Source organism: Rattus rattus, chromosome 3 (genome assembly GCF_011064425.1).
Source record: "Rattus rattus isolate New Zealand chromosome 3, Rrattus_CSIRO_v1, whole genome shotgun sequence".
NCBI classification, from domain to species: domain Eukaryota; kingdom Metazoa; phylum Chordata; class Mammalia; order Rodentia; family Muridae; genus Rattus; species Rattus rattus.
Window position 1 is genome coordinate 9,442,700 of NC_046156.1, and position 125,000 is coordinate 9,567,699.

At 39.7% G+C, this 125,000-nt stretch overlaps 1 protein-coding gene across 1 annotated transcript; it reads right to left on the reverse strand.

The window, feature by feature from the left end:
• Positions 1 to 2,332: 2,332 nt before the first annotated feature.
• On the reverse strand, positions 2,333 to 107,163 carry Adgrl4 (adhesion G protein-coupled receptor L4). The gene is made up of 17 exons (XM_032896548.1): positions 107,076 to 107,163; positions 106,387 to 106,486; positions 105,289 to 105,361; positions 94,935 to 95,028; positions 85,605 to 85,751; positions 29,572 to 29,721; positions 26,699 to 26,848; positions 26,265 to 26,335; positions 24,872 to 25,051; positions 24,576 to 24,759; positions 23,212 to 23,328; positions 17,676 to 17,878; positions 15,563 to 15,739; positions 14,092 to 14,295; positions 11,259 to 11,479; positions 11,066 to 11,132; positions 2,333 to 2,401 (listed from the first exon to the last, which is right to left on the reverse strand). The coding sequence occupies exons 1-17, from the start codon at positions 107,161 to 107,163 to the stop codon at positions 2,333 to 2,335; spliced, it is 2,295 nt and encodes a 764-aa protein (XP_032752439.1).
• Between the last annotated feature and the right edge of the window lie 17,837 nt (positions 107,164 to 125,000).

Genomic DNA, 125,000 nt, shown 5'->3' on the forward strand with positions numbered 1-125,000 from the left:
AGAATTGAAGACCCAGAAATGAACCCACACACCTATGGGCACTTGATTTTTGACAAAGGAGCCAAAAACCATCCAATGGAAAAAAAGATAGCATTTTTCAGCAAATGGTGCTGGTTCAACTGGAGGTCAACATGTAGAAGAATGCAGATCGATCCATGCTTATCACCCTGTACAAAGCTTAAGTCCAAGTGGATCAAGGACCTCCACATCAAACCAGATACACTCAAACTAATAGAAGAAAAAAACTAGGGAAGTATTTGGAACACATGGGCACTGGAAAAAAATTTCCTGAACAAAACACCAATGGCTTATGCTTTAAGATCAAGAATCGACAAATGGGATCTCATAAAACTGCAAAGCTTCTGTAAGGCAAAGGACACTGTGGTTAGGACAAAACGACAACCAACAGATTGGGAAAAGATCTTTACCAATCCTACAACAGATAGAGGGCTTATATCCAAAATATACAAAGAACTCAAGAAGTTAGACCGCAGGGAGACAAATAACCCTATTAAAAATGGGGTTCAGAGCTAAACAAAGAATTCACAGCTGAGGAATACTGAATGGCCGAGAAACACCTAAAGAAACGTTCAGCATCGTTAGTCATAAGGGAAATGCAAATCAAAACAACCCTGAGATTTCACCTCACACCAGTGAGAATGGCTAAGATCAAAAACTCAGATGACAGCAAATGCTGGCGAGGATGTGGAGAAAAGGGAACACTCCTCCATTGTTGGTGGGGTTGCAGACTGCTACAACCATTCTGGAAATCAGTCTGGAGGTTCCTCAGAAAATTGGACATTGAACTGCCTGAGGATCCAGCTATACCTCTCCTGGGCATATACCCAAAAGATGCCCTAACATATAAAAAAGACACGTGGTCCACTGTGTTCATCGCAGCCTTATTTATAATAGCCAAAAGCTGGAAAGAATCCAGATGCCCTTCAACAGAGGAATGGATTAAAAAAATGTCGTACATCTACACAATGGAATATTACTCAGTTAACAAAAACAATGACTTTATGAAATTCGTAGGCAAATGTTTGGAACTGGAAAATATCATCCTGAGTGAGCTAACCCAATCACAGAAAGACATACATGGTATGTACTCATTGATAAGTGGCTATTAGCCCAAATGCTTGAATTACCCTAGATGCCTAGAACAAATGAAACTCAAGACGGATGATCAAAAAGTGAATGCATATCGCTCCTGAGAGACACAGCCAGAATATAGCAAATACAGAGGCGTATGCCAGCAGGAAACCACTGAACTGAGAACAGGACCCCCGTTGAAGGAATCAGAGAAAGAACTGGAAGAGCTTGAAGGAGCTCGAGACCCCATATGTACAGCAATGCCAACCAAACAGAGCTTCCAGGGACTAAGCCACTACCCAAAGACTATACATGGACTGACCCTGGACTCTGACCTCATAGGTAGCAATGAATATACTAGTAAGAGCACCAGTGGAAGGGGAAGCCCTGGGTCCTGCTAAGACTGAACCCCCAGTGAACTAGACTGTTGGGGAGAGGGAAGCAAGGGGGGGAGGGTTGGGAGGGGAACACCTATAAGGAAGGGGAGGGGGGAGGGGGATGTTTGCCCGGAAACCGGGAAAGGGAATAACACTCGAAATGTATATAAGAAATACTCAAGTTAATAATAATAAAAAAAATAAAAATAAAAAAAAATAATTTTGGAACAGTTGTTTTATAGATTTCCTACAAAATAACACAATTTTGAAGTATTTTTATAAGCCTCTATCACTCTCAAAAGCTTCCATGGTTTGAAGATGAATAAACTAAGAGGACACGTCTTAGAATAAGTCATATTCATGGTTATTGACTTGATCCCAAGAACAATGTGAAGCCAAGAAAGATGGCTACAGAACACAGCAGGACTGACAGAGGTCATCACTTAGTTACAGATGACTTGGGCAAGTGCCCTGTGTTACCCTCAGAGAATGAGCAGAATACACACTTGCCTCTTGATTAAATTAAACAATTTTTAAAAATTCATCATGAACAAATTTTTGAGGGTTTTATGAGTTAGATTAAAGATAATATAAATGATTTGCTTTATTGTAATCAGTCCACTTACAGGAATTTATCTGCTTCTTAAATTATAAATAGTAGAATCCCTCTAGGCATGTCTAAACAGATAAATCTAGATTATGGTACCAGAGTGCAAAAAAATCTTATGAGATCTGATCTTCTACCAAATGCCGTTCCTATTTTTATTTTTGCGTACAAGAAGCTTCCGCGAGGAACAACTGAGACATATTAAAAGGTTTCGTGAAGATTAAAAGATTATGCAAATATACAGCATGTACTGATTCTAGTGACTCCGTGGATCTACCAACACCATCAGGGCTTTCCTCTTCAGGGCCACACCACAGACGCCAAACTGCGGAGGGACACTCACAAAGGAGCACTTGCAATCGGCATCTTTTTAAACACTTGGGTTTGAGAGACTTCAGGTAGTTTTATTTTTTTTAAATCTCTAATTTCTACAAGTTTATTAAAATCTTACAAAATTCCAGTGAGTCCCAAAAGGTTCCCTTTAAAGGTATTCGCTATAACAGTACAGCTCCTATGTATGAGAACATATTGACACCCAGCCATGTACTGTTTATATTGCTTCCCCCCCTCAGAAAACAGCCCCTCTACTTCCTCTCTTTAAAAATTCTAGCTATCTGTTGTTCAAGAAGGTCAGAATAATATGAAACGTTGCAGGCACTTAACTATTTATTAATATACAGTGTAGAGAAAGGCTGGAATATTACAGTGCTTTAAACCTTAGATTTCACTGGGAGACGGAGTGAAAAGCATTCTGACACCAAATTACAACTTTCAATGAAAATGGCAAACCAGTCCTCATAAGATTAGTATTCCCAACCAGAGGCATTTCCTAGGATAGCGTTAATGTGGTTATCCAATACACAGTGCCTACAGACATTTCTCATGTCTATGCTTTTTGTACAAGAGTAAAACTAACCTTAATAGTACAGTCTAGACTAGAGGCAGTTTCCAGTGAAGCGAGCTAGGGGCATGGCCCTCAGAGGACTGTTGACTCTAGACATATTGGAAGGTAGTAGTATAGCTACTAGAATCTAGGAGTAGGAGCTGCAGATGACAAGGAATTGCCACAATGTAGTGTAAGAACAAAGGCTTTGCCCAGTGTCATCAAATCTGTGTTACAGTAAATAATGGAATCTGTCTGTATGAGGAGACAAGACATTGTCTCCTCCCTTAAGAGTTAAAGCAAACTGACAGGTCAATCACCTGCCCAAGGGACTAACTAGCTTAAGGTATGCTGAATAGACAAGCAACAACTCACTCTGTAAGGAGATGATATCTTTGTCTTTCTAGAATTTCACTCCCCTTACACAGTCCCTGAGCTACCATAGGGTTCACCTGGGGCTGCCCACCTTCTGGTCTTTGTCTTTTCCCCCTGCTCTCTGGTCTCCCTTCCCTGTGTCTCTCAGACACTGGCAAGAAATGACTATGCCTTCTCTGCTACTCTGGGCTTTTTCACTCTTTCTCTAAAGTTCTTCAACCTGCCATGTGGCTTGGGCTTGTCTGCCATACAGCTGACCTCTGTCACCTTAACTTAAAGGGCATGGTGTTCTCCCTCTCTCTTTTCCATTTCTCTCTCTTTCCCTCTCATCCCCTCTACTCCCTTTCTTACACTCTCTTCTCCTCCCCTTCCCTCTCCTCTTCTCCCCTCTATTCTTTTTTCTCCCCTTCCCTTCCCTTCCCTTCCCCTTCTTTTCCCTTCCCTTCTTCCCCAATTTCCATAGTATCATTCGATAAGCACAAAGTGCTCCCTGCAAATTCAGTAATACTTGGTTCATTGTTATAAACCAAGTTTCTTTTGTCTTTATTTAGCCTGGGAGCACCATTTTGCCATTATAGTAGGTAATAATGACACACATTGGCATAAATATTAGAAAAAACAGCTTTCTCTTATGCTGTTGGTGTAATAAAATGAATTCATATAATTTTATGGGATAATTATGTAAATTTTTCAAATATGCACATACTTGCATTTCTACCACTATGATGTGCTTCTTAAGACTGTCTTGAAAAAAAAAAGACTGTCTTGATGAATACATAGTCACAGTGGGACTTGGAATTTTTTATGCAACACTGTTTTTAATAAGAAAATGCTGGAAACAAATGTTTATTCTTAGGAATAATTTTAAATACACACTCATAATAAGAAAGGATATGAATGGCAAAAGTATATGTTCTAATGAGGAAAGATGGATAAGTTATATTGTAGGCTACAGGTAATTCAAGGGTTACTTTTTTGAGTTTGTAATTGAGTGCACATTTACACTATATATAATATGCATATATATATATATAATTTTTAGTATAAAACTATCAATGCAAAGGGATCCCAGGATTAAAACTCTCCTCTCTAGGAAGAAACTTACAGCTGTGCAGAGACAAGGCCATGTCAGTGAAGGGGTGACTACACCTGACAGGAATGGCTTAGATGACCATTATCCTTCGTCTTTTCAAGGTGTGGATTGTGAACCCAAGTTCTGTCACAGGAGTAGTAGGTTACAAGTGTAAATATAGGATGGAATTATACAGTCTTATGATATTCACATGTCTTTCACTCTTGGACAATTGTGAAAGTCAAGATGTAATGACATCACAGAATACGTGCACACACACACACACACACACACACACACACACACTCCCCACAAATGTTCACAAGTCCTCTCTTCTGCGAGTTATATGAGTGATTTGTTTTCAGTAGTTTTAACTCATATTTCTTTAAAGGGAGCTAGAAGTCTAAACACAGAAAGAGCCACCAGAGGGGACAGTCACTATACCTGAGTGGTGTGTTAGCTTAATGAATGACAGTTTGGAAGAGTGCTAACACTGCCATGATTTATTACAACAGTTTTGATCTAAATCCCAATGAATGATCATAGCTTTAAAGAGAATCGTATCTCTCCTTTGGGCCCCTCCCTCAGAGCTTAGGGATCCCTGTGGACACCTTGGAAAATGGGGAGAAAAGATTGTAATAGTCACACAGGATGGAGTGCACCGGGAGAACCCACTGAATTAACTAAGCAGGGCTTTTAGGGCCTCACAAAGACTGAAGGAGCAAGCATGAGGTCTGCATAGGACTGCACCGGGCCCTCTGCATATATGGTACAGATATTAGCTTGGTGTTCTTGTGGGACTCCTAACAGCGGGAGCAGGTGTGTTTCCGACTCTTTTTCCTAGTCTTGGGACTCTTTTCCTTCTACTGGGTTGCCTTGTTCAGCCTCAATATGAGGGCTTTTAATATATCTTATTTTTATATTGTTTTGTTACATTTGGTTGTTGTCTTTTGTAAGTCTGCTGTTCTCTGAAGGGGAAGTAGTGGGAGTGAATCCCAGGGAGAAGGGAGGTGGGGTGAGCTGGGCAGTGTGGAGTGAGGGGAAACTGTAGTCAGATGTACTGTATGTGAGAAGAATCTATTTTCAATTAAAAAATATCCTTATGTGGACACAGCTTAATTAGTGTTTGTGGACTTAGCTTAATCCTATTGTTCAATAACTGAACGTATATCTATGGGAACGTTCAATTTCTATTCAAAAGTTATCTAAATTTTCATGAACTCCTTTTTATATTTGTTTACTTGGATCTAGCAGCTTGTATAGGTTTTGTTAAAGGAGCTCAACATTAAAGATTAAAAATATTGAAAAAATATGGAAATCATCTGCAGTTTGAAGCTCACTCTTGCAAAGACTTAGAAGTCTTTTCTCTTATTGTCAAAGGTACAGGCGATCCTTTCATGCACTGTCACCATTTTTAAATGTTTAAATGCTGGGGTTCACAGATAGAACCAACGGGGTCACCAGTTTCTCATTTCTAGACTCAAGAGATACTTAATATTAATAAGTTCCTATCTGAGGAAGGGCTTGCATATTGTCAGTGGAGAATATGTTGCTGTTCAGATATTTTAGCAGTTAACTCTTATCAGGGGAGACGGAATATTTGAAACAGTATAACCAAGAAGAGCTAAAGTAATAGAACTGAAATAATTCAGTTATTACTCATTTATATTGTATCTCAAAGATATCAAGCATCTGATGTGAAGCCTGGGATATCCCTACCGTGCAAGATGACAGTGACTGTAAAAGGTTCCAGAGCATCCTCACACCTCAGACAAGGCTCTTCCCTCACTCAAGGTCATAACCATCATCACTAATTATGTTTAAATTTGTGACTTAACTTATACCTTGTCTTATTTTTCTAGAAACTTAATATTTATTTTTATTAAATTTCTATTTTATTTTCTCTGTTTTAGTTAACCATTCTAGTTAAACCACACACTAGATAATAGCAGACATATATATTGTATTTTGCCATAATTAAATGCTGTGACATATTCACTAACATTTTCAAAGCTAGGATCGGCCCAAGCACACACATGCACATGAGCTGGATTTGATCGCACATATTCTAGTGCATATGATTTGGGGCTTTGGAAATCCTGTTTCAACATTTGTCTTTTTGTTTGACTTTTTAGCACAGAAGGTGGGAACAAGAGAGAAGATTTTCTTCCAAATCAATTGGGATTTTCCTGTTTTAATTGCCAAGAATGGATGCCTTATAATGTATGCTATTTGCCATTACAGAGTTGAGCTCTTCTGTCATTACGTTCCCCATTTATCTTTCAGGAGGCTAGGACACAGAGGGATCAAACATCCAAAGAAAGACCACATGACCTTTCTTGTTGCCTCATGCATTACTATGGTTTTATTATCAAATTAATTAAAGTTCCAAATTGATTACCGGGGACTCATTAGACACTATGTGTTCTGGGGTTGCCCAAAATTATACAAAGGAAGTTATCACCCAGTACTAGAGTTGAAAAGTTGCAACAGAGAATGGCATACAAATTTTATGTAAGTACATTCAGTAAATAGAATAGGTTCAAGTTTGGGAAAGACCCCACGACTCTCTGCACTAATAATAATTTGTAATTATTTATTATAATTTATAATTATTAATAATTTCTGAAAGCAGAACTTTAGAGAAAATTTCAAGATCATCAAGGAAAAATACTTCATCCTGTTCAAGGGTTTTTTTTTTTTTCTTTTCTTTTTTTCGGAGCTGGGGACCAAACCCAGGGCCTTGCGCTTGCTAGGCAAGCGCTCTACACTGAGCTAAATCCCCAATCCCCTGGTTAAGGGTTGTTAAGAGATCATGGTGGCCTACTGATCTTTTCAATCAAGTGTCCAAATCTCTGGGGAGGTATGGTAAAGGAAGACTGAAAGGAGGAAGAGAAGTGGATTTCCAAAGCTTCATCGTTACACATGGTCAGGACCAGTCTAGGCAAGGAGCAATGTCAGCACCAAGGCTGTGATGGTAGGCGATGAGCTCACTTCTGCTCAGATTATTGCAAAATGAGATATAATGATAGAATAAAAGATCAGACATTAGTTAAAGAAGAGTCAAGAGAAAAAGAAAGTTGTGCTTTAGATAAAGGCAAGAACTAGCTTCAAGTCCTACTTATAGATCTATAACTTATGCCAATGTCTTATAATTTTTAGATCTCATTTTAAATGCTCCAATGGCATAATAAAACTATAGGATATCTAAAGATACCAAGTATTAAAGTACTACCATATATGTCAAAGTAGTGTGTACTTAGTAATTTGTAATACTTAATATTAATACTAGAAATTTGGTAGGAGATAGAAGTGTGATTAGAGTAGAGAACTAGATAATTTCATTTAGTTGCTGACTAGTTAGTTTAGCTTGTTAGCTAGTAAGAAATAAGAGTCTAGACAAGGGTGATACCCATGTGAAACTTACTTCTTGAACTCCTAAGAATAAGTCCATAAAGTGCCTTGTTTTCAGTGCTGTCTCGTCCCCTACCATTTGCTCATTTTCAAAGGATTCCTACAAGCTCAAAGGGCTGCTTGGCATCAACTCAAGTTCACAATTAAATCTCTTCCCCGGTCTGTTTCAGATAAACGCAAAGCTGCTCTTTTCCTCTCTACAAGCAGTGTCCTCCATCCTGGTCAGAGGTTGCTAAGAGGTCTTGGTCGCCTACTGACCTCTCTTCACCCCTATGAGTGTCATTATTTATTTCTCTGCTGCTTGTTTTATCTGTAGGTCAATCAATCACTGTTACAGTATCTCATGACCCAGGGTGTGGTCATCACTCTCCTACTATATACAACTTAATAATATCCTTCAGTATGCTTTCCTACTAGAGCATTCCCAGGAGTTTTCTTACCAATAGGTGTTTGCTTTCCTTCAATGGCAAATAATAACATTTGAATATCTGAACTTAATATATAGAAGAAAATCCCTATTCAATGTGTCCACATGGTTCATGTACCTGCAGAGGAGTGTGGGGGTAATGTGACTGGGTCTTGGATTCTGGTTATTCCTTGTCCTGATCCACTGACTCCTGATTAGGGACAGAGGGGTCTGGCTATCTACTGGTAAGGGGAAACTTCACAACATCACTTTTTTTGTCTTTTAATTCTTTAATTACTCATTATTTTTGGTTTATATGATGGTGTCCATGTAGATTTTAGACGTAGGCACTTACAGTATCCCATTCCTATACTCATCCCTTCCTATTCATCAGAGAAAAGCAAACATATTCATATTCAAACCTTCCTCTAAGTTGTTTGCACATCATTTGACTTGGGGAGCCTGTGACCCCTTCCTCTTGCTTCCCTTTTTTTCCTAGGCTTTTCTTTCTCTCCTTTTTCCTTTGTTCCATTGCCTCTTTCCTTCCTTTGTTCCTTCCTTCTTTTTCCCTTTTTTATGTTTTGACAGTGGCTTTTCTACTCTGGCCTTGGCTGATCTATAGCTGAGGATGACTGTGGTGCTCTGATATATGTGCATTGGCATCTCAGATTCTAAGATTAGACTTATGCCTCAGTATGCCTGAATACTCTCTTTCAACTTCTAAGATTGGACCCATGCTCAATAGATCCTTTCTCTATTTATAGAAGAGCTGAGGGGTTTTTTGTTTGTGTGTTTCCCCTTGTTTCATTCTTAGGAACTCTGTGTGATAACTCTTCCCCTTCCTTCCTAGATACTCTAGGAAATGTGCAACCTGGAGGAAACTCTAATCAGAAGTGGACGGTAGTCTCACATATGCCTGCAATAAAGAGGCACGTTTCAGTGAGTTCATACAAGTGTGTTTACCATTGTCTGCTGTTCTTGGGTGGCCACTAATTTTCCTTTACACTGGCAGCACAAACAAAAGGTCTATAAAATATAATGGTGTTCAAGGACTGTGGACCATCTACGAGACACTCGCTGCTCTATTATCTTCTGCAAAGACTATGGAGTCTCAGGCCAAGAAAATGTGATTGGCTCACAGTTTCTCTGACTTCATTACTGAACAAGAAATACTGTAGCAGTAGGGGTGTTTTCAGTTGATGTCAGGTTATGTCACTGCACCATCAAGAAGTGTGGCTGTAGACTCAGGATGATTAGAATTAACTAACTCACTTTGATAATGTAATACTTTGGGGTATTTTATAAACTGTGATAATTAGAATGAGTTTTAGAGAAACCTGAGATGCCCCACCCACTTCTTAAGCAATCAGACCATCTGGTAAACCTGGGAAAGGTTAGCATGCTAGACTTGCACAGAAGGTGGACTGATTTGTTCAATCCAAACTAGAAAATTGTGATAGAGTTCACTTACATTTCTGGAAGTTTTCAGCAATTGGCTTCAGATAGCTCACTCAGAATCCGAGGTATCTATTTTTATTTATAAGCAACTTTACAACATGATTTCGGAGAAAAATTCTACCCCATCTTGCTTTAGAGAAACATGGCCATTTCCTGAAAACAGCATAATTTCTAGATTTCTCTGTTTCATCTAAGCATTAAGAATTATTATTTACTTACTCTGTTGAGAAGATATTAGTAAAACAGAACACATAACATATCTTCACATGAAACACTCATATCAAAACCACCAGCAAAGATACATGAATAGGACACCACTTGCTATGTATTATGGCATAGACTATGATATTGGTGCTATAAATAAGTGAAATTAGATCAAATAATTATGGTAAATATCCAGTCAGTAGTTGAAAAATGTTTGCTGGATGAACTCCTGAGAATTGTTTGTGGTCATCAGTAAGCATAATTTCCACACCACTAGCCAATAGCTCTTTAGAACTCTCTGCTTTGCCTACAAAGCCATTTCTATTTAACAGTTCCATCCCAACCATAAAAGATTCAAGAGAAAAAAAAGCGAGGGAGGAGAAAGGAGTCTAGTTTACAGCCAAATCATATGGGAGAAAGTTGTCCAAAATATTCTCAGAGATTTTGTTCTGACAATTTGTTCCTTTCTTGCATCTCGCCAGGGCCTCCCTTGTTCATTGACAGACTATTATGTTCAGAATGGTTACTGAAAACTTTCAGCACTCAGAAATGCTTGTGAGACATATAAAATGTCTTTATTCAGACCAGAACATATAATACCTGCCAAATTTGTAGGTTTGAAACCACTTTCAATAGGAATTAAAAGGCCTCCTTCCTTGTTGAAATAGGACTATCAATAGACAACTTGTCCGCTTGGGAGAAATAGCAGGTTCTTGTCTCTGATGTTGCAATTTAGTTTAAAATCACTTTGTGATGACAGGGTACATAAAGATGACAAAACTCTAAAGATGACAGTCTAATTTTCAAAGATGACCGATCATCGATAAAAGATTAAATAACGTAAACATTTGAAACGCCAGATTATCAGGTGGTGGGCACACTTCCAGCATTTCAGGATGCAGAGACACTGCTGATAAGACAGACTGATACTTCTGACATTCCTTCCGTATGCTATGCAAAAATTATCCTTTCCCAAGAGATGCGAATGAATGGTAATTGCTTTTCACTTACAAGTTATGTACTTGTCTCCATTCTAATGCAATATATTAAATGATACCAAAAGACAGGCACAGAGTGGTCAAAGCCAGTTTTCTACCAAGATCCATGTCTGATTTTGGAATGTTCTTCTCAACCATAGCCAGTTCTTAAGTTTTAATAGCAATTTTTATATACTTACAAGAATGATTAGACACGCTGGCCCTATGAAGCTCCAGATAAAGTTGTTTTCAGTGCTCAACCAACATCTGAAAAATGAGTAAGAGATAAAGTCAGTGAGTACACTGCATGGACTAGAGCAAAACGACATTTTCAAAGACACACAGAGCATTCAATAGCGTCTTTCAAATGCTCACAACATCTGTTGGACTTACACTTTGGTGGTACCGTAATATCTGTATCCCAAAGAGGCCGAGAATCCAACAACTACAGCCGGGCTAAGATAGCCAAAGATATAGAAGTTCTTGTGTAAAAACCCCTTGTTATAGATGAGCCCAACAACGATGAGGTATAGGTAGATGCCTTCAATGCACATCCAGGCAAAGGCAGCTAAGAAGAAGTAATGGAGCAGGCCAGCGATGATAGAGCAGACCAGCTAGAAGGCAAATGGGAGAAGAAACCATAAGCAACATTCTCCTTAGAGTTATCATATCATCTCTCAACGTTTTTCATGAGGGATGTCGCTTTATACCAGGACTGATCACACTAATATATTCATGTTTCCGCAGCCTTGTTTGTAAGAAGCTCTACTTGACGCTGGTTTAAAGGAGCTGCACTTCATTGTCAGTGGGAGGTGCCAACTGATCTCCTGACAGAATTAACCTTACTGACTTGCCTTGAGATCTGTTGTTTTTTATGCATTAATGTTCTGAGATAAACTGGGGGCTCTTTACCCAAATTTTTTCTCAGTGACGGTGGATGGTTTAAACTGACTTCCGTCTGGATATCGTGGCCCTTTCAAAGAATGTAAATTCTTAAATCATATGAAGCAAAGGGAACTTCTTGATTAAGTGGCAAAACTGAAGATGTACATTTGAGTAGTACGTTTTACCACAATATACTTTGTAGAATTTCTTCTGGTTTTAAGACTACTATGTAAATTTGAAATGTGTTTTTGTTAAAGACTTTCCATGAGTATTTATTTATTACTTAGAACTGCAATTATATTTAAATTTGCTTTCTATTTCCTAAAGAGAAGCTTTATGTGTGTGTTTGCTTGTCTACTTGTCTGTACGCGTACCATATGTACCATATGTCCTTGAAATCCAGAAGATGGGTATTAGATTCCTGGAGATTGGGCTTAATGGGTGGTTGCGAGCCACCAAATGTGGGTGCTGGGAACTGAACTCTGGTCTTTGGTGAGAGCAGCAAGTGTTCTTAAGCACTGAGACATCTCTTCATGCCCTGGAGTTAGGCTTACAAGAACTAATAGAAAAAATAGTCATGCCCTGAGTAGTAAAATTAGTAGTATATATTACTGGAAGGGTCATACAATATACATAATATTCCCCTTACTAAAGCAATGTAGGTAATGGAGAGACGGCTAGATGCTTAAGAAGACTGGCTACTGCAGAGGACCAGGCATGGTCCCCAGCACCCTTGGTGGCTCACAATCGTCTGTCACTATAGTTCCAAGGGATCCAGTGGTCTTTTCTGAACTCTGCCTGCAATAGGTATTCAAGCGATATGCAGACATACATGCAGGCAAAACACTCATAAAGTAAATAAACCTAGAATATTAAAACAAGACGATTCAAGAATGAGGAGAGTACATGTTAAAATACAGGATAAAGTGGGGAAAGAGAAATTTCTGAAATTTGAAATTTGGAGGTCACTTATGAAGAAACTGGCATTGAATTAGAGTTAAAAATGGGTGGGTTTCACAGGAAAGAGTTGACCAAACACTCTATGTGGGAGCTGTAGAGCAAAAACCAAGGGAAAGACAAGATAACATACATGCACACCAGAGGGCAGAAGGGTGTCTAGAATGCAGAGGTGACATGAATTCTGCCACAAAGCCTGGACACAGTTTGTATCAAAAAAGGGTGTTCCATGTTACCTAGTTGAGAGTGACATAATGACTGGTTACTAGCTTCAGTCCTTGGGAGATTTCTAAGGGGGACCGAAGTGCACAGTCCCTTTCCTGGCTTTTGCCCCAAGAATACATTTCTCCAGCCAGTGCACGGCAGGCGTTTAGGATTCTAGCTGCTACTGTTGCATATGAACTTCCAAGCTGTACACACCCTCAGCCAGGGCTGCTGCCGGCCATTGGCTTGCAGATACCTTAGTTAAGGACCCTTCAGAGGACTCTACGGCACCTGGGATGGGCTTCTTAGAAATGCACTCTTCTTCCTTCCCTTCACTTAGAGTTGGACTTGTTGGCTGCCTCTTCCAGTCTGCAACTCCAATTTCTCTCAGGAGCATGTCCTTTAATATGTATATGTTTAACCTTTCTGCATATCCGACTTCTCTGAGGGTGTAGATTAATAAAATATGAAACTCTGATGAGGTCCTGGGTCACATTACCTGTTTTTGTGATTACTCTCTCTGGTGGTTTGGCCCATGGGAAGTGATATTACCAGGAGGTATGGCATTATCGGAAGATGTGTGGCCTTTTTAGAGGAAGTGTGTCACTATGATCAAGCTCTGCCCAATGTCGACTAGAGCCTCCTCCTGGCTGCCCGTGGAAGCCAGTCTCATCCTGGCTGTCTTTGGATCAAGATGTAGAACTTTCAGCTCCTCCTCCAGTTCCACGCCTGCCTGGGTGCTGCCATGCCTACTGCCGTGATGATAATGGACTGAACCACTGAGATGGGCAGCCAGCCCCAGTGAAATGTTTTTTTGTAAGAGTTGCTTTGGTCATGGTGTCTGTTCACAGTCATGACGCTTTCACTAAGACTCTCTCAATCCTTAAACAAACTTTGTTTCCATCCCTCTTCAGTCCTTGCTCACTGCTTACGGAAATACAGGTATTTCTTTGATATAAAACTTTGGTTTTTCTAATCATTTAAATAATGAAGGATATCTTTTGGTGTAATGGATTTGTTTAGATGTGTCAGCACTATCAAACATAGAGAAGATAACTTAACAATTATCTAGCATGTCTGCCACACTCAGATCTTTATCACGGCGTTTGTTCATGTGACATGGTCCATTGGAAAACACAGGAGAAAAGAGTTAAAGCACAGTGGGGGCCGGGATGCAAACCTTGTTTGTGTTTATGTTGATGCCGATAAGAAAAACTAGTTGTGCAAGAAAGAGGCTGCAGCAGAGATTCTTGTGGATTGTGGTCCTGGTGCTCTGAATCTCACTGAAGAACCAGAAGGTGAAAATGCATATGGCGAGGCAGATCAGGGAGATGATTATTCCGAGCTGAGTGATCCTCGTCAGGATATTATAATCTTTAACTCCCTAAGGACAAACAGTGACCCAGTTGTTAAGAGGAAGACTTAGTGACTTATCGAAGGGACTACAATCCCCCGTGAACTTCTCAGGGAAGCATTAATCAAAGTGTTCATACAACGTAAAAATAAAAATGTACATTTAGATGAGGAAAACCTGTACTTAGTATCCAGAGAAATCGGATATAAATCATGTAGAAGGCTAACAGAACTATAATTAGTGATTTTCTTTTCTAAGCATAGTATATATTAGTACATGCCTGAATAATGTTATCACCATCAGTTGCATGATATTGAAAAGGTAATTCATCATTGTAATGGGAAAGTGGTTAATTAAAACAGATTTATCAGTGGTGAGTCCAAGGCTTGTGTCTATGAGGTGATTCGTCTAAAACACATTAAACAAAGTTGAAAGAAAAACGGGGCATGAGGAGGGCCAAAGAGCGCGGTTGAGAGTGACATGGAGAGGAGTTGTTCATTTTCACGTGAAGAATCGGAGCTTACCCTGTTTCACACAGTGGGAAGGATGGCCTTTATACTACTTCAATCAAATGTATTACGGCACTTAATAGACTTTATCATTGTAAGTACTAATGGAATGAAGTTAGTGACCTGGTGCAGAAGCTTAGGACAGCAAACTGATGAAGATTGCAACACAGAGATACAAAGGAGGAAATTATGTAACAGCAACAACAATAAATAATAATAATAATAATAATAGTGATAATAATAATATCCAATGAAATAGTACTGAAGCAAAACATATATTACAAGGATATTTATTTTTTTTGTATTTGAAAATCTTTGAGGTTTTATGTTCTTATAGATTATTAGTTTAAAAAATGTGCCAAATATTATTAGGTATCAAAATGAACCTATAAAGAGAATGATCTCTTTACAATGTACAAAATCCAGAGCAATGAAAAGATATTATGTCTTTCATGCAACCTAATGGAGGTTATGGGTTAAGTAAGTTCTTGATAGGAAATAACCTAAAAGTGCCATATTACACATATCCTAGAAGAGACGGAAAGAATTAGGACCAAAGCAAACCAAACCAAACTAAAGAAAATCAAGACAAACTAAGCAAAATCAAACCAAACTAAACCAAACCAAACCAAACCAGACCACAGACTTTTCAGTTACATTAAACATATTGTTGAGCACCAAGGAAATAAGTAAAAGGATCATTTTTTTCAATGGTACAGGGTGAGAAGAGAAAGGTTGAGGATGATGAAGTCTGCAGCTTTGTGAAGACAAGCAGACTCTTGACTTACAATGGAGGTACTGGGGGACATCAAAATCGCAAAGTGTGTCAGGTGACTACAGCGGCAGGAAGTATGGGTGTCGTTGGAGTATGTCAGCTCACAGCCCTCAGATGACCAGCTGCCATTGTTCATGTCATCGACTGAGTAGTTCCAAAAGGCGCACTGTGTCTGGTGCTTATCTGAGAGCTGAAAAACAGACGTCCCACTCATGAGAGAAAGAGGAAACCACCCAGAAGGACTGCTCTGCTTGTATTTAAAGCAGCATTGATAGGATTGGCATGACACTTAACACCAACACAGAACCAATGCTGATAAATGACCATGCTTGTCATTTTGTAGCAGACCTGAAGTGCAGATTGTAACGATGCTACCCTTTTTTCTATTTGGCTGGATTGTGATAATTTTTATCAAGTATCATCATGTCTATTTCAAACAGAAAGAGCATTACTGACATTCATCGTCTGCCTTTATTCAGCAAATGCTTAGTTTTTGTTTCAACCATTATATACAGTTATATACAAAGAATACATTATTGACCCAAACAGTGTGTATATACTATTGATCTTACATTCTACTTGCAAATAAAAAAATTATAAAACAAGAGAAGCAAATGAGAAAGAAGAAAAAAATGAAATAGAAAGTAGGCCAAAGAGGCTCTTCCTAAAAGAAGTCTGGTCAGGTGAGCATGTGAGCGTAGCACATTGGTTTGTGTGAGTATGAGTGTGTGTGCATGTGTGTGAATGTAAGTGAGTTTGACTGTGAGAGTGTGTGTGAGCATAAGTGTAAGAGTGTGGGTGTATGAGTATGAGAGTATGTGTGTATGTGAATGTGAGAGTGTGAGTACGAGTGTGAGAGTGTGTGAAGTGTGAGAGTGAGTGTTAGTGTGTGAGCGTGTGAGTGTATGTAAGTCTGAGAGTGAGTGTATGAGTGTAAGAGTATGTGTTTATGTGAATGTGAGAGTGAGTGTGAGTGAGTACAAGTGTGAGAGTGAGCATCAGTGTGTGAGTGTGAGAGTATGTGTGAGTGTGCATGTGAGTGAGTGTGAGAGTATGTGTGAGTGTGTATGTGAGTGAGTGAGTGTGAGAGTATGTGTGAGTCTGTATGTGTGTGTGAGAGTGTGTGTGATGTGTGTGAGTGTGTGTGAGTGAGTGTGAGTGTGATGTGTGTGTGAGTGTCTGTGTGTGAGTGTGTGTGTGAGTGAGTGAGTGTGAGAGTATGTGTGAGTCTGAGTGAGTGTGAGAGTATGTGTGAGTCTGTATGTGAGTCTGTATGTGAGTGAGTGAGTGTGAGAGTATGTGTGAGTCTGTATGTGAGTGTGAGTGTGAGAATGTGTGTGTGTGTGTGTGAGTGAGTGAGTGTGAGTGTGTGTGTGAGTGTGTATGTGAGTGTGAGAGTATGTGTGTGTATGTGAGTGAGTGAGTGAGTGTGAGAGTATGTGTGAGTGTGTATGTGAGTGTGTGTGTGCATGTGTGTGTGAGAGTGTGTGTGAGTGTGTATGTGGAGTGTGAGAGTATGTGTGAGTGTCTGTGGAGTGTGTATGTGAGTGGTGTGTGTGGTGTGTGTAAGTCTGAGAGCAGGAGTGTGAGTGTATGGGTGCATCTATGTGGAGATTAGAGGGCAACTTTGAGGAGTCAGTTTTGCCTTCTGTGGTGAGCATGTGGTTCTGAAGGATTACCTCAGGTTGTCAGGCCTGCTCCTGGAGCCATTTCATAATCTCCTAAAGGACAACTTTATATCCTTAAAGATGTGGTCACAGAAACTGGCAAGATTAGTAATGTACTAAAAATAAAAGTAGAAAATAGCTTAATTCTAGAAAATTTCACACATGACTCAATAGTATTGACAAGAGACTTTGAAAAAAACTAGAAATGCAAAATGTTTTACAGAAAACTAGTTGAGTGTTGGGGTTGCAGCTAATTGGTTGAGGGAAAGCTTAGAATAGAAAGGTTTGGCTTCAGTTCCCATCCCTGAGAGGAAGAAAGGATAAAAACTATTATCACCTTTTTTGTTTTTCATTTTTCTTATTCTCTAAATCTCACTTATAATTAAAGTAACAGCACCGAAGTGTATTCTAGTTTGCTGAATGTACGACAATTTTAAATAATACCAGAAAACAACTTACCTTTACATGACTCAGTGTAAACGTAATTTTTTCAAGTTCATACAGTGTGGGTGGGTTTGAGCTAATTGAGGCAGAAATCACTGAAGAAATGACCTTCTCCTTTCCTTTGGAATTGTCACTCTGAGCGTCCAGTAAGAAGTCGTCAGACGAGGAAAGCAAGGGGCCAATGCTCCTATAGCACAGGAATGCAACAATGACATTGCCTGTGCAATCAAACAGATGCAGTCAGTGGACTCATAAATATAAATATATTAAACGTCTTCCACACAAAAACTCAGTAGACAAGTGTTATACTGTATGGAAATCATAAAGGCTCATGTTGGAATGCGAGGCAGAATATCCCCTGTGTGCATTAGCGTACGACGTTCATTTCTTACATTCTTTGGTCTCTGTCAACTATCATGGCACCATAGGTTCACAAACAGTGGTTGGAGGAAAAGTGTTCCTAGACGTATTGACAGCCTGATTCTAACAGAGAGCCAGAGTCTGAGACATGTTCTTCCCCAGAGAGGTCAGCGTCAAGCCATGGGTCCCTGAGCAAATGAGCTGGGATTAAGGAGACTGAGGACTTATTCAGATGGGTCACGCTACTGAGAGCAACCTCGTCATCTCTGCAGTGCCTCCTCATAATGCTGAGTTCTGTGGAGTCGGACGAGCCGTGTTGTACCTTAGCACTACTCTAAAGCAGTACCAGAATGCAGCCCAATGCTCCAGAATCACGAACACAAATATTGATCGTAAGTTCAGAAAACCCAGTGGTCACAAAATTGGGTCCCTCCACGCCACCCATTCCTTCCGTGTGATCATGTGATGTATAGTTTCTAAAGTACATCCATCTCTATTCTTACTTAACATAGATTCCCCCACAGAACCTTTCTTTGACCTACCAGCTCGGAAGACACCAATCTTTAAAACAAGTAGACATTAGTCTATGTGATGACTAAACCTGTGTGCCAATTCCTGGGGAAGAGGGGACCAACCTGAAGAAACGTTTCTGACAGAGTGGCCTGAGAGCGTGCCTCTGAGGCAATTTCTTGATTGTTAATTAATATAGGAGGGACCAATCCAGTGTGGGTGACGCTACTACTAGCCAGGTAGACGTCTGAGAGATATGAGGAAGGAAGCTCCACGTAAGCCTGGGAAGGAGCCAATCAGTGGCAGGGGCCACTGAGGAGTTGGTTCCCACACGGCAAGCCCTGTGTGGATGTTTCTGTAGAGTCTCCTGGCCTTTCCCAAAGGAATGCTTGGTTCACTTTTACCTTGTGTTTGCATCCTTAGCTTTGCTGTTGGCAAGATTTACTTTCACTTTGTCTGTGACAGACATTTCTTCAGAATCAGTAAAAGAAAGCTAAAGCTGCGATTCACTCTGGTTTGTCCCCGAGGATCGTGGGACCGGAACAGATCACTACCCCTCTGTTTGTTAATAACGGTGATACAGTTGAGTCAACACAAGGCCCTAGTGTGGGTACACCAGCTAACGTCTGGATATTCTCTTCCAATGGAAACCTAGTTATGACAACAATTTGCCCACCGACCTGTTCCAAACAACAGCTAGATGTTTACTGAAAGGTTAGGAAGGTCTGGCTGGATTGTTGGTTCCAAGACTTAACAGGAAGAAGTTTCCAAGCAAGGGTGAGGAATGGACTCAGGTTACTATTGTGCTGAGATCCGTGGGCATTAGCATGAATTAGATTTGATTAGGGTATGGTGAGATGCTAGGTGCCAATAATTAAATCAGAATTTCCTGGGTATGTAGTCTATCGGCTTTCTATACTGTAACTACAATTGCTACCAACTAGTCACTTGGTTATGTACAAATGTGCTGAGTTAGATATTAACTGCTCACTGAAATCATAGAGATTATGGGTATCAGAGAACTTCAGGGGTTGAGGAGGAGAAGGAAAAAAAAAGCACACTGTGCCCATTGTTGTTAAATGTAGGAAGTATTCCATGCATCCTTCTTTGGGTCTGAACCATGCCAGGGCTGGACTCTGGTAAATAAGCAGAGTCCCTCCACGGTTTCTGTTTAGTTCCTACCATCAGGGTCTTCCTTGACTTGCCTTCATGGTGGACTGTAAATATAAGTCAAATAAATCTTTCCTCCCTCCAATTGCCTTTGTGGGAGCAAATAAATTGCTTTCCTCCCTGCAATTGCAGTGTTACAGAACCCTAAGTAGAACAGTGGGGTGTACTTGAGTTCGTGACATCAAGACTCTTAGAAATGATGATGATGCTAATGTCTTCTATCCATTGACTAGGGCTTGAAGGAAGAACTTAAAACTTCAGAAATGTCAAGTCTACTTAGGAGGAGAGATACTCTTAGGGGTCATAGTAAAAAAAAAAGGTCTCAACTGAAATAAAAAGTTGGCAAGGAAAGGTGACTTTAAATTGTTTTATTAATTGCTATTGTCTGAAATGATATTTTAAACACTGATTTGTGATTCTAGACAAGGGATGCCATAGAAAACTCCAGCCCCTGCCACTGTATTTCCTTGATGAATATCCTTTTACCATCTCTTCCTTATCCCCAGCCCGAATTACAAACTTTTTTTACTTCTGACAATTTCTTGCTAATTTTAGAACTAATTGATTGTTGAACTTCCTTACCAGACTCAAATGGAAATGTTCCCCACTCAGTTGGGCTTTAAGTGCTTGGTCTCCAGCTGGTGGGCATGTTCTGGAGGTTACGGAGCTTTTCAGGAGACGCTATTGGCCGAAAGGAAGTAGGTCACCAGGCCTAAAGCTCTCAAGGTGAATCTGACTCCTGTCGTAGCCCCTTTCTCCGCTCCTTTGGATGCATGGAATTTTCTATCCACTTCCCTGGGCCAAGAACTCCTTCATGGGTCAGCCCTCCCGCCCCCATGATGGACTGACTTAGATGGGCCCTTTCAAACTGTGAACCAAATAAATCATTCCCCTTTTAATATTTCCTGCCAGATATTCCAACACAACAAAACTACTTTCTACTAAAAGGTAAGGCTCACTCACCAAGAAAATGGGTTGCAGATGCAGACTCATTTGAAAAGAATGCACCATTTCATACTGAATTCCGTTTGCTCTCATTTCTGGTTTATGATGTTCATCCTGTTTTGTCCTGTCCTCTTTCTATACTCTGTTATTATTTGTATATCTTTTTCTAAGAACAAAAAACTGCCTTTCATTCAATTTCTAGAACAAATGTGTAAGTATTTATTTCGTGAAAATTACTGTGTTAAGGTTTCAGGGTCTTCATTTTAAGATATATATTATATACATATATGTAATATATATACACATATATTTGTAACACACATATTTGTTAGTAGCTAGATTTTCCCTTATATTTATTTGTTTTGTTTGTTTTATTTGTGTTGGTGCCACCAATCGTTTCTTTCCCCAGTGATGCAACTATATTTGACATCCTAGATTACTGAAAAAGCAACAGGTTCAAACAACTTAAGATTTTCCTGCATGCTACATTTCGGGAATAAGTTTTCCAATATGGATTTTACAATGACCTTCTTTAAGAATCTTGTTCCCAAGTGACTTTACCGATCCTTTCTTTTGGAGAATGTTAAAGGTTTTTCTAATGTTCTCTAGTGGTCTGTTTGCACATCTGACTATTATCCCAATTTCACAAGAATTTAAAAGAAATTATGTAGACTTCCTTAACAGAAGTCTATTATATTTTTATCATAAAACTATGGTTCAGAGAAATGAATCTTGTTTTGTTACTCCATCCTGTCCCTATCACATTTCTAAATCCAGCTTACACAATAATTAAAAAGAGAACCCATCTGTGTCTCTTGATCTCCTCTGCACTCCTACCAATGCTAATGTGTGTCTTTTCTAATGAATTTCACAAGTGAAATCACAGGCAGACATCACTGGGAGGTGAGATCAGTTTGTACATTTGCTCTTTCTTTTAAGACTTAACCTTGAGGAAAAGGCATTTTGTCCCTCCGCCTTATTGAGGTCTGAGATTATCATCCCTTTCAACTGTGCATTTATGTGCGCCGTCATTAAACATAACAAAGCTACCATACAATCAGTCAGCATCTCTCTGAGATTTTAATTCCGTGACAGTTTCATCGTTAGTCACCATAATAGGTATTTTCAACGCGTTTCCCATGACTTCTAAACACTATTCAAATTGCCTTTGAAATTTCAACTGTTTAACAGGTTCTGTGGATATATTCATAAATATTATATGTATGCTTCATTGATTACAGTATGGTTTAGCAGCACACGAGCTAAGGGTTCAATGGCAATGCATCTTGGTTATTTTTCATTTGTTTTGTAACTATATGTTTCTCACATTGACCAGAAAAAAAACAAATAACATCGAGGATAAAGAATGAAGAAAAAAAAAGCCTCCTAGGCAATGGAAATCAGAATGAATTGAAATAAAGCAAAGAAAATATCATGAGCCTGGTCTGCAGAATGGTCATTAAAAATAAAGTCTGTCTGTCCATAAAGTGGTTTTTATGTGTATTTACTGTATAGTTTTCATTTATATTTATGATTGCCACCCACTCTGAGGAAAGGCTCCAATCCATGTTTACCCTCAGTAATATATCTTTACCTGTTCAAGAACAACTAGGACAGAACTTTCTCTATGATAGAGAGAATTTTTCTGTGCATGTTGCTCCAAGAGGAGATGAATGCTGACGTAAGTTAAATTACTAACCCCTTGCTTGACCCCAGTTAGGTGACACGTAAGAGCTTGTGGAGTTGATTTCTATATTCACATCTTCCTTCCTAGTTTCCCTCTAAACTATTTGCTGATAAACATGGAGAGAACTCCATTAACTTTGTACCTTAGTTCCATTATCTGCCAAATGAGATTGTTCAATTAGATAATCACTGAATTGCTCGCTACCAGCATTCTCTGTCTTATTTTTTTTTAAAGCTGCGTGACTTAGAGTTCACTATACAAAAGCTAAGGGATGATGGATGCAAACAAAAGTCTAAACATGTTCCCATCCCCATTCACAAATTTGGTTTCATGATGGAAAATCAGGATATTATTGGTTAAGATTCACTTCAGGTAGTACTGTCAGAATGAAATCTCGAGTATAAACATGGATAATATGAATATGAACTTAAATATTTCTACAGGAAATTGCTCATACATCTGTGACATAGCCAAGTGCACATTTAAGTACTTACTAGCAACCCCATAGGAAGAACAACAACATCAACCAAACAGACCCCCCCAGAGCTTCCAGGGACTAAACCACCAACCAAAGAGTACACATGGAGGATCCATGGCTCCAACTGCATATGTAGCAGAGGATGGCATTGTCTGGCATCAACAAGAAGAGAAGCCTTTGGTCCTGTGAGGGCTTGTTTCCCAGTGTAGGGGAATGGCATAGTGGAGAGTGTGAGTGGGTGGGTGGGGGTGGGAGAGTATCTTCACAGAAACAGGGGGAGGGGGGAATGGAAGGGGGAACCGGGAAATGGGATAACATTTCAAATGTAAATACATAAAACACCTAATAAAAGTGCAAAAAAAAAAAAATCCGCGACCATGCATAAGATGTTCCAGTCCTACCATTTGGGTCATATGCAGATTTTCTCCTCGGGGATATTTTTACATAGCCTCCGTCCACATTCATATGGGGATGAGTATGCTTCATGTGAACTGAATCAAAAACGAAAACCTTGAGAGCTGAAATAAGAGCCACGGAAATAAGAAACATACTAAAATTAGTTTAACCAATGTAAGTTTTAGGTTTAGAGACATTTGCATTGGACATAGTTTCTTTTCAGTTTCGGACAGCATAGTGCACAGTCCCCCAAAGCATACAAACCTTGGAAATTTCTTTTTCTTTTGGCTATTGCATTCATGTTCTAATCTTTACTGAGCTAAAAGAAAAATGAAAATCTCTACACATGCAGACGCATTCACACACAGTTCCTAAAGCAGTGAAGACCGTAGTGTCTTACAGGGCTGCCCCATCTACAGCACATAGGCTGTATCCTAGAAAAGCAACGAGTATGGGGCACACAAAGTGATAAACTCAGTCAAAACCTTCAGTGTACTTTTGAGATCCTCTTTGCAACTGAATCATTTGTTTCTCAGTGTGAACTTTGTAGATGACAATGTCTTGTCTCAGTGTCAAAAGTTTGGAAATACCTGTGATACTATCCAGAACAAAAACATAACCTACTGTGGAAAGACTGACAGAATTAGACTTCTGAGTAGTAATTCACTTTTGGGGTACATTAGCATGTCCTTTATGCAGAAACATAGAGGCATAATGTGCCTATGTACTAACCTCATCATTTTCATTCTTAATTTGGGTAAGTGATGAATACCGATGAGATGATCAATCATTCAGTCAATATACAACTGTCTAGCAGGGTACCAGTTAGACATGACATATAGACACACACAATGATTTCTTAATAGAACACTTTGCCTCTTCAGAACCATGTATAACCATCTTCAACATCTGTGACATAGCCAAGTGCACATTTAAGTCTACTCAACCCCATTAACTCTAATTTTAGTATATTTTCAGTAAACTATGCAGTATGAAATGCCTCATGTTATCACAAGGCAAAAGCATTTCCAAAGAGAAATTTAAATACACTATATCTATAATTTCTCATGGAACTATTGTAGGTTAAGGTGAGGAGACCACTGGGTGGTCCTGAGAAGGGAGCGATACCTTCTGCTAATTTTCATTATAAACAGATTATGAATAGAAAAGGGGAGGCAATAAAGTTAGGTGGAACATCAACCTTTCTGTTAGCATGGTTCTTCATTCATATTGCACTGGTTCTATGAATCAACATTCATTTTTGCATTGAAAAACCTGTGTATAATTTAATATGTCAAGAACTGGTCCTTACTGTCTGACTTGGTAAATGCTGCTGCTTTGAAGCAGACCTTTCCCTTCCATGCCTTACCCAAGTCGGTAGAATTCATGTCAAACTGAGTATTCTTCTGGATGTTCTGAGAGATCTGTAAGGTGACGTGCTCAGCAGCGTGCATCAGTTTTGTGAGATGGAGTCTTCTACGATTTGTAGGTAACTGGTCCCACATGTCATGTGTGTTCTTTTCAACAAAATTATTGACGGTTTTTCCAAATTCCTATTTAAAGAAAAAACACATCCTTAAAAATATTATTATATACATTGATCAGAAATAAAAGGAAACAGTTAAAGTAGCATCTCCACTGTGGATTAAATATCAACATACTCACAGTAAGAGCTGAACCGAAGTAGGCATCCTTGGGCGAAGTGGTGTTCTTTATGTAGCCTTGTAGTGAGGATGATTCTGTTAGTATCTCTATGTATGTGACTATATCCACCAGAGAAAGCTCAGCCTCAGAATTCTTGTAGATTTCATGGAGTAAAGTGAGCTGTTCTGTTATGGGTCCAATCTGAGGAAAAGAGTGAGTATAGAAATGGAGAATCAGATTTCTGTGAGGGGGTATTTTACACATAAAATTTAAGGCATTGGGAAGTTGGCCCAGTGAGGAAAACATGTGACATCTAAGTTTGAGGACTGGCCTTCTGACATCCAGACTCTGTGTCAAAGTATTGTGTGTGGCAGCCTACCTATAATCCCAGGGTGGTGCAGGTGGACACAGATCTCTGGGCAAACTGTCTCTAGGGGAGGGAGGGAGAGAGAGAGAGAGAGAGAGAGAGAGAGAGAGAGAGAGAGAGAGAGAGAGAGAGAGAGAGAGGAGGGGGAGGGAGCCTGTCCCAGTAACTAAGGGGAAAAGTGATTGAGGAAATCACCCAGCATTAGTGTCTGGTCTCCACATGCACAAGGCAGCCACACATACCTGTATATGCATCAGACACAAGACCACATACAATAAAAAGCAGAATGAGTTGCATACCCAATGAGAGCAGAGGTTGCTTTCCTTGTCATATGTGAACAATGTATTATCAGGTTAAACTGAAATCATGACATGTAGCAATGAAAACAGAATTTATTTAGAAATAATTCCCAAGTAACTGGGAAAGTTTTGAGTATAATGAAGAGACAAGCAGAGCTTACTTGAAGGGAGAATTGAAAAAAATAATTTCGAAATTAACTTCCTTTTTTCCAAATAAACCCATCTCAATATTTAAATCTGTTAGTTCTTATGAGAACTAATGTTAAAACTATGCGTCAGTAGCCTGAATCCGATTGTGTTCCAGCAGTGCTCCTTAGTTTATGATGACAGGGCTTCACCCCTCATAGTGTGACCCAATCTCAATCGCATAACAACAAGTTTGTGACCATCCTACTTTCGTTCCTCTTTGAAGTGTTCACTTTGAAGTACAAAATCTGGTTGCATTAAACCATGTCTCCTTGGAATGTGGTGCTGGATCTGAGCCATGTGTGTTTTTACCATTTTATTCAACAACTTTCTTTCATGTTGAAAATAATTTTCCTATGCACCAAATAGTGAAAAAAATAGCATAAATTAAACAGGATAAAGTCTTCTACAATGCTTTGGAAGTTTCACATTAATTCTATCTGCAATGTAAGTAATGCACGAGGTTCAACTGCTGATGTTTCCGAGTAGAACTTTGGTAGCGCTTCTAAATCAGATCAAAATGTCAAAATAAAACATATTTGAACCCAAAGTGTCTACTTACTCTTTTTAGAGTTTTATTAATGTTTGCAGCAATGCAGTCATGCTCTAAGTGGCAATTTGAATTCACAATTTCTGTAGAAAAAGAAAACACATTCCACAGTGAGTCTGCAATCCATTTTTCCTAAGCTGATCATGTTGACTTGAATGATTTTGCTCATTTAGACATTAAAAATGCATTCTTTAACATTTGAGGATCCATTTGAGTTCCAGAATATAGAATGTATCACAGAAAAATGGAAGAAAGCAGTTTAAGGAAGAATGACTGGGAGCTAGCATGGTGCTTCCATTTCCACTAAGCGAAACAATACACCTTTCTTAATTTAGTTTCTCTACCTCAGTCAGTCCTGGCATGCATGTTGGGACTGTAACTCATTGATGCCTCACAAACGTGTCATAAATATTTTATATAGTTTAAGATGGAAGGCTATACGTTACCTTGGCAGTAAGAGCCATCATTAGGCGTGAACTGCGTCTTCCCGGTGGAGGTCTGATAACCTTCCATGCAGAAGCAGCTAAATCCTCCGTTCGTGTTTTCACACGCAGCGTGATCACCGCAGACGGAGGTCTCGTTGCACTCGTCTACATCTGCAAATGTTGCAAAGGCAACTTCTTCCATTAGTGTTCTTTTCCTCATTTGTGCCCTCGTACCAATATTACATGTGATTTCACACCAAGAAACAAGATACAAGAAAGCGGGGGAAATCCCATCATTTGGCAAAAGAGAGAAAACTCTAATTTGGCCAATCCATTTTGACAGGCTATTGAAAATGTTATTCATGGGCCGCACTCTCAAATTGTTTTCTGAGTAGCGTGATTCATCAACAAAGTCAGTAAATCTATTCCCATCACCTAAGATGTAACAGTTAGTTCTAATTTAATAAAGACTCATTTTTCAAAGTGCACTTAAAATTATTTGCCTGCTCGTCTTAGGCTAAACTGATGGTAAGTCTGTTGAAAGGAATCTGGAGAATAAAGATGGGCCCACTTTCTTCTCGAAGCTTCATTTCTGGGTGTGATTTAACTGAAAACTAAGGTCCAGCACATTATGTGATTCGACTCTCTTAAGATTTATTACGATTGATTACTTTTGTTCAGATTACATTTGGACTGTGATTCTAATACGCAATCATCGTAGTTCAGTGTGGATGAAGTAATAAATTGCAGAGAATTAAGTCAGAAGCTCTCAGTAGCTATATATTGACACCGTAATGAAGGGGCTGGGGTTTTAGGCTCACATCATCTATATTCTTAATTTAAAATTTTACACAGTGCAGTGAAATGTGCCTTAAAGTTATAAATACAATATAAATATGCCGTCAGGTTGGGGAATGAGTCCAAGGAACGGAATAGTCCAGATCATTACCTTAAATTAATGCAAAGATGTGTGTGTGTGTGTGTGTGTGTGTGTGTGTGTGTGTGTGTGTTAAGCCCAGTTCTGGCACCTCAGAAACACTTTCAATTAGACTAATGAATGAACCTGCAATCTTAATTTACAATTTGATTATTAAAATAACAGAGTGGCACGGTGCCGTTTACCAGCATGAAGGAGGGGCGCTATTAAAGTCTGCTCTAAATGTCATCGGGCTGTTTGCCTTCAGTTCAGCTGTTCCCAATCTTTCATTTAAAAGCACAAGGAAAGCACAGGGAAACATGTAACTCAAAGCACAGAAAAGAAAGTCAGTACCGAGCCTCGAACTCGGTTCCGGAAGGTCTTTACTCTTTACATTAGCTAGGAAGGTGGTGGTACTACATTATAAAGAACATTACCAGAGTGCAAGGCTAGAAAATCCCTCTCCTGATGATGCCTACATAGCTATGGTGTGTGTGATCAAGAAGCTCAAGTACTCAGCCTCTAAAGGAGCATCTGTTTTTCTCATCATCTATTTTTCTTCTCATCTATTTTTGCTCGTATGCTCAGAAACTATCATCCTACACAGACTCATCCTATACTGAGTACTCATGGGAAGAGCTACAGAGTATTGACTCTTAGATCGGAGGACCCACCAGTCCATGCATTCCAAGCTGCATAGAAGTTGGGAAGAACGAGGCAACAGGGAAGATAAAGTCAACCCAGTGGGGAATGTGGGACTCGAGCCAAAGAGTCTTTCACTCGTGTTGAGACAAGCGTCTCCCAATGCTGGTCCGGAGCTCACAATGCGGCCCTTGAATTCATGACTATCTTTCTTCCAGAGTCTTCCAAGTTCAGTGATGGCAGGCATGCGGCCATGAATGTCACCAAAGAGCCCCTCCTTTCCCAGTGATGCTTCAGAAGCTCAAATAGGAAAGCAGCCCAAATAAGGCTGTGTGTAGACCCATTAAACATCATGAATGGTGCAAATTATTTCATGGGTGGGCATTTAATACATTCTTCCTGTATCCGTATTTTGTCATGTTAGAGGTGTCTGTTCTCTAAGAAATTGATTTCCTTAAATGTGCAATATCACCATGAACTTTATCTAAAACCAACCCTCAAGCAACGTAAGAGCATTCGTCTGTGAACTCAACTCTCTCCATCCTGCGGCACAGTGGCTGCTAAACACCCTTGGTGATTATGCCTTATGATCACATTTTTTTCCTAAGTCTCCCCTATACTGGCTCAAGTTTCTTTCTTTTTGTAAAAATATATATTTATTATTAGAAAAATTTATAGATTTATACCTTGACCATATCTATCTTCCATTTCTCACCAAGACTCTTCTTCATGTTTCTCCCCCAACCCCTGTCACTCTCACCCCTCTTCCTCTCTCTATTTTCCTTTTTACATATATTAGCCTATGAGTTCAAATGGTGCCGCTATACCTGTATACATGTGGGCCATTCCACTGGGACGCGAGGAGCCTATCAGGGGTCATACTCCCAAGGAAAGGTCATTCTACCTCCAGTAGCCATCAAATACCAATAACTCCTCAGACAGGGGTTAGGCCTGGAGACCCTCTGCGATCCATGGTGGAATTTTAAACTGGCTTACCTTTGCAGTGATCTTGTGTAGGAAACCATAGGTGCTGTGAGTTTGTATATATAGTGGCCATGCTGCATCCAGAGGACATTATGCAGCACCACAGCCTATCTTTTGATGATGTCACGCATGCTCATAGCACATCCTGATTCCTCATCCTTCCCTCTGGTCCCCCTCTTCCCAGACCCACCCCTTTCACTATTATCAGTTTTGTTGCCTTTTTTTCTTGATTATCTTTTGTGGCCTTTTCTTTTTTAACCTGGGCTCATTTGTCATTGGGAGTGTGTCTCTTTGACACTCCACAAATGTCATAAATATTTTATATAGTTTAAGATGGAAGGCTATACGTTACCTTGGCAGTAAGAGCCATCATTAGGCGTGAACTGCGTCTTCCCCGTGGAGGTCTGATAACCTTCCATGCAGAAGCAGCTAAATCCTCCGTTCGTGTTTTCACACGCAGCGTGATCACCGCAGACGGAGGTCTCGTTGCACTCGTCTACATCTGCAAATGTTGCAAAAGCAACTTCTTCCATTAGTGTTCTTTCCCTCGTTTGCGTCCTCATAGCAATATTACATGTGCTTTGTGATTTCATGCCAACATGTACAAGAAAGTGCGGAGCTGTCCCTGGAGCTCACTGAAGAACAGCTCCCAGTCACATCGCCACTGAGGACAATGCCTTCCCCCATTAGCCTTCAACAGCCAGCAGCTTCCTAAGGGAGGGCTGGACCCCAGGAGCCTTCTCTCTATTCATAGCTGAATGTCCATGAGTCTGGTCTTGTGAAGACCCTAAGCAGGAAGCCAAGCTTTTGTGAGTTCACGAGTGCCGTGGCCATTGGAGTCCTTGCTCTGTTTGATGGCCTCACACTGGTGTTCTCTCAGATGGCTGCCATTCTACCACCTTTGACCAAATAGGGCATTTCAGCTCCTGAATGCATAAAATGGCAATATGATGCCCTAATGACAGTAACCAAGGTTGGTTACTAGCATTCAGGATTAAGCTCATGCAACGTTTTTATATTTAGCATTGATAGTTTTTGAAATAATATCCATTGTCCTCTGAAACTAACGCTTCTTAAACTTTAGTCCGATTTGTATATTGGCTTCTCCATTTTAATGAAAGGCGGAAGTGGGCCTCTTCAGCACTGCTCACATGTATATGTTGAGGACTGGTTACTTGTTGACCATATGTGAAATTATACTGTTGATATTTTGTGGGCACAGTTTCTCTGTAATGTCTAGAGGACATTCGCTAGTAGCAGACATCCTGTTCTTATAGCTCTTACAAACATATTTACACACAGTTGTTACATGCATATAATATAAAACATACATATAAGTGCAATCATATATATATACATGTATATATAATATATGTATATATATGTATATACATATATATATATAATTACACTTACACATATATGACAAGAAATTAACTAAAACTAAATTTGGGTGAGGGTCGGGGTGGGAACTCAAGAAGAGTTACAGAGGGGCTGAAGAAAGGGGGCAGGTGATATTGGTGCAGTGCTCACACCAGAGCTCCCAAAAAACAAAAAGTAAGAAAATATATTGGACTTAAATATGATAAAATACACTGCATTCATTCAGAGAAATGTCATAATGAAACTTACTGTTGGTACTTGGTATATATTAGTAAAAATGTAAATGTCCTTTAAAAAAATCAGAGGTGTGTGTTACTTAATTTGATATTGTGGTTATGCACTTTGCAGGGGTAAGTGCTCAAGATAGCGCAGTAATGGTAGGTGCTGGCCCACGTAGAATGTCTGAGCAGTTAGAAGAACTACTGTCCCCGGGACCTCACTCTGTGTCCATCTTTTACCGAAGATGTTTTAGAAATGTCCCATCTCAGAATGGGCTGAAGCAGCCATGGATAAAATAAATACAGTTTCCATCTTGCAGCGAGGTTCATGCCGGGCTAACTTCTCCTGAGGCCCAAATTGTCTGGCTGCCTAGCTACCACGCTGCTTGGGTGTTATGGCTACTCAGGGGAGGCAGAGCTCGATCTGTGATAGGGGTCTCCAAGTGTTTTCTCTGTGAAACCAGAAAGGTAATCCTTTCTGAGGACTTTCTGGTCTGGTAGGAATGAAAGATTCCTGGGAGCTTTGGTCTGGCTGTACCAGCCAAAGTTTACAGCTTTCTGAAGAAGATCCCCTGCAGGGCAGGTAACCATGGTCTCTCCCGCTACCTGCAGCGCCAATGCCAGTGGCTGTGGTGAGCAGCAGTAAGCAGCCAAGAATCACAGCTGGAGCCTCTAGACAAGTGGCCAGCAGCAAGGGCACAAGTCCAGCCTGCTGGGTGGATCCAAGGTCCTGAAGTGGCTGCTTCTCTAGAGTGTTGCAGCTCAATAAAACAGCCTCTCTCAGATGACTCTTGGTGAAATAACTCGTGAACTTTCTCCATGTGGATAGGGACCTTATAAACATTTTTGGAGTAGGGTGGGTTCCAGGGGCGGATGCTTCCCATTGGCTCAGTCTGAGATGTTAGGAATGCTCTATTTGCATGGGGGAAGGGCTTTAGTTATTGTTTCTACATGACTGATTGACATGGGCCTCTTAGTGGGGTGTCATGGTTACATGTTCCCGAACACCTAGAGCTAGTCAAGGAGCTGGCCTCACCCATGCCTGAATTCTCAATTCTGAGATTCCCCGGGCTTCGGGCCTGCTCAATCTCATCAGTTCTGTCTGGTGGCACAGTCCACTTACCCCACACGATTTGGCTTGAACCTAATCCATCTGCATTATTTTTACCTTTCTAGAGCGACAAGAGTGGTGGTGGCTACGTTTATATCCTAACCCTTTTTTTTGTTTGTTTTTTTTTTTTTTTTTTTTGGTTCTTTTTTTCCGGAGCTGGGGACCGAACCCAGGGCCTTGCGCGTCCTAGGTAAGCGCTCTACCACTGAGCTAAATTCCCCAACCCCTATCCTAACCCTCTTACATTGTACCTGTAACCCAGTCAACAGGTGCACACAATGCAGAAGAGCTGTATATCACAGCGAAGAGGGAATGCATGTGCAGACAATAGTAGCACCACGACTGCAGCTGATACCTGATCGCACACTAGGAAATCAAATCCGTTATTCTGTTCCTGTTTGCTGAGCTCCTCATTGCAAGAGCCTTGAGTTTGTGTCTGGTCAAAGATGCAGAGGAATGAGTCCATAGGACGTCATGTCTTTGTAATTGTCAAAGTTGACTGAGAGATAAAGAGTGCTAGCCTCTATTCTAATGAAAGCTAAATTTCAGCTCTGTCTGGCTAAGATTGACTGTGAAGTTGTTGTTGTTGTTGTTATTGTTGTTGTTGTTGTTTTAATGTATAGATCAAGATGGCTTCGAACTCAGAAGACTGCGAAGTTTTAATAACTGGCCCTATTTCCTTGCTACTAACAGCCCTCGTCTTTGTACTAAAAATTCAATATTACTCAAAAGAAAGCACAACTTTTTACAATCTCAAGTTATCCACTAATTCTAATTTAAAAGGACATGCTGTTTTCCATATTTATGACTGGTAAACCCAGCAGCATTTTTTTTTACCATAATCCTCTTTCAAATTATGACTAGACAATGGCTTTGATCATAAGTCATTGTTGAGGATGTAGTCTTCTAATGTCTACAGAATAAAGAAGGCTAAATGTTTGATTACTGGGAATTATTCGCAAAGTTGGGATTCAGTTTTAGTATTTGCAACTCCAAGAAAACGAAAACCCCTACAGTTAGATGAAAAACTCAAGGTAAGTAGTGGAAAGTAAACACACACAAGCAGCAAAGCCTGACAGCCAGGAGAGGGTAAAGGAAGTACGGATGATCTCTACCCTTCAGCTGTTAGTCGCTTTGACTTCTGGGTGCTTAACTTTCCCCACCTGTCCATGCTGGTTTTCAACTGGTCTTTGGGGAGCCGAACACCTGACACTGCTTTACTGTGATTCCAAAGGGATGACCCACACCTGTCTGAAACAATTACTTCACGTGTGAGGAACTGCACTGAACACATACGAGAGTTAAAGAAGTTTTTTTTTTTCCCTTGACTCACTTCTTGCTCTGAATAGGAAACTCGATTTTCTTTTAATTGATGTTTAACGACTATAATTGTTATATACGTCACATTTAAGATCTAATTGAATTGCCCATCAGAAGCATTATATTACAAGGTGACAATAATACTGAGAGGGAATAGATTTACGGCTCTGCATGAACTCCCTGGGGATTATCAAAGTGGACAACGAAAATTACTACAGAACCGGACAGAGTTGCATAGTAGCTTCTCAGACGAGCTTAACCCTTACGGACAACAAAACTGGTGAGAAATAACATTTTTCCAGAGAATGAGTTTTTCACTGAATAATCCATCATACAAAACAGGTTAAAAAAATAGGGCTCAGGTCTGAGGATTGGGTTTTGGTACAGTTATTGTGTTTACAGACTGCTTAAAAGAGCTACGAGGGAGTTAGCTAAAACTCACAGCCATGCTGTAGCATCTCAGTAGAAATGAAGATTGGAAGATTGCAATGGTTACTCCTCTTACAATGGTGAAGATCACCCTACTTGTTGGTTTGTGTGTGTGTGTTTTCTCTGTTGTCTATGAAACTGAGTCTCCTTTGAATCTAAGAATATTAAAAATAAACCTGGTCTGACACGACAATAAAAGTTTTCTGGAGACTGAAGGATTTAGAAAACTGAGAATACAATTAAAATGGTCTCTAATTACAGTATTGCCTGCTAGGCTCCCCCAGTAACTGGAATAGCTCTAATCTTGCTTCCTGAGGTACACAATCAGTAATTCACTCCTCACAATAAAGTGTGTTACATAGGATCCTAAGAAGATTGGCAACTGGGACATAGGATTGAGAAATGTAGTTTCTCAATGGCATTTGAGAAGAATAGCATTGTTTTACAGGCTTCATACTCTGGAGAGAGCTTTATTCCCCACGTAGTAGGGCAGGATAAGATTTAAATGGTGCACCCACTTAAGTTTCAGGTGGAAAATTTGCTTTCTGGGTATAAGATTGTGACTGTACTGCTCTTTATCTGACATGCTTGCATGTAGAAGAGACCTTCACTGTTCTGGCTTACATTTATGTAATTATTATTATATATTATTATGAAAATATATACATTCTCAGAAAGCAGAAATATATGCATCTCTGCACCCACACAATAGAATTAAGACATGCACACACACACACGCACACAACATGCACATACATGTTCACATACATGCACATAGGCATGCACGCACATACATATACATGTACACATACACGTGCACATCCATGCAGACACAGACACGCATACACATGCACATACACGTATGCCTACATATAACAGAAATTCAACTACTTCATGAAAATTAACCGAGAGTATCCCATAAATTGCACGCCAAGTGCCTAAATTGGGTTAAAGTAAAATATTTCTCCCACGTTGGTTTTGAGTCAATCATTTAGTTACTGAAATATTTATGGAGTCTTCCAGGTCCCAAATGTGAATGTCTATATTGGGAAATCAGTAAAAATTAATCAAAAAGTCAGGATCTGTGCCCTCCTGTCAGAGTTCACATTCTGAAGGTAACTTCCACACAAGCAGATAATTGAGTTTTTATTAAAATAAAAGTTTTCATTTATATCTCTAAATTTGAATCCTGTCACCGAATATTGGGGGGAGTTTATATTAAACTATAAAATAAATTGTGTTTTCAGATCAGTTATTGGTGATATGGACGATGATGAGGCTAGAATCCCAGGTGGACTGCCACTACAAAAATAATATGCAGAGATGCACAGGGAAAGGGTTGACTGGATCTGAAGTACCAGATCTGCAGTTGAGCCCCATTACATTGCCCAAATGAGTGATTTCTAAAATAAATCAACATATCAATGTGCTATTTAATTTCAGCACACCTTTATTAATATTGCACAACATATTAATCCAAAAAAGTTGATACTGAACGTTGCGTTGTTCTTTACACATAGTTTTGCACAGTTGACCTCATAGCTTTCTTGTCAAGAACTAGGAAATTAAACATATTTACTATGTCTGAGTCTCACAAACTGGATATATAATATAGACAAACTCCCTGAAGTTCTGACTCAAATCTTGTTCGATAAAACACCATTTATCGGAAAGTAACCTCCAGATAGTGGATAGGAAAATTATTTTTAGAAGTAATATATAAATATGAATTATTTCAATACCCTTAAACACTGCAGTGTCTAGCTTTATAATAACCAACCTTGAAAGACATATCTCCCTTTAGATGGGCAGACTGTAGAGGAACAAAAGTTGTTTCTTGGGCTGGTAGTTGGCTTAGTGGTTAAGGGAGAGTATTGTCTTGAGGAGGGTCTCAGTTCTGTTCCTAGAACTCATGATTGACTGCTCACAGCCGTCTGTTTCTCAAGCTCCAGAGGGATCTGACACCCTCCTCTGGGATTTGTGGGTACTGCACTCACATGGGCATGTATGTTCACATACAGGAAAACATGCATATACATAATACTTACATCTTTATATATATATAAATACATATATATAATAAATGAATGTATATTTTAAACCTCTTTCTTTTGTTTTTAATACTCATCAACTCCCAGATACTTGCAGTGACTCTGTTGAATTCGTCTCTACATTAATTCATTATATTTATATATAAATATTTATACTGATGTTCCTTAAAATCTTTTCCAGTACAGCTAAACTGGAGAAGATTTTAGAATTTAAAAACTATTAATCAGGAGAAATACCTAACATTCTTTCAGTGATGCAGATTGGCTCATTTGTAACATGATGAATTGAGTATGACAAGCTCAAAGGCACACGTCGTCCCCAACAAAGGTATCTATGGCTGTTGGAAAAGATGTGTCAAACACCCACATTACCAGAGTATCCGCTGTTTACAGACTTTAATAAGCAGTGACATTACTAAGTTACAATGCAGACAAAGGATAAGGTTTCCTTACGTCAAGTTCTAGATATCAGGATTTATGTCATTTGCAGAGATTTCAAAGAGAAAGCTGAAACATGTTACACTGTAACTAAGGGTTTGGATTAAGAAAGGTCATCTTGACAATGTACTCCACCAAGGAAAAGAGTTTTCAGAACTGTCTGGTAGCAAAAACTAAGGAAAATTATATGATTGAATACAGAGTATGAGAGAGTGCCACCAAGCCTGGGCAAACACTTGCTAAGCATTCAGAACTAGGTTAAAGATGGCTTTCGACAGATCCTAGGGAGTAGAAAATCCAGGTTGAATTTGAGTATGTAAGCAGGTTTTGAAATACAGGAATCCTTCATGAAGGGCCATGCAGAACCTACTCGTATCTGCCTGGGAAATGATGCCAAGGCTGAGTAAAGGAAGAGGCACATTACACTCCAGAACGACTTCAAACCTGAAGTCAATGCTCCCATCCCCCCTCATAAAGGAAGTGGGCGTGGTCAAAGCAGAACAAACGTGAATTGAATATTGTGTGTGATGACATGCAATGCAGATCTTTTACTTTTTACTCATGATGATGTAACATTTAAGAGATCAGAGTTTTAGGGATTAACTGAATACTTCAGTTGGCTTTGGGGGAAAGAGCAGAAATGGCTCTCTCCCTTTTTAACTCGCAGAAAAGTAGGAGAAGTAAAGGAGTGGTTCTTTTACAAGCCAAGAGAACAAGCTTATCTTACGATGGAAAGACTGGTGTGCTCTGATGAATCCAGGCTATTCGGTTAGACAGGGATGCCGCCAATTGGATAGTAAGCACACAGCTATAAATTACAGGCCTCTGGGGGAGAGCTAAAGCCTTTCTTGTTTCCTCTGAGGTTGTCAGATTCCGGAAGAGGGGGAATCCACTGTTCCCTTTGTACTTATCTCTGCATGGACTCTCTTCCTCTCCCTCTAACTCCCCAGTTCCAGTGGATGCAGCTGTGGGCATATATTACTGGTCATTATGAATTTGTTGGTGCTTGGAGACTATTCCCTTTTTAACCAATGAAGTGCAAAGGCCCAAAAGAATGGCTAAGAGGTGAAGGGAGACTACAAGGAACCTCTGTCTGTTTTATTTTCTTCAACAGTAACTGCAAGGATCATTGGCGTTTTACCTAGTTCAGTCCAGCTTATCAATAACCACAGGAGCAAAGGCCAGCTGAATGTGTCGGAAATGTCCTTTCCTGGTGAATCTTGGGCACTCTATTCCTGTTGTTATTGGCTAGTCAACCATTGATTTGTCATTGAATTAAACGGCCATTGGATCGGCACGATTTACACCAATAATTCAAAGGCTGGAAAGTAACAGTGTTTCAGGTTCTGATTCTTGACTTAACCGTCATGGTAAGAAAATGCTTGCTGCTGTCTCCTTGGCTTGCTAGGAAAGTACACCTGGGATGGTTAAAATGAGGCCAGCATAGAGGCAGAATCAGGTGGACATAGTTCTTATGACTGACTTCAAAGACAGTGGTCTTGCATTGTTGAAAAATAATAATAAATAAAGCATAAACAGTGTTTCTAATTAAGGCACAAGTAACAAGCATCTAAATCTCTAAGTGCAAGGGTCTCAAGAACCTTACCGATGGCAGGTTTGGGGCTACAAACCACGAGGCTACAATGGTTCCATTGGTAATAAAACTGAATTGTACTGCTTTTGTAGGTCATGGATACTCTGAAATACTGTTTTATTTTGTATTCTATGCTCAAATGTAATCACCAAAGATAAGGAAAAAGACTTTAAAATTGAGATACTATTGACCAGGCTCAAAATTGATTATAACAACTTGAAAGGCACAGAATTTGAACGATAGCTTTCGTCTTGGACTCCATCTTACCTCTAGTCACGACTGCTAGTATTCCCCTGTAAATTGGAACACTAAAAGGACCATAACCATTATGTGATTCTGCATGAAACAGGCCCTGTGTGTCAAGGTTGGAGCAATACAAATAGCTTTATTATCTGTCCCTTTTATCTTCATGCATCTGCCCCGTTCATCCCCCCCCCCCCGTCCCCAGGGGAACTGGAAAATTCCTTACAACTCAGAAAACTTAGAATTTAGACACTAAAGAACTTAGAACTTAGTAAAATCATCAATCACTCAGATACCTTGATTTTGAACACTCCATGAACTGCATTTTTGTGGTGATCTTCAAGCTAATTGTAACAAGGTAAGAGGGAAGGACGTGTCCACCAAGGGTGGAGAAAGGAGAACTGCAGTGAAAACAGAAGACTAAAATCGGTTAAGGAAGAGGCGAGTCACCTGTACATACCACAACTGATGTTCTTACTGTGTGACCATTGCAACTGCTGTCTTTACTGTGTGAACATTGCAACTGCTGTCTTACTGTGTGACTATTGCAACTGCTGTCTTACTGTGTGACCATTGCAACTGCTGTCTTACTGTGTGACCATTGCAACTGCTGTCTTTACTGTGTGAACATTGCAACTGCTGTCTTACTGTGTGACCATTGCAACTGCTGTCTTTACTGTGTGAACATTGCAACTGCTGTCTTACTGTGTGACCATTGCAACTGCTGTCTTACTGTGTGACCATTGCAACTGCTGTCTTACTGTGTGACCATTGCAACTGCTGTCTTTACTGGGTGCACAGTGCAACTGCTGTCTTACTGTGTGAACATTGCAACTGCTGTCTTACTGTGTGACCATTGCAACTGCTATCTTTACTGTGTGAACATTGCAACTGCTGTCTTACTGTGTGACCATTGCAACTGCTGTCTTACTGTGTGACCATTGCAACTGCTGTCTTAATGTGTGACCATTGCAACTGCTGTCTTTACTGTGTGAACATTGCAACTGCTGTCTTACTGTGTGACCATTGCAACTGCTGTCTTACTGTGTGACCATTGCAACTGCTGTCTTACTGTGTGACCATTGCAACTGCTGTCTTTACTGGGTGCACATTGCAACTGCTGTCTTACTGTGTGAACATTGCAACTGCTGTCTTACTGTGTGAACATTGCAACTGCTGTCTTTCTGTGTGAACATTGCAACTGCTGTCTTACTATGTGAACATTGCAACTGCTGTCTTACTGTGTGAACATTGCAACTGCTGTCTTACTGTGTGCACATTGCAACTGATGTTCTTACTGTGTGAACGTTGCAACTGCTGTCTTATTGTGTGCACATTACAGCTGATGGCAAGACTCTGCTTTATGTAATGCAAGGTATGGAAAGGAACAATGTTAACATATCCTTCCTCCCACCAGGGGATATCTTTGACCTCTCACTGTTTCAGGGAAGGAAATCATTCAATACAATACATAATATAATCCAATCAGCTATGCATAGACACTTGCATCTGCAAGATAATTGATTGGCACGACACATGGGACCACAATCCAATACGGAAGACAATGCCCTCCTCCTCTTCACTGCTGACATGAAGCGTTAGTGTAGGCTAACATCTCCTTGACCATGGGTTTCCATAAAACCAATTTACTGAAGGGAAAGTCAAAAGCATCCAGTAGAAAACGTTACAACATGCAAGGTAAACAGAGCAGATTCATATGAGAAAAAATGTGCTAGGTGTTTGTGTTTTTGAGTTTTTTAACGGAAATGTGATTTTTAAACTGTTCGAAACAGCAAGTATTATTCCAAGATTTTTTGAAAAGAAAAATATGGCTTTGTCGATGGATCTGCTTTTGAATGGGATGCAGAAGCTGGGGTTGGGGGAGGGAGAGACAAATAATGCTTGTACGAAACCTCCTCTGAGGCTGGTTTTGCAATTATTCTTTTTTTTTAAAAGGAAAATGTAGCACTTAAGAAAATATTCCCATTTTCTGCTACTATCATTTTTTGGTCTTCTCTTTGTCAGAACTATTAATGTACACATATTATAAAAACAAGCACACTGAATACAAGTAGAGGAGGGAAATGGAAGAGAAAACAGTTCTATTTTTCGACACACTAGAAACCATTTCTCTTGCTCATTGGATGCAAGGATGGGACAAAATCCTGACACATTTCTTTCAGGCTATCAATCAATGATTCTGAAATGTTTTCATTCCCTGATACCCATCAGCTATGATAGTAAAGATGAGTAATATTCTCATAATCTCCCTGGGACTCAGATGATGGTTATGAAGTCGCTTCTGTGAAACTCATTTTATTGACTTTTGTTTCTAATCATTGAAGTGATACATATGCAGTGGGGGAATCAAGTCGTCGATAGAGAGGCCTTACAAGCTCTCGGTGTGAGAACCTTGATGTTTTTACAAAGGGCTGCTGCAGAGGAGCCTCAGAGTCTCCAGTCTGAAGAGAGCAGGGGAGTGTTAGTTGCTGAGGTAAAATGATTCTCTATCATTCCCCAATCATCTAAAAACATTTCATCTGGCTGAAAGACACGTACAAACATACAGGGAGCACACAGCAGATCACATAATGAAGTTCGTGAGGAAACATGGAGGAAGGCCATGTAAGGAAATTCAAATCATTTCAGAGACAGACCTTCGCATAATGGCTAGACTGCGTGGTACAAGTCATAGGTAACATAGCCTACATGTGAATCTCACAGAGAGATTATAAGTATAATCCAGCCATGTCTCCTTATCTAAAGGGTGTGTGCTTCTGCTGATACCATTGCTGGACATGTGAAACAGTATTACATGCTCTATATTCTGTGCTTTGTTTCGCATGTATGCTACAATGAGAAAAAGTTTGACCTGAACATTAGACGTGGTGAGGTATGAACCAGAAATCACAGTAATAAAGGAAAGCAGCTACAATGTTCTGCAGTAGAAGCTATGGAGTTATTGTTCCTGTCAGAACATCTTATTATACAATAGTTCTTGGCAGCTTCACAATAAAAGTATTTTATGAACATATGTGATTACTTTTTCCTCCTAATCCTGTAAATTTTCTTCTTTCTACTTACACAATGCGCTCTACAGCTTCTCCTTGAACACCTAGCACTGCTATTTTGTGTTTTGGAACCCAGTGTGAGGTAAAATAAGTGATTCTTGGATGCAAGATCTAAGATGCCTCTCCATCATTGACTGAGATTGCTAGTGCATGATGGGTAGACAGGATCCACTGCACGGAAATGCTCTATTCAGAGCTGATGCCCATCTGAAGGGAAATGACGAAAGAGTTCATCAAACGACCCAGGCTTTGGCTCTGTTTGAACCTTGTGAGTTACTTATCTGCCAAGTTTTCCATCTATTATCTCCAAGCTGTTGTTAACCAATGTTCACTGTGATCACAGAAAGAGACAGTGCTCCCCAACTCCCCAAGGGAAGACAGGACCTATTACTGGTGCTAATTAGCATGCTAATGAAATTCACACAGAGAGGGGAGTGTACTAAATACTCTGGACACAATAGGATCTGTGGGCTCATTTTACTTTGGTCAGTGGTCAGGGTGGACCTCAAGACGCATATATACACATATTGTATATATATATGTTTATATATGAGAGGACTGTATATTAGCATAGGATATGCTGTTCTTTGTGTGTGTAAGTAAGTAAGTATGTATGTATGTATGTATGTATGTATGTATGTATGTGTTTCTGTGTATTCTGGACAATAGCATATCCCATCCTAAAGTCTGAGTCCGTTTCTTACATTTAAGAATGCACAGCTATTGAATGAAATATTTTAAAGAATATTGGCTGACTTTAGCTATAGTTCAACAGGTGAAACATTCTGAAACTAAAGATGCAGCCGCCTCCTATTGCTTGATAATGACTGATGACTTGCTTGCTTGAAGGAATCACTCACATCTCTCTTCACTTGGGGACGTTTTTGTTTTCATATAGACTATTTCATCTAAATGTGAATGTGGCATTTGTTTTTTAAGGATCACCTTGTATCATGCTTTCTCTAAACCATGACTTTTTTTTTAGAAGAAAGATCTGATGTCTTAGTTGTATCCATGATATTTTAACTATCTCCATGATGTAAGTGTTGTGAATAATATTTATCATTTGAAATTGTCATCCGACCACCAGAAAAATAGTAACTTAGTTTTCTGATAACTATAAGACTTTGAAGCATATCATAAGTATATAAAACATCATGGTTTGCGAACTTATAGCCTTGACCACTTAACAAAATTGTCTTCTGCCTTAGACCATGAAGACAGCAGGTCAAACTGGGTGTTAAAGAGGGTATAAAGAAACCAGACATATTCTTTTAATCATTATCTTTGCTTCCTTGGATAATGTTTCATGTTTTTCACAGCCCCATAATTACTAACTGCTTGTACATACTGCTTCAACCCCTGCAAAATTTATCTGTGGAAATTCACTTCCATTCTCAACTTTTTCTAGAATTAAGTATGAGAAGTTGTAATACATTCCTCTTCAAATATGGCAGCCACTATGCCTTGTTCTTGTTCTGACATGCCATGGTTTTACCAGATTTCTCTGTGTCTGCTTTGATGACATCTCTCATCCTGTCTTCTCCAAACAAACAGGAAGTTATCTGTTTCTTTAGCTCCTTCCCACAGATACCTAAGCACCCTCGGGATGGCAGTGCAATGCCATTCATTTTTTTTGTTTTCTTTTGTTTTCTACCTATGCATAGGTAGAAAAATATCTATGTGCTCAAAGAAAATAATACAGAAGTTAGAATTCAGTGATTCTTTTCTATCTGTGTCTGCAGTTGGAATGTTAGATTAACTTATGCCTGCAATAAATTCCACTCAACAATGTTCTTGAAAGTAATAACAACCGTGACACCATATTTAAATTCTGTGGCTATGTACAATCAATAAAATACTAAACCCCGATTGGTATAAAATGCAGCTGCCAATCTACTTTAGAAAAGTGGCCAAGGAAGTTTAAAAAAAAAGTTATATGGAATCTATGTTCCTATAAAATCTCGTTTTGTTTCACTGGTGGAAGTTGACAAACGTTTCACAAATTTGTTCTGTTTGGAACCGAGATTCTCAAGTGAAGAGGCCACAAAATATCTGTCTGTCGGGAATGTGAACATGACAGACAACATGTCAGAGGTACACAGCAAACCCCAGTATAATGAGGGGACTGTAGTGTTGAGCTTTCTTTCTTGAGTGTCTGAGTATTTTAGGTCTCTATCATCAACAAACACTTTTACATCAGCAAGTTTCTTCAGAAGTGTCAGTACATCAAATATCTCCCCACAGGGCAGGCAGGGCTGTGCTGTCCAGCAAGCACCCACACTTCGTCTCCCCTTTGTCTCAAATAGGCTTTATTGACTCTGTTAGCTGAGGAGAAATACTGAGATGTGAGCATCGTCGAGATAGGCTACAATCAAGACGGTCTTTCTCTGTCTTTGGAATCTCCACACACAGAGCTAGCTCATCAGAGCTGTCCATTTTGAAACCACCTTGGGAGTGTGTCAATGAATTTTTGCATATCGAATTTCTTACTTGCCTGCCAGTAAGGTGAAGTATAACATTTGTTTGTATTTTAAGACATGTATGCTTTATTAAAGTTTGTTGCAGAATATTCTTTTATTCTCTATATCTGACTGGTCTCAAAGTATCAGTCCTAGGGCAGTTTTATGCTATTTTTTCATAAAATGAGGTAAAAATAATTTTTTTTTACGTAAAACAAGCTCCTAGAAGAAATTAAAGCATTTAAAGAAGCCCTGCTTTACTTTCAAGACTATGCACATTTCTTCCATTTTAGAAGACTTCATTGATTTCAAAATTGTTACTTTTCAAACAAGGCCTTAGTAATTTATAGCTATTTAAATAGAAAACGGTACTGAGTGCGGACAAATTTCAGGTTTCCAGGCCTGAAAATAATTGCCTCCAGGGTCAGATGGAAATTGTTTTCCTCCAACAGTTTTGCAGCCTGAAACACTGGCGAGGGAGACCCAGCTGCACGAGGATGATTCAACTAATACCTCAGACCCTGGGAAAAGACACGAGGCCTTATTTTCTGGACCAGTGATCTGACCCAACATGGGGATGGTAAAACCGATCCGATTCCTTAAGATATGAATGCTTAAGTGCAAAGGGGACTGACTCAGAAACACCGTACAACTCGGGAAGGATTGCGGAGGATCTGAGCGATGATGATAGAACCGTTAAGTGTGCGTTTCTTTCTCACAGTCCAGCGCCTTTCTACCTCAGAGTGTGAGATTGCTGCGTGTTTTAATGCCCAGCAACAGCATTTTATGGCAGTCTACCGAAGTCGTAAAGGTATCTTATTCTCATTCCACATGTTGTTTTGGATCAAAGTGCAAAGCAGGAATGGCTGCCCGCACGGTAGAATGAAGTCGTTCTCCATCTCTAAGGGCAAAGCAAGGCAAAACAGGGACGCGGGAAGCAGCCCGTGGGTCTGCGGCCTTGCTATCTGCCTAAGATGTTTTTATGTTTCGTTTCCCCTTAGCACGACTGTTAGAGATGTCATTTCAAAACCTAATAATATCCTTCCACTTAAGCTCTTCCTTCCTATAGCTCTTCATCAATCCAGGCAAAACTGCGCGCTGTCATGAAGTAATTGCAAGTTGGCAAGCTAAAAAGGGCCTCTTCATGTCCCCGTCTCTGTATCTTTACGCAGAACAAGGATGACAGCCGGTTTATTAGTTGAGATACTGTTAAGCTCATCAAGTACAATGGTGTTTTCCCCCTTTGTGATGTTTTCTATTATGGAATCGAGGTCCTTCCTTTAAAATGCTCGTTAAGAGATGGCTGCAAGAACAGAAAGCTACGCATATCGGATCCTTTGGGTACCTACTTTACTGCAAATGAGTGTTTCTGGGCTTGTGGTTAAAGGGCCCACAGTAGGGACGATAGCAGAGAAAAGCTGTATGGTCAGAAAGTAGCTTGCTGGCTGTCCTGATCGAAGTCTTTGAGTTGAGATCAACCTCAGTTCTTGTTTCTTTACAAACCTGCCGTTTTTTTTTCTGTATTTCCCACCAAGTCTTTCAGCTCCGTGTTGTGTTCTGGTCATTTAAAAGCCCTACAAAGGGGCTGGGGATTTAGCTCAGTGGTAGAGCGCTTACCTAGGAAGGGCAAGGCCCTGGGTTCGGTCCCCAGCTCCGAAAAAAAGAATCAAAAAAAAAAAAAAAAGCCCTACAAAGTTAATGCTGTATCTTTAAGTTTCCGAAGAGTTACTTTCAGCATTAAGTGAGGTAGAGATAAGCGGACCTGAAAAACATTGAAACTGTGAAACTAAAGTGTTTCCAGCGTTTTGTTGTCTAAATCCTCCTGAGGAGGAGGCAGGCAGATCCCTGTGAGTCTAGGGAGACCCTGGTCAACATAGAGAGTTCCAGGCAAGCCAGGGCTACAAGCAGGATCCTTCTTAGAACAAAGAAAAATGGAATAAGATAAAAATAAAAGCCGATCTCTAAAAATGAGAAGTTAAATCATCAGACAGAAATTTACGCGTTGCTTATGATTATCGCGATATCTAGTTTGATGCTTGTTTATTTTCACCGTTGCTTTAAGTGCAAGGACTAAAATGTTGTAGCTTAAAAATTTGTTAAGGAAAACTGCCCTCAAGTGTGACCCGGTTAAGCTATAGTTTATGTAACATTTTGCAATGATAATAGAAATTTGGCTATTCATTCAATGTTACCTATGCTAGAACAAGAAGGGTTCGGAGCATTGCCTCCTTGTGCAATGTACCCCAGGGGAACCTTACAGGCTAACAGAAAAGTAAATATAATTGAGTTGCCCTGGTGTTCCTGGGACACTAGAACCATTAAGTGTTAAGGAAACAGTAAAGGCTACTGCTTACGTCACACATGAACATTGGTAACACGTCACACTGATGCTTACAAAAAGCAAATATGACTGATCTTCTTTTAAATAAAGTTTCCTAAATTTCCAAAGTTTGCAGCAGCCAGCGACCATACATATCGAGTGTTACCGAATCAGTCCCCACCTCTCACTCATGAGACCCAGTAGCTGATAGCACCTGAGCACGTAGGTTCTAGGTTTAAATAGGAAAAGAAACCTCTTCAGTGATATCGCCCCATTTTACATATGGCAGAATGTAAACTCATAAAGGGGAACTTGTGTAGCTCGGGACAGAGCATTAGAATGCTGGAGAAAGCTTTAAAATCTGAACCCTCATTTGTGTGGACCCTAGAAAATGTCTGGTAAGATTCCCTCCAAGCATACATTCTTGCTAAGAGAAATATCTTCAACAGGAAAATAATAATTGTTTTGTTTTGATACTGCTGGCGACACAGAAACATGATCAAATAATTAGGCAACATCCTGTGTGGATTTCTGATTGATAAATGATACATCACGAGCAAATGTAAGGCTTTGCAACTGCTCCAGACTTTCTTCATCTGCAAAGTGGAGGAAACAATGTCTCCAGCAGTCTGAAGTACTAAGACCTTGCGAGCATCCTCAGATAGCACCAGGCATACCACAGGGGCTGCACCAATGGAAAGGACCATAACCCAGGCAAGCTGCTGAGTCATGGCAGGAGAAACTTCCCGATCATTTTTAACTCACAGCTGGGATATCAAACTCAACCCCAGGTGATGCAGACTGTGTTATCAGTTGCTTAGCAACACAATGGAGCTTTACGACTGGACGTGATGTCTATATGAATGTTCACATTCGAGAGGGACTGTTCACCGTGGCAATGAACTGAGAGTTTACGCGTTTTGAGGTAGTTCTAAGAGTCTAATTAATTAATATTATGGATTCATTAGCATCCTATTACACAGTTAGCACAAATGAAAATTACAAAGAGGTGAAAAAGGATAAAATTCAAAAGCACGGAAAAGATTAATTAAGAGAGAGAAAATGACTACTCGCATGTGGATCTGCGTTTATCAAGCACAAAAAGAAACAGGTTGGGAAACAAATTTGATCGTTTGAAAGTGTGAAAACTAATGTTGGCTATTTGGTTTCTCAAATGGCGTCTGCTCAGCACCGAAGTTCCCCTCCGTCCTTGCAATTCCATTTCCTGATTCAGCAATGGTTCTATTTTATGATTAATTTCTCAAATTATAAAACTTTCCACATAACTTCACGGCCGGCATGCATCTGTGTCTGGTTCCCAGCAAATGTTTTTTTATGTTGCAGCCGTACTCCATCTGTCCTTGTTGTCTATCCCAGGGTGCAGAAAACGTGGGGAGTTTGGTTGACGAATATGGCTGCCAGTGGACCCAGCTCTTGCCAGGTGCAGGCCTCTCAGCTAGGGACATCAGACAGAACTCAGATGCAGAGCACATATTCCTGAGTTTTTTAAGGGAAGCCAGACAGGTGGGTACCCTTAGGTTTCAGCATTTGCATTTTCTGAAATGTCATTTCCTCTGCTTTATTTCTGTTTCCCTCCTGATTAAGCCATCCCTCTTCCCTCAGAAGCCAGTTTCAAAACATTGGAAAGCTTCTGAATTTTGATTCCTAGTTTAGAGTTAAACAAACAAACAAACAACAGCAATAGATAAAACGAAACTAAACTAAAACAAAGCAAAACAAAACACCCAGCTTTTACTACCCAATTTTTTATTTTTATTTAATTATTTATTTGTAAGGATTCATCTTTGCCTTTACTTTGAGGGAGCAAAGTTTTTACTTTACTGAGCCTTTTCTCCAGCCCCTCTTTGTATCTTTAAAAAATGAGTTTATTCTTATTTCAAAGGACAGGTTCAATATCCTCTAACTATATGTATACTGTAATATATGTACATATATATACTTATGCGTTACTTGTACATTAACTATGTTTACAAATGTTCACATTCATTAGACAGAGGATTTTCTTTAGTTCTGAAGACCTATTTGCTATTTTTCCATACATAAATCAAAATGTTATTTTTAAAATGGATGTCTTACCAAAAGCAATCTGCAGATTGAATCCAATGCCATCAAAATTCCAACACAATTCTTTATGGAACTTGAAAGAACAATTCTCAACTTCATATGGGAAAACAAGAAATCTAGGATAGCCGAAACAATCCTGTACAACAAAAGAACTTCTGGAAGCATCACCACCCCTGACTTCAAGCTCTACTTCAGAACAATAGTAGTAAAAACTTCACGGTATTGGTATAGAAACAAACAGGTTGATCAATGGAATCAAATTGGAGTCCCAGAAATAACCTATAAACCTTTGGACACTTGATTTTTTTTTTTACAAAGAAACCAAAACCATACAATGGAAAAGGGAGAGCATTTTAATAAATAATGCTGGTCTAACTGGCTGTCTGCACGTAGAATGCAACTAGATCCATATTTTTCACCATGTACAAAGCTTAAATCCAAGTGGATCAAGGACCTCAACATAAACTGAATATACTAAACCTAATATAACAGAAATTGGTAATAGCCTTGCACTCACTGATACAGGGGACAACTTTCTGAACACCAATGGCCCAGGCACATGAGATCAATTGATAAATGGGAACTCATGAAACTGAAATGCTTCTGTAGGTCAAAAGACACTGTCAATTGGCCCACATGACAGCCTACAGATTGGCGGGGGAAAAATCTTTACACGTGACAGAGGGCTAATATCAAAAATATATAAAGAACTCAAGAAGTTAAGACAGCAACAATTTGAATAACCCAATCGAAAATGGGGTACTGAACTAAACAGAGAATTCTCAACAGAGGAATTTGAAATGGCTAAGAAACACTTAAAGACATGGTCAACGTCCTTAGTCATTGGAGAAGTGCAAGTCAAAACAACTCCGTGATTCCACCTTATACGAATGGCAAAGATCAAAGACTCAAGTGACGTCACGTACCGGCGAGGATGTGGAACAAGGGGAACACTCCTTCACTGGTGGGCGAGAAATCTTGTATAGCCACTCAGGAAATCAATTTGGCACTTTCTCAGAAAATTGGGAATAGTGCTACCTCAAGACACAGCTATATCACTTCTGGGCATATACCCAAGAGATGGTCCAGCATCCCACAAGAGCATTTGCTCAACTATGTTTATAGCAGCCTTATTCGTAATAGCCAGAAACTTAAAACAACCCATAAGTCCCTTGACTTAAGAGTGGATACAGAAAATGTGGTTCATTTACACAATGAATACTCGGCTATTAAAAAAGAGGACATCATTAATGCAGGCAAGTGAATAGAACCAGAAAGCACCAATCTAAGTGAGGTAACCCAGACTCAAAATTACATGCACGATATATGCTCACTTATGAGTAGATATTAGCTCTAAAGTACAGGAAAAACACACTAGAATCCACAGATCCGAAGAAGCCAAATAACCAGGATGGCCAAATGGATGAAGGTCGAATCTTTCTCAGAAGGGGAAACAAAATAGATATTGGAGGTGGACAGACTAGGGAGCTGGGTAGGAAAGGGGATGTGGGAGGGGAGCAGGGCAGGAAAGACGTGGTGTAGGGAGAGCAGGAGAGAGAGAAGGGAAATTGGCAGGGGCTCATGGCAGACACTAGGGTGTCTATGGAGGGAACTCTAGCTATTCCAGACTCCTAGCAGTGGGGATATGTATCCTCAAGTGGCCACTTCCTGTAGTCAGAAAGGACTTCCAGAAGAGGGATAAAGAGAGCCAAAACAAAACCTTAGACCCAAAATATGTCCTGTCTTCAAGATGTGCAGGGATGGTGATAGACCAGAGGCAGAGGGAATAGTCAATCAATAACTGGCCCAAATTGGTACCCATCTCATGAACCAATTGCTGACACTATTAATGATGCTCTGCTATGCTTGCGGACAAAATCCTAGTATAACTGCCCTCTAAGAAGCTTCATGCATCAGCCAATGGAAACAGATGGAGACATCCACAGCCAAATGTTAGATGGAGTTTGGAGTCTTGTGCAAGACTTACAGGAAGAATTGAGAAACTGGAATTGGACATGGACTCCATGGTAAGACCAACAGAATCAACTAACCTGAACCCTTGGGGGCTCCCAGAGACTGAACCACCAACCAAAGAGTGGGCATGGACTGCACCTAGGTCCCTGCACATGTGTAGAAGATGTGCAGCTTGGTCTTCATGTGGGTCCTCCAACAACTGGAGCAGAGACTATCCCTGAATGAGTTGCCTGCCTACGGTCCACATCCCTTACTGGGCCTCCTTATCTGGCCTCAGAGGGAGAGGATATGCCTAGTCTTGTAAGTGACTTTGATATGCTGTATTTTTGTGTGTGTGTGTGTGTGTGTGTGTGTGTGAGAGAGAGAGAGAGAGAGAGAGAGAGAGAGAGAGAGAGAGAGGGGAGATTCTTGAGGGCTCTCCCTTCTTAGAGGCAAAGGGGAGAATGGGGAGATGATCTGTGTTAGGGGGTACTGGGAAGAATGGGTGTCTGATATTGGGATGTACGTGAAGAATAAATAAATAAATAATTTAAAATGTTTTAAAATAAACAGAATTTAAATTTGGAATCATGAATGGTAATTTCAGGTATGTAGCTAAATGACAGCGTTTGACCAGCATATACAGATACTTGAGTTTAATCTGTGACACTTCACTTTTCCAAGTGTTGGACCAAGTATGTAGCACAAGTAGATGTCTCCTACTTGCCTGAGGGAGAGCAACATGGACCTACCATTTGTCTCTATGTTGTACAGTGAAACAGGTCCTTACCCATGAACTGGCTGTTCCACTTCTAGGCATTTGTCTGAGAGGAGTTTCGGTAGATGCCTATATGGAACCTTGAATGTTCATAAGTGCTCTCTTCATAAGATTCCCAAACCACAATCAGAATGAGTAGCCATAGTATGAATAAGTCCCAAAATAATTATGCTAGGAGGTCCTGGGTAAGATTCTGTGTATTTGATAGAGATGCAGACTAGAGGTAGAAATCCTCAGAGCTGGTTAGAGATCTGGGAAAGACTATTAGTTATGGAGGTGTAGAAAGTTTTGTGGAAGTGATGAGATAAAGTGGGTATAAATATCTAATATCTGTATTAATATTGGATCCATAAACATTTTACAGAACCTCATTAAATGATGAATGCATGTTAATTACATTTAGTAAAAATGTAACATACAAAGAGATGCCTTGGTAATACATGTATCCCTTAATATAGGAATACAAGTTGTATGGCTTCAATACTAACAAGATAATAATGCTGGACTAAGGGTAGATGAAAATGAATATGAACCCATACATAAATCCACATGTAAAAGTGTTCATTGGGGGGGGCAGTTTGGAGATTATGTGTTGAGTTGGCAATACCAGTTCCTAGCTGTAAATGTTCATATATACCAGCAGATTGTTTGGTATGAACCATCGGTTAGATTCCTCTTCGGCAGGGAAGGGTCTCACCTGCCACAGTGTGACTGTGGTACCAACACAGGTGGACTGGCAAATGTGGAAAGAAACTCACTGAGCAGCAAAGTCTTTTCTAAGTTATAATTCAAAACGTCAGTACAGTGTACTAAACTTTGCTTCCATACAATTATCGATATTCACCTCCAGTATTTACCATGAACATAAAAGAGAGGTTTGGGGATCAGATCTTTGGTGTGCAATGTTGTGACTCTTTGTCCTGTAACAAATCTTCTTCCCAAGATTCCAGGTTCCTCCCGTTGGAGACATCTCTGAACATGTGGTCTCTGCATCTGTTGTAAGGCTCTAGAGTTCTGGAGACTTGGGGACTCTCAGGGAACTGTCTAGCCTTCTGGAGCTGAACATGCAGTAGAGCATTTTATTCACAATACTAATTTTCTTTTAAGTACTCATTGCCTAGAACACAGGTGGAACTTTGAAAATGCAAACGTGTGTCTTGCTTGGCCCAGAACACAAGAGACACAAAGCTGAAATCTACAGTCACAAATACAACATTCTGCATGTGCCTCTATCTCTCGTATTATTATCTAGGTAAACAGTGGATATTTACATTTAAATTATTATATTTTCTCCATAACAATGCTCTCTCTTCAATGTACATAATACATACTTTTCTTTGAGGATCACTCACAGAACCTCAGTATGTTTTCACAAACCCAGAAGAGAGGATTGTCATAGTGACACTCCAGTGTGTTTCCCTCTCACTGCCTCAAATGGTCCTCTCCAAGAGTCTTATTCTTTACATTTTATGAACTGCTTCACTACTCAGAAAATTGGAGTCCAAGACATAAATGTTCCAGAGTGGGAAAACCTGAAACATAAGGTGATATAAGGCCAAAAGTGTATTCTAATTTCTTTCTTCATATGATGTTATTTATACATGAATTAATGATCTAATCCCCATGTTCCACATTTTAATATTTTACACTGAAAATGCATCTGGGCCTTCTGATACATGTCTGTGATTTCAGCTAGTATGAAGACTGAAATAGGAAGATTTCAAATACCAGGCTTTCCAGGGAGGCAGTCCATTTTCAAGGCTGGCTTGGGCGTCATAGTGAGACCTTGTGCCTTACAAACGTAAGAGCCTGGGGCTGTAGCTCAGTGAACAACCACAGGTCTAGAGCCTGCAGCAGCACTGTATTCATGTTTGTAGACAGCAACATTACCTTTCAGAACTGGTGACAGGTTAAATTCTGTGTAACCGTCTCTCCAAAGGCAGCTAAGTAAGGACAGAGGAGCATGTCAGTGTGCTCTAGGATTTCCTGCTATATGTATGTACATGAATGTATGTTCATGTGTGTATCTGAGGATACGTGTATGTGCTGTGCATATGTGAGTGCACGTGTGTGGCTCTGTGTGTGTATGAGAAAAATTGACCCAATTTATAATGACAGTTGGTGAAAAAGATTCAAACCTTCAAAAATAAACAATGTTCAGACAGAAAAGCAATAGTCAAAATATGAGCCATGTCTTTTTTGATCTAAACAGCCTATATTTCAAAATTTATATATTCCTCAACAAGACTCCTCTCCCTCTCCCTCTCTTTCTCCCTCTTTGCCTCCCTCCCTTTCCCTCTCTCTCTCCCCCATCTCTCCTTATGACCTCTCTCTCTTTGTTCTAAGAAAGATTGAGGATGGTCAAACATCTCATGTCACTCATCTATTATAACAACTAAACACGGTTTTTAAGTAATTATCTTTTAACCTCACTTCAATAAGAGTGTCAATATTGTAGGACCCGGCTCAGCATCCTGCTGCCCTACCTGTTGATCTGCACACACACACACACACACACACACACACACACACACACACACACACACATATGCACACACATGCACACACACAGAAAAAACACTCACATACCAGTAACACTCATATAAGATACAGTACATACACATACTTTCAAACACATACACACATATACACTCAAACACATACATGTAACAGACACACTCTCATACATACAGCTCACACAATTATGTCTCTTTCTTATACGCACCCAGACAAAATCACACACATACACACATGTGTACACAGCAATACACATATCCTCAGAAACACTGTGATGGTTTGTACAGGCTTGGCCCAGAGAGTGGCACTATTTGGAGGTGTGGCCTTGTTGGAGCAGGTGTGTCACTGTGATCGTGGGCTTTAAAACCTACTCCTAGCTGCCTGGAAGTCAGTATTTTGCTAGCAGCCTTCAGATGGAGATGTAGAACTCTCAGCTCCTCCTGCACCATGCCTGCCCGGATGCTGCCATGTTCCCACCTTGATGATAATAGACTAGTTGTGAACCTGTAAGCCAGCCCCAATTAAATGCTGTCCTTGTAAGAGTTGCCTTGGTCATGGCAACTGCAGTAAAAACCTAAGACACACATATACATCCACATATATACATATAGCCGAAACCCTCTCACACAGAGTGCACACATTCTCCCTCTCATACACACACAAGCACATACTCACACGCACACAGCACATACACAGATGCTCAGACACACACATACACATATACACTCACACATACACATGGCAGACACACATCCCACAACATCCCCCCCACAAATATACAACTTCTCCATCTTGCTTCATTAGGCTTACTTGTGCTGAATTTCACTTATTCTAATTTGCATTTGAAATTGCCACTTGTTCACAACACACATGGAAATGGTTGCAAAGCATTTCCTAATGCGGTTCATGGTGTCCTCTTTGACAGAGACCTAAAAATCAAGTCCATTTGAGAATTTTATGTTAAAAACAGTGCTGACCTCTTAGATTAGGATATTTTTATTTAATATTTGTGAAAGAGGGCATTTTTACAGCCATTGAAGACCTGACAGTTTATTTACAAAGTCTGAAAATTTAGAAAATAATCCCTCACCAGAGCTCACCATGGAGAATACTAACAGAAGTTTAATGGAATTTACGAGTAGTTTTTAGGAAATAACTTTATTTTTTACAGAATTACAAGGCTAGGGATAATGTGGAAAGGCCTTGCCACGCATCGTTCATGTTTGCGTCACGGAGTAGAGATGAGAAACCGGGCCATTTGTAAAAGCCGCTAGAAGGCGAGGCTTCTCCGGAAGAACTTCTCTCGCTACTCAGCGCAGCACTTAAAGATGCTCGCACTAACACTCTTGCCCTATGTGTTGCCTGAGTTGTGAAGTATACTTCCATCCTGCTACGTTTAGCATGAGCACCGTTCAAGCTCTGAGGCCAGCATGGCCATCTGTGTGCAGTCACCACCCTCGCGCCCGCCATGCTCTGACTGCATTCTCCAGCAAGCCTGCAATCTCAGGCTAACCGTCGTCTCTCAGTATGGTTTGAATTTTTTAGACATCTGTGTGCTCTAGCAGCACCCACGGCTTCTCTTTAAAGCAGCTTCTCTCTACATCATAAACCCCTCCACAGAGTACTCGTGTCACTACGCAAAACGGAGAGAGACAGGATAATAATACAAAAAGGACCAACTGGCCAGGAAGCTAAAATAAAATCACCAGATCATCAAAGACCAAGAGTTCAGTGTTTTAAGCACAAATATGAATTAGTTGCTATGAAATGTTAGCTTCTCAGGATGAGGAAGACGGGTAAATATCTTGTCTTTTACATAGTCTTGAGTTCTAATATGTCCATTGGCTTCGTATTTCAATTATTGTGTGTTAACGTATTACACAACCAATTCATGTGGAGTAAATTTACACTTTTATTAATTACAAAACACAGTAAGAACTTCTGCTCATAAGAGTTGATGTAGAATATACAAAGAACTCAAGAAGTTAGACCGCAGGGAGACAAATAACCCTATTAAAAATGGGGTTCAGAGCTAAACAAAGAATTCACAGCTGAGGAATGCCGAATGGCTGAGAAACACATAAAGAAATGTTCAACATCTTTAGTAATCAGGGAAATGCAAATCAAAACAACCCTGAGATTCCACCTCACACCAGTCAGAATGGCTAAGATCAAAAACTCAGGTGACAACAGATGCTGGTGAGGATGCAGAGAAAGAGGAACACTCCTCCATTGTTGGTGGGATTGCAGACTGGTATACCCACTCTGGAAATCAGTCTAAAGGTTCCTCAGAAAATTGGACATTGAACTACCTGAGGACCCAGCAATACCTCTCTTGGGCATATACCCAAAAGATGCCCCAACATATAACAAAGACACATGCTCCACTATGTTCATAGCGGCCTTATTTATAATAGCCAGAAGCTGGAAAGAACCCAGATGCCCTTCAACAGAGGAATGGATACAGAAAATGTGATACATCTACACAATGGAATATTACTCAGCTATCAAAAAAATGCCTTTATGAAATTCATAGGCAAATGGATGGAACTGGAAAATATCACCTTGAGTGAGGTAACCCAATCACAGAAAAACACACATGGTATGCATTGATAAGTGACTATTAGCCCAAATGTTTGAATTACCCTACATACACAGAACACATGAAACTCAAGAAGGATGATCAAAATGCGAATGCTTCACTCCTTCTTTAAAAGGGGGACAAGAATACCCTTGGGAGGGAATAGGGAGGCAAAGTTTAGAACAGAGCCAGAAGAAACACCCATTCAGAGCCTGCCCCACATGTGGCCCATACATATACAGCCACCCAATTAGACAAGATGGATGAAGCAAAGAAGTGCAGGCCGACAGGAACCGGATGTACGTCTTTCCTGAGAGACACAGCAGAATACAGCAATACAGAGGCGAATGCCATCAGCAAACCACTGAACTGAGAACAGGACCCCCGTTGAAGGAATCAGAGAAAGGACTGAAAGAGCTTGAATGGGCTTGAGACCCCATATGAACAACAATGCCAACCAACCAGAGCTTACAGGGACTAAGCCACTACCCAAAGACTATACATGGACTAACCCTGGGCTCCAACCTCATATGTAGCAATGAATATCCTAGTAAGAGCACCAGTGGAAGGGGAAGCCCTTGGTCCTGCCAAGACTAGAACCCCCAGTGAATGTCATTGTTGGGGAGGGGGTAATGGGGGAGGATGGGGAGGAAACACCCACAGAGAAGGGGGAGGGTTGGGGATGTTGGCCTTGAAACCAGGAAAGGGAATAACAATTGAAATGTAAATAAGAAATACCCAAGTTAATAAAGATGGAAAAAAAAAAAAAAGAGTTGATGTAGAGAATGTGGCCATGGTCAGTAAAGCTACTGTATTCAGTAGGTGCTCAGTATATGCTATTTGGTTTTAATGCACTGCTTTAATTCAAAGTTCTTTTAATTTTCACTGTAAAAGTATGAACATTTTATGATTTTTTTTTCTTTTTTGGGGGGACAGGAGCTCACGTAGTTCAGGCTTGCCTTGAAGTCCCTAAGCAGCAGGCAATGACTTTGAACTTCTGACTCTCTTGCTTCTGTGTCCCAAACCTGTGCCATCACGCTGAGTTTAAACTGCACTAAGCGCAGACTCTAGGACTTGATGAATGCTAGACAAGTGCTCTACCAATGATGCTGCTTCCCCAGGTCACATCTACAACTTAAATTCTAATCGAAAACAAACAAACAAAAAAATAAGGATAAGACACGACTAGGAAAAGCATATACAGCAGAAAATAAACATCTACTTGCTATCTTCAGTGCAGTCTAAGCATAATTAAAATGTCAGATTTGTGTTATGAATTAAATTCAATGAATTATTAATGCAAAATAGAGTTTAAATACAAGTTAGATGATTTTCATCATTGCGTTTCTTTTCTCTTGCTCTTTGTACAGCGACTGAGCATTTTTATCATTTTCGACTTATGATCAACATATGATGTAATTCTTGTTTGACGTCACCCATTTCTACAGTCTTTAAAATTGGCCTCACCTTGCCCGGTTTTTCATTTCATTTCCAGTTGTGTCCCACCCTTCAAGTCTTTTAAATAATATGCTAGTAAATTGAGACACGAATAATTTTAATATAATATATTTGATATATTTAAACTTTTTTAAGTTTGCTGATTCATTATAGAGTTATAAACTTAAATTCGATCTCACTCACCAAGCTAGATTTATTTTTTGAGGCAGGATCTCACATAGTTCAGACTTGCCTTGAAGTCCCTAAACGGCAGGCAATGACCTTGAACTTCTGACTCTCTTGCTTCTGTGTCCCGTGTGTGTGCCATCACACTGAGTTAAACTGTGCTAAGCACAGACCCTAGGGGTTGATGAGTGCTAGACAAGTGCTCTACCAATGATGCTGCTTCCCCAGGAAATTTTATTTCCTGTACTTTCAAGCAACCAGTCGGATAATATGTACCAATTGTCACTAGTCCCATCTTTGTTTTATTTTTCAGTAAAGGTAGGTCAGCAACTTACACTAATATGACATGAAGTTTAATCCATACATTGGAAGACTTGGCAATGCAAGTGAACAAGTCCATTAATGGTCCCGTAAGATGCTGCTCGCTCAGAGTGATGAAAAGCTGTTGCACGCAGGAATTACCATTAGTTCTTTGAGAATGATACACAGTGTGTGTTGATCATATCTGCCCCTTCTTCAACAGCTCAACAATCCATCCTCTACTGCCCTAGTAACCTAACTTTGTGTCTTTGTTTAAAAAGCAAAACAAAACAGAAACAAAACAAGCAACCTGCTGAGTCAGTTTGCCCTGTGTGTTACTCTTGGGTTTGTGGGCATCCACTGAGCTTAGCTGCTCTACCACGGTCCCCACCCTTAAAGGAAACTGACATATCCAGCAGCTGTTATCTGCCAATAGCTCCAGAGCTAGGGGCTGGACTTCCTGCCGATCTCCTTTCCCCAACAATGACAGGAAAGCCCATGAGAAAGTGACTTAAACATAAAACAATCTCTTAGTCCTCTATGGGGTGGATCAGCGGAACACCTAGATCATCAAGGTTTTCTTCCTGTCTTTTCTATCATCGGAGACTCTGTTTTCTCCCCCGGGCTAGGTATATATGCATCCCTGATTATAACATGATTTAGAATGAGTTTTAATTTCCTATTCTAACAAGGTGAGAGAAAACCTTAGGAGAAAGTTACAATCTCGGCAATTAAAAAAAAGCTTCAAAGACTTTTAGGGCAGTGGTGATCTTAATGGCCCTTTGAGCTTGGTCTGAGGCACAAGCCAAGAGCCGAGACATCAAAGGGCAGTATACCACCGCCACAGCAGGGCCAGGAAAAGAACCATCGCATGGTAAAAAAGATAAGAGTATTTGCCATGACCCAGGCTGTGTGTGAGTGGGTGTAGGAAGGACGTTCAAGATTTTATAATCCAGTAGCTGTGGTGTAGGAACTCTAAGCTTGTAAACAGCAGAGAGTATTAGTGTGGGTGGAAAACCCCCTGGGAAACACAAATCAATATTTCTCCTGTATAGAAATAGCTTTGCTCTAGGTATCACAGAATCCCCAAATACAAAGGCTACCATCAATCTTTTATTATCAAAATTGAATTTAAGAAGCCCCCAAACCATATCCCACCATTTGTAGAGAAGAGTAGGAACAGAAGTTAGTAAATTCAGAGACATTGACAAATTGACTTCTGGAATGTATAATATAAGCTATGTGCAAACATTAATAGAATACGGGACAGGTATTAAAATATGTGAGAGAACTTCTCTTAAGAAAGACACAAGGAGTTCAAAGAATCAAGTAGTGCTTGAGTGAAAATACCTAATAATTAATCAATTTGGTTTAAATTAAAATTAATTAATGAAGTGGTTGCCTGATTAGAGATAGCTCTAAAAGTTCTTGAAGTGAAAGACGTGGAATAAAGAGATTAAAAATGATGTAAAACTTAAAAAAATGGAGGAGGAAGAAGAGGAGAGGAGGAGGAGGATGAGGAAGATGAGGAGGAGGAGGAAGAGGTAAAGAACACTTGCTTGTAATTCCAGTCTAAGTAAACAAGGATTATTTTTAGGAACTAATGATGGATAACTGAATGATTTGTCCATCTCCTATAATCTTACCACCAAGGAGTTGGAAGCAGAATTGCCAGGAATTTGAGAGAATCCTGGGCAACAGAGGGAGACTTTCTCTTATGTAGTTGAAAAAACACAGATTTGATAACAGTAATGTTGAAATTCAGGGAACACAATTCTTTACTGAATCAAAAGAAATCTAAACATGGAACTGACATAGAGCAATTTCAGTTCAACCTTCAGATGATGCTTCAAGCATCTATGGAGAAGCGACAGTGGCGGACATGCAGCTTAAGGGTCAGCATCTAGCATGTACTGTACCATGTGCATTCAAAGATTCAGGAAATCTGTCTGTGAACTCAGGATGTATTCTAAGGAACAAGAAAAAGTAGAATTCCAGATTGCAAACACTGACAATTCTCAGTGAAATCTATGGCAAAGGTAGGCTGAGCTCTGACAGAATCAAATGTGAATGCTTAGTGATGTGATCAGAAATGCGTGAGTATTCAGAAAATATTGACATAATGAGCAGCCATTCCTTTTTTTACCAACAGAGCAATAGTAATGTCTGAATTCAAAAGGAAGGATTAAAATTAAATAGTCATTCTATGTATTTTGATTAAAGCTATTTTAAAATTACCTTTTATTATAGCTAAAAATGAAAGTCTTAAACATATTTCTTTCCAAATTAACTTCCCCTTTCTTCTGGTAAAAATAAGAGTGGTTACCTTTCATGTAAAATGGTTTGAGTAATAATCCAAATGTTATAGTAGCCTGCCATTCATCTTTATCACCTGTTTGCTTCATGTATCTGCCACTACCTATCCATCTTCTATCTATCTATCTATCTATCTATCTATCTATCTATCTATCTATCTATCATCTATCTATCTATCTATCTATCTATCTATCTATCTATCTATCATCCAATTATCTATCATCCATCTATCTATCATCTATCTATCCATCTTTCTATATATTTATCATCTATATATCCATCTGTCTGCCTACCTACCTACCTATCACCTACATGACCCAGAATATCTTTTTGTAGGTATCCATGCATGGGAGTACAACTTGGTTTATTTTATTTTCATGTTTGAAAGGGAGCTTAAAGATTGGAGGTTCTTGTGATAGTTGGCAACTTCACTTTTTAAAAAGCATGTGTTTTCCATGATAAATATGTTGCTTTTATAAATACAACACTTTTCTAAAATGAAGTATAAACAGTAACATACAACCCGTTCTCAAATTCATTCATCTAAAAGCATTAAAGTTTTGCCCTTAGTTGTAGCTGCACAGTGAGGATAATGTTCTCCCTTCAACATAATTATAATTAGTTCACAGACTCCATTAATCTCGTGGTTCTGATCTATATTGGCTTTTTATTACTTTATTTTTGGCAAAAGTTGTTAAAAAACTAAAGGAACTGCGGGGACAAAACCAATAAAAAACAAAAGTAACCAAACCACACACAAAACAAAAAAAGTGCCTTGAGACAGCAAGCGTGTGACACTCATTATAAATTTTACCCCCACTAACTGATCTAGGCTCACAAACCAGCTACCGTCAAGGAAGGCTAAATTTAGAGCTAAAATTGGAGAAAATGTTTACATAAAACTTCATTCTTCAGAGAACAAAGGAAAGGTTAAGCAAAATATAAAAATCATGATTCACATTTCTTACTCAGCAGAACTCTGAGTAATTGTCTCTGTCCTTTGGGTGACATGATCCACCATGAAGACACCGGTTTAAAAATCTGTCTGACTACATTTCTTTTCTTCGATTCAGAGTTTCTAAACTTTGGATATGTAATACTATTTTGCAACTAATAAAAAAATTGAAATCCAATGCAAACCGCATTACTGCTCAAATTCAAATATTTTACAAGTTGTCGAGTCATCAAAACGAAGAACCTGTGGTGTCCTATCTGAGGCAACTGCAAGCAATCCACTTCAGAGCTCTCACCAGTGGAAGCAGCATCAGATAAGGAGTCTAAAATTGAATCTGACCATCCAGAAGGCATTCGTAGGAGTAAGATGTGTCAAAGACACTTTAATATTAACGCGCGTGTACCATGGAACAGAAATATACAAAGATAAAATGAGGTTAGTGATGTTTACAGATCCCAGCATTTTATGGTGTCTCAACAATTAAGAGCATTAATTAGTAAGAATTGTGATTTTAATATGTAAATCCCTATTTGGCAGGGAACATAATAATTGCCATTGAAGACAATTCGACACCGGATTCATTTATCCTAACCGTGTCTCAGTCTCAGAGAGAATGCACTGTTGTCTCTTAGCCTTATGAAATCATGCCATTCTGAGCCGTCCTCAGTATTTCTCTAGGTACACTTCCATGTGCACTAAAATGGGTCAGTTTCGCTCCTGTTGTTCACAATACAAGCCTTTCTGCCACACCAGTTCTACTCATGCTCAGAATACCCCCTCTCTTCTGAGGATCTTGGGACCTTTTCATTTATCACTCTTTACTGTTGTTCCCTATTTTTTGCCAGAACAATCTTGATTAAGCCATTACTGATGGACAGCAGGTACGGTAGCTCACACCTTTAACAACGTTTGGAGGCTGTTACAGGGGACCTTGTTTCACATGAATTTTGACTACCTAGTGAGTTTGAAGCCTACTTGGGTCCTAATGGTGTTATGTCTCAACAAAAAAACGAAACAAAACAAAACACCCCACAAAACCTCAACCAATCAACCAACCAATCAACCTACCAATAATGACTATTACTGTTTCTTTCTGAGCAGTGGAATAGCCATGCAGCTAATCAGCCAGCATCAACAATTTAGTACTTTCCAAACCATTTTCTTTAGAAATTAATGTGGGTTATAAAAATGTAAAAAAAATATGTAGAGATCTAGTTTGCCTATGGATGATACAAGGGGGCTACACAATAGAATAGCTGACTAATTTTATAGATATAACAAAAATGTAATCATCAGAGATAATAACAGTACAAGTGTACTATAATTTTTCTTTTATTAAAGAATTTATGTAATGACAATTTTTCTTTCACCTTTACTATCCACAAGTGCACAATTTATGGATCCAGTGCACATCTCAACTCTCAGCTTAAACAGTTTTTCCTTGTGAGCATCTCCTGCTCACCTGGACCCCTCAGATAGAAATGTTCACTTATGGAAGCTAGCTTTCACCATTCCTTGCTATTCTGGAATCCGCGGCTGGGGAGGGCACAGAGCTTGTTTCTGATTTGTACTTAGTTTAGCATGTGGCAAATGCATTGCAGATGCTGCACAAGTATTTATTGAATGAGAGAGGCATGAATGAGTGAATGAGTGATAAATTATCCATTTCAGTTTCCGACTCGATTCAAAGTTATTGCTTTATCATCTTAAGAAGTACAATCTTATGAACTACAGAAGGACTTTTAGATGTATGATAGAGAATTATTTACCATCTTTCTGTTAGAAATAGTTTACATAAAAATCAGTTACTGTTGCTATAAATTAAGAGTATTGACAATTTAGACTAAAATATAAGTAATATATTATAGTTATAGCTAAAAATTAAGACCAATGATATTTCAAGCACAATAGCTTTCTTGACAAAGATAGAAAATGAAAGTAATGAAAAAATTTTTGTCAAATAAAAAGTTTAAATGTTTTATTTCAGAATGTTTTAGAAAATTAAACTGATGTCAGCATCTTGACAATAATATTATGATTTTGAAGAGACAGACTGAAACCAGTGATAGGAAGTTTCGGCCTAGAAGAAGTTGGTGACACATATTGACAATATTTATTTATTTATTTACGTTTATTTATTAATGTGTGTGTTTCCTATGTTTATGTGTATGTATCAATTAATGTACACACACACACACCACACACACACAAACACACACTACACACACAAACACTCAACACACACACACACACACAAAGAGAAAGACAGAGAGAGAGAGAGAGAGAGACAGAGAGACAGAGAGACAGAGAGGAAGAGGGAAAGGGAGAGGGAGAGGGAGAAGAAAGAGGGTGAGAGAGAGGGAGAGAGAGAGAGGTAGAGAGAAAGAGCAGAAGACCTTCTTTCTATCCCTTCTCCACCTTATTCCCTCCGAACAGGGCTGAGCATGGAAACAAAATTCTTTTATGAAAAGACTTCAAATGCAGTAGGAGCCATACTATGTATGCAGTCATACCCTGTGTTAAACAAACAGGTAACAAATTAAATATTCCATTTTAAAAGATACTTTGCAGTTAATTTTATATCCAGCCACTCTGCTGCAATAGCCTTCCTTTATACCAATGAGAAGCAGGTGGAGAAAGAAATTAAGGGAAAAAAGCCACCCTCCACAATAGCCACAAATAACATAAAATATCTTGGAGTATCTCTAACCAAGCAAGTGAAACGTCTATTTGACAAGAACTTTAAGTCTCTAAAGAAAGAAATCGAGAAAGAAGACCTCAGAAGATGGAAAGATCTTCCATGCTCATGGATTGGTAGGATGAATATAGTTAAAGTGACTATATTACCAAAAACAATTTGCAGAATCAATGCAATCCCTATCAAAATTCCACCACGGTTCTTTATAGACATAGAAGGAGCAATTCCCGACTTCCTATGGAATAACAAAAAAAAAAACAACAAAAAACAAAAAACCAAAAAACAAAACAATGATAGCCAAGACAATTCTGAACAATAAAAGGACTTCTGGAGGAATCATTACCCATGACCTCAAGCTGTATTACAGAGCAATAGTGATAAAAACCGCATGGTATTGGTAAAGAGACAGACAGGTTGATCAGCAGAATAGAATTGAAGACCCAGAAATAAACCCACACAGCTATGCATACTTGATCTTTGACAAAGAAGCCAAAATCATACATTGGAAAAAAGAAAACATCTTCAACAAATGGCACTGGTCTAAGGGCGGTCTGCATGTAGAAGAATGAAAATAGATCCATATCTGTCACCTTGCACAAAGTTCAAGTCCAAGTGGATCAAGGACCTCAACATAAAAACAGATACACTGAATCTAATGGAACAGAAAGTGGGGAAGAGCCTAGAACTCACAGAACACCAGTGGCTCAGGCTCTAAGATCAACAATTAATAACAGGGAACCCATGATACTGAAATCTTCTGTAAGGCAAAGGACACTGTCAATAGGACAAAAAGGCAACCTACAGATTGAGAAAAGATCTTTAACTCTACATCTGATAGAGGGCTAATATACAAAATATAAATAGAACTCAAGACGTTAGACTCCAGAAAACCCCAACAAGCCAATGAAAAATTGGTACAGAACTAAACAGAGAATTCTCAACAGAGGAATCTCTAATGGCAGAGAAGCATTTAGAGAAATGTTCTGCATCTTAGTCATCAGGGAAATGCAAATTAATAGGGAGCACCCTCTAAGAGGTGAAGGGGAGGGAGGATGGTATGAATGACTCTGGGAGAGGGGACCGGGAGGGGCAACATTTGGGATGCAAATCAATACATTAATAAATTATATATTAAAAATAAATAAAAACATATCTTGTAATAGGAACAAAAGATACTTTGCAGTTCTAATCTATTATATTTTACTTGCAGGTTTTTACTGGAAAGCTTGCTATGTTACTAGATGGCCCTTTAACTAAGTTGTTAAAATAGTTGGCTTTAAAGGGAGGACAGATTTACTGAGCTCCCAGTTTTGGGGGGCTGCATAGCCCAGTGCCTGCTACAACTCAGTTCTGTTCCAGTTTCCTTGCTGCAGTCAAATCAACATACACAGGAAGTGTAGGAGAGAATGGGGTGGAATTCCCAGTCCTCTTCCAGGGACACTGTCCTGATGGCTACAGACTTCCCACCAGGCCAACGTCCCTATCACTGATGCTCTTGGGGACCAACCAAGCTCTCAGTCACCACAGACCCTCAGGGAACACAACTAAATTATAAAAGCAAGAAATTGCATTAGGTTCAAATACCCTGGATAAATATTTGGTAATCTTGAGTTGATGTAAGTTAAACTATAACTCAGAAATGGCGTTGAACTCAGTGGAAGTGTCTTAGCATGCTCCAACTCAGAGCTGTCTTTCCCTGGATGAGAAATCACACAGACTGCCTCGAGAAAAGTCAAGACAGACTAATTCTAACCATGACTCTGTCAAGCTTCAGTCATTTAAAACACTGAGGCTCCGAGGAATGCGGTCTCATTTCAGCGTCTTATGCATCTGTGTGATTTCTCTCAGCATCTAAAAATCTGACAGTGGATTTTAAGTACGACTGCCTCATATTTAATCCTTTCTCTATACAAAATATTTTTGCCTCTCATTCTCTGATAATTGTTTTCACACACACGCACACACACGCACACACACACACACACACACACTCATACATAATAATGATATTTGTGTGAGCATATCCTAAGGGTTTGCTAAACTTCTAAAGCGATACGTTGAAGAGGTTTCATATACTGATATATCTATCACCTCCTTGTCCATCATTTATTTATTTTCACTGAAAAGTTCTTATATTTTATTAGTGTTTCACATGTGTGTTTATGTGCACCTATGCATACCCTGTATGCATATATATAGATGTCAGATCCCCTATATGTATAGATATCAGATCCCCTATATGTATAGATATCAGATACTCTGTATGTATAGATGTCAGAGCCCCTGTATGCATAGATATCAAATACCCTGTATGTATAGATATCAGATCCACTATAGGTATAGATATCAGATATCCTATATGTATAGATATCAGATCCCCTATATGTATAGATGTCAGATCCCCTGTATGTATTGATATCAGATCCCCTATATGTATACATGTCAGATCCCCTGTATGTATAGATATCAGCTATCCTATATGTATAGATGTCCGAGGGCAATCTGTGGGAGTCAGTTGTCTGCCACGTGGATCCCGGGAATTGAACTCAGGCTCTTGTGCTTGTTGGTCAGCACCCTTACTCACGGAGCCTTCTGGTCAGCCTTTTTTCCGTGTTTCATGGATTTATTTTTATGTGTGCGTGTGTGTGAGGGGTAGGGGGAAGTATTATGTATGTAGGCTTTTAATCCCTAAAGCTGACTTTTTGGGTGGTTGCAAACTGTTAGGTGTGGGTTCTGGGAACCAAACTTGAGTCTTCTATAAGAGCAGCCGGTGCTTTCACCACTGAGCCAGCTCTCCGTCTGCACCCCTGCCCATTCATGTATTCTTTAACTGACTGACTTCAGGGAGAGACTTTTGGGGACTAAACACAAATACACTCATGTAAACTTATTCATTTAAATCAATAAGACAGGTATAGGTTACTAATATATATGAAAGCTAATTTTAATAAATATTCACTGCACACAAAATATCTCTTGAGAATTCACACTTACTTTTTAAGGTTTATTTTTATTTTTAGTAAGTGTGCTTGTTGCCAGTACACATCAATGCAGGTGCCTCTGGAGGCCAGAGGGTCAAAAACCTGCGGAACTGGAGTTAGAGTCAACATTTGAAAGCCTCCAATGTTCTGCTGGGAAGGGACTTGAGTCCTCTGGAAGAGAAATATGTGGTCTTAAGTACTGAGCCATCTCTGCGGCCAGAAATGCATGCTATTTTTAACGTGTCTTACTGTAGTTTAGATCTGTATGCACCTTGCCTTTGATGCTTCTGAATGGTTTTTCCTGATTTCTTAACTGATGTCTATCTATCTGTCTGTCTGTCTATCTATCTACATATAACAAATTATGTATAATTATAATTAAGATTATTAGTATTATACATAATACATGCAAGGTAATTATATAATACAGTATAATATTTAATATAACCGATATTAAATCATATATATACATATATGATTTATATGTATATATACATATATATATGTATATATATATATATATGATTTAGGAACAATTAGTTCCTGGATATTTCTTTGTAAACCTGTTTCTGTTTCAAATGCAGAAGCTCCCATCATGCGTGTTAGGTAAGGTACACAGAGGAAATGTCAATAAACTCACTCTTTAGAGAAAGAGAACTGGTAGTCAGACTGCTCTTTTTTCTTTTTCATATTTTGTCTTTGGACATAGGAAGTGTAAATTGCAACTTGAAAATTGGCAGATGCTCCTTGAACTTGCCCAGATGTAAACATGTGTGTTGTTCTTTGGGGGAGGCAAGAAAATGCTTTGCTGTGTGATAACATTAGTGTTTGGAGCGTGTGGCCCAGTAACCTTCATCTACTTTCTTCAGTGGTTGAAGACAGAGAGTGTGCTTAAAACACTTTTGACAGTAAGTGACTGGCAAACGTACGCGAGTGACAGTCTTGATTTATTGAGGTCTTCCCGTAGGACCATTTTAATTAAGTGCCTAATTTGTATTATCTTCTTGAATCTGCAGAAATGGCTTTGGTATTGACAAAACAGTGTATATCCAGTAGATTTAGTCACCGAAAAATTCCAGGATGAGGATTGAGTCCCACATACAGCGTCCGCAGAGACTCTGCTTTCTATGGTACACTGTAATTTGTCTTTCTACAGTAGAGGGACAGTTTCATATGGCTTCAATTTGGACTGCAATCGTACTTATGGACTCTGTAAGTACATCTCTAAGGTGTAGCCGTGGGGCTACATTGCCAGAAACCTGCCCTAACTTAAGAGTAGCCATTGTTTCTTCTCCATAGTTTTTGTCTGCCCTTGATATTCTATTTCTGAACAACGATCATAGTTCAAACCTTAGTTTTAAATACTGATGAAAAGGACAATTAATTTCATTAGCAAAGGAACGTGTCTCGAAACACTAAAAACCATAGTTAGGAATCACTAGCTTCAGTGCAATCATTTCAGTGAAATTCGGTAAGACTTAGCCTTCATTGTGTTTTCCCCAGCAAGATGATGCAGTTTGTACCATTCTCTCCCTTTCTCCTTCTTTCCCTTTCTCCACCATCTCTCCATCAATTTCCTTCTTCCCTTCTTTCCATTCATTATTAGTGTGTGTGTGTGTGTGTGTGTGTGTGCGCGCGCGCACGCGTGCACGCATGCGCACGTGTGCATGGGAGCATGGTGGGCAAGTCTGGAGTCATCGACAACCTCATGGAGTTTTTTTCCTCACTGACCTGGGCTCACAAGTTGTCAGGTTTCTAAAGTAAGCACAGCTACTGGCTGAGCTATCTTGGTAATCCTACCCACACCCCGTTTTTGAGAAAGGGTCTCACACTGTAGCTGGGGCTGCTTTTGAACTCACAATGTATTCCAGCCTTGCCTTAAACTCACAGCAACCCTTCTGCCTCAGCCTCCTGATTTCTGAGATCACAAGCACGATACGCCACACCCGCAGTGTCTAAAGCTTTCCTTAAATTCAGGTTCCCTCTGTGCGTGTTTGTTTCTCAGGCAGCCATCTGAGCCCCACCCCACCCCCTCCCCCCGCAAAAGGATAAGCTAAAGGGATTGTCGACTATAAAACAAGAATTAATGCATCTACTGAAAAATTTCTGACACCCTTGTGCCCTAATGAACTGCAATTCCAAGTCCAATACACGCTTTACAGATCATTCTCCTCCACATAGCATCCATTATAAAGCTGCCACAAGGAACATAACATTAGTTGAACAAACATCTCAGCCTAATCAAGCAGATGCTCGCCACCCACCACGGCATAGACAGCAGAGATGTGCCTGACGCACTTTCTTTAGTATTCTCAATAGGTTCCTGTGTTTATAAAGGTCCAGAAATACTCTCAGAATTTCTCCTCCATATGGTGCCACGGAAATTGGCATAAGGTTCTTTCTGACAGAAAGCATATATGGCTCTCTTATTTCAGAATATCGAAAGTTTGCCACAAAAGCAAAACTATCAAACAAATGTTAGGACCGCCTTAGGTTCTGTTTAATCTTATCAAACTGATTTTTGTCCTGTATGTGTCAATTTTAGTGCAATAGCAACACATAGAAGACTGTGTATCTCTCTCAAAATTTGGTCCACTTGTTAAGCATGAGTCAATTGAAATTTTCGTGGTCATTTCTTTAAGATGCAGGACATGTCCTTGTTTTGCAGAGGAACAGAAAGACACAGTCACTCTATGGACATGCTCCACATTTTGGTATTTATTACATAAACAAAAGAGAAAAGGAGGAATATCTATGGACAGTTATTGAATAGACATTTTGCTCAGTTATTTAAGTCCCCCCAAATCTCAGAGACCTTTGGGCAAAGGTTATGGTTCCACCATTGCCTCAAACTTTTTCTTGAAATGATTTTGCCCTTTGTGCATTAAACCACAATCAAAACCCGTCAAAGCAGCAAAAAGATCAGCAGCAGCTACATATTTAGTTCATACACTTTATCATATGAAACGTGCAACGACATTCATTCATCCATCTTAGAAATTACATTATGAAAGTGAGCGGCTAATCCAACACTGGTGTTGATTTTGTTGGGTGCACATGCAGTCATCAGCAAGTAATTCTGTATATTTTAATGAAAAAAAAAACCTTTTAAGATATTAGAAGATATCAGCTGGGCGTGGTGGTGTGCATCTTTAATTCCAGGACTTAAGAGAACCCTGGGTTTGAGACTAGTCTGGAACATACATGAGTTAGAGTGTAAAACTGCCTCAAAAACGAAAAAGCAAGCAAACAAGAAAAAAAATAGCAAGAAAATAGTATACCATTTGATGATGTCATTCTTAAATTAAAAAAAAATCAATTTTCAAAAGTGATTGAAAACTAAATGGTACATTGCATAAAACTCAGGTGTTAGGCAGTAAGCGTCGTTCCCTCGAGCTGTCTCCAGATGGTGAAGTTGCTTTCTTAGAGGGTAATGAGGGGATTTAACGTGGGCGCTCAGTGCGAAGCCCTAATATGGCTCCACGTACATATGGTCCCTTTAACCTGGTCGGGACACATCACCAGATACTTCAATTAATGTGCACCAGGGTCACAAAATCCATTTCTTATCAGCCAAAAACACTCAGGCAGTAAATTTTATTCTCAAACCCAATCTCTAAATTGAATCTGTGTACCTAAAAACTACAGTGTGAAGCCCAGCCATTGGGTTTTCTCCGTGATAGCATCTTCAGAAATGGCACACGGCTTTGTGTGCTATATTTAGCTACAATATTTGGTTAGATTCTCATCATCTCAGAGAAAGTCATCATCTCCTCTCATAGCAAATAAAAGTCCCGACTGTTAATTCCTCCCCCGTCTAGGACAAATTCTGAACTCTTCTGACATTCTGGGTCGCCATGATGGCGATTTACTTGGGAGCTTTAACACAACTGCAAAGCGGATCTACGGCGCTGCAAACATAGTCACGTTTCTTGGTGATATAAAGCATGTATCTGAACTATGAGTGTAGAAAAAAAATCCTGTTAATATGGAAAATAGTGTTACCATGCAGTAAATCCCAGAAGAGCGACTTTGCATGAGTTGAGCCTGTCTGGCCAATGTCCTTCCAGATAATCATGTTTTTAATGAAAATTATCTGACTTGAATATACAATACCTTCATGTTTTACATCCAGGTAAAAAAGCCTAGAGCTTTTCCTGATTCAGTTGTTATCAAGGTTCTCCTCCCTCTCCTCTCCCTCTCCTCTCCCTCCCTCCCCTCTCCCTCTCCCTCCTCCTCCTCCCTCTCCCTCTCCTCTCCCTCTCTCCCTCTCCCTCCTCCTCTCCCTCTCCCTCTCCTTCCTTCTCTTCCTCCTAACCTCATTCTCCTGTAATTACAGTTATAAAAATTGTCCTTTCAAATAAGTTCCCCTACCTGTGGTCAGTGGGAACAGTCCAAATAGTTAAACAAGTCTAAACATTGCACCAATCTTGCTTAAGTATTTAATTTTCAGAAAAATTATGATTTCCACACTAGACAAGTATGCTTCTAATTCATTTTTAAGAGCAGCTCAAATGTTAGAGTAATTTATATCCATGGTATATTATATGCATTGTACAGTGGTCTTCTGTCATGAAGCTGGCTAGAGAATAATTAAACTCAAATATAAAATCAGACAAAGGATTGGATGTTTGATTAAAAAAAGAGAACACAAAATCATATCACATACAATCATGAAAGGAATTTCTGATATATTTAGAATTTTTAAACACCTCCCTTGTCATTCTTCTGAGCCAGTAATCTTCCCATTGATGGCATCGATGCTAACCAGAACAGTCATTCTTAGAGGTAGGTGCACTTATGGAATGCTAAAATCCAAATATTTTAAACAATAATTTTTTGTGAGTGGAGAAAGAATTTTTATGTGTTATATTTTTATGAGTGTCAAAAATCACATAACATCATTTGAAATTGTAGAGAGAAAGGATGCCTCATTTCTCCCTTACTTGTGGTCATTTGTTTTATTTCAGTCAAACTTATAACTGGGTAGTAAATTAAATATTAGAATTGTAACAAAATGGAGTCCTTCCCTCACAGTGTGATTATTAATGTAAAAGGGTTAAACATAATCTTCTATAGTTTCTTAGAAATAAATAAGACTCCATGCTAGGTTCTATTTATAAAGGGCTGATTATGAAAAAGAGAGAAGAGTGTGTGAGTTCTATGAAAGTTCTTTTAATAATTAAAGAAAAACTCACAAAGATATATGCAAATTAGAGACAAAGGGGTCATTTTTCTAAGTGCCAATGATTTTATTCTTCTTAGAACTGTGAAAAAGTCAGATTGATAGCATAAGATCAAGCAAAAAAAAATAAACAACAGTCATTTTGATTCTTGGGATTCTCAAAAGACAAAGACCAAGGCTCCATTTCTCAAAAACAGAAGGCACTGGTAGGGTCTGAGTGCCAAGGCTCTCACTGCCTGTGTCAGCACTAGCTTAGTCACTGTCTAAGCTGTGAATAAGTTACCAATGCGACAAACTAAAATCCAGGCCTGATGATTGATTACTTCTGATGAAACAGGAAAACAAAAGGCATATGGGAAAAAAAATCAATATGAAGATTTGTACTACCTGTGTTCATTTTTTATATAATTTTCAGTTGACTATAATGAATATCCTTTATTTTCGGTCAAATATTTGTGTTGAGATTATATATCAGACATTCTCTGTTTATATATACATCAGATAGTGAATAAAATTTAACCAAACTGCTGGACAGAAGCATACATTCCATTCATGGAACTCGTGTGTGTACGTGTGTGTGTGTGTGAGTGTGTGTGTATGTGTGTATGTGTGTGTGAGTGTGTGTATGTGTATTTGTATGTGTGTGTGAGTGTGTATGTGTGTATGTGAGTGTGTGTGTGTGTTTGTATGTGTATGTGAGTGTGTATGTGTGTATGTGTGTGTGTACGTGTGTGTGTGTATGTGTGTATATGTGTGTGAGCGTGTGTGTTTGTGTAAGATGTACATAGTCATACTAGGGTATGTGCACATGTGTGTCTCAGCACGCAGAAGATAAGGACATTCTTGATAAGCCCTCCACCTTGTTTGATCTCTCTCCGCATTTTTTTCTGTTGCCACGATGACTAATGAGAGTTCTGAGAATTTAAATTCAGGTTCCCATGCAAGTGCAGCAGGCACTTTACCCACTGGCGCATCTCAAAAACTCAGAGTTCATAATGACTTGGTAAAGTTAATGTGTGAAAGGCACCAGGTTCTCTGCTATGGCTGTCAGATTGGTGGTTTTGTGGGACTCCTAACTGTGAGAGCAAGTGTAGCTCTCACTCCTTTACTTGCTCTTGAGAATCTTTCACTCCTCTTGGTTTGCCTTCTCCAGCCTCAATATGAAGATGTTTTCCTTGTCTCATTGTATCTTATTTTCCCCTCTGTTTGACTGTTGTGTCCTGGTAGCTTGGAGGGGGAGTGGAAGTAGGGAAGACGGTAGGTACAGAGAGGCTGGGAAGAATGGAGGGGGGTCAGGGTGTGTAGAGAAATTTTAATCCAGAAGCATGGCTGCTCTGGTAAGGGGTCACATCCAAAGACTTTCTAGGTCTATGCTGGAATGCAGACAAGCTCTGGATTACAGTATGATCTGGGTGGAACATGCCCTTAGCACACCCCTTTAATCCCTAACAGTGAAGGTAAGTTTAGTCTGTAGATGGAAGCAACAATGTTTAAAAGTGACACTTAACTGAAGGGCAGACAAAGTCATGAAGCAGAGAGAGATTTGACGGAATGAGTCAGAGACAGGTGATGCTCAACTCTCACAAGAACGGCCCGAGATTGAGTGGGCACTTAGAGAGGGCAGGGAGAGAGGTGTGTGGCAGTTTTACAAAGACAACTAGACACAGGTCAAGACAGAGCAAGCCAGAGAATGAGAAGGAGCCTGATTTGAACATATTACCAAAGTTAGTATGAAGCCAGGCTGAGCAATTCAAGGGAAGCCAAGAGAAGCTGGATTGAGTAAGTCAGCTTTGAAGATCAGTTGTACAGAGGCTAGAAGCCTCCAGTCCTAAGATTAGGGATAGCTTGAATAGAGAAACAAACTCTCTGTGCTGATCTCACACTTTGTGTACAGCTGTCGTATTAGGGAAGCACTTTTCAGGGGAAGCATGTTATAGATTGACAAGACACTTTGGGAACTTCCAAGGACACAAACCAGAATGAGAAACAGTTACCAAGGGTTTTTTGGTCACTACTGAAATGCAGACAGACCTTCTAATGTACTTCAAAAGTATACCTATCTAAAGCAGAATGAAATCACTATGACATGAAAACTATAACTCATCATGAGTAGAATGTTTCAGTCTTACAAAGAATTGGACTTATAAGTTGGGCCTTAGGTAATGCACATTAGGTGATAATATCCTCAAAATTGAAATAACTTAGTTTCTACCCTGAATGCTAACTGATCGCTCTATCCCATTCATTGTGCCTGATACAAAGGTGTGTGTATGTGAGGCAATACTTACTGACCCACACATGCACACATTGCTCAAAGAGCAAACTCACATTTGCACGTGATGGTAATCAACTGGCCTAAGTAGGTAGACAGATGCAAAAAATTGCTTTATTGACTTATGTTTATTATTCAGTGATTAGAGTGTAACACTTCTCTCAATTAAATTTATTATATTTAGTACCTTACATTTAATTACTGTAACTTTAATATATATCTCTGAAAACTGATCCAGAAATTTATTTTATAGGAAGAAGAAAGAAAACAATCTTCTGCTTCATTCCACCCCTAGCTGATTTACAGCACCTGCCTGTAAACATTAAGAGAGATGGTCTGGGTCATGTCGAGCTCAGCAGGAAGCAACATCTTGATGAGCCAGGGTCACGAGAGGGGAGTAGCTAGAGCAAGAAGATGAACATGACTCTTTCATTGGCCATGCCTGCTCCCCAGACAAGCTAAGAAAACAACACTCACATTATTGTGACCACAAAAGTTGCAAGTGATTTAAAAAAATTGAATTCAGTCAAATGGAGCCACTGATTTTCTCCAAAACTATGCTATCACTCATCACCACATATACGGTTCATTTCCATCTTGATGGCTTTATAATATAAATATCACAGACTACTCGTATAATGAAGGTTAGAAAACATGTTGGTAACTGCCTTGTCTAATCTTGAGGTTAAGTAAGAAGGGATTTGGCAAAGGTTTATAACAGTTAAGAAGAGAAATAGGACTATTACAGAAAGAGGTTGTACTGTAGTGACCTAATATCTTGATCATTGTAGCTTGATATATCCTTCACTAATGTGCACATGAACTTTATATTTCTATCTTCTCTATTCTGTGTGCTGACTATTCTTATAGGACAAGCAACCCAGAAATGGGAGGCTTTCATTTTAATCTTCTGATATTTGATTGTTGTCATTTACCACTATGGGGCAGTATGCACAGGAGGTCAAGGGGTAGTGTTGGTTCATTCCTTCTATCATGGTTTCTAGACAACTCAGATTGTTGGTCATTCATGGAAAACATTTCCCATCCAACCCCAAAACCTCTTCTTCTGTTTTTAAATGTTTATAATACTGAAATTCCATCAGCTGATTGCCTTGACACCCTTGCTACTGAAGAGGGACAAGAAGAAAATGTAGACGCAGGAAAGTGAGATTCATGGCAAGTTTAGGACTTCTCTGTGTAGCATGTGTTTGGTACATGACCCAGGCTTTGATATTTTGTCATGCATTCCACTCTTTTATGGTTTAGATGGAAATTTATCATGATTTTCTTGAGCATATCTGTATTTGACATTTTCCCTTGACGCCATCTCCCTCCATTTAACTTTTCATGTTGAGGTTCTCTACTTACTCCCCTTTACAGTTACGCTGTTGTCTTCTCTTAAGAGGCTGGTTATGTTTCCGTGATCCTTGTGAGTTCACTCACAGAGCGAGGTGAAGTTGGCACAAATAACTTGGCTCAGGTTTTTTCTATGAGCCATGATAGACCATTCTCTATAAGAAAATTCAGAGTTTTCTGTGTATACAATTGGGAAATAAATTTTTTTTCTGCATTGTCCCAGTATCATGGGTGTCAGAAAGGCACAAAGTTGGCACCAATTTTCACTGACCAGGGCTCTTTTCTAAGAGGTGATTATATTTCTTTGTGAGCATTGCCATGGCTTTATCTGTGTGAAGCAAAGGTAGAGGACAGTCTCCAATATATATACTCTTTGGAAAATCGTGTATCTACCAGTCACCTAACATTTCATCCCATTTATTGAAAAGTACAGAGTGCCCTCATCACAAGGGCAGTTCACCATCTTAACGCATTCATCTTTGTGTGTAGTGAGTGACCCCTGTGGAGCTTCCAGGAGCTGAGTCTTCAGTATTGGCCTAATGCTCTTCTCTGAGTTCTCCACTTTCACTGTGAAGCTCTTTGGCTTCCAAGAGTGTCTGGAAAATGATTAAATACATGCATTTCCTATACAACCTTTACCAGTACACTAAAAGTTATACACATTGTTTAGTTTCCTGTTACTTATGTTTGTTGATTGTCCATTTCACTGACAATATTGTGTATAGAAGAAAGGAGGTGGGGCCAAGTTAGAATTAAAGCTATTTACTTTTACTTCAGTGAGATTAGTTTCCCTATTTAAAGATCTACCTCATTAAGTCATTTGAGATTGTCTACAGAAATTCTTTGAATGTGTTTTCACTAACAAGTTATGAATTTATAAACAGGGATAATACTGACTCATACTTCTGAGAGATATTATGGCAATTGAATCCATGAATATGTGTAAAGTATTTAGGGTAGTGTCTAACTTGCAGAAAGCATTAGCATTAGCATTAGTGTATCATCTATTTTGTTTTTAAGCTATGAGCTTAGAACAATTTGAGCATTATAAAGATTAACTCATGGAGAAGAGAAAATAAATAAAAAATAAACGACAGGATGTGTGTGACTTATTACTACCCTTTAAATGGGCTCCAGGTAACAGTCACTCATAGAACAAAGGAAATAGCACCAGTGCTCCAAAATAAATTGGGAAGATTAACGGATCCAAAAAGAGTAGAGCTGTGACACAAAAAGCAGGACTCTGGGTGCGATGGTTATTTTATAGTGTTAGAGGCACTGTGCTTTTTAAAAGATGGATTCCTATCTGATAGAGGGCTAATATCCAAAGTATATAAAGAACTAAAACACTAGATATGAAGAAATATAACCCAATTAAAAAACACAGTACAGATCTATGCAGATAATTCTCGAAAGAGGAAATTCAAATTGTTGAGAAACATTTAAAGGTATATAATTAGGGAAATGCAAATCAAAATGATTCTGAGATGTAATCTCATACCTCTAAGAATGGCTAAGATCATAAAACAAGGGAGAGCTCATGCACTAAGGCTGTGGAGCAAGGGGAACACTCAATCTCTTGTTGGCGAGATTGAAAACTTATCCCTCCACTACGGAAATCCCTGGGGCAGTTCCTCAGAAAATGAGGAATAGATCTAACCTCAGCATCTAACTATACCAATTGTGATGGCTATTCCTGGTTGTCAACTTGACTATGTCTGGAATGAACTACAATCTGGAAATGCTAGAAATGGATCCGTGATCCAGATCTTGAAGCTGGAAGATTCAGTCTTTTTATCTGGATCTTGAGGCAGTAGCCATGAAAAGCTTAGCCAGGCAAGATGTTACATGTCTTTAATCCTAGTAGACAGAGGCAAGCAGATCTCTTAGTTCAAGGCCAGCCTGGGACAGAGAAAGTTCCAGTAAAGAGATGTCTAGGTCTGGGTGTGGTGGTATACCTCTAATCTGGGCTCTACCTTTTGCTAAAGGCCTGTATAAGCACAAGGTGTGGAAGAAGGAAGGGTTCCTCTTTGCCTGCTTGCACGTACCTGCCAGCACATTTGTTAGAACCCACTTCTTTAGGATTCCAGCTTATACACAAGACCAACTGAAGCAACCAGCCCTGTGGGACTGAGCAACTACTCAATTCTTGGGCTTTCCATTCACAGCTGGCCATTGTTGAGTTAGTTGGACTGAAGATTGTAAGTCATTCCCATAAATTCTTTTAATATATAGAGATATTCCATAAGCTCTGTGACTCTAGAGAACCCTGACTAGTACACCAATCTTGGGTATATATCCAGGGGATGCTTGATCCTCTCACATAGCTACTTGCTTCCATGCCTATTGATTTTCCATTCATAATAGATAGAAATTGAAAACAGCCTAGATGTTCCTCGATGTAAGAATAAATAAAGAAAATATGCTTTACTTGTATAATGGAGTTTTACCCAAGCATCAAAAATAAAATCATGAATTTTTCAGATTAAAAATGGAACCAGAAAAATAAAATCTTCCTGAGTGAGGTAACCCAGATTCAGAGAGAAAAATATAGTATATACTCGCTTATTTGTAGATATTAGCTGTTAAGTTAATGATAATTCATTAGTGACAATTAAGTTAATGACAATTCAGAGTACCGCAGAATTATTTATTGAGTAATGAAAAGTCAGAGGGACAGATAGATATCATTAGGCAAGGGAAATAGGATAGAAGTTATGAATGGATGGGTGGGTGGGAGGGTAATGGGTGGCAGGCAGAAGGGAGAGGTGGATGAAGGAGGAAACACAAGGAGATACAACTAAAATTAAGGGTCATTTGGTGGGTATTACGGAAACTTAATAGAGAGTAAAAACTTCCTAAAATACATGCATATACAAAAGTTATCTAACTGCAATCACCAAATAATAAGAGAAACACACCCAAGTGGCCACCTCTTGCCACTTCTAGTTGTAAGTAAATGGTATTTCCAGTTTCGAGACTGTGTTACAGCTGGTTCAGTTTTCACCAGAGAGCTCCCATGAAAATTTGCCAAAATCTAGGCTGTTGTCAAGACCACAGGTTGGTCTCCACAAACTAACCGTAAGGCCCCATTGCTGAAGACAGCAGCCACACAACTCATTGAACATGGAGAAACTGAACTGATGTGCATATCGAGCCTTCACCCCTGCCTACTAGCAACTTTGGTACAGAGAGGTACTCTGCAGGCTATCAACAAGAAATGTAAGCAAGACAGCCACAAACTATTTGCTCAACAGTGAGCCCTATCTACAAGATACAAGGGCAGTGGTGGCCCAAATCTTGTGGGAGTAACCAACCAATGTCTGATTTGACTTAAGGCTCACTTCCGGAGAGGGAACCAACACACAATACTGCTTAGGTAGCCAAGAGCCTGAGACTAGATAGCCCAAGGCCTACCCAGATAACTCGAAGCCTCCATCAAATTCTTCTGCTTAGTGCTCAGGGATCCATGAAGAAAGGGAAGCAGAAAGAGCGTGAGAGCTAGAGGGACTGGAAACCACATGAAAAAGACCTTCTAAATCGACATGATGAAATCACATATGAACTTACAGAGACTGGGGCAGCATCTGCACGGTCTATACTGTTGTGCTGTGAAATGGTGAAATGACTGTGAACCCCAAAAGACCACCAAGGAATCAAACACGATGCAGTTGCATTAGGGTCTCAATTCAAGCTTGAGCTTGGGCTTTCCTCAAACCCTGACACATCAGGAAGGGGGAGCCCTGAGCCCAGTTTCAGCCAAGCATTAAAAGAAGAAAATATCATCCTGAGTGAGGTAACTCAATCACAGAAAAACACACTTGGTATGCACTCATTGATGAGTGGATATTAGCCAAAAAGCTCAAATTACCCAAGATGCAATCCACAGACCACAGGAATCTCAAGAAGGATGATCAAAATGCAGATGCTCCCACTTTTTCTTAAAAGGGGGAAAAATATCCATAGGAGGGCATATGAAAGCAAAGTTTAGAGCAGCAACTTAAGGAATGGCCATTGAAAGCCTGACCCACATGTGGCCCATATAATTACAGCCACCAAAACTAGATAAGACTGATGAAGCTAGAAAATGCATGCTGAAAGGGACCGGATATAGATCTCTCCTGAGAGACACATCCAGAGCATGTCCAATACAGAGGTCAATGCTAGCAGCAAACCACTGAACTGAGAATAGGACCCCTTTGGGGAATTAGAGGAAGTATTGAAAGAGTTGAAGGAGCTTGCAACCCCATAAAAACAACAATGCCAGCCAACCATAGCTTCCAGGGACTAAACCACTACCCAAAGACTATACACGGACTGACCCAGGGCTCCAACTGCATAATAGCCTTGTTGGTGCACCAGGGGAAGAGGAAGCCCTTGGTTCTGCCAAGGTTGGACCCCAGTGCAGGGGAATATGGGGGGCAACAAGGGGAATGTATGGGGGGATTACCCATATGAGGGAGGGGAGGGGAGGGAATGGGGGCTTACGGACAGGAAACCGGGAAAGGGAATAACCTTTGAAATGAAAGTAAAGAAATATATGTAATAAAAAATTTTTAAAAAGTATGAAGGTTATCTAACCTGGTACACATCTGATTGAGGAACATTAAGGCCTTTAATATAATTGGCTGCTGATGGGAGCCAAAGCATAAACTTCACTTCTGTTTTCCTCTTGATTGGTGGTTGTTAGGCAGGGGCAGGCTTGAAACTTGGGGGTACAAATTTGTTGGAGGACTAACCTGGAGATTGTTGTTAGGTGCAGGTCTTGTGGGAGTGGAGGGGTGGGGGAATCTGGAAACTAGTGCTAGGTACCGACCTGTTAGTTTACTTGAATTCAAACTTAGGTCGGGTTCTCTAAGATGGAGTTTGAACCCCAAAAGATTTGGTCTCTCAATACCAAATGTTTATATATATTTTGGATCTTTATTTTGTCTCTTCTCTTAGGCTCTTTTTCCCTGATTGTGTGTTTGTCCAATTCTGACCTACTAGTTTTTGTTTTATCATATATAATATTAATATAATATTCCATCATATATTCTAAAAGTTATATATTTGTATGTACATATAGATATGCTGTATATAAATGATACAGAAGATAGTTACATTCAGAATCAAAATGTATACATTGAGTTTAGGGGAGAAAACTGGCTGTAGTAAGGGGCTTGCCCTGAAGGCACAAAGACCCAAGTTCAGTCACCAGAACCTAATGTCAGCATCATGGGGCTGCAGACACAGTGATGGATGCCCAGGGCCTCCTGTCCTTCTTGGCAAGTTTAAAGCCAGTGAAAGGTTCTCTTTTTAAAAAGTAAAAGAAATTCACACACGAGATGGATGGCATATGAGAAATGACCCTTGGCTGCTACAAGCATGTGCACACATCATGTACCCACAGAAGTATACATCGCCCTCCTCACTTATCAGGTAAATTATATTATAATCCTGAGTAGCTTGTTCATTTTCTAATGAGAGACAGAAAGAGTGGATCTGGAAGGGAGGGGAGATGGGGGGGAACTGGGAGGAGTAGATGGAGAGGAAACTATGGTCAGGATAAATTATGTGAATGAGAAAAATATCTATTTTCAAGAAAAGAGAGGGAAGTGAATATTTATTTGCCTGTCTTTCTCTCTCTCTCTCTCTCTCTCTCTCTCTCTCTCTCTCTCTCTCTCTGTGTGTGTGTGTGTGTATGTGTGTGTGTGTGTGTGTTCCACCAGTGTGCTGTGGCTGGAGGATGGCTCAGTGGTCAGCAGCATTTGCTGCTCTTGCAGGGGACATGAGTTCAGTTCCCAGGAGTCACTTGACAACTCAGAGTTGGTAGTCGCAGTTCCAGTGGTTCAGATGCCCTCTTCTGCCTCCCGCAGGCATTCCATGGACGTGTGTACACACACAGGGGGAGGCAGTCACACACATAAAATGTACCGTTTTAAAAAGGAAAGAAGGAAACAGAACAGCAGGGAGCGGCCATCTGGGAGAAGGTCAGGAGAGAGCTTTCAGAGGCTCTATGTTCTCTCCTTAGACCATGCAGGTCCTGGGATTGGGACTTGTGTCACTGAACTGGTGAAGCCATCTTGTTGGCCACAGACACTGTTTTATGAAATGTGTTGGTTATTCAGCTAGAGGCAGGACCTGATTGCTTTTCCTAGGTTGATTCAGGCTAGACATATTCCAAGCTAGGAAAAGATGTTTACACATGTGCACAAACTGTCCACATTGCATCCTCCCTGACACTTCCTGTCCCCACCTGGGACAATTGTTTGTCTCGTTCACTTTCCGCTCAAGCCCCAAACATCGCTCTACTTAATGAAGGTTCCTGTCAGGAGGGAGCCCGTCTCTCACATCCATCCTTACACCTACACCAGCCCTGTACTGTACCAAGTGTATGCTTTACACACACACACAGAACCCATAGGCACCTCAACCTTCTCCCTTTACTTGCTTTTCACAGTTTCTCCCTCACTTGAGGGTGAATATTCTCCTCTTTACTAGACTTGTAATAGTTGTGCATTGAAGTGTGTTGGGATACATACTTAGTAACAGTGTAGATAGCAAAACAAAGAAATCTTGTTATGGGATGAAATGACTCAACAATCTATGAGCCTTTTATGGTACTCTAAAATTTGTACTCATATTTCTTCCTTTCTTAAAAAAACCTCTCAAATATCTAGACATGTAAATTTTCAAATAAACCATGAACATTATCATACTATGTCTATTAAAGTAGCTTATTTCTGTTCAAAATATTACTTTATAGGCACACCTTTAAAGACTGTGCTACCCTAAGTATGTCTGTCGGCTAAGAATATGTTAGTATTCTCCATTATTAGAAATTCACGGTCCGAGGGTCTGAGTGCCGACACTCCCAGCTATTCCTAGGGAATATGGAGCTCACATCTTTATGCCTCTGTTTTGTCATATGCAAAAGACTGTGGTGTAGCTAAATCAATGCTAGTGTGCCCAGTTACAAAAGAGTGCAGAAAGCAAAACACAGACCATGTTTACAAAATTTGTCCTTAAAACTGGAGGCTTTCTGTATGGCATGGAAATCCACGACACATGATGTGTCACACGAATGCGTCGTTTTTATATCAGCCTTTGGTAGGTTCTTTCACGTTTGCTTACTCTACCCTGTAGGTTGATTTTTTTTTAATCTGAAGAATTTATCATATAACTCAGAGTCATATTAAGATTTTGCAATGCCTCCATTCTTGCTAATAGAATCAGGTCCTCTGCATGAACATCCTGCCTGGCCCTACAGTTAATGTGTTCTACCTCCATGCATGAAATACTTGGGGCATCTGAAAAGCTTTAGATATGTTCAACTTCTAGGTCTTGTTTCCTGCTTCTTCGAGCTTATTTTATTCCAGGGCAGCAGAGATTCGCGCTATGGAAGTGGTTCCGGATCTTCTTTACTGGCCATTGTTGTACGGTTGCCCACCTTCTCATTGCTGCTTTGGACGCCTTGACCGATTTAATTTATGTTTCTATTCTCCGCCTCAGTGTCACTCGTATGCTCCCCCATTCCACGGGTTCACTTGTATTCCTACTCTTTATAGCCCCACTTCACAAGCATTAATACAGACCTTTAACTGCCCCATCACACACTTTCTATGTCAGAAACTCTTTCTTGTTTATACCTTCAGACCAGGGCAGTGGAGTATTCCTAGCAAACTACTTATGACTAATAAAGCCCCAGAACGTAGAGGAGAACCTACCTACTACTGCTACTTTCTTATACAAGAAAAATTTCTAGCTGGATCCTGATATATATATTTATATATATTTTATATATATATATTTATATATATATTATATATATTAGACATAATATATATTATCTCTAATAGTAATTCGATATTACTGATATTTATCTATATATCTATAGATCAGCATATATATATATATTATATCTGTAATAATTAAAGAAAATGTTACAGCTGGCAAATAGGACAACCTGGCGAAACAATTGTCTCCATCACGTCTTGGCTGCATCCCTTGATTTCTTCTTCAAAGGTAAAAGAGACCATGAACAGGGGAAGTTTTTTACTGACTCCTGCTTTGGAATCCATGCGCAGTAATTATTATTAATCTCAGTTATGACAGGTTAGAGCATACAGATGGTAAAGGTGTTCAATGGATAGATCTGTTTAGTAACAAGGTGATTGGGTGAGATTAATTTATTACTGCTAAATCCTGTTTGCTGGAAGCATGTAAGCTGCGTTCCGTGTGACTCGCTTCAAACCAGCTCTTGTTGTACAGTTAGTGAAACTACATCATCACCAAAACATGTGTCTGATATTTAAAAAAAAAATAAATTCTGTATTGATCACCGTCATGTGATTGCTGTGATACTGGAAAGAAGAAAAAAAAAAGACTCCTACTTTGAAATTATTTGGCCTCTTTATAGCTGATTCCAGATATTTCTTACTGACACAGTGCCAACCATGCCAAGATACATGGGGAATATATCTATTTAGAGATGAAAAAAATCCAACAAAAAGATCTTCACAGTCAACACAAAACCTATACTTTTCAGTAATTGAAAATGTACTGTTTTAAGTTTAATTAGAGAGAACATATTAGCACATCGACTGAAAAAGATGTTGAAAGGAAGAAAATCAGTCTGTAGCACTTGTAGAAGATATTATGAACTCAGATAACGACCCCTGAATCAAGTGAATACAGGGCTTTCTTAAAATGGAAAGGACACATAAGTTTAAATCATTTTTAAAAAGACAAATAATTCCCACTGCCAATTGTGTTCAGATGGAGAAGAAATTTCAAGTCACAGGACCTTCAACATTTTATTTTTCTCCCAAGAGAAACTATTTTACTCTTTTTTTTAGGCAGCCGGTGCTGAGACTATGTTGCCTATCGAAACATGTCTTTTTCAAAGGATGAAAGTCAGGATTGCCAGCTAGTTGGTTGTCAGAGACCCAAGCCAGACAGCAACAGTATCTAAATAACAGAAAGGCGATGGTGTTTATAAGTGCTACAGCACAATTTGCAATGATTAGTGGGAGAGCATGCTGACATATCGAAAGCAGTATTTTGAAGGTCATTCAGCTATCAGCTTGCTTTAATGCTATTCAATTAAACACACACTAAAAAATCATGATTATTTATGGAAAGTATTTTGTAGTACTTGTAGAATAGTACATTACAAATTCTGGCTGGCTGTAGGAACAGAAACGGCTGATCTAATGCACCATTACGCAAACTGCATCTTTGCGGTACATTTTTTTTAAGCATTAATCTAATTATGATGAGGTTTGGATTTTACTGTATACGGCGCATTTAATCTTTTTAAGAGCCTATCAAGCTGAATCACGAGATGCAGCTTGGTTATGCTATAAGCAACAGCATGCAGTATTAACAGAGCACAATGTCCTAGCTTAATTAGAAAAAGTCCATGTGATCTTAAATACATTTAGGCGGCCAATACCACACAGCTCCAATATGAACTTAGTGTTTAATTGTATTTGAAGCTAATTTATCTGACCTGTGACATTTTCCTGTCTTCTCTGTCTCTCTGTACAGAACGCTTCACTAATAACCTACTTGAAAGTAGCCTCTGTTGAGGATGGTGGGGGACAAGAAAGAGGAAGAGTCTTGTTGGCCAGGAGAAACACCGGCTGACATGATCACAGGCTGGAACTCACCCCAATTTGGTTGTCGGGTGGAGTTCATCCTGTCCTGTCAATTCCTTGAGCAGTACCTTACAAAGACCCCTCCCATCTGGCCTCCACCATGATATTCTTTGGGCAGAATTAACAAATAGAGAAGAAGCTATTTTAAATTCCCTTCTCTCCTCCTCTCCTTCCTTTCATGCTGCTACCCCATTTCTGTCTCATTTCTTTCTTTTTCTTTCCCCTCTATACCTCTCTTTCCGCTTGTCCTTCCCTTCTGAGAGGCTCTGTTCTGACCAGGCTGCCAGACCGTCTGTAATCTTTCTTTCTTTCTCTCCTTCTGATTACACGTGTGCACTACACAACTCTGTTTCCTACCCTTAACATCAAACTTGACGTTAGGCAGTTAACGACCAGAGAAAACATCTAAGAAGCCAATAGAGACTGGCCTTGGTGAGCTTTCAGGCTATTTACTTTCTTCTTTGAGCCATGACTTCGCCTTAAGGCCGGAGAAATCTTTACCTTCACAAATCGTGATGCCATTGCCAGTGTAGCCCGTACTGCAGAAGCAGGCTGCCACTTCGTCCAGCACTTCACACTTGGCATTTGGGAGACACGGTGTCTTGCAGTTCTGTGTGTAGAAGCGATTCAGCAAAGTGGAGAGACCCACTAGAGAAATCAAGACGTAGACCTTGTCAAAAACAGCAGACGTCCATCCCTCCCTGTGCTAAAGGCCAATACCCCACAAATGCTCGTATTATCTTGCATCTAGACAGGTGAATTATAAAAGTTCTCCAATGACTCACCTAGCTAAATCACAACAGAAAAATGACCACAACGACAAATTAAGGAATATATCCTGAAAATATAGGTAAAACTACAACGGGACGGAGAATCCAGATTTTATAGTTAAAACCATGCGTGCATCACACCCTGGAAACTCTGTATCTTCACTGAGGTGAAATGGCTACCTCTGAAGGTGCTGCAGTGTCACTTGGCTCTGGGAGTCACCTTTCTGTCCAGAATAGAGAGAAACTAAATATCTGTGTCTCTTCAAGGCAAAAATTTGAAGATGTCACTTGTCACATGTAGGAGAAGAAATGCACATCCCTTCCCTTCTCCCGATGTTCTGTCAATTGTCATTCTGCTCTTTCTCCAACACACAAAAAAATATCTTTTACAGAGTCGGAGAAATGAAACAATTCAGCACACTGTTGTAAGATTGGCCTCAGACACAAAACACCTGACCAACATGAAAAACGATACTATGTTTTGGGGGACTGTTAAGGAATGACAAGCAAAGTCATAGAGTGTTTTTGTTGTTGTTGTCGTCGTTGTTGCTGCTGCTACTGTTTTTCTTTCTTTCTTTTTTTTTAAATTGTCTTATTCTAGGCCCACTTAAGAGTAAGCGTGGTAGGGAACAGGGATGAATCACAAAGCCATTGTTTCGAAAACAGTTATCTTAGATAAATTGTCCTTATCTGGTACCAAGAGATTCTTACGAGGTCAATTCTAAATCCCAGCCCCACATAAAACTATATGTACTTCCTAAACCCGAATTAATTTGCCTTCAAAGAAGTGATTTATTACGTGTCCCCAGGCATCACCAAAAACAGATTTTTAAATGAACCCAAAGTCCAGGCAGGCAGTAGCCGTAAAAATGTCAGGAAACTTCTCTCAAGCATTTGCCACTTAGATTCCCAGGTTTCTAGGGGATGGACACAAGAAAGGTCAAAGCTGAGACTTCCGGGATTTCTCCATGAAGAAAAAGGGTAATAGTCCTGGATCGTGGATTGCAAGGTCCAGAGTGGAAAGGCCAAGCAGAAAAACATCCTGTGAAAGCCTGAGTCTGTTTTCCTTGGAGACCTTGCCAGACACTTGACTCTTGAACCCCAGCTAGTGAGAAGTCGCCTTCCCTGGTTCCCTGCAGGTGGGCGCTGTGCTGCCTCCCAGCCCAGCCCAACTCACCTAGAAGCAGGAGGAGTCTCATTGGAAGCCGGGTGGAGCTGGCTGGCTCCGCAGAGCGCTGAAGGCAAGAGTTGGGGTCTGTCCTGGAGCTGGGCGGGCGCGGCAGGGTCCCGCTCAGTCCCCTGTGACGCACAGCTTCCTCCTGTCACTTTCCGGCCTCTTTTGTGTGAATGCGTGCACAGCCCAGACTCTGCAGGCCACGTCCGGCCGCCAGGCCCCTTCACCCAAACAGCCTGGACTCTAGTCTCAGCCTGTGGTGACAAACTCCCTCTAGATCACAGATGGGACTCTGTGGCTTCATATTGCTCCAGGAGCAGCCACCAGAGAGCCCTCAGAGCTTGTGCTCTCAGATCTCACAGACCCATTAGGAACTCTATTTCAGCAGAGAGCACACCGCAGAGGGCCCCCACTGCCTATCTGTTCCCTGGTTTCAGTTCTGAAAGGAAAAGGCTAACATTGGCAACAGGGGCCCATTTTGTTAGTGCTGCTCTGTTTTAACCCGATGGGAGATTCAAGGACCCAGGAGAAAAACTGTGGTTAAAGAAAGAGAGTGAAAAGTAAAGAAACAAGTAAGGTCAGCTTCCCAGCTGAAGACTGCGAAGGACAAAGTGTTCTTTTCTCTTTTCCAACTTAATGTCAAGTCCATTTCACCGCAGCGCCCCTTACCCATCCAGCGCCTGTACGATTTGTGCATCATATCCAAGTTCCCTCCATTTGTTGACGCATGAATCTATTGTGTAAATGACTATCTTTCAGACTGGAGAATCGAAATGGCACAAAGATCTTAGGAACCAGAGATGACCAATGCCAATTCACCTGGAAGATGACAGCACACACCAGACCCTTCCAGTTTTCTCCAAAGAACTGTTACAAAGTGTAGCTGCCACAAGGCAGGGCAAGTGTTGCCAACACAAAAACCACCTCCTATCATTTTGCGGGCTTTTTGTTTTGCTTTGTTTTTTGGTATATTTCTGTCTTATTGGTTTTTGTTTGTTTGTTTACTTGTTTTGGTTTTCATTTATTTGGGTGGGGAAGAGAGGAGAAAATTATGTGGGCAGGGAGATAGGGAAGATGTGCGAGGAGCAGGGGGCGGGGGGGCCTACTCAAAACTTCCAATACATGAATGAAGGAATGAATAACTAAATAGGCAATTACTCAAATAGAAAAATAATTCTAGCATAAAAAATTACAAGTAACTTGCAGACAAATTAATTTATAAAAGTGGAAGTTAGACACCCATTGACCTGAAACATCGGCCTGGAACAGTCCGGGAGATGAACCATACAGACAGACGCACAGGGAGTCTGGGGTAAACCCGATGTCATGCGCATTGACTGAGCTGGGGATGGCATGAGTTTATGTGAGTGTCAACAGTTTATCAAACCGAATGCTTAAGCTTGGTGACCCCACTGTGTGTAAGCTAAGGAAACCATTCGCTTGAAGGTGACGGTGACGTAAAGAAATAGCTGAAGCTCCTTCTGTCAGCATACGCCATTTTACGTTATGAAGTAGGGCACAACTCTGACCCATCCAGTGTTTATCTGATGACTTCTGGGAATCTACATTTCACACAGAGCATCTTCCCATAATGAGCATCCGTGTCCCTCAATGCCAGGGCACATACAGTGATGGGGCGTGATCGAAACCAGTCCCCAAGGTGCAAGGAAAGCTAACGGTTGGAAGATCTGTTCCTCGTCCTTCACGGTGCCCCTGAGGCCCTTTCGGGCTTAATGTATGGTACATAAAATAAATAAATGTGTGAATAAATAAGGTTCCCGAGAGACATCCCACCACATGTAAAGAAAATGAAAACCAGAATGTCATGAGACCTCCCCACGGTCCCACAGATAGCCCAGAAGCTGGTCTGGAAGATAGATATTTATTTTGCTCCAAGCCCAGGTTGTGGTTGGCTGGTCCTCACATAGTCTTTTTCTCATGATACTTCCCTTTGTAGATTGCACTGGAGAATGCTAGTCAGGGAGTTTCAAAAGGTGATTACTTAAGCGCTTGGATTTCATGAAAGAAAAGTGTTTACTAATTTTTATAAAATCATTTCTTTATTCTCTTTTTCTATTTTTTTAAGCACAGGATAGCAATATAGCGGAGAATTCCAGGACCATGTGAATGCTGAAGCCCAAGCAGCTTTCAAAGGAGAGGAGCAGTCTCCACATAGCTGAAGAAACAGCCTGTAACTGCCTAGGCTAGCCCTGCATGCTAATGCTCAGAGGCACAGACAGGCAGATTCCTGAAAGAGCTGGACCAAGCCAGAATGTTCTGGCTGATTCGATTTGGCCATGCCAGGATGCCACGGCTTGGTTAGAGTGCTTTGATGGAGGGCATGGAGGTTTTCAAGTTGTTTTAGGTGGGAAAGGTTAGATCCTTTTATAAACTCAGGAAGGCTAGGATGAGGACTCAGAAAGGACAAAAAGAAATGAGTGTGGCTTCCTATCTGAGCCAGGAAATGTGGTGTGAGCTTCTTAGGTCCAGAGAAACTGAGTTTCAGTGTACATACACAGAATCTAACTTCAAAGGGCTTAAATATAGAAACTCATTATTTTCAGACAAAAGTTATACACTGAGACACAATACCTATTTTAAGAAGTCATTAACCTAAAATAATTTACTCCACCTTTCTGCCACACATGTTCAAACTTTAGCTTGTTCCAAAGATAACAGAAGATAATAAAATCTTTGAAAATGTTATTCTTGCAAAAAAAAATAACAAGAGCAAATTAAAACTCGAATATTGTATAAAATGTGTTTTCTCTCCGTGCGCTCTTATTAATCTGGAAGCTAATTTATACTTCAAAAAATGATTTTATACAAAGAGCAGAGGGTTTAATGATGCTTGTAGTTTTACGATCGCCCATTGTGAGATCAAAATCATTTTAAAATGCATTGTTTGAGGAAGTCTGCATTGTGGAAAGGGAGACACGAGTTCACTGTGGAACTGTGAATCTATTGTCTGTACAGTGTTTCAGAAAGACACTGACATTTTTGAGAATTTTCAATAAAAATATTGTGTCACTGAAGGAAAGCATATTTTAAAAGGAGCAATTACAAAGGAATTACGTGTGTGTGTGTGTGTGTGTGTGTGTGTGCGCGCGTGCGTGTGTAAATGAATTCCCGAATAGTGTGCCTAATGCAATAAGAAGGTCCTTGTGCAGCTGGGGTTACAGGCATGTGTGTGCTGCCTATGCTAGCTTCTGGGGACGGAACCTCAGTCCTCTGCAAACGCAGTGTGTGCTCTTAACTTCTGAGCAATCTCTCCAGCCTTATGTTCAAGTTTTGAAGACAGCAATCACCCAAGACTTCACTTTGCTTAATGTATAGCCTATGGAAAGAAGCCAGCGATAGGCTTCCTGTCTGACTGTGCTTTTGTGCATTGGTTCGTTCTATGACAAAGTGTGAGGTCTCAGTACTTGATGTTAGTTCTATGTGTGAAAGCCAAAACTAACAGGAAAGTTTTGAGATGTTCCTGGGAAGGGTAGACTTTGTACTGGAAGATTTTTGCCGTGAAAGTCTAGGCTTAGCAGTTTGAACTCATACAGAGTAGACTCTGGGAGAATTGCTACTTAGTTGGCCCCGTGATGTGGAAGCAGCGACATGTCCCTGCCAGAGGACTGCGTGAAACAATGTGATACATACTGCATACCAACATGTCAGCTTGTAACATTCAACACCCCTGAATAATACGGGACATCAGTGTGCAGTGGGTATGAAGACATTCTCCACAGCCATGTCTACGTTCCCGCAAAGGCTAGGAAAGGAGTGCTCTCTCTACCCCTTCCTTGTGCCTTAGTTAGGCTGAATTTTCCCTTAGAGCCTATCTCGTGCTTGGATTCATCTCTAGCCCTGTGACTATTGCTCTAAACATTCTTCATTCTCCATCTATTGAGTTCGCTAAAATTAGTGAGTTTTTGCCTCCAAAGTATGCGCTGAAGCAATTCCTTATCACTTCACACCATGTATTTCTTTAGCTCACTAGGATACATGTTTCTATGGGGAATTTTCCAACGTTGTTCCATTGTGATTTTGAGGTTACTCTGGGATAAGCGACACTTTCTCAAATAGAAAGCAAGACAATGTACAAATGCAACATTCACACACCCCCCACTTGGCATGCATGCCACAGAAAAGCAAAGAAAGAAGGAAAGTGAGTTATGTGTGATTTTTTTGATACAGTGTAATTCATCTTAAAACCTTCAGCTGTTTGACTAGTATCTGAGTGTACACAGCGTATGACGGCTCTCAAGAATGGCTAAGGACTGAGGGGACAAGGTTGGCTTGTCTGCCTAAGATTATTCTTAACCCAGTTTCTTGCAATACAAAGGTCAGGGGTCATAGTTCTGTAGTTACTTCTCTCATACACGAAACCGCCAGGGTTGTGATGCAAATTAAACAATGGCTGACTGATAGATGCTGTGGCACTTGGGAGGCTGAAGCAGAAAGATTGGCTGGGGTTCTAGGCTTGCCCTGCCTGCAGAGTGGGTTCCAGGCTAACCTGGGAGATAGTGTTGTAGCCCAGCAACAGGACAGCAGAGTCAGTGGTGTGCACTGACTGCCTCAGTTAAGTAGATGCATCTGTACAGTAAAGCGCAGTAAAATTGGTTCAAAATATCGTTTTGTTTTGGGAAATTAGCTATAAATGCTTGCCTTGGGTGTTTTCAGTGTTCCAGATGCATTTTATGTCACTGGGGCTGCAGAGGATAAATTTGCCACAATTAATTACAGCATCATCAATAACAAAAACAAAGCAAAACAAAACAAAACAAACAAGCAAACAAAAACCACAGCTAACCTTAGTTACATGAACAGAAATTCAGTTCCGGGATGGACTGTGGAGCCCTGCTCTCCTCTGTCTCTTATTCACTTTTTTAAAAAATTGGATATTTATTTATTTACATTTTAATGCTATTCCCTTTGCTGGTTTCCCATCAATAAACCCCCTATCCCATCTGCCTACCCCTTCTACTATGAGGGTGTTCCCCCAAACAACCGGGCACCCTCCTCCCCGCTCCGACATTCCCCTACACTGGGGTGTCCAGCCTTGGCAGGACCAAGGGCTTCTCCTCTCATTGGTGCCCACCAAGGCCATCCTCTGCTACATGTGCAGCTGGAGCCATGGGTCTGTCCATGTGTATTCTTTGGATGGTGGTTTAGTACTTAGGGGCTCTGGTTGGTTAGTACTGATGTTCTTATGGGGTTGCAAACCACTTCAGCTCCTTCAATCCTTTCTCTAACTCCTCCAATTGGGAGTCCATTCTCAGTTCAATGGTTGGCTGCTAGAATTTGCCTCTGTATTTGTCATGTTCTGGCTGAGCCTCTCAGGAGACAGCTATATCAGGCTCCTGTCAGCATGCACTTCTTGGCTTCATCAATATTGTCTGGGTTTGGTGGCTGTATGTATATGGGCTGCATCCTCAGGTGGGGCAGGATCTGAATGCCCATTCCTTCAGTCTCTGCTGCAAACTTTGTCTCTATATCTACCTCTATAAGTATTTTTGTTCCCTCTTTTAAGAAGTACTAAAGCATCCTCACTTTGGTTGTCCTTCATGAGCTTCATGTGGTCTATGGATTGTGTCTTGGGTAATCTGAGTTTTAAGGTTAATATACACTCATCAGTAAGAGGTTTTTTTTTTGTGATTGGGTTACCTCACTCAGGATGATATTTACTAGTTCCATTCATTTGCCTAAGAATTTCATGGAGTCATTGTTTTTAATAGCTGAGTAGTACTCCATTGTGCAGATATTCTCCTATTCACTTTGAAAACCAACCCAGAATCAGAAGATACTACAGTGTCCAGAGCTAGGCACCACACATAAAGTTCAAAACCAGTTTCTTTACAGGCTGTAATACATTGAATCTTTGTAAATATGTTGTATCAAGTATAGGACTTGGGTGACCTCTCAGCTAATAAACCTCTCCTTGTTCACAAGTGAACATAAGAATTCCAACGGCAGCACTCAAGTAAATGCAGATAAGAGTGGGATCACCTAAAAACACAGCACTGGATGAGAGGGCAGACTTTCCCTGGGCGAGCTAGGGACTGACTGGTGAGGTCTGGGTGTAAAGAGAGACTCTGCCTCAGTGTGTAAGGTGAAGGGCAAGCAAGGAAGTCTCCCAACATCAAAGTGTTATCCACACTCCACACACACACACACACACACACACACACACACACACACACACACACACACACACACACGCAGACCATTGCCCCCCATACATACAAAAATACTATGGTGTCTTAATATACATTTGTACTTATGTATCAGCCATTTCTTTGTCTAATTCTGAGTAATTTTGTATTTAAAAGAATGTTTTTAAAGCTGATTTCGTGAGTGTGAGGAGGAATATTTGCCTTTTTTTTAAAAATCTGGGATTCTCTTAGTAGAAAGGAGTTCAGATCATCTGGAGATTTCAGTGTTGCATGGAAGGGAGGCGACCAGAGTTTCTTCCCAGGCTGGTCCTTCCGTTGTTTGGTGACCTTTAGAAAAATCACTAATCTTGCCGTTATTTTGAGTAATAGTAGTAAAAGTTTCTATTCTAATGGCTAATTCTCCCTTCCGGTTCCACTTCAGCAGGAAGGTAAAGGCAGTGGGAAAGGGGGAGGGGAGGGGGGGAGGAGGGAGGGAAGAGAGGGAGGAATGAGAGTGAGGAGGGAGAGGGAGGGAAGGAGAATCTCATCTATACTAATTATTTGCCTTTTATCAGGCTTCCAAATTGTTTCATTAATTTATCTTTCTTTGTTTGGACCTTTTCCATGTCATACAAATATTAAACTGACCTCATCTTTCCAAAGGGCAGCGCTTCTAAAACAAACACCGCGGTGAAATAGCTTTCTATTTAATAGTGTTACACATCTTTAACTCTGCGTTCCACATGTCAGAGTGCTGATTCATTCCCAGTTGATTGCTCTGGTTCATCAAATTGCTCTGAATAATATCTCTAGAGGTTACCAAATCCATCAGGACATGTGAGTAATTTAAACAATTTCCTCAGCTTGGCGACGCAGTATACTTTAGATCGAACGTGATCTACCTTTGGGTTTTTCAATCGCTAGTTTATTTTCTAAGTTTGTCACAGTCACTCACTTATTTCAGGGAAACGAATCATTGTAATTGATTAGTAATAGCAAGTCGCATCCACCGTTGGTGATGAGCACAGGAAAGATACGCACCAAGGTCTAGAGCCCCTGGGAGCGTCCCCTCGTAACTTCCGACCACGTTGGGAATCGTCGTTTTAGACTCTGTTTGCTTTCGTCACACACCCTTAATCTTGGCCAAGATTAAATTTCCATCTATAACGTGTTTTATTAATAGGCTCTGGGGAGGGATATTGGCTTAGAAAGGAGAAAATTCTTTGAAAGCTCAAGTCGCCTTAACTGATAATCTCTGGTACTTTATCATATTTTTAAGTTTTTTTTTTTAATCGTGGGCATCAGGACCTTAATTTTCAAAATTTCTCAGTGTAAGCTATAGATAATCATAAACAGCACTAAACTAGCTCCATTGATTGCAAATACATGTTTACCCACAATGAAGTGATTAGACAAATTTGGAGGTCATTATCTGATCTTTCCAAAGTCCCATCATCATATGGTATTATTGGCAGAGAATTCATAAATTAGCATCACCCATAAGAGGCTGTCAGGTAGCTTTATCTTATTGGTGTGTGTTTAAGGTTATTTTGTAAGCCAGTTGTACCCTGTCCTTAAAGCGCTTTATAATTTACGGTTTCGCAGAGAGTAATCATTCATTACTCTAGCCTAACACTCAAGTCTCTGCCCTGGTCACACAGTGTGTGGTGCAGTTGTTTTAAAAGTTGTCACTGCCTTTATGCTTCCTTCCGGTTTGGTGAACAGTGTTGAATTCACTCACCTATGAGGATGCTTTTTGGTCCTGGTAGTGTTTCCAAGACAGTACCATAAATGAACTTGGGGTAAGGGATCTGCACAGTGGTAGAAAACTGAGTCTTTGAAAGTGGGGCAAATGGTTAAAACTGCATCTTTCCAACTGAATCTTGTTTGAGAAACATGTAAAATTATTGAAGGTACAGCCAGTAATGAGGAAGGAACAATACATTCTTTATTTTTGTGGCTAAATCTGATCACCTCAGGCAGAACTTTTCTTTTTTCTTTTTCATTTTCTTTTATTGGATTATTTTTTAATTACACTTCAAATGTTGTTCCCTTTCCCAGTTTCCCAGACATAAGCTCCCTATCCCATTCCCCTTCCCTCCTTCTATAAGGGTGTTCCTCTCCCCCTCTCCCCTACAACAACATTCCCCTACACTGGGAGTCCAACCTTGGCAGGACCAAGGGCTTCTCCTCTCATTGGTGCACAACAAGATCATCCTCTGCTACATATGCAGCTGGAGCCATGGGTCTGTCCAGTATACTCTTTGGATGGTGGTTTAGTCCCTGGGAGCTCTGGTTGGTTGGTATTGTTGTTCTTATGGGGTTGCAAGCCCCTTCAGCTCCTTCAATCCTTTCTTTAATTCCTCCAAAGTTCAATGGTTTCCTGCTAGCATTCGCCTCTGTATTTGACATGCTCTGGCTGTGTCTCTCAGGAGACATCTATATCAGATTCCTGTCAGCATGCACTTCTTAGCTTCATCAATCTTATCTAGTTTTGGTGGATATATATATATATGTACACACACACACACACACACACACACACACACACACACACACACATATAGACCACACGTGGGGCAGGCTCTGAATGGCTGTTCCTTTAGTCTCTGCTCCAAACTTTGCCTCCACATCCCCTCCTATGAACATTTTTGTTCCCCCTTTTAAGAAAGACTGAAGCATCCATACTTTGGTCATCCTTCTTCTTGAACTTCATGTGGTCTGTGGATTGTATCTTGGGTAATTCAAGCTTTTGAGGTAATATCCATTTATCAGTGAGTGCATACCATGTGTGTTTTTCTGTGATTGGGTTACCTCACTCAGGATGACATTTTCTAGTTCAATCCAATTGCCTATGAATTTCATGAAGCCATTGTTTTTGATAGCTGAGAAGTACTCCATTGTGTAGATGTACCACATTTTCTATATCCATTCCTCTGTTGAAGGACATATGGGTTCTTTCCAGCTTCTGGCTGTTATAAATAAGGCTGCTATGAACATAGTGGAGCATGTGTCTTTTATCTGAGGGTTCTGCTTCTGTTCCCTTCCAGGCTTGCTCATGTCATTCCAACACTGAACTATATTCTCACTTCTGAGAGTTCCTCCCTCCCTCCCTCCTCTCCTCCCTCCCTCTCTCTCTTCTTCTGCTTCCTCCCTCCCTCTCCACATCTTCTTTCTTTCTTTCTTTCTTTAAATCCATAATTTTAAAACAGAAAGATTCCTAACTTACATCGATAGTTAGCAATGAATTTGTTTAATTATAGAAAACCAAAGAAGGCCAAATACTGTTCACATAATTGACCCTTAAGCCTAAGGTTGAGACTCTACTTTAGAGTGTGTTCATCATTTTGTCTAATTGAATTAGAAGATAATCATTGCATCCTGCTATAAATAAACATTTCCCTAATCTAGATACTTCATATCTTTTAAAAAAATACCTCTACCCCAGCTCCGAAAAAAAGAAAAAAAAACAAACAAAAAAACCTCCATTAAAAACAAGTTTAGTGTTTTCTAATTTCTAGTAAGTAAAAAGTACTAATACTCCTACTGAAATACTAATATTTTATTACTAGCTAGATTTATTATTGATTTTGTCTCAATCTCTGTATCCTGTCATTAGCAGCAGATCTTCTCTTACTTCTCCAGATCCCTGTATCTTTTAGCATAAAAGTTATTTTGCTTGTAGTTAAGGGGAAGAACATTTGGAAAGTTTATAAAAATGCCTATCACTGAAGTTGTGAGTCCTTTGTTCACAGCCTTTGTTTTTTTCTTCTTTGGAAAGCTGAAATTAATTTCATGCACCACTTTTACTTGGGGAGCTAAAGTTGATAAGGTTGATTTGTACAATATTTAAGTGACGCCTCTTGTTTACCATTTTCTGTGGTCCATTACCATAGCATTTGAGAGGCACTATGTTATTATGGTCTTAAAGGTTGTCCTGTAAATACACTAATTTTGTTCCATTTCCCTCCTGTCCTTGTCAGTGGAACGGCTAAATCTTTTGTTTGTTTTGTTGTCTTCTGTTTTCCAAAGGACTTATAAGGCTGTCAAATGTAGGGATTAATTTTGTGCATATGTCAACATAAAACCCTCACACCTAACAAACAATGCTATTTGAATTTAAAGTGTGCTATATGATGATTTTATTGACAGGTGATATGGTACACAAATGAATCTGTTCTTCCCTGAAGTTTCCTAACTCCTTGGCTCTGTCAAGGACTGCATAGTTTTGAAGAAGTGTAGATATAGTAAAGAACCTGCCTAATGCAATTCTAAATGAATATTATTCAACTTCTTCCTAAAATTCCACCCTCAAGTACCAAATCACTACATCATTAAATCATATGCAAGTATTATTATCCAATTAAAATAATTATTTACTAAGAACAATACAATGCCAGATACTTGTTTTCCAATATATTATGTCTACTGCATCCTGATTATATACATGATCTATTGATCACCTGTACCTGTCTTCATTAGGTGAGTGGCATGAAATCTGAATTTCAGGGGACCCTGCGATGATTAGTACTTTCTATGAAAACTATTGTCAACAACTCACATCAAAACTAAGATTTCTTCACGCTCAAATTGCCTGATAATGCCTTCCTCTAAAACTGACATGACCGAATTCCTACTTAGCCTACCATGATGGAAAATAAGAGCCTGTCTCCCAGATGCTACTGAATTTCTGGAGATTATCAAGGCCTTTGATGAACACCAGGGTACTTGAACCTTCTTTGTTGTTGACCTGTGGCTTTCATCTCAGCCCTCTTTCCACTATCTACAGAACAGTCCCTCAGACTGGATAAATTATGGTGAACACAGGTTGATTTCACTCATGGCTCTGGACTAAGTTTAGGGGTACAGGTCTTGCCACGATCTTTCTGTTTTCAGAGCTTCAGTGTAGCACAGGGCATGACGAGAGAGGCATGTACCATAATAGGAACCTGGCCAAAGCTGAATTTATTGTGGAATCACCATCAAGTTGAGTCATGAGGCATTAATCACATGAATTAACTTATTTCTGATTGGTGAACCCTAAGCACCTCTCTATAGTTCTACCTGGACCCATCTTTTCCAATCGCAGGTGAGGATTCAATATCAGTATTGCCTTATAAGAGGACATGCCATTTTAAGAGCATAAGGGCTTTGTTTTTCTACTCTTTCTTCTGCCTGCCTGCCTGCCTGTCTCTTTCCCTCATCTTTATCTCTGTCTTTCTCTGTTCTCTCTCTCTCTCTCTCTCTCTCTCTCTCTCTCTCTCTCTCTCTCTCTCTCTCTCTCTCTCTCTCTGTTTTAGAGTTAGGATTTGCTGCCTATCTCAGAGCACCTTCTCAAAGACTGTAGTTATAGACCACAGGCTTTAGCATGCTCCGCTCCAGAGCCCTTTTTAAATACAGGAAATTGTTTTAATCCTTGTGACTCATTCTTAAAGCTGTGATCTTGGTCTCCCGAGAAAGCTGGCACTTCAGAGTCTGCTCTGCAGCTGCAGTAGCTAAGACTGAGTTCTGACACCAAAACGTTAGGACAAGTTTTGGATTTCAAGTTTGGAAATTGCAGACATTCCTTTGTCTCTTTGCCTATTTAATTCTGTGGCTTAAGACAGTGTTGCTGCGGTAAAATAATAAAGGCCAAGTGGCCAGTTCCCACGCATACCCAGGTGGTCACTCTCTCCCTAGTTCCGGTTTTGTCGGGCCATAGGATCTAGCGTTAATTTATCTCAGTGGCTCCACGCTGGCCCCCACGGCCATTCCAGCATGGCACCTTACCACACTGCTTTGCTTTCACTCACAGTTTCACGCCAGGCATACACAACCCAATTCCATGGTGGGCTTGGTGCATCTTGAATTCTTGAACTCACTTAAGTCACCGACATGAAAGAACCCCTGATCCAATTGATAAGATATAATTTGCCCATCTAGACAGCACAAAATCCTGTACATTAAAAATAGCCATGGCGTACTGTATCTATGCACAGAGAAGAATCTTAGCATCTGCCGCCATGTTCTCCCAGCTCCTTCTTCCTCTCTCTAGCTCCTCCTCCTTCTAAAACTTTTCTCCCGCCCATCCTTTTTCTCGTCCAATGACAGGCCTCATTCTATCCTGTACCTGCCTTCCTGCATAAAGACATCAACCTACCCAGTGTGATGAAACTTAGAATTCTGGTAGTTATTTTGGATTTAGAGAAAGAGCTATAGCCTCACGATATTTACCGATAACATCCCCGAGAGGTGTCAAACCAAAAAAAAAGTGTCTTTAAATTTGCATAAGTGGCTACTCCCGATCTCAACTGAGAGACAATTTGCCTTCTGTCCTGTTTAAGCCATCATAATTTAAGATACACTTGTAAGTATGAATATCCCCAATTCCAACTGGTCAATTTTATTAGATGCATCATTGAGATAGATGGGGATGAGGACAGGATGATGGGACACTGTAGTGTTTCCTTTGTTCTTGTCCTTTTATACAGGGACACAGTTGCTGCTGTCTTAGTAAGTTATGCATTTTGGACCTGATTTGTCCTTAGTTTCTAGTATAATTAAAGTCTCAGCCAAGAAGGCCAGAGGTCAGAAAAGGAAAGAATAATAATCGGAAAAGGCAGGGTAACTGAATTTTGACCACAACTAAAATTTAGAAAGTTAAATACATTGTTACAAAGAATACTTATACCTGTACACATGGATGTAAGTACATGTATAAATACGGACGGTTTTAGAAACACTAAAGTGAATATTTGAAATTAGAACTATTTTTGCAATGAAATAAAGTATCTAAAATTATGATCTTTAAAGCTTTATTTTCCAATACGTATAGGCATGTGCATTTGAATGTTTAGAGGCCTACGGAGGGTCTTAGATCTCCAAGAGCTGGAGTTGTGTGTCTGGAAACTCAAGTCCCCTGCAAGAGCATTTTGTTAGCTTCTAAGGCATCTCTTCAGCCCTCACAAAATTACAATTTTAAATTTCTATAATTAGTCTAGGGATTAAAACCATATTCAGGAAAGTGAGTATTTTCAAAATAGTTCCTGTGGGATAATGGTTTAATGGTATAGCCCTATCTGTACACATTATTTGCAGAAGTTGAGACTGTAACAAACCCTTTACTTGTGAATGAATGGTGATGATTGTCCCTGATTGAAATATCAGCTCAACTTGAAAGTTCCTCCATGAAGCATGCCCTGTACAAACCACTTAACTGGTCTTGATTGGCTTTCCCAAGTGTTCTGATACATCTATAAAAAGAATGACAAGCCTTTAGGATTTCAAATAGGTCCATCAGGATTCTGCTCCAAAGGCTATGGAGATAATTTCCACAGAGTTGACATGGTGACTTTGCCAGATTGTGAAGCCAGTCATTAAAAACTGAGAGTATTTATCGATGTCACAAGAAAAGCATCCCGGCATGCTGTATGTGATAACATAGTCTATTAACTTAAAAGGATCACACAATGTTTTCCGTAACAGAATTCAGAGCTTTGACTGCAGCAAATGTGGCTTTATTGATAAGGCCTCACGGCCTCCTCTAAGTAGTTGACAACTTAGAGCTAATAATTTTACTAGTTGTTTTCATCCCAATTGCATTTACAGGTAACATAGGCTTTTGTGTGAATGAGTCTGTATGTTGTGGATGAATGGATATGATTGTCCCTGATTTAGATATCAGACGTCAGTGGGTTTGCTTCCAGAGAATGGCAATTACCCTTTTTTGTTTTTTTAAACTTGTCTACCAATAGTTTTATTAGCCTCTCACTCTTTTTTGCATTACATCAAATTTTTCCTTGCAGAAAATGAAATTTTCAATCTATAATATCCTAATTAATATTATAAAATCTACTTAAAAACAACAGTAGCATACTTAAGACAAAATTTCAGTATACTTTCAAATAGAGCTTCAATATTATGGTCTACAGAAAAGTGGAAGGAAAATACTAGAAATGTTTCCTACCTCGAGCACACATTAGTTGCAAAAAACTTTGTTATGCGAGCACTAGTGGCTTGATTTGATGATTTTGACATTGATTCACATTTAGCCCTTCTTTAGATTTCATAAATGTACCGTTCATTTCTTTCTCATTGTTGCCTAAAACATACGAGATACTACAGTGTATTTACACGATATTGGGGGGTACAGGTAACCTACAGGTGATTTATGATGTATGGGAGGATGTGTATGGATTGTGTGCAATCACTGTGCGTTTTTACAAAAGGACTTGGACATTCATGAATTTTGATATTTAGGACACTCACGACGCTGGTCCTCCAAGGGCACCAAGAGATGATAGTATTGACCGTGTACTTGATGTGAGCTGAAAGGGCAAATCTTAAACATTCTCAACACAGGCACTCACATAAAAGGTTAATCGCATGTACTGAAGTATGCTCACTTTCCTCAATAGAATTACACAGTCATGCACATCAAATAATTTTGTCCACCTTAACTCTATGCAGTTTTATGATTTAGTCACAAACAGGTCAGTGAGACTGAAACAAGATGTACAGAGGGGATAAAACTTATTCAATGGTGTCTACTAGCGACAGCTGCCAGATCTCGCTTCAAACCCTTTAACCCGTGCGAAGACTAATCTAGTCAATTTCATGGGATCTGGGATCAACTACAAAACATACCAAGCAAGTGGTTTCTGGGAAGGAGTACCTGCATGTGGAGGGAAGAGCCTTTCTCTAAGTGAACAACATCTGTCCTCATATAAGGAAGTCTGAGGGAGCCATGTTGTCCTGGCCCTGCCTCCTGAGGGAGCGTCTATCCCTTGGCCCTGCCTCCCGAGGGAGTGTCTATCTCTTGGCCCTGCCTCCTGAGGGAGTGTCTATCTCTTGGCCCTGCCTCCCGAGGGAGTGTATCTCTTGGCCCTGCCTCCTGAGGGAGTGTCTATCTCTTGGCCCTGCCTCCTGAGGGAGTGTGTCTATCATTTCTGCTACTATCGTCCTCTGCTAACATTGAACTCCAGCTTGTTTTGGCATTTTTAACATGAACTGAAAGTTGGAGACTTTAGGAATCCCCAGACCTCCTACACCAGATTGGGACTGCTGAAGGATCTAGCTTCATCTTCCAAACACTGCTAAGCTCCCTGCTATGAGTCTCCTATGACAGGGTATATCCATTCTGCCAGTTCTAACTCATATAGGACCCTGTCTAATAGGACTCAAATAAGAAACTCAATCGACACCTAATAGGTACACGCTAACCACTGACACAGCCTTTCAGCCGCAGACATGGAGGTTTCAAGACCACCTTATGCTCCCTCCTCCCTCTTCATTCTGTGTCCTAAGAAGTTGTTGTGCTCTTTTACGAAGTAGATCCACCTCTTCCTGTCAGAGCAACAGGAAAGCGAACTTCCTCTTTCCAGGAGTGGCCTGGAAAGGGAGCCAGATGCCTCATCCAGTTATTGTGAGGAAAACACGTGATTATCAGTTATGGAAAGATCGGAGTTGTTCTTGTATACAAAATGATCTGGTATTATAATAGGTAACCCTGAACTATTTTGACTACCTGGAAACCCGTTTTTCTGGCTGACCTTCTACCTGACTCACATCTTGCTCATAGTACACAGTCATGGGTGAAGGAAACATATGGAGGTCAGAAATTAATAGTCTAAGATTGTATTCTGGAGGGGAATTTATGCCTCTCTTCTCTCTCTCTCTCTCTCTCTCTCTCTCTCTCTCACACACACACACACACACACACACACACACACACACACACAAGAATTCAAAATAAAAGAAAACATAAGTACCTTAGAGAGTGCAATAATGAATTTAGAAGACAGCTATAAAGGACTTTATAAAAGTTCAACATTAAATAAGTTAAGATAGATGTTAAATGCGATCCTGTCATTTTCCATAAGGAAATCTGTAAATCAGTAAAATCCCCATGACATAAAATCTTAAAATACAGATGGTGGCCTCCATTTGTAGCAAAAATTACAGTGACAGCCATTGCTGGTACGGGCACAACTTTTGTATTTTTGTCCCCATGAACACAGTACTTGCCGTTCAAGACTTCTACTTGTGATGATAAAATACCAAGAAGCCCTTAGATATGTGTTCTTGGCGCAAATAAAGAAGGTTCAGGGCAATTTGGTTCCTAATAGGAAAAGTCAGCATAAATAAGTGATCAGAACTAAACATTTTGAAAGCAAACTACGGGAAGGGGAATCTCATAAATAAACGATTACCCTCATGTAATGTGACATTGCCTGGCAGTGAAAAAGAATGAGGCGGACCTCAACAAATGGATGTGCAGAGAAAGACACAGTGACAAACAAGAGCATCAAGTTTTATGCGCTTTGCATACATTTTCAGGACATAAAAGTATTGTCTTAGAATTGATATTTTGGGTGGGATTAATCAGAAGCAAGGAGGTTACATAAAGATAGCCAGCATAATATTTATTTATGGATGAGAGACAAAAATAAGTCCTATTGGAAAATAGACAACACATCTGGTGGTAACTGGTTTATTATTGTACTTTGTAAGTAGCACAATTTTTCAAATGGTCTTTCTCCTGGATCAGACTTTTAAGATAAAAAGTTGCTATATTGTACACAATGCAGTGCAGGATACAAAATGCTCACAATGTCTTTCAGAAGTATTAATATTATCCCATGTAACACTTGACCTGTGTGCTTGACTCTCACTTGCTTTAAACATTTGAAGTGTTTATAGTTCTAGCCACTCACAAGGGGACAACAAGTATTAAATTATTGTGCTTGTACTTACATTGTGTGTTTTAGACAATGGGTCCTCTCACTTAACTATTCAAGCAAGGCTGAGGCTCAGCGAGCCAGACTTCTTATCAGTTTACACATATGCACATGATGTGATAAGTGCATGTGAAGAACACTTTTCTTTCAGTTCAGTAGATTCCACATTTGACCTTTTTATTGGGATCCACACATTCATTAAACTTAACGACTTTACACGTAGGAACTGTAATATACTTTATGAATATTAACACTTTAGTTCTCATAAAATTTCAAAAGAGATTGTTAACATGGCTACTTTAACATACCTTTTAAAACACTAACTTTCTAAAACTAATGCTCTTAGAAGGAAATTAGTTATAAGTTGCCACAGAAGTATTTTCAGATGATCTGGAATGCATATTTAACCCTTAAATAACCTATTAGAGAAATGATATTGACAAGGGAATTTGACACATTTGTCTGTGAAAATTCAGAGGCACTTTTGCTTTTGATCTTTGTTGTTGTTGTTGTTGTTGTTAGTATATTGTTTAAAAGACAACCCACAGGCATTTATTTATTTGATTGGTGGTTCTGGAGGCTAAAAAGTCTGAGGTTTCCAAGTCACAATTGGGAAGGTGCTTCCTGCTGAGGAGTAACAGGGCGACAGGAAGCTGACTGTGAGAGAGAGTGGGAGCTCTGGTGGGAATGAGAATGTGTATGTTGTAGAAAGAAGACCAGATTTAAGTCCTCTGTAGCTGCCCCCCCCCACAGTAATGTATTCTAGTGTTAAAACCCTTTCATGAGCAGAGTCCTGATGGTCCACACCCTCCTGAAGGTTTCATCCATCTCTTCACATTCCTACAAAAGCAATTATATCTCTTGTTGGAATTTGGAGAGGTCATTCAAAACATAGGGACTTCTATGGGAATTATTTGGGAATTAAAAAATGGAGCGTTGAGAGATTCTGTGCCTCATTTCAGATAGAGGGAGAGAAGCCAGTGGTAATTTGGGTCAGCTCTGATATCCAAAGGAACTTCTGCCTGTCAGAAGGCAACTTGATTCTCTTCGTAGACCCACTGACCAATGCAGACTTTCATGGAAGAGGCTGAGTGTCATGCAACGAAGACTGACACTTAGACGTGACCTTGACTTTCAGTCTAACTCTAGAGGTTGTTCACCAGTGGCCAGCCAACATCAACTGACAAGGGCTGCTGCTTGTACTCTGGCTTTAATAGACTATGCTGGAGGTTCAAGGCCCTTTGTAGAAGTGTATGTTAACAGCATTCCTCACAAGCCAAGGCAGAGAGCCTCGGGTGAGACAGCCTGAAGGTCAGCTAACGCATCCCTAACACGGAATGTGTTAGAGCAGGCAGAAGAGCTGAACTAGCCCCTCACCGGGGCAGAGCTGGAGAAGCTGGCTCTGGTGGCACAGGCACAGGAGGGCTGGCAGCATGAACAACTCAGGTACCTGGGGAACAAATCCAGGGCTTTAAGTTGGCCCACCCCAACTTCTACCCCATCTACGAACTAATGGAGCATGTAAAGGGGCTGGTCCTACAGATCCAAAGCTTTAGGATCTCCATGACAAAGGGCAACTACAGGATATCTGAGAGGAGTCCTATGAGGATCCAGTATTGATAATGTGGCAGAAGCCAAGGCCTAGAACCAGACCAATGACTCATCCCAATGAATGTTTGCAAGTATAGACAAAAGGGTGTACTGTGTGACATATCATGACACACTGTAGCTTCTACAGTGAAAAAATTAAATTAACCAATTGATTGATTGATAATTAATCAATTTTTGTTTTATTTTGGGGGTGGGGAGTCTGCAAAGGCCGAGGGCAAATATGGAGGAATGGGAGATGAGTGGGATTGGGGTGCATGATGTGAAATTCACGAAGACTCAATAAAAGTTTTTGAAAAATGGAGAATTCGAGATGCTCAGTGCTAGGTACAGACAGAGGTGTCGCAGCCTAATGTTGATGATTTATAATCTCTCCTAGGAGCCAGGCTTTCATAGCCAGCAGATAAAAAAGAAGCATGGGTTTGTCTTCCGAAAGCCAGACTTGAGTCTCCCATTGATACTCCAGAGGTCTATGGCTTTGGGTAAGTAAGACTTGTTTCAGAAGGACTACAAACTCTATGAACCACGTAGTTTTGCTACCAGCATTAAAGGAATTAGTGCCTAGCAAGCATAGCACTGAACGAAGTCATTCTCAATTAGTAGTGATTTTACCTACCCACACTTAGGAGTTCTGCCGTGTTCCTGTGCAGGACTTCTAACTGCCCATTCCCACACTGGTAGTGGATTTACTTAGTTAAGAAATTAAAAAATAATAATTTTAGATCTTAAATTTGTTCTTCTGCAGAGAAACAAAATAAGACTAGAGCTAGACAAAAGTCCGCAGTAGGTCAATTTGGTCTCTACAGTAACAAAATGATGTATATCATTCCTTCTGTTTCTTCCCTGGTTGGTCTCTCCATCACCAACCTCTCTTCTGTATCTGACCCAATGACAATGGTAAGTACTGTCACGATGTGAATGGTATGTGCTTGTCCATACACTGATGTCAGCTGATTTCTCGCAAAGGCTTAAGATACAAGAAACAGGGAAGTTACTCAGGATGAAAATTTATGACTGAACATTTCAGTGGAAGACAGGCTAGTAGAACTTTGAATTTTTATTCTCTCTCTTTCTCTCTCTCTCTCTCTCTCTCTCACACACACACACACACAAACATATACACAAACACACACACATACACACACACACACACACAGAGAACCAAGACAGAGAGACAAACACAAAGAGGTACAGACACACAGACACACATACACACACACACACAGACACACACACACACAGACACACATACACACACACACACGCACACACACAGAGTTTGTTAATCAGAAAGCTAATTCTCCTTGCCTTCAAACATAAAATGTGAATTGCTAGGAGCTTTGAAGTTTGAACTATATTCAGTTTAAGGGACTTTCCCAAAGTTTCTCTATTTTTCTCTCCTGAATAGGAGAAAATGGCAACTCTGGCCACCTCGCACCCAGATATCCAAACACTGGAATGGTGTCTGAGTGTGGCACTTCTCCCTTAATGTTGTCCAGTGTCCTGTCATAAGCTATTAACTGGAAGGGTTGATACATGGGTGGAGCTGGCCTTACCCTGCAGACCTCTTGTGTCTTGCTTCCTTGACTTGATGACTTCCATGTCTTGACAGTATCCCTGAGAAGTTCTCAGAGACGGAGACATGTTGTCCATATTTCTCTTACAGGAATTGAGCATTTTTCTTAAACATGACTATTCTACATTCAAACTGCATATTAATTGTCCTACAGAAAAAAAGTGAGTTCCTGATGTCCAAGGTTCTCATCCTTATCGCTGAGGAGAGGAGGTTTTCCATGTGTAATTCCGTGAGTGAAGGAGTAGTGAGTGAAAGAGTAAAGGGCAGCTCTTGATAGCTCCCCCTGACCCACAAGGGCTCCCCCAACTAATGTTCACAGCTCTCCACATCCCAGCAGCACTTAGGAAGATTTGATCTTAAAGAAATATTGCATAGAGTTATTAATGATAAATAAAAAATAAAAACATCAACATAATCAAACACAAATTATCAGTTTTAAGTATTTGTTTTTGGAAATGTGACGTATTTGTTCCTAGAATGTGTATGGAAATGGTAGAATTATTTTAACCAGTTATTCAGGCAGTTGAATCAATGTTGACTATGAATTAGTCAAGTAGTAGCAACAATAATAGTAATAATAATAACAACAACAATAATAAAAACCTGACTGGATCATGGGTCACCTCCCTGCCTCTAGCTGCAGCCTAAAACATTCTGAGCTCTGGATATTTATTTTTTCACTCCTTCATTTTTTTTAAGTGATGATATTCAGTTTCAAATTATTAAAATCAGAAATAAAAATGTCCTGCCCGTGCATGCCTGTTGAAAGGCTCGTGCTTACGTTTCTCAGGCAGCCATACTTCTGTTCCTGCCAGCTCACCTTGCAGTCTAAGCTGCAGTTCTAATGCATCTTCCTAAATCACTATCTTGTTCGTGATAGATTGCCGTGATAAAAGCGCTTCATCTGGGGAAAGAAGTGACTATTCATTGTGCTAATGTGCCTAACATCTGTCATTTTCTCTCCCTAAATACTCTGTCACAGCGAGGGATATAAGCCTTACAGAGCAGGTCGGTAAAATACATTTTCATTTCAAGACTCGCTATATATGATGTAATTTGGAGGCTGAGATGATTAAGTCAGGTTTCTTCCCCCTTTCTTAACCAGAGAGTTAAGCTGGCTAAGTACAGAAATGGCAAGGCCCATATTCCCTGCGATTTCCAGGATTTATTCTAACTCAATTGCAACGATGGAAATGGATTCTTTTGTGCACACACACACACACACACACACACACACACACACACACACACACACACACACTCTTAAGTCATTCTTTGTGGTTGATAAGGACCACCTATTTTCTATTGACTCGGGAGAGGGGTATTTATAGTAGATTAACAACACTGTCAGAGGAAACCTGGGTGGTGCCCTGTCAATTCAATTAACTGAAGACAGAGAGTTATTACAAAAAGGCAGGAAGCAGATAGCAACTGTTGAAAAGACTTCTGCTTCGCTCAGCGCGGGGACACACATGATGTGCAACCAAACATATTTTAATAACTTGATGTTGGGGAATGAATGCCACAAATATTTTTACTAGAAGAAAGCTGCTATTGTGTTAAAAAATAGTCGGCAGGAAAATTACAGAAGAACTCATCTTTGTTAACAGAGACATTCTTTTTCTCTCTTTCTTTTTTCCCTGACAAATTAGGGATCCGAAAGAAGGCCGGAATCGTGCCACGGTAATAAATCACATAAGGAAGGAGACCAAAGTTCAGAATATAGTCTTTATAAAATTAGTGTCCACGTGAAGTGAGGGCTTTTACACGGCATTCTCACTTACCCATACACACACTTTTACCATCCTTCCTCACTCCGGTCCCTTCCCCCACTCACTGACAGTCCTTTCCAAGTTGGCCCCACGTTATGCTCATGACATTCACTGATTTAGACAACGCTTTAATTTAATGTCAACTTGACACAAGCTAGGATCATCAGAGCCTCAATTGAGAAAATATATCCAAAAGATCAGGCTATAGGTAGGCTTGTGGGGCATTTTCTTAATTAGTGATTGACGGGGAGGGACCAACCCATTGTGGGCGGGGCCATCCATGTGCTGGTGGTCCTGGCTTCTATAAGAAAGCAGGCTGAGCAAACCATGGGAAACAAGCCAGTAGCAGCACTCCTCCATGGCCTCTGCATCAGCTGCTGCCTCTAGGTACCTGCCCTGTTTTCATTCCTATCCTGACTTCCTTCAGTGATGAAGAGTGACGTGGAAATATAAGCCAAATAAATAAACCCGTTACTCCCAAATTAGCTTTTGGTCATGGTGTTTCATCATAGCCATAGTAACCCTGACTAAGACATTACATATGACAGAAACAGATATGATTTGTCCTTCTGTGCCTGGTTGATGTGGGTTGGCATAATGGTCTCCAGTTCCAAGCGTTTCCCAACAATGACTGACACATTTCTGTTCTTTACGATCAAATGCAGCCTCATTGAGTGCACAGCTCATCTTTTCTGTTTACCTACTTGCTAATGGGTGTTCACTCTAGCTCCAACCCTTAGCTGTTGTAAATAGCACCACCGGTTTGTGCATGTGCAGGTGAGGGCCACTGTGAGCCTGTTTAGATTCCGGCACACAGACACCCAGGATCCTGTGGTAGTTCCTTTATTAGTTCATTGAGGAGCCTAGGTAGTGATTTCCACATTGACCAATTCACATCCTTACCAAGCATGTGTAAGTCCCTTCCTCTTCCATAAGCAACAGTTGTTTTCTATTTTTCTTTTTCTTTCTTTTCCCTTTCCTTCATCCCTCTCTCAGTCAGTCCTTCCTTGCTTGTTTTCCTTCCTTCCTCCCTCCCCCGTCCGTCTTTTATTCCTCCCACCCTCCCTTCTGTTTTTTTCTCCTTCTCTCCCTCCATGCCTCCTCTCTCTTCCTTTCTTTCTCTTCCTTCCTTTCTTCCTACTGCCCTCCTCATTCTCTGCTTTCTTTTTCTTTTGTTTCTCTCTTCCTTTCTCCTTTCTTTATCCCTTTCTCCTTTCTTCTTTCCTTCCTTCCCTCCTTCCTTCCTTTCTTTCTCTCTTTCCTTTCTTCCTTCTTCCTTTCTTGCTTTTTTCTTTCTTCCTCCCTTCCTTCCTTCCTTTCTTCTTTCTCTCTTTCTTTCTTTCTTTCTTTCTTTCTTTCTTTCTTTCTTTCTTTCTTTCTTTCTTTCTTTCTTTCTCTCTTCCTGTGTGGCACTGAGGATTGAACCCATAGCTTCACATGTCGTAGGTGAGCACTCTATTGTGGTATATTTTCCAGCCCTGTTTGCTGCCTTGCCTTGTGATAAGGATTCTGACTGGGACAATCGCTATGTCAATGTCACCTCAACTCTTACTTCCTTGATGACTGAGGATGCTGAGCGCTGTTTCATATATTTTATTGAGAAAGAAGAATTTCCAATTCTTCTTTTCAGAGCCACTGATCTCCTTTGTTGATTGGCACAATAATTTACTTGATGTTTAATTTCATGAGTTCTTTGTATATTCTGAGTAGAGCCTGGTTGGAAGAGCATCTGCAAAGACCGACTTCCATTACTCAAGCTCCGTCTTTTCTTCCTTCTTTTTTTGTGTGACTCTTTACATTGATAAGAACCATTTTCCGGTTTTTGCTATTCTCATCCAATGTATTAGAGGTGCATTCACAAACTCTTTGCCTATGTTTGGATCACAAACTGTTTCCCTTGTATATTCAAAGTTTCCTTCCTTACATTAAAATATCTGATTCATTTTATATATTTTATTTTCATTTTCAAATTGATCTTTGCACAGCATGGGAAATAAGCATTTAGTTTCATTTTGTGTATATGTGTGTGTGGGGGTGTGGCATTTGGGTCTTTGCACACCATTTGTTGAAGGTTGGGTCTACCAAATGTTTGTATTAGAATCTTTTTTGTTGAAAAATGAGATGTGATTCTTGGTCATTTATTCTGTTCCATTGGTGGGCACACCTGCTTTCTTGTTGGAGTGCTATGCTGTATTTGCTACCATGGCTGGGTAGCATCATCTGCCCCTTGGTATTGCAATGCTTCTAGTGTTGTGTTTTGTTCATGATTGCTTGTTAAATTTTCATAAAATAAATTTTCAGAAAACTTTCTAATTACCAATAGGAAGTCATTGGAAATTTTATGGGGATAACATTAAATTTCTTAGTGTTTAGTATTTTCCTTGGTATGTACATATTTTCATAACATTTATTTGTTGTTAATAAGTAGAGATGTTTTTAACTTCTAGTGTCTAATTTCTCTGTCTCTCTTTTAGTGTCTCTATGCTTTCACTGTATGTGTCTTTTACCTTTTCAGTTAGGTATATTCTTAGGTCTTTTCTTTTATTTGTGAATGGGGATTTATTTACTAATTTTGTTTTCATAGTAATAATTAATTGTATAGAAGACGCACTGCTATTTATACTGATTTTGCTGCCTATTGCTTTGCTGAAGGTGTTTAGCAGATTTGAAGTTTTTTCCATGGACTCAACAGTGTTTTTAAGCAAGGATTGTAGTACTGGCAGGTCTGGATTATTTGACTTTTCCTTCTCTTTTTTTTAATTTAAGTATGGTATATGGTAAGTATACTGTCTCTTCAGTTCACTGTCCCTTCAGACACACCAGAGGAGGGACTTGGATCCCATTACAAATGGTTGTGAGTTGCTGGGATTTGAACTCAGGACCTCTGGAAGAGCAGTCAGTGCTCTTAACCACTGAGCCATCTCTCCGGCTCCTTCTTTACCTGTGTATATTTCTTTCATCTCTTTCCCTTGCCCTTGGGCTGAGGCCAAGATTTTGGTCACTAAGCTGGAGAATAGAGAGAGTAGACTCCCTTTTTCCATCTTTAGCTTTAAAACATGTTAGCCTTTTCCCATTTATAATGTTGGCTGCAGGCTTGTCACATACAACCTTTATGAGGTGGAGGCACGCCATTTTTATTCTTAGTTTCTTCAGGGATTTATGGAAGGCTACCAAGTGAACTTTATTAAAATCCTAAAGGTTATGTTATGTTTCTGCATTGGGGATTAAAGCAGGACCAATGTATTCATGTGATGGACTGCCTTGAAAATAAACTTAAGGAATTTTAGTATAATGGGGATTTAAGGTTTTTTTAATGTAAGAAATAGTTAAATAAAGAAACAGGCGAAAGACTATTTAAGGGAACATATGTAAATTTAAGTATCCATGTATTTTGATTTTTTATATGCCATTGAGAAAAGTCTGCTTAGGCAAGGTCCTCAGTCTAGTTCATGAGGCATCTTCTTGAAGAAGAATAGCATCTTCTTTTGTGGAGATTAGTAGAGAATTTGTGGAGATTAGTAGTGTATGAAAATTAAGTGCCTAGATGTGATAATGGATCCAAGAGTTAAACACTTGGTGCTACATGTGGGCTATGAAGAGAAAATGAGAAGCTTCTTCAAATTATATAATTTTAAGCAGGTGTGCTGCTGTATGTTTCTAATGAAAACTGAACTTGCTGAAGGTCAATTTATCTCAGACATGGTCACTCCCTTTCACTTTAAAAAGTCACATTAGTCAATACCATTCACAATCAGTCCAAAGAATATAATCCCTGCACTCACACGGTGAGATGGGACTCAGAGACAGGAGAATTCCCAGAATCTCGTGTGTCCAACAAGGCAGAAGTCGAGGAGGGATAGCTAAGGATGTCCTCTGAACTTCATACGTGCACTGTGGTAAGTGTGTGCCCACACTCTAATACATGAAGAAACACAGGCAAGACACACTCAGAGTGGAGAGGGAGAGAGGGAGAGAAAAACAGAGACAGAGAGAGGTGAGAGACAAGAGACAGAGAGACAGAGAGACAGAGACAGAAAGATACAGAGACAGAGAGATAGAGGGAGATGAGAGACAAGAGACAGAGAGAGACACAGAGAGTCGCATTGAGACAGAATGAGACAGAGTAAGACCGAGAGACAGAGAGAGCAAGGCGGAGAGACAGAGACAGAGAGAGGCAGAGACACGGAGGGACAAGGAGAGTTCAGTAAATAATGGAGTAAAGCGACCGCTGACACCCGTTCTCAGTGGAAGAGAGTTTAAGAAGTAAAGATGGGCCAATCAGATTTGACGAAATTAATCACAAAACAAACAGTAACAACAAAAGAGCCCCCTTTTAAATCAGGGCTCGCCTAATATTTGCAGCATCAGCTATGAACTCACTCAAAGGTACAGGAAAGATGTGATAACCCTATTTCAGTACATAAGCAGTAACATATTGTTCCCGTCATCATTTTGTCCCTTGCAAACTCGTTCTATGCATGTTTGTATTTCTTTAAGATTATATTTATTATAAATAATATTAAACTATACATCCACATATATGCCGCTAACGTAATGGACATACAAATTGAACAAAGTTTGGAGGCAACGGAGAGACTCTGAAAGTTTAATGGAGTTTCAGAATTTGGGAAGACCTTATAAGACGATAAGGAAGAAGCTTGGTCCAATTATGTGTAAATCTAAGCAGGTGTGGTGCTGTACGTTTCTAAAGAAAGCTGAGCGAGTTGTCACGCTATCTCAGAAAAGGTGGCTCATTTTAGCTTTAAAAAGTCTTATTAGTCAATATCTTCCACAATCGGCCTGAAGAATATTTAAACATATTAGAAACAAATCTTTGGTTTGTGTTAACATGATTGAATACGTTTTCAATAAATTCGATTTATTGCAAGGTAAATAAGACCTCAGGGAATGATATAGGTTGCAAAAATATATAATTGTGTCAGTTGACGGAAATGCATCGAGTAGCAGGTGTGACGACCGATAGCTCAAATGATACTTGATGGAAATTCGTAGGGATGAACTCCATTTTCCCCCCATTTAGTCATCAAAACCGCATGACAGACAGTATAAAATGGAAGGAGATGAAATGAATTTCCACATGGGCTTTGCCAAGCCACATCTTCTTGGTGAGTTCTTAGGAAAGCCAGAATCCATTCTGTGAGTGTGACTGAGATCCGCAGGATCTGTGAATTACTTCTTCCTTCTGTCAACTGAAAATCCATACACTGGAGAGTGCCAAGGCGAGGCAAGGGAAGCGCATGCGCATGCGCAAGGGAGGCAGGACAAGGCAAGCCCATGAGCTGGCCTTTAGGCCCTTTGTCTTTTCTGCTCTCTTCCCTTTATTATCACTATTTTCTTCCTCTTCTTACCTCTTCTTCCTCCCTTTATCCTTTTAAGCTTCTTTCATGATTTTAAAAGTTACAATGCTCTCAGATATTACTTGCAGGCAAATTCATAATCATAAATCTTTCAAAACGTAATTATTAAAATGTGTAGATAGGCTCTTCATGTTCTGAAATGAAACACAATTTCACTTTGCTAAAATAAGGAATAGAGAGTCCATGCAGGAATACCATTTCAGGTTGCATGGGAAATTTATTATTTTCAAACCAAAAATAGTCTTTTCTCGGTCTATATGCTAATAACCTTGGCACCTTGGCAGTTCCACACTAACACTTGCTGTCAGTTAGCCAATAAAATAAAATAAAATAAAATAAAATAAAATAAACCTCCATGTTGTTATAACTTTCTATCTAAATTGAGTGCTCTGAAAAAAGTGAATTTCACTGTGTTTTAATTTGTTGTATTCTTTCCAATGGATTAGGTTCCCCACTCCAACCTTTGGACAGAAAATCAGTTATAGAAGTCTTTAAGAGCCAATATTGAAATGTCTTTGATTCTTAAATTACATACTGTCTGTATGTCTGGAATTCAAGCTTTATGAACTGTATGGAAACTGACATATTATTCAATTAAATAGCATAAAAACTCAGGGATACATTTACATTTCATTTTTCTAAAATATTTACTTGCATTATGTGTTAAATAAACTTCAAAATGTTTTCACTTTTGAATCAAAGACCTATTATGAAATCACTGAAAGGAATTCATATAATTATATAAGTGCCTTTTATTAAATACACTAATTGGTTCTAAAATAAAATATGCATGTAACTGAAATAGACTCTAATTAATTCTGGGTATCTTGTGGATGGAATGTGACTGACTTGTTATTCTTTGAACCCTGAGAAAAATCACTATTTTTAAACATTATGGTAATGTGCATTTTAAGCTTTGATATTGCATTTGAAATACAAGTATAACCTGCTAAGGAGTAATGCTTAATATCTAAAGAAGGAAGGGAATAATCATTTGCTGAACTATTTAATTAAAGTGGAAACAGTATCTGCCTTCCTCACTGTCATGTACTGATACACGGTGCAGCCCTTTTCAGTGTCCATGTGTTTTAGGTTAGCCATTAACTTAAGAAAATTCTATTTTCCATTTAAATTGACATGAGTTTATGATAAGTGCCTATTTTTTATTTATCTGAGTGTTTCACAGAAACCCTGAAGTCTTTTCCTCCTTTTGAGATGAAGAAAATGTAAGATCCAGCTCCCATAGTGGATCTTACGGTTTTATTCATGACATATTTTGCAACTTGAATTAGCATTCATTTCGCCAACTGTAAGATGGGGATGCTAATGTCTGCCCTGCCTCCCCCGGGGATTTAATTGAGGAGAAGGGATAAAAGGAGGATTTGGGAGAGTGGGCAGAAGAGAGAATCAAGCTCATAAAGTGTAAATTTCTACTAACGCAATAGTCTTGGTAGTTGTGCCACATTCTTTTATCACCAGTGACCAAGTTTCTCACAGGAAGATATTCAAGGCTGATCAAAGGAAGGGGAGTTGGACTTTGTGCCTTTTTGAGTGTCCTGTTATGTTTTGCACCCTTTCTCCCACATCCATTTCTCGGTCCTCTTGGTCAGCACCACCAGCTGGGGGGGGTCAGACTTTCCACACAGGTGCCTGAAGGAAACAATACATTGTTGCTGTTGGATTATAACAGTAATCAATATAAATTTCATACTCTCACAATACATGTGGAGTTCTATTCTATATGGAAGTTCAGAAGATCGATAATTCAGCTCATCGTTTTCAAAATCAGGATGACCCGACCACAAGATTTTTAAATCACCAGCTCTCCAAATCCTTGACTTCAGGGCATGCTCAACCTTATCATGATTTGGCCTACACAGTATCTGATTAGTTTTGTCAGAGAATTCTATTATCATTCAGTCCCTTTAAAGACCCAGCCTTCTTAACTTGGTTTATGGTGGGTGGCTTTTCTATTTATCATACATTGAAGTTAGATGAAAATGAATGAGTGAAACTGGTGGAAAATATAGTCGATGCCACTGGCATTGTACTCAATTATATAGGAGAAGAACTTTACTTAACAGCATGATTTATATGTTAAACATCAGTCAATTAGCTAAACAGCAGAAGACATCTATCACTGCATTTTAGAGAGCATTACTGCCTTGTCAAAATCATTCACCCTGAGCAGTGCTTTTGACAATAGATTTGATGTCCAACAGCATGATAAAAAGAATTGGTGGAGTTCAGAGGGAAGCTCATTTGAAACTTTGTTTTGAATGGTAGAATTTGTCTGGAAGGTTGTGGTGGACACTTTTTAGCTGTCAGTGTGTCAGGGATTTAGCATCATGTGTGATTACTCTCAAGGGTTGGCCTGTGGTAGGACTATCTCTGTGAGACCTTCTTAAATAAGTCCATTTATGTGGAAAGACTCAGCCCACCATAGGTGGAACCATTCCCGTGGCAGGAGATCTCATGAAAGTGTGGAGAAATGGAGTTGGTGACAGGTAAGCAAGTAGCAGCATGTTACTGGTAACTGGATATCTCACTTCCTTAGGGATGGACTGCAACTGGGATCTGTGAGCTAAAATAAACCTTTTATGAGTTGCTTCTAGTCAAAAATATTTTGTCCTATCAATAGATCTACAAAACCTGAACAGAACAGAGGTAAATAGTAATGTTATTAAAACATGGATCTTTCTTATCTAGGGCCCAGTAGTGTCTTATCCCACCTAATTTCTTAGAAATTTTAACTACTCCCTATTACAGATACAGCCTGTCATTATGTCAACATTATTGGTTCCTTGATGAATTTCCCGCAGGTCATCACGATACAGACATAAATGTGCTGTTCAGAAGTCCAGAGAAATTTAGACAGTGGGCATGGTGCAAGTTTTGGATCCTACTTGAGTAAGTCACATAATTGTATCATCTCCTGAGTGGCTTGGGTCAATTTCTCTAATGCTATACTCGAATAGTATTTTATAAAATGATAGCTTTTAGAGAAAACTTGGGGAGGGGGAGTATTAGAAGAATTCTAACAGCACTTCACATGTCTCTTAGAATAGGTGAAAAGTTTTATTGTATAATTTAGAGCATTCACATTTGTGATTTTTTTTTTTTGCTACAAAGAATAATGTTGACAGTGTAGAGGAGACATTCCATTCTATTTATGGCGGAAAAGTGAGACAGATGATGGTAATGCCCAAGTAAATATCCCCAGTGTTTGAATAGTAAGTGATTCACTTCCAAGCAGCCGCTGAGTTCTTTTGTTGGGGTTAAAAGATGCATCATCCCGCAGTGGCAAATTCATAATCTTTCACTTACTTTCACATTCTTTATTTTTGAACCAGAACCTCATCTTAAAGTTTATGGAACATGAATACAAAATACTCATTTCCGAAATCCAGGACCCCATGCTTTCCGTGATTTCTGAGCACCAACGGTTATCACTATTTAAAGGGATTATGGAAAATGCATTTTCTTTTTCTTTTCTTTTTTTCTCTTGTATAGCAGAGAATAAAGGAGAGTGTTTTCTATGACAAACTCCCAGAAATATAACCAAATAATGCCTCCATATTTAGGGGATTTCTTCAATATGGTGGATACATTTTGGAATAGCAGATTAGGCTATCAGAGGGAGAAACAAAAGAAACACAATTTGTCTTCTGAAACTAACCGCTCCTTTAATAGTTTCTTAGGATATGCTTCCTATTTCATAGAAAAGTGGTTGAAATAGTATACCCTTTCATAACTGTGTGGAATTATAACTTTGTTATAAGTTACGTCCTGTGTGTTTATTAAGAGAGCTGTATTATATTGGTGAAGCGTCTTATGCTAAGAATGTACAAAATGCAAACATGTCTCACCATTCCCAAGAGGGTAAATGCTATTATTTTATTTTTATTGTTGTTTTAATACTTGTATTAATATGAGCTATTGAAGGATGGGACAGGAAAATTGTCCCCTGCCCTTTCTGTTACTGAGCCTCTGACTCCATTGCTTACATGTTACGCAAAAGCTCTACCCCCAATATGCTCACCAGCCTTCTTTGTTTTTATTTTGAAAACCTTAGACTGTACTTGTTTATTATCATTGTGCCTGAGAGGATTGCATAAGTGACTTTACACGATGAGTCACTTGTTGGCCTTCTTTGTCTTTTTTATTTTATTGAGACAAGCTCTTAAGGAATAGTTCAGGTTTGTTTTAAACGGACTGCGAGGCCTCGTCAGGCAACCCTTCTGCACCCAATTCCCAAGTCCTGAGCTCATGGGTGTTCTCCACTGTTCCAAAGTTCCAGTTTCAGAAGAGACTACAACCAAGTGTACTTTATTAAAGAGTGATACCTTCATTAAAGCATGCCAACATCTCCAAAGGCAACTAAACACACAGATTTTTAGGATGAAATACTATCACTGGGTGAACAAAAAAAAATGTATTGCATATGACACGTTTTTAAAAAATGGGGAACACTTGTGAATGTGTATAGCATAAGAGGAGCCTTCACTAATCACTTTTGTATTATTGTCTCAAGCATCACCATGAAGGCTACTTACAAAAGGGAGAACTAATTGTGGCGTGCGGTCCTAGATATAATAACCTATCGTCATTATGCTAAAATGGTGAAATTATGTAGGGTGAATGATAGGTTAGGTAGATTTCTTTTTTTTTCTTTTCCTTCTTTCTTTCTTTCTTTCTTTCTTTCTTTCTTTCTTTCTTTCTTTCTTTCTTTCTTTCTTTCTTTCTTTTTTTGGAGCTGGGGACCGAACCCAGGGCCTTGTGCTTGCTAGGCAAGTGCTCTACCATTGAGCTAAATCCCCAACCCCGATTTCTTTTTTTTAAAGGAGAATAACCATCTGAAATTGTATGGTACATACTCAATTAATAAATGTTTAAATTTGAACTTAGAACTTAGACTTCCAGAAGCGATGTAGCTACATCTGAAGTATTGAATTTTCTTAAAAAATATGCAAGATGTTTAACCAGAAGAGATGTCTATGTGCTGCCGTTCTAACTCATCTGGCTTCAGTTCTGCCTTTCCCCAGGTTGCCAGTGTCTCTCTTAGAGACACTTATTCCTTTGCTTTTAAAGGATTCATTCATTTTATTTTGTGCAAACGAGTGTTGTGCCCATCTGTGCCCTACTTCCATGCCTGGTGCCTGGAGGTCCGAGGAAGGCATCAGATTCTCTGAACCTAGAGGGACAGTTGATTCTGAGCTGCCCCGATGGTGGTGTTCAAAGCTGAGCCTGGGCCCTCTTTAAGGGCAGACAGAGCTGTGACCTCCTGAGCCATTGTCCCAGACCCTCCTAGGGATATTCTAAGAGTACATCAGTGTGTCTCACATCAGGGGATTAGTTGGCGTCTTCGGTAATAACATTGGATAGTGAAAGTTCCATTTCCCAAGCTATCTTGCTGCGTTTGGCGTAGAGTCAAAACAATATAATCAGAATATTTCTGATACTGTAATCAATCAAAAACTCCATTTTAACAAGTAAAGCACAAGGTGTAAATACAGATTTCCCCAACATTTGTCAATCCGACTGGAATTTATTATGAGCGTTAGCACTCTTGGCTGTTCTTGGACCTCTAGTTCTGTTTCTGAAACATTCTCATGGTCTCAGTGTACAGAGGCAAACATACGCAATGTCGGTTTTCTTCATTTTAAATGAATTTATTCGATTTTAAACAAACTACATGACGTTAATTTTTCTTCCAAACATGAAGTAGATACCCATCTGTTATTTCGATATCAGGATAACTCAACACAGTCCTTCAATAATAGTCTAGCTTATATTTCCATATCTTTTGTTGTATGAGTTTCTATTTCAAAAGCCTGATCAAAATTAATATGGTTCCTCTACCCAATGGCATTTATTTTGGTTATAAGATTAGAAATGTAAATTTGTAATAAAAGAAGAAAATAGGAGCCCGGTTTTAATGAATATTTTACACATGACTAATTAACAGAATCCCCTACAGGAATTTGGAAGTAATAAGGAATTGACTGAAAATAAATTAAAAATTAATAAAGGAGTCTCCAAACAACTTTGTTTATGAACATTTAACAGTTGCCTTCTTGGTTATGAATATTTCAAGCTGTTTAGTTATTCCGCATGTATTATTCTTGTACTGTTCATAATTTTAGAGGTGATTAGACAAAGGGGGGACTAACACATGAAACAAAGTGTCTTAAAATGATAAAAACCTACCCTGGGAAAACTTGCTAATGTAAAAATAATGGCTTAATATTCATGGATCTTGTCTAACAATATACGCAAAACAACCTGATTCCATATAAGGTCAAAAACCTCCTTGGAAGGCACAGAAGGGCAGTCGGGGGCCTTCACTTCTGAGAACAATGTGAACTCACTCGCAGACAGCGTCCTTGAGTGGAAAATAATGGTGCTGTTTGTGACATAGTTGGAAAATTAGTTTAATGATCTAGACTCTTTCTTGCATGTAAATCGGTGAGAACATCATCCAGCATGGAAATTGATCAGCTGATCCTATGTTCCTCCTTAATTCATCCCCAGAATCTGAATTTTCACGGGTGACTGTCCCTCAGAATTTGCAAACTAAGGGCATTAGTTGCAACAGAAAATAAGAGAACAGAATTTTATTTTCTTCCCAGAATTAAATGGAAGAATAAAAAAGACCGAGTAGCAATTATTTCTTTTACTTATCTCTTCTCAATGAAAATAGAAAACGCTGAGTGATATCAAATGTGGTCTGAATCTAAAGGGCGACGTATCTTCAGATAAACGAGTTGCAGAAAGAGAAAACCGAAATAGAATTTTCAGATGCTCTGAGAGTGTTTCCTTGAGTCTTGGGGACACAGAGCACTTTGAATAATTGATTTTGCCTTCGCAAGTGATGGGCATATCTCCATTGTTAGCAGAACAGGAAGCGATTTGAAGTTTTCCTTAAGAATACAACATAAATTTCTTACAGTTTTGAAGTCTCTCAGTCCTTAAAACTCAGATATAACAAGAAACTTTTACAGAGAAGTAATATATACCTGAGATTTTGTAACCCTATAGCGTGGTTAAAAGAGAAAAAAAAAAACCTAGATCTTCAAAGACACACATACCAATATTCTTTAACCTTTTTTTTCAAACTAAAATGCAGAGAAGGAGAATTGTAATGCTCTTAAAACACTGCAATGCTTTGAACAAGAATCACTTCTTAACTCACCCACAAGTTTTAGTATTAAATTTAATTGTAAATGTTCTCAATCGCCCATTATTAACGTTTTTACTCCCCATCTATCTGGGAGACAAATGCACTGTTGCTTTCCAACAGCTCATCCATAGCTTACAGAGAAACCCATTAAGCAGGAAAGATCAAAATCTGCATCGGCTAATGCGTTTCTTCCTCCAATGCCGGCTTTCAACTGCGTGGCTGATGGATTTCTGAGGAAGAAAGAAGTAGGAAGACAAGTCAGCCTGGTGCTGTGCTCAGGTGAAGGGTGGGCATTTGGTTGGGAAAGAGGATGTGAACATATTGAAAGAGTAGAAAGGTGAGGAAGGTAGAAAAAGAGAAAGAGGTGAGAGGCTCCTTTTTTCTTCGCTTGAGGTTGATGGAAACTGAATGCTTTACAGAGAGTTCCTTGGAAACACGTCCTTTAAAACGGAACCGTCATGCTTTGATTTGCCCTTTCTCTGGTAGCCAGGACAGAATCTAGGCCAAAGCTGGGACACAGCTTCCTCGCCTGCCCCATTTCTCTTCCCCGTCCCTCAGCATTCTCTCACGATCGCTTGCGTAGTCCTCAAATCTGTACCCATAATTTTTATTTTAGTTTAGTTTTTAAGGTTTATCTTTGATTATTGACGTTTCTGTGAGTCTGTATGAATTCAAATAAACCCTCTGGAGCTGAAGTGCAAGGCTGCTTCTGTTGCCACTGCGGCAGCTGCGAGCCACCAGTGGTGGATGCTGGGAACCAAGCTTGGGTCCTTAAAAAGGTTAGTGTATGTTCTTAACTGTCACTCCTCTGAAGTTCTGAGGGATAAGTGAGAGAACTAGCAGCTAATAATTATGGACCCCATATTCTCAACAATATTCCATTATAAGATTTTCTTCTGCCCTTCAAAAAAAAAGCTAATCATTTTATTTTATTTTTGAGCTCATCTGCAGATTTTCAAGGTTTCACAGCATAGTACAATATATGTGGCAAATAAAGTGAATATTTGGGAATATTAATGTTCACTGCTATGATTGGTATAGAAACTGAGTTAAGATACTCATTTTGATTAAAAAATGTAATAAGGATAAATATAATTTAGAAAATATTTTAAGGGTAGAACAAAACTTTCCAAATTCATTAGTTGACTTACAATAATATCTAAAGTAAATTTTTAAAAATATGAAACACTCTAATAGTAAAATTTAATTTTTATTTTCTTTTGTGATCTCCATTGTAGGAAATTAATACAAGTAGGATATGAGATTGCCTATTCTTTCAAGCAAACAAAACATATTTGCCTATGTTATGTATGTGTGCATATGCATATATGTGCTATTCGTTTTAAAGGTATATGAGCAGTGCTCTGTCAGTGTGTTTGCTAGTCCTTCCTTCTTTCCATTTTCAGGAGTCAATGCCATAGCAAGGGGTTACTTCTTAGGTATTTAAATGACAGCTTCCTTAAAAAAAAATGCTCCTTCTCAGTTTTTCTCTGTTAGAACCTGGAGAGGAAAAAAAAATGATCCAAACACAAAGTTAGTGTCAAGAATCTTGGTTGTGTTTTCTTGCTACTTCTAAGTCAAGTCTGTGGTTCTGTGCAACTTAGGCTAAGTGGTAGCTCAGATTTCTCCAGTCCAGTCCCTGGGAATACCATTCCATTGTCTTTATGTTTAAAGCATAGCCTCTCTCAACGACTGTGAACTAATGGGGATTCAAAACAAAATCCACATCATTTCGTATGATTTTTTTTTCTCTAAAAGTTCTACAGATTTAGAAACCATAAAAAAATCCTCCAAAACCAATGGAAATCATCCTGTTTTATGACTTTAGGGTTTTCCCCCATGTGTTGACAATTGAACAAATAGCATTGCAGCTCCTCCAAGACTCTGCAGAGGAGAGACACTGATGGATTCTCCTTTGCCTCCAACAAAGGTAAAGGCTGGGAAAATATAGAAGCAGTGCCTCCCCAGGAAGCCTGCTTCTACAAATGGTGGAATTTGATGAGAGTGACAGCAACATCCCAAAGGTTGTGCCTAAGTGTGCCCTGGAACAACGCATGGTCAAAGGACACAGTTCTTAACACCAAGTGTGGGATGATCCAAGAATTACAGAGTTTTGCAGACTCCATTCTTTGGACAATGGAAATGGTGCAGAACTGATGCTCATGAGAAAACTGTAAGAACCTCGCTGGACTAAAAAGTCTTTTTGTGGATTAAACATCCAATGTTCCTCAGAATAATCAAGTCCTGAGTCAGGCGAACTGTTACTAGGGCTTTGTCTCTGAAAGCACAGCAGGAATGCAAACAAACACACCTATCACCTAACATGTGCTTACTATCTGAAAATGTAACCATACAGCGAAATATAATGGAGCCTAGGAATAAATGTGTAAAACAAAAGAATATTAATATTTTTGTTCATGAAATGTGTATTAGCAATTTTAAAATGTTGTATGCTACATTTGAGTAGAAGTATTATAATTAAAGGGGATCTATATCCTTCAGATTCTAAGAAACATAATACAAATGACTGAATATTGAGCGAGGAAAGCATTGAATTTATTACAATTTTCTAGAGCTCTATTTTAGAAGTACTCTGCTATGGCTCTATGGGTTGTAGCCATTAGTGCGATCTTAAAAAAATTTTGCAATCGTCAGACAAACTAGGACCATCGAGGATGTCCAAACTTTGAAGCAAAGCATATTGTATGTTCCATTAACATTTGAAAACCTGAACTGAATCGCTAAATCTTGTAATCTTTCATTTATTATAATTTTTATCCGGTATTTAAGCTAAAATTAATGTCCTTTGTAAATTACATATTATTATTTAGCTTTTAATAGAAAGGGTGACCTTTTCCATTTTCCAAAGTAAAATCTGTTACGCGTGCTTTAACAAATGATTTATAAATGCAATTTATTTTTAAATAAAAGTACATTTGTACAGTTACAAATTGCTACCAATCAGAGCTTTTAATTAAAACTTGAAATATGTTGTGTGGTCAGTGATAAAGAAATAAAAATTTTCTGAGTTCAATAAGCCCGTGTGTGTTCAAAGATAGGGCTAGAGCCTGTTCTTGTGCCTAGCCCTTGAGTCTCTCATGTCAAGGTTTTTCTCTTCTTTATGTTTAAAAATAGTAGGAGTGCTTCTGCCCACGTGCGAAACTCTATGCTAAATTCTCGCAACTAAAATTTAATTTTTGGAGTTGGAGCAATGGCTCAATTGTCCAGAAGTTTGCTGCTCTTCCAGAGAGGACCTGAGATCAGCTTCTAGCACGCACACGGTGTGCCTGGGTCATGGCTGCCCGTGAATCCAGCTCCAGGTGATCCAATCTCACTCCAAGTCTTCCCTGTTACGTGTGCGCACATGCGCACACATGCGCGCACAATGTAGATCTGCTTCAGAAACCCTGACTGTAGCTTCAAAACATGTGAGTCTTCAGAGATTTCTCTCTGGGTGAGTTGACGCCCACAGTAAAGTACCGGGGCTGATTTGTAGGAACCCATGTTGTCTTGGCGCTGCATGCGTGTGTGTGTGTGTGTGTGTGTGTGTGTGTGTGTGTGTGTGTGTGTGT

Excerpts from the sequence above, each read along its gene's own strand:
- Adgrl4 (XM_032896548.1), bottom strand. The coding sequence starts at position 107,163 with ATGTCTCCGTCTCTGAGAACTTCTCAGGGATACTGTCAAGACATGGAA. Across the intron at positions 14,296-15,562 it reads TGTCCCCCAGTACCTCCATT|GGAGTTAAAGATTATAATAT; the intron begins GTAAGTCAAGAG and ends GTTTGTCCTTAG. Across the intron at positions 2,402-11,065 it reads CAGCGTGTCTAATCATTCTT|TTTGGCGTCTGTGGTGTGGC; the intron begins GTAAGTATATAA and ends GTCCCTCCGCAG.